The sequence below is a fragment of the Thermobia domestica genome, unplaced genomic scaffold (genome assembly GCF_964235325.1).
Source record: "Thermobia domestica unplaced genomic scaffold, izTheDome1.hap1.1 HAP1_SCAFFOLD_128, whole genome shotgun sequence".
Classification (NCBI taxonomy): Eukaryota; Metazoa; Arthropoda; class Insecta; order Zygentoma; family Lepismatidae; genus Thermobia; species Thermobia domestica.
The window spans coordinates 145,125-289,303 of NW_027655893.1; the positions used below are offsets into that span (position 1 = coordinate 145,125).

General features: G+C 35.4%; 2 protein-coding genes across 2 annotated transcripts; one reads left to right on the forward strand and one right to left on the reverse strand.

Annotated features, from left to right (window-relative positions):
- The first annotated feature begins 19,168 nt into the window (after positions 1-19,168).
- Positions 19,169-93,110, forward strand: LOC145676380 (methyl farnesoate epoxidase-like). Its single transcript, XM_081747232.1, has 9 exons — positions 19,169-19,214; positions 23,468-23,716; positions 29,331-29,588; positions 31,638-32,059; positions 33,106-33,208; positions 83,056-83,239; positions 83,377-83,491; positions 90,831-90,969; positions 92,929-93,110. Exons 1-9 carry the CDS (start codon positions 19,169-19,171, stop codon positions 93,108-93,110), a joined length of 1,698 nt encoding a protein of 565 aa, XP_081603358.1.
- A 24,674-nt stretch (positions 93,111-117,784) lies between these two features.
- On the reverse strand, positions 117,785-118,726 carry LOC145676381 (histone-lysine N-methyltransferase SETMAR-like). The gene has a single exon (XM_081747233.1). The coding sequence runs from the start codon at positions 118,724-118,726 to the stop codon at positions 117,785-117,787; it is 942 nt and encodes a 313-aa protein (XP_081603359.1).
- Positions 118,727-144,179: the final 25,453 nt, after the last annotated feature.

Below are 144,179 nucleotides of genomic sequence, written 5' to 3' on the forward strand. Positions count from 1 at the left end.
ACGTTTTTTTAAAAAAATATCTAACTATTCTTTATGAACTACAAAGTGTTGTGCATTTGCAAATATTGCGTTAAGTAAGAACATAGGAGCTGAATATTTGGAACAGGAAACAGCGAAATGTACTGAGATTGCCTCATCACTGTCTTCCCGTCAAATACAGTATATTGTTGTTGATAAACCACCTACCTATTTTAAGGGAAATTAGGAAATTCACGCACAAAATTAAATTTTGCAGACGAGTACATATTTTCATTTTTTTTGGTTCTCAAAAAGGATTGTATTGCCATAAGCGCAAAATGCACAACACAAAATGTAAAATACACTAGTATTAAGATTAAGTATAAAATATTAATACACTAGTTCCATTAACACGTAAGGAACTTATCCAGAAAATCAACTGTTGTGTTAAGGAAGTGCCCATCCAGTGACTGCCAATTTCAAACAGTGTCATTCGCAACGGGATTCTGACTTTTACCGTCAAAAAAGGAAATGAAATGAAATCTTTCAGTTTTACGTCCCACGATTATGCCGGCGAGGCTAAAGGAGACGGTGATAATGAGAGATGAATGATATGATGAAATGAAGAAAGTAGGAGGAAATGGGAGAACCCCGAGGAAACCCACACAAACGGTATTTGTCCACCACAAAGTTTACTTGACAGGAGCGGAGTTTGAACCCGGGACCGGATGCACCAGAGGTGAACGCTCCACCACTTTTTTTAAAAATTTTTTTACTTTATTGACAATTTAATTACAGTTAAATTGGGCAGTTAGAAAAGTAATACAAAATCAATGTGCTGAAAAAAATAGATAAAATTAAATTGAAGAAAATGAAAGAAAAAAATAAAAAATGAAAAATAAGGAAGGAACAATTGATAATTATGCATAATAAACACACTGTTATGAATGTAAAACGACCAAATTATTGCAAAGAGTTTATAGTTATTACATTGGACTGTTATTCAGTCGATACAAAACAAAGATAACAATTGACAATTAAGAAAAGTAGCTATTCATTTATGAAGCTAAGACTACCAAAATGTGCAAAATGGTTTCATTTATATTGCACAGGAATTTTCGGCAAATGGTGTCGAAGACGAATTCACATCGAGTAGATACGGTCGATGTGTGGTAAGCATATATAGAAGAGTATATGGAGCGAGCCAAATTACGCTGTTACTTTTTGCGTTAGGAAAATAATTAAAATCTGGATAGATAAGATTATTGGTAGCCGTAATGTAGTGTGGAGACGAGTGAAATCTTACCTATAAGTAGGCTAAAATGTTGCCAGATATTTTGAATCTCTGTACAAAATTGTACGTAATGCTCAAGGGTATCTATGTTATTGCAGTGAAACCATATATTGTGATTCACTCTTCCTAAGTAAAAGAGTCTGTCTAGCGTTTTGTATTTGTTGTTTACGATAAAATACCAAAGCGATTTCTGTTGAGAGTAAAGAAAGGAGCGTTAATATTCCGCCAAATATAAGGCCAGTGAAGGTGTGGCTCTTTCAATTGAATATGACGAAGTGTTGTGTCTGGACGTAACGGCGATAAATTGCTCTAACAAGCATGAGGTCTAAGTTGCTTCGGGCAATCAACCCATAGGCTATATCAAGAACTGGTTCTCACAAGTGTGAGAATTTATAGGCCCAAGAAAAAATAATAATAGGTGTTTTGAGGTCGACACAAGCTAAACAAGCAGAGATAATATTACTAGATACAATGTTCTTACCGTTCGTGAACACGTCGATGGTTCTTTTCAATAGTAGTGCTTGACCTGGACAATTCTTGAAATGCTATTCCACCATGTTCCTGGGGTAGCACGAGTTGCTCACTTGAAATACGAAGCACTTTAATATGCCACAGAAAGAGCAAAGCTTGACTAGTTTGTGTGTATGTTTGTGTGGGGAGAGGAAAAATAGAACAAACAAACCATGGAAAGCTGAAAGCTTTTTGTTTGAGAATGACATTTCCACTGATCATGTTCATATTGCGAGGTTTATGTGGTATTAGAAAACCATGTATTTTGTGTGCTATTATATCATAATTGAAAGTAATGGTTTGTTTGATGTTATTGAACCATTCAATTCTCAGGATTTTGACTGAATTAACAGCCGTGTAATACTCACTGTATTGATCCTGGTTTTTGGGATGAATAGAGAAGAGCTTTGTTCTTGTTTATTTAATCTTGCTCCTGAAATACTTTGATACGCATCTAAAAGACTCTGATTATCATCGAGGGTGGAAAAACTGTTCACATAGAAGTGTACATAATCTAAGTAGCACGCGACTGAAATAGAAGCGTGGTAAATTTTGATGGCAGTGAGTTTGGTCTGCGCCGCGTACATTAGAAGTGCGATTGAGAGAGTAAGTAGAATACATGGACATGGTGTGACCTTGAAGAATTCCAGTACACAAAGGAAAAACGGAGATTAAACTACCATTGAGTTTTAACTTCATTATTCTGTTGTGATACACTCCCTGAGGCATGGACGGAAAAATGCCATTAAATCCAAATTTGTGGAGAACTTTAAGGAGATAGTCGTGTGATACTGTCCAAAGTTTGTGAGAAATCGGTGGATAAAATGGCCACATGGGTGGGGGCGGCAATCTCATTATAAACTACAACATATCTTATGTTAGCTAAAGCTTCATAGAGTAACGCATGACGTCCATGACCGTATTGACATGGACTAAGTAACTCTTCCATATAATTGTTCATACGAAGCTCTAGACATCGGGTTAAGATTTTTAAAACTGCACATAAAAGACTGAGCAGGTGGTAATTATCTATAGACGTACAGTTAGGCTTTTTAGGTATTAAAACAATAATACCCCTAGAGAGATTGTCCTAAAGTAAAATTTTCTCGATATTGATTGAAGAGATCCGTGAGAAAGGGGGCAAGGATATCAATGAAATTAAGATAAAATTCTGATGAAAGAGAGTCATTTAATCTAGATTTGCCACGTTTTCCTAATCTAATGGAGGTCTCAATTCCATCGACGGTAAAGGGACAGTTTAGATACTCTTAAACATTAAATCTAAAATTGAAGGAATAAAGTCTAAAAGAGATTCATCCACATTCGTTACCTGCGGTTCTGAATTCAATTTTTTATAATGCTGAACAAATTGGGGAAGTAACTACAAACCTTCATAAATTTGACCATCCTTGCCCTCAATGGACGATATTAACTTTTGTTTGTCTTTGAGTCGTTCTTTTTGAATTTGTACAATCCTAGCCTGTTCCGTGTCATTGGCCGGGACAATTTTACTTCCGACAAAAAAACCGCGCATTCGTTGTTTATGCAATGACAATAGACGGGTTTTGATTTATTGTATTTTAAGCCTGAATGACGGCCTCACAATTGTTCTTGCATGTATTCTTTGAGTAGGCGTGAGTAATAGTTGTATTGAGTATTATATGCCTGATTCCTTTGGATACAATATTGGTCAATTATGGATCGAAATCAAATTTTAACTCGCTTCTCCCAAAAATACAGAAGTTTGCCGTGATAGCGTGGTATTAACGAATATAAAATCCTTTATTCGTCTCAAATTAAATGCTGATATTCCGGATCCTTAAGTATAGAAGTGTTAAAATAACAAAGAGGACTACGTCTCAAAAATTTTGACACTGGTAGGATTGTTTTCAGAAGAAGAGCATAGTGATCGCTAAAACCGGACAGGTTCGAGGGTAACATCTCGTACTTGTGTAACCACTGAGCGACTTATGTAAAAAGGATCCAAGCGACTGGATGATTTTGGCATATGAAATGAATGACCTGGGTTAGTGGGTCGGATCTGACGCCATACATCAACTAGATTATATGTGTCTACTATCCGCTGGAGTTCAGGAGAGAAATTAAAGTTTGGAGTCTCGTCAATAGGCTGTAAAATGGAATTATAATCTCCACCTAATATACAAGGGTTGGTACCATTAAATAAAGCCTGTGCAAGATCATTATTGAAGAAATTCAGAATGAGGTGGGGGTACTGCAGTAGTTTCCAAAGGAGCAAGAACTTTCGGGTCAGTAGAACGAACTCCTTCCATAGGTGGGTGGGGGCGAATGTCAGGATCGTGGGATGTTTCAACTGCTGGAACATCATGACTTGAAGAAGCACCAGGGCGAGCAGAAGTAAGCAGAGGAAATTCGTGTAGTTACCAGTATGCAAAACATCTTTTTCGTGCGGAAGTTGGTGGCGTATACGAAGCTCTGGCGGTTGGAAACTTCGAACTTGTGCATTAACTTTGAGTTGCTGACCTTTTTTGCGGGGGCACTTTTCAACAAAATGGTCCTGTGAATTGCACAACGCGTAAATTTGGATTTGTACTGAGTAACCACAAAATAGCCGTAAGCCAAACACTGTCATAAATGAAGGAATATTTTGTTTAACCTTTATTATATGTAATTTACGTCAAGTACTGATGACATACACATAGTTCGCAGAATACTGTTCGTCTATGATGGACTGTATTTCACCATAATGAGAAAAAACTCGTGTTAATTGTTGATTACTAAGTTTCATGGCAAAGACACTTTAACGACTGTAAAACTCTTGTGAGCAAGATTAATAGGAAGTAGATTTCCTTGTTACTGTCTCTATATTTGACTTCAGCATTAGTTGAAGCGAGAATCCGATCACACAATACCTTATTGACTAGCTTAATATATAGTTGTTTCCTTATGTAGCCCAGTTCTGTACTATTGAATTGGTCAATTGTTAATTTGAATGGATGTGTTTCGTATCCATTCATGGACAAAAATTGAAGTAGGTTTTTGACTTCCTTGACCAAAATTGATACGTGAGGTATTCTCACGCAAGCAACTCATGTGGAATTTTCATCGTACAACGGCCACAAAAATCACTTCGAAAAAAATATATGCAGACTCGAAACAGTAAGAAACTTAAATATCACACTAGGATATTAACATAATACACATACTAATTTCGTGGCTTGTCGTTTGTTACAACACAAACGGTCAGCGAGCGAGAGACGGTGTTACTAGCACGAAGTCTCTCGAACGTATAACTGAGCCATCGGGGCCCTGCTAGCATCGAAAGAGGATTTGAGCCATATAACAAAAATCAATTTAGATTGGATTTATTTGGTCAGTCAGCACTGGAAGCCGAGGTGGAATATTCACTAATTCTGAATATTAAAACGTGAACTAAATATTGGAAAGAAGCATGTAATTATAGAAGGGATAGGAGGGTTCAGTAGCAGCATTATTTTGCTGAAGTGGCTGATGTTAAATATAAAATTTACGATAATCCTTATAGTATTCAAAAGTAATAGTTTTAATTTTAGTGACTTATGAATATTGTCAAAATATCTGTTGAACATAAACACAGGCACAGTCTAGTCACATTCTTGCTATATTTTCTTTAGCAGCAGCCCAATCTAAGAATATAAATAAAAATTCATGGAACTTATTATAATTATGTTATATCTGTTACAATTTTATATAATAAAATGGATATCAATATAATTTTATATTTTCAATTTCAGGTTCTACGAATACAAGCGAAAATGTGGTTGTGGTGCGTTGCATTATTTTTTCTTATTATATACATTCAATTGAAAAATTCGAAAAAGCAGCGACTGCCACCAGGTAGGTATCAATATTTAACATTACTAGGTTATTATTAGAGAAACTAGCAACTCTGTTATTCAGATTAACGTTTGAAATTCCTCAAGTGTATAGCTGGCAATAGTTCCCGTTATAGTCGAATGTATACTAGACCGGCAATCTAGTAAGAAAAGCGATTTATAGGCTATATAAACCAATTACCACGTCTGTTTCACAAAGTTCACACTTCAAAGCTTAAGATAAAATTTAGTCAGATGGACGTGATCAAATCAAGAAATACCTCACGTATGTGCACAAGTCATTATGAACATTCAAATTTTGTTTTAAACATATAGTTGGACTCATGCTTTCGTTTCCCTCTGAACAATTCTCGAAATTATGAACATGAAACCACCCATCTTAAAGTATATACGGACGTAGTTTCACTGAATATGAGATAGGCGATATAAACTAGGCCAAAGAGAACACTTTCAGGAGCACGTCACATGGACAGCCGAAATCTTGTTTCCATCATCTTGGATTCGATATTTGTATTATAAACGATAGATGGGTAATGTGTTATATAACCATGGGCTAGAATTTTCTCAGGATGTCAAATATGCAATCAGAATTCATTTAATTTACTGTGCGTAAACTTATATTTAGCTATTTCTTAAAGGTGTGGAATCATGCCATTAACAGATGAGGAATTCATCCAGATAACCACACTGTGTTGAACGAATTTCCCATACAGTGAATGAAAATTTCAGCGAGTCTCATCCCCAACATAACTGTGTCACATAGAGTTGGTAACCAAAATTGAGAAGAGTAGCACAGTTGTAGACAGATCTCGTGACCGATGACAGTAAACAGGAAAACAGGCTAGTCACATTCTCGATCTTACCAGAGCGGAGAACTCATCGTTTATCAATTCAACATTGGGTTGAGTAACATCAAACAGGATGTTGCAAGACATAAGTGCCTCCAAAGGTGCAAATGTAGCATAATTTCTCCGAGGACGATTCTCATAAGCGAAAGCAGTTCTGTGAATAAGTAATCTAGCATTTCCGATTAAACTCTAACTTTGGTATGCAGATACTCCATACGAATGAAGCTCATTTGTATGTAAATAGGGAAGTTAATCCAAAGAAAGAACATTCCCTATTAGCCACCTGACATCTTCTGGAGAGATCTCTCCAAAATAACTGATGCAGGGAAGATTATGTATGGGCAGACGAGTATGGAGACTCGAATAATCGATGCCTTTTTATTTGAGGATCTTTAATTGTGGAACGATACTTTGCGCTATTTAAAGAACCGATACCTCTAGGTGATGCCCGAGGATGATGTTTTTACCAACACGATATTGCTACCCTCAATATGGTGTCATCTTACGTCAGCATTGGAATGAACAATTATTTGGGAGTTAGATTGATCAACTTGAGCCGGTTGCGAGGCTTGCGCGACTGCTAGACCTAACCTATTTGATTCCTAGCACTGAGGGCATGTTGAAACTCTGGTCTATGCTGTAAAAATTCGTTATCTTTGTCATCTGGAACAACGTATCGTCATTATCTGTACACAAAATTTGTAACCGGGCAGGGTTCGATTCTTGTACGTCCTTGTTCGGGAAGCCATTTTTGTAACCGGACGGTGTTCGATTCCTTATAATCCTGTTCGGGATGCCACTATTCATAATTGTTGTGGTTCGGATTCTGTTCGGAGCGCTAGATTAACGGGTTGGGATTCGAACCAAAATTGTGAATTACTTAGTGATAAGTTTCTTCAATAGAGCGCGAACATACTGAAATCACCATATGAATGACTGTATAAAATTCCGGTACGATTTTTATTCAGTCATACACATTGAAGCACAAACATTACAAATTTAATATACACATATCTTAAAGCTAACCATATAAATATATAGGTTCACCATATAAATGAAAGGAAACACTTTCATTAAACAAAATCAATTTAGTTTAATATATATATTTTCGGGCTGTCGTAGTGACGTTCGTTTTGGATGCCCTTTTTACTGTTCACTAATACTTACATTTTTTATTTCATAAAATAATAAATTGACCTTTATGATATTAAATTAGAATTCAAACCTGCATTCTATGATTCGAAGATTTTTATTTTATTTTTGGCCCATACTATTCACTATCGCGTTACGCACACGGACGATAACAGTATCAACGCGAAATTCCCACTGTTTGTTACTGGATTACATATTCAATGTGAGTTCGTGATCGCGGTTGAAGTACACACGATTTGCATTCACTAAGCTTTTATAATATTGTCTATTTCACCATTTTGCATTATATCTTCAGTGCCTATCAACATCCACCGCGCCGCTTTTTTGCGTGTGTTCTTCTGAATGAATGTATAAGCAGGATTGGTTCGACTGTATCCCTCCGCCACTTCTATATTGCCACATCATGTCTTATCTACACGTGATATAACTACTTCACTAATTAAGTATATTTCTTCAGCTTTAATGAATTAATATCGAAGCGAAAGGAAAAAATAAATTTTATAGTTTGAGGACTGAAGTCCGATGATTAACGATGTTCAGGGGAACTACTTTTTATAGATCATTCTAGTCTTCCGCGAGCCCACTAACTGTTTCTTGCTGCATTCTTGAACCACATTGGGTGCGATTTTGTACCGGAAGTTTTACACATACAAATACAAATTCACACAAGTTCAACCACATATTACTTGAAATAGAATGTTTCGCAGTTCACCAGAAGACGTTCATTTTTCTTGCTTGTTTGGGATCTAATTTTTTTTGTATATAATAAGCTACCACCGTTATAGATGGCGGCCAACAAGACGATGATTCTTTCCAAACAATTATCAGAACGCTGGAAATTTGTGAATTGTAATCTTCTCCAATGTTCTTGAATGTCACATCTCGACGAAAATAACTAAAATCACCGAAACGTGAAACACGAACTTGGAAAACGCTATATGGGCTACTTACGTATGGTGCCTTCCATTTCAATTCAGGCAGAGCATGTACCATCACCATCTCAGATATTGTTGAAACTTTTTTTTATAGCAACTAGACATGTTTCTAAGAGACCCGTATTTTTTTGTTTTCTTGAAAAAAAATTTCCCGCCAAGTAATGGGCCATCAAAGACGGGGAGTACAATTTATGAATTGTAGAAGACATGGAAAATGGTCAATTTCGGAGCCTCACCATTCGGCTATGGAGACAGGTAGAGTTATAATTCTTGTTGTGGTATGTACATAGGGATATAAATAAACTATATTTTATTATAGTTTGGTTTGCGCATGCGTACCTTTTTGTACATAAATTAACAAATGAACGTCAATTTATCTGAAAAGTCGAAGTTTGCGAATTTTTTTCGAGCACTTTCGGTTCCAATTTTAAAATTGTGTTTTCACGGTTGGTAAGACCTAGTTACCCGCTTTCCGAAAAAAAAAATTGTATCGCTTCTGTGGTCAACCGTTTTGTCGCAAAAAATTCGAGAAATTGTAAAATTTTCAAAAATTGCTATTTTTGGGCGCCATTTTCTCGAAAACACCATTTTTTAAAATTCTGAAATTTTGTCAGATGGTTCAACTTTACCTGAATAATAAACACACCAAATACCATTCTCGACCAATGCTTCATGGATTAACTGCAGCCTTTTAAAGTTAGCGAAGTTTCGCTAATTTTGATGTCACAGTTAGCAACACTGGGAACAATAAAACTGCAATGATTTGATGATGTTTGTGGTTCACATTCATTAAATGAAGAATAAACGGTTTTCCTGACTGTTTTTTTTATTATTTTGATCCAGAAAGATCTCTGGAATTGTAAATTAAGCTTCCCCCTTACTCGTCCGTTTTCTTAAACCGAAGTAATCTGAAATGATATTACGATTACGAAACACACATATTTTAAGTTTAGTTAAAATGGCTATCCAATAAATTCTGATGGTTTATCAAAAGCCTGAACTATTACCTCAGTGATGACTTGGAATGATCCAGACAAAGTCTCAATTAAGTGCGATGTCATTACAGTGATCGAAAAATGACAAAAAGTTTAAAAAAATCGAAACGTTTTCTTACGCGTTCCAAAGAAATTTACTGAATTTTTAAACAGAACAATCCCAGCACAAAAATGGGTCACTCGGAATTTTATAGTATTCGACTAAAGTGTGTCAGTACGCAACCTGAGAGGGAAGTGTGTGTGTGTGTGTGTGTGTGTGTGTGTGTGTATTGTGTAAATTTTAAGTTAGCTACTACTGCGTTGCTACAAATCAAATGTGCAACCTGTATTGAAGCTGTCATGAGTGACCTATTTCCTTTAGTAGTATGATCCGTAGAAAATGACAGCTGTCTTCTTCAAGAATGTGGTGAATGTCCTGGTGTGGAAGAAATAAGTGTGGTGTCATTAATTATTGATCCTGATGAAAATGAAAGTGGTTACGGGAGAATAATGGTCTTGATAAAAAAAAAAAAAAAAAAAAAAAAACTGTGCAACTTTCTGTTTTCGTATCGTACATTGCCGGTTTAACTGTAAGAATTGTAATTCATGACTACATCAAGAAAATCCAAAGAGAATCAATTGCTACCGAAAACCACCGTATAAAATTTCAAGATACAAATTCTATTTTACTTCATGTGGACTTCGTTGAAAACTGGACTGTTATTCTGCAAAGTGAAATTCAGAGTTGTCACCGAAATATGAAACAATTGACAGTTTTGTTGTAATAAACGACGATAAAACACACGATTCGGCTCATGTACTCATAGTCATAGACAAGATTCTAAACATACTCGAAGAAAAGCGAAAATATATTTTATAGAAAAAGGTTTCAATACGTGAAAATAGGTGTCTACAATTTCCCAAACCGTGTCAGTGATTTCTGATGGTGCTGTATCCCACTTTAAAAATCGCTTTCAGATGTTCGAGATGCAGACAGGTCCGATAAAGCAGTGTTTTTGCAGTGAAACCGGCCATGCAAGGGTCTCTGCGACGGTAGTGGGGAAGGGGGGGGGGGCAAAGGATGTAGCAACGCGCCATAGCCTTAGGCTAAAACAGATACACAGTATTAAAACCGCAGAAGAAAAAAATGAAATGAAATCTATAAGTTTTACGTTCCACAGTTATGCCGGTTAGGCTAAAGGAGACGGTGATTATGAGAATGAATGAAATGGTGGAATGCAGAAAGTGGGAGGAAACGGGATAACCCCAAGAAAACCCACGAGTACGGTGTTTGTCTACCACAAAGCCCACACGGCACGAGCTGGGATTGAACCAGGGACACCAAGCACCCTAAGTGAACGCTGTACCACTGAGCCACCGCGTCCCCACTAAAACCACAGGAGAATTCATGAGTATAGTGCAAGTTCAAACTCCGGGTATTACTCTCGTTTTGTTACCTGGAACTGAATTCGACGACTTCCGGAAGAAAAAAGAGAAGGTATGCGACCGGTAACTGGTATTCAACGAAGTTATCTTTGGCTTTCGGAAAATTGCGAAGATTTTATGGCAGTAACGGGTCACCATGAACTAACTTCATACTTCCCCCAAAATCGAACTTTTGCAATTCAAAGTGTAGATTTAAGAAATCTGCAAAAAGGAACTTTTGTTATATACATATATGTATGATAACCAGTGGTGCGTAGCAGAAATATTATGAATAAATCATGAATTACGTGAGTTGAAGTGCTGTTTATGCTTCCACATGAACCTTCAGTAGGGTACAGGTTTCCAGAAGAGCATAAGAGAAGTGAAAATAAATGTTTTGTGACTACCGACAATGTGCTACGCAGGGGTGGATCCAGGACGGACTTCTGGGGGGGATTGTAATACTGCTACTTAGAGCAACTTTTAAGAGCTCGAAACTCTGGGATGGGTTTTATTTGTATATAAATAAGAAAGTTTCTTCTTCTGGGGGGGGGGGGGTGGCAATCGTCCCCCTAGATCCACTCCTGAATGAGTTATGAGTGAACCAACATCTATTGGAGCATTTGCACGGTTACATGCTATTAGCAAAGAAGACAACAACCAAGCATATGATTGGTCCATGTAATAAAACAGTGAAATTTTGTTTCCGAAGACCATTTTAAGTAAGTGAACTTGAAATTTGTGTGTTTCGTAATCGTAATATCATTTCAGATTACTTCAGTTTAAGAAAACGGAGGAGTAGAGGGAGGCTCATTTTACTATTTCAGAGAGCCTTTTTAATCAAAATAATAATAATAAAAAAAAACAGCCAAGAAAACCATTTATTCTTCATGTAGTGAATGTGAACCACAAACATCATCAAATCATTGCACTTTCATTGTTCCCAGTGTTGCTAACTGTGACATCAAAATTAGCGAAACTTCGCTAACTTTAAAAGGCTGCAGTTAATGCATGAAGCATTGGTCGAGAATGATATTTGGTGTGTTTATTATTCAGGTAAAGTTGAACCATCTGACAAAATTTCAGAATTTTAAAAAATGGCGTTTTCGAGAAAATGGCGCCCAAAAATGGCGATTTTTGAAAATTTTACAATTTCTCGAATTTTTTGCGACAAAACGGTTGACTACAGAAGCGATACAATTTTTTTTCGGAAAGCGGGTAACTAGGTCTTACCAACCGTGAAAACACAATTTTAAAATAGGAACCGAAAGTGCTCGAAAAAAATTCGCAAACTTCGACTTTTCAGATAAATTGACGTTCATTTGTTAATTTATGTACAAAAAGGTACGCATGCGCAAACCAAACTATAATAAAATATAGTTTATTTATATCCCTATGTACATACCACAACAAGAATTATAACTCTACCTGTCTCCATAGCCGAATGGTGAGGCTCCGAAATTGACCATTTTCCATGTCTTCTACAATTCATAAATTGTACTCCCCGTCTTTGATGGCCCATTACTTGGCGGGAATTTTTTTTCAACAAAACAAAAAATATGGGTCTCTTAAAAACATGTCTAGTTGCTTTAAAAAAAGTTTCAACAATATCTGAGTTGGTGATGGTACAATTTTATATTTTTTTGCCTGAGTTGAAATGGAAGGCACCGTATACGAAATGGGCTTTTTGATTTAAAAGTTCATGAGTCTTTTCTTTTTTTGTTAATATTGTTAATTCTTTTCTTGAACACTGTTTAACATTATTTATGCAAACACTAGAAAGTATAATTAAACATAAGGAACATTACATTAAATAATCGCTTTTTTTTAAAAAAATACCATTTTATTTGTGCTTAACTCTGTCCTCTCTTTTCTTTATTTTATTTTTTATTTTACATAAAACTACACATTCGAACAGAAATACGAAATTACAAACAAAATAATTTCATGTAAAAATTATGACCTAATATTAAATTAGAACAGATTAACATATTTTATTCTTTCCTTTGCAAAGTTTCATTACTTGTTAGACAATAGTATACGCCATACGAAATATTGATGACATAAGAAATATAATTAAATATATGCATATATATGTTTCACAGGATATCAAAATATTTTTTATGAACTATTAATCTCACTTCGTGGAATATATTCATACTAAATAATATAAACACAAAATTCTATTACTATGTAATATACAACAAATTATATGTTTCATTTTGTCGAGATTTTGTTTAAGAAATTTCGGCGCATTCGAGTTTCACAACTAAACCTTTACAGAGTAATAATTCAGTTTTAATTCTTTCTGACCACTCGACAGGGTCTGCCATGCAAAATTTTAAGATACCTACCCACTTTGAAATTATTTATTACCCAACCCGGAGATGAGTGTGAAGGACAGAACATAAGGTTAAAAACTTAAAATAATAAGGGATGGGGATTTTAAGAAAATAGCCTACGCAGGGCATTACAAAATATAGTATTACCCACTAGTTGGAGGGAACCTTATCTCAGTGTCTTAGCATACAGCTTAGCAGGTTTTTCCATTACTTAGGAAAATAATATCAACGGCTATCTGGATCTCGCATAGCTGGTCACAGATGCCTGGTCAAATACATCTAAAAACTTAACATGTTGTCTCTCCTATCCTCCTGTCTTTTTTTTTATATACCATGATGTTATTTGGTCGAAGTGCACTTATTCAACAAAATATAAGGATTTTGTAGATTAATCAAGGCAAATTCCAACACGTCGGACGAACATAAATTTTTGCAATACAAGAAATTTAAATATTGATCGATATCTAACAGTTTTTCTAAAATTTTAATTACTCTACTATCATTGACATGTGACTATACGTTTTGGGACAAACATACAGGTATTCTAGCTAATGCATTGCAAGTGACAGTTTCAACAACAGTTTCCAAATCTGAATCTTTAAATTCATTTAAAATTACATTGTGATACTTTTCTGAACTATGTTTAACTGCTAAGTCAGATTTCTAGTTAATGAATCTATAACTTAAAAATTTTCTCAAACTTTTATACAATTAAAAAAATAGTTTAATTTTTAAAAATAATTTTCGGAAATTTCAAACATGGCTAAGGTCAAATTTCCAAAATATATACACAGTCTGGCTTTTTGCAAACATTTTTTATCCTATTCCCATTCTTGGATTCTCCAGCGCAACATAAATTTTGTTTCAAAATACTTAATAAACATTTCCTTGTAATTAACTGTGTGGTTTCTGCTACAAATATTCACTTTGACAAACATTAACTTTGCATAAGCATATGATTTATCACCGTCATCAACGACAACGAATTATATGCTGGCACACACTTTTGCTTTCGACTTACCACATTGGTTCACTATTTTGCGATTTCCACATATTTTGTAATTTCGTTCACTGTATTTCTTTCCTTTCAAAATTTGATTGCAGGAAATTTTCTTCCTGATTTTGAATGAAACACTAAATTCACTTCCCTGATCAAACTGGTTTTTGATTTTTCCTGTATGATTACGCGTTGGTACGGTAACCAGATATTTGGACCATCTAGCACAAGTTCGTTTGACTAACCTAACTTCCGTTTTCCTGTCACATTCGTTCTGAATTTTCAATGCTGTGCTACAACACGGTTTTTTCACCTGATTATTAAATCTTTCATGGAAACTATCGTGATTTTTAACGACTAATTTCAGCATGTGGTCTCCTTCCGCATTGACTTTTAACTTTTTAACAACTTACAACGCTTACTTAATTTTGACTTTTTACTTTGCTTTTCAATTACCTTTTCTGACGGTGGTTTCTCTAGAATTATTACATTGACCTTTTCAATAATGCTAGCCACCATGCGATTGTATTTGCTCTGACATTGCTTTTCTTAAAATTCCTACGAACAAACTTTGAAATTTTGTCAAAAGATCGCAAAATTCTGTGCAAAATTCTTATTTTTCGTTTCAATGTACATAACTTTTGTTTTCTACAGTGCTTGTGCTTACCGCGCCGTGACCAATATTTATACTTCCTAACAAATTTATTCAAAGTGTATTCCAGCCTACCAAAACTATTTTGACAAATTTCAATTTGTTTGCTTCATGATATTTCACCAACATGGTTTTTATTAATGCTACATGTGCCTGAACTGATTTCATCATTCATTACACGTACTTGGGTACATAGAAAACAATAAAAGGTTATGCGCTTGATTTTCGTAACACACACATTCGTTACTACCAAGTTAGAACTGTTACCGCCGTCTTGCCTATTGTCTATCTGAACCATAACAATGTTCACGAAATACAAACAAATGTCATTACTTGGAATACATGCTAACCTATCTGTTTGTAACGTGCTCGGGACGCATTCTAGCTCCGATAAATTCAAAATATGACTAATGAGTAAAGAGCGCACTTTCTTGCCTTCATTAATTAATATTACTACACTAGTACAATTGCACTCACAAAACCTATCAGTGCACTTTTTTCATGACATGACAAATATTTTGCTTTCAACACGTCTATCTGCTGTTTAGATTTCGAACGAACATTAGGCATACATGACATAACAGTTTGACTGACAGGCTGGCTACTTTTATCTTTTTCTGAGACTGGCTGACTACTCATTTGTTTGGCAGTGCAAGCGCTAACAACAACTGAATCATATACAACTCCTTGGCACCCTTGTTCTACATCTGCATGACTAAAATTTTCAATTGGATCTTCGATCTTTACTTGAACTACTTTATATTCAGCGACAAACATATTCTGGACTCGCTCATACCTAAAATTAACGTGATTAATTTCACCTTGCTTTACTTTAATGGCTGGGGCGCGTGCGACTATCGGTACATGGAATAAATATTGCTTTGCACACAGTTTTGGCACTACTTTAACTATCGCCTTTTGAAATCCTTGTCTTTTAACACTAAATGGAAGTAAATATTCACGTTTAACGTATTCTGAGATCTGCTGAACATAATTTCTCTTTGACTCAATATTTTTGTTTACCCTTGTCTCCAATTTTCCTACATTTTTACTATTTAAAGTGTCTACAGGACCATTTACCTGATCTACAATTTTACTTTCATTCACATTACATGGGCTAATTTTTACTTTGTGACTAGTGTTTAAAGTTTCATTACTACTCTTAGCGTAAACTCGTAAATGCATTTGATAAATTTGCCGAGCTTCTCGCCCAACTTCGGACTTCTCCAAATATAATTCTAACTTATCTTCAATAACCGATTTTTGCTGATTTTTGCTAACTGCCTAACTGATTTTTGCTTATGAATACATTTCTTTTCAATTTTTCGGAAGTTTTCAGTCTTACTGATTTCAAACATATTTGACCTAATTTCATTTTCGATTTTTTTCTATATTCCACATTTTGGTTAAAAATACTTTCTGCAAGTGCTCGTACAGCTTTTCTCCGATACGTGCAAATTTCATTGTGAATACCTAACGAATTCAGAACATCATCTAATGCAAAAGTTTGTTTTTTCCATTTAAACAAATTTTCTGTTATTAAATATTTCGTTTCTTTCCGGATTTGTTGCATTTCTCGGAACACCTTCGTGCCTTCACTTACATCTTCCAAATTTAACGACTTTTTAAATTAAATTATTACTTTTAAAAAGAACAACTTTGCACTAGTAAATTATATAGGCAAAGAATTACTTTAATGATTGGGTTGTCACTATTTGAAGTCACTGTCACTGATTTTAACTTAACGGTTCAGTGTTTGTGTCTGTTAGGAGTGCCATTTTTGTAACCGGTCAGGTTTCGATTCTTGTACGTCCTTTTTCGGGAAGCCATTTTTGTAACCGGACGGTGTTCGATTCCTTATATTCCTGTTCGGGATGCCACTACTCATAATCGTTGTGGTTCGGATTCTGTTCGGAGCGCTAGATTGCCGGGTTGGGATTCGAACCAAAATTGTGAATTACTTAGTGATCAGTTTCTTCAATAGAGCGCGAACATACTGAAATCACCATGTGAATGACTATAAAATTCCGGTACGATTTTTATTCAGTCATACATATTGAAGAACAAACATTACAAATTTAACATGCGCATATCTTAAAGCTAACCATATAAATATATAGGAACACTTTCATTAAACAAAATCAATTTAGTTTAATATATATATTTTCGGGCTGTCGTAGTGACATTCGTTTTGGATGCCCTTTTTACTGTTCACTAATACTTACATGTTTTATATTTCATAAAATAATAAATTGACTTTTATGATATTAAATTTGAATTCAAACCTGCATTCTATGATTCGAAGATTTTTATTTTATTTTTGGCCCATACTATTCAATATCGCGTTACGCACATGGACGATAACGGTATCCACGCGAAATTCCCACTGTTTGTTACTGGATTACATATTCAATGTGTGTTCGTGATCACGGTTGAAGTACACACGATTTGCATTCACTAAACTTTTATAATATTGTCTATTTCACCATTTTGCATTATATCTTCAGTGCCTATCAACATCCACCGCGCCACTTTTTTGCGTGTGTTCTTCTGAATGAATGTATAAGCAGGATTGGTTCGACTGTATCCCTCCGCCACTTCTATATTGCCACATCATGTCTTATTTACACGTGATATAACTAATTCACTAATTAAGTATATTTCTTCAGCTTTAATGAATTAATATTGAAGGGAAAGGTAAATAAATTTTATAGTTTGAAGACTGAAGTCCGATGATTAACGATGTTCAGGGCAACTACTTTTTATAGATCATTCTAGTCTTCCGGGAGCCCACTAACTGTTTCTTGCTTCATTCTTGAACCATATTTGGGTGCGATTTTGTACCGGAAGTTTTACACATACAAATACAAATTCACATAAGTTCAACCACATATTACTCGAAACAGAATGTCTCGCAGTTCATCAGAAGACGTCCTTTTTCCTTGCTGGTTTTTATGTTCTAGAATTTTTTTTGTATATAGTAAGATTGCACCGTTATAAGTTTACCCGATACTCTGTCCGTGTCAACAGCAATTGAGGAAGAGTCTACAAGTGTCTACAAGACACTTTTTAAATTCAGGAGTTTTTGCCTGGTTTTCCTCCGTATTTGAGTTTTCTTATGAGTGGATTGACAACGTCCATCTTCACTGATTTCTTGAACAAGAATATTATTGATGAACAAGAAGATTGCAATTTAATTTAGCTTTTTAATTATGTTCTATCCTTTTACTATTCGTTTTGATTATTTGACGTGATTGATTATTTACGTGGGATTTTTACAATAGATAGTAGAACTTTCGTAAATAATATTAAAAAATGAACAAAACTAAACAGTCAAGTGCTAAAGAAAAAGAAATGTAAATAGTTACTATTTTATGTGCTTTATGAGCAAGATGACGATAGAAGACACAAGTAGAATTCTAGAATTGCAACCTAAAGTAGTTTTGTAATACATAATATGGAACATCCGAAATTGCGGAATCTTTTCAGGTGATTTTTCGATACCTATATGTATGTTCGTCCAAATATATATTTATTCTTTCCTAGAGGCCATTCTGTTTAATGTCCTAGGATGAAAGTTTAAACTTGAAGGTTACTATAAGATTCTACGAAGTTTTTTTTAGATGTTTGTTTCTGTCTTGAAAGATCAGAGCAACTTTGTGGATAAAGGTTCTTTGTTTTTCATTTGTTTCTATTTACTTATCTGAGATAAATAAGTATATGTAAGTGAAAAAATAATTTGAATATTGAAGAGGCACTTTGGATATAGATATTTGTAATTCTAATAATAACAAACGTTTGTGCTACTTGGCTTTCGAGACACAGTCAATTACTTGCAACTGTGTTTTTTCTTTTAGCTTGGCCTACACAACTTTGGATTGAGACTTTCATATTTTATCCTATTTCCAACTGAAAACTGTCCGTAATTCAACATGGAAATAATTATATATGATAATTAAATTGAAATTAATCGTAAAATGGCCCAATGCAAACACCTTAGCATTTTGTATAACAAAGGTCAGATCCATCTGTGATGTAACTGAGTGGTGCTTGTGTGATTGACCATAGAAATCCAAACTCCGAATTGTGATAATTTCACAGCCTTCTTTTATTACAAGTGTGAACTTTTTAGTCAATGGAGAGGAGGACGTGGATTATGGGACAGAGTGCATGACAATAGGTTTTGATGGGTTGTGGGTCAGAGTGGATCATGGTGGGTGGTGGATCATGGTAGATGCTGGGTTAGACTGGGTTGCGGGTCTAGTGGTAGTGGGTAAGTAGTTTTCATTGATTCACGCAATCTCTGGTTCGGTTCGACTAGGGGAATATTTATGGAAATTTGTTCTGGAAAGGATGGAAATTGTAATTATTATGTTGATTCATTAGTTTATGCTACATTTGTTATTTGATACATTTCCTGTTTAAGGGTTTAAATCATCAGACAATGGAACACTGATGTATGGTAAGCATGCCTTACAACAGGTTCCCAAGTTCAAGAAATCATTGGGTGCTTTTAGGGAAAAAGTTCAGTCGCTTACACGCATAAAATTTATCAATAAAAATTAGGGGTTACTCGTCGCTTTTGTAGCATGTGGCATGAAGTTCATTCGATGGGGACTCAAAGAAAATTGCAACAAGTATGAACCAATGTGGGAAGTATGCCTGGTTAGAAAAGTCTTGAATTGAAACTGCTGAATAACAATAGTCGTGCGTACTACATGTAAAGTAACGTTAAGCATGTGAATGGTGATATCATATCGTTCGTTTGATACTTTCATCTTCAAGTGCTGTATGAAATTGTTGGAGTCTATAAGAGCATACAACAACAGTGGTGGAATGGTTACAGGATATGAGTATACCGTGTATAATCCCTTCCATGCCTCACGAGACAAATAATATTGTCAACTTTGTATGCAAATAACGTGTGAGAAGTGTTACTGATTTTCTCTTTTGTCTGATCAATTTCTTTCTCCTCTGCGTGGAGTTCATGTACATATACCATTTGCCATCTTTGGTGAAAGTACATAAGATAAACAGCTGACAGGATTCACATTACCTGATAAATAAGCAACCACATTAACAATACACCGGGTTTTTATTGTTTGCACAGAGGGAAAGATGCAACCATCAAACCAGTTTCTGAATCTTTCCCTTACGTTTAAACTATCACACAATATATACCTGTCCACTTGTCATTTCAGTGCTCAATTTTCGAGTGTTTTGTCGTGAATCTTGATGGATGAAGTCGTTCGAAGTTCTCAGTAAATTGAGGACGCGGGGGGGGGGGCGTGGAAAATCAGTCAACATTTCCAATTCGGAGTCTGTCAAACCATTTCCAGGTAGTCCTTTAAGGAATAATATTTTCTTCATACACTGCGCAGACTTGTCTTGATGTTCCTGTGGCACTAGAACTTTGATGAACTTGTTCTCCTAAAATTAAATAAAACGAATGAATGGATCAGTTCAATACATGACCATACCTCAAAATGACTTACGGTTAGAAACATGCAATTTTCTATTAAAAATTCCATTTAAAAAAAGTTAAACGTGTCTTTTCGTGGTGTCCATATTAGTCCTAGAGAAGAAAAAAAGAAGATAAATGTGGTGCTTCTAGACTTTTTATAACAAGGTGTCTTTATGATGGAACCCATCAAGGTTAGAGAGATTAAATTTGGTATTTCCACTCCACATTTAAATTAATTAAACGCGTTTGAGCATTTTCTGATGTTTGTTCTAAAATGTAAGAACAAAATGGATGAAAAATGAGTTACAAGTATTATAATTGGATATTTACTTATCAGAATATTTAAAGATAGTAACAAAAAATTTAGTTTCGAAACTTTTCATTTAAAATAATTAAATTGAGAAAATTAAATTTGGCTTTTTCTTAAAAAAAAAGAAAGTAAACAACACTGTATAGCGGTGTACCGCTGTTAATGAGTGTTCATTTATAAACAAGGAAAAACCTTGTGTAATCTGTCTCCAAAACGCAACAATTTTTATTCGCAACCATCACAAAACGAATCTTATTTTTGATAATAAGAATAAAATTCAAAACTCTTTGCCGCTCGGAAATAAAAGTAAAATGAGCTACCTTAATGCATTGCAGCATTACTTCTTTTGGTGCTTCTTAATCATTCTCACTGTTTGAAGCTGAAACCGGTTAGAAGTATGTGTAAACTCAACGATTTAATTTTCATTTACAGCACTAGATTTTGATTATTTAGGCTGTATCGAATAAAACGTCTTCAACCACCGCGACTAGACAACTAAGCCGGGCTTTTCCCTCGCTAGAGTGCGTAGGCAAACAACGATCAAAACGGCTTCTAAAATACGCTGTTGATTCGTGTTTAAATATGCTATAAGAAATTCAGTCGTGGAGGTTAACGACTGCATGCTGAATGCTGCGGATATGTGTAAGCAGGCCCTATCGCTCTGAACAACTGCATCCTATTACAACGGTACATAATGTAAGCAGCTATATGGTTTAGGATAAAAAGGAACCTTCGATAACTGAGGGAGCAAGACACTTCTGGAATATGAGACACTATTTCTTACTCACCACTTAGAGATTTTATTGAGAGGTTCATTCAACTGAACTCGTTTTTCGCACACCCTGAAAATCACCTGCTGCCTTTAATAAACGAGCAAAACTCAAACATAAGAAATCTTGGTTGGAGACAAATTAAGAGAACAAGAGGATTCAAAGAAAGGCAAGACCTCGCACTTTTGCTTTATCAACCATCAATATTAATGCAGAACAATAGTATTATATTAATGTTGGGTGTTGTGATTCCTCCATGAACTACCATGGACCAATAATATTAAAAATGAAGAACTAAAATGATTATATTAAAGATAGCAAAAATTCAAGACTTCCCTTCCACACACAAGGAGTGGAACTATATGTGAAAATCACCATATAATCTGATGTCAGCGCACATGATGGCTAGATCAAAACAAAATTGGAATCTAGATGACATATGCCGACATTTCGAACAAAAATGACTATGAAGTCCAAGGAGAAGTCTAGCAGAAAATCTTGACTTAGTAATAAGCAAAATTGTGTTTGACAACATAATTTGAGGTGGGTGGGTGGACCTCGCTGTCCAGTCACTTTTTTCTTGTGAGCTGCAGGTGATTTGCAAAGCATAAGAAACGATGCGAATAAATGAAGCGCTGGACAGTGTACTAATAGAGGAACTGTGAGCAAATAGAAAACGAAATGTTTAGTTTGATCTTTTATATTTGAAAGTTTTCGAATGAAACTCATACTCAAAACCAATTAGAAAACATCAATTTGAAAAAGTTATTTTTAGCCAAAAATTCAACATTTTTGACCTAAAGCGAAAGCAAACAGCACAGAAAACCACTATGATGCAAACATTCGTCATAAATGAAAAAATAAAGGTCTTAACGCAGAAATATATATATATAAAGGAAGGGAAATATATATATATAATTGTGGCTTTTATGTCATTTCGTCAGATCAGGTATAGATTTTCTCAAAATTGGATTTAGAAAAAGGTTCTATAATTACCATAATTACAAATTTCATTCTAGAATAATATGAGCAAATGTATCAAACTACCAGTTAAAATGACGAAGTATAGTTAACATTCCTCTATTAAAAATATGTGTTTTGCGAGATTTTCTTGAAAACAAGTCTCTGAGTTTGATAAAAGAGTAGTTCTTACTTCTACTGCTTGAAGTTGAAATAAGACAACGTAAAGACTACGACTATGATTATAATTGAATCCTCCTTTGTTTATTTGGATGATATACAATTGTTTCCTGGTGTAGAGAAAGGTGCAAGAAACAATACCAAATTAACAACTAGTTGAAAATTGAATTTGAACACATGTTGTACTACAACTACATGAAACATAGTGTCCGTTATATATATTTCTAATGTTTAATGTTTTCACATTTAATGGTCAATTTATGCGTTCAATTTTTGGTTTCTTGTCATAAAAATAAATATTGAAAAAAATAACTATGTTGCTAGCACTTTATTTAGAACCCACATATTTATGAGGTTGTACCTCGTACAGTTATTCCTTTTGTATAGATATTCAACATTTCGTTAAAATAATTTCGCAACAAATAATGTAAGTTAAAAGGGTAACTTGCTTATAACAATTAAGTTACTTTGGTAATAATTGCAAGTACTTTTCTTCAATATTGATTTGATTTTCTCTCAAGAAAAGTGTGAACACCGATGATACTTTAAACATTGTTAAACATAATGTATATTAGTGCTGCTGTTGTGTTTCCTCCAGATAGTAGTAGCGATTTCAAGATTAAAATATCTGAATCAACGTTATGAGATATACATATCAGTAACTACAATACTAATATTTTGGAAACCAACCTTTGTAACACTTTGTTTGCACTTCCAACTTCTAAATACTTTCTATGTACATTTGAATTTTTAAATCAATTTGTGTACCGTTACGTACGAATTTATAAGTCTAATCTTTGCGTTTGCTTAACATATTCTTATGTATTTTCTTTTTCTCTTAGCTCCAATGTCCATTCCATTTTTTGGAAATTTTCCATTGCTTGCCTACCTTTGGGTACAATTTCGTTCATGGAGTAAGGTAATGACATACCTATGCGCTAAATATGGATCAGATATTACATATAACCAATTGGGCTTCATTCAAATTATTGTGAGCAAGAAGCGAGCAGTGCATCAAGTACTTACAAGTAAAAAGACTGAAGGACGTGAATACCTTCCAATCTTTGAGTATTTCTATAACAGTAAACAAGGTAAGACTTTTTATTGCTTCTATTGTAATTTTAAAATCTGAACTGTAAACTCGTGGACATAATTGCGTTGCTATCGCCGTTGTAGAGTATGCGATCACAAATTTACTGAAAAGAAGAGCAAGCTCCTTCGTGTTTAAGCGATTAGCGTACGCACGTTTGGCGTGGGAGTCCCGGGTTCGATCCCTGCGGGAGTTCATGTGGTTTGGATTCCATGTTAATGACTAGGTCCTGTCTCATATAACTTCATGCAATTCTTGTTATCACTTGCGAATTGAAGATAATATCTATGCGCTTAAGGCTTAAATTTGCAACAATAATGAAATATTATCTCTGAAAAGAGTCGAGTTCAGAGTTTCTCGATTGGTTACCGATGCAGTGAGTTAATCTGAATAATATACATCAAGAACAGATCGTTTAATTTCTCAAATTATCTCTGCAACCTAATTGTCAGGATATCTATCTACAGAGATGATGTACGGAGAACAGAAGGTACAAGATATCAGATCTATATAGAGAATAAAGTTTCTTTAGAAAACTCATACGTGGGAGAAAGAGAATCTTAAAAAATGAACTTTTCGAAACGTTATCTAGATTCGCAAATGTGACTAAAACTGTAAATATAATAATGTATTTTATCTATTTTCGTACGTTTCGTGTACATATTTGAGCATTCTAGCTACTCCATTCATAACTATGAAATAAAGGAAACATTGAAACATATCTTTCTCTAGATTAAAATAAAAAAAGTTTACTGAATGTTTGCCTTTCATACAAACCCACACCGTTAGCTTGTTATTGTCTGTCACAAAGATATAATTCTTTCCGGGTTTGGATCCATTGTCCTTTGCTGCAATGAAATGTATGAAATAACAAGTTCACAGAATTTGGCTTATTCATTTTACGTTGCAATCTTGGGTGTCATGCAATAGTTTGTGCTCCGGTGTCTTAGTCAATACTGAGACTGAGGATGGCAAATCACTGAATTGCTAAAACAATTTGCTAAACGCTTGTGAAAAGTGGGGATGTAATCTCTCTACGAATTTGTAAACCACATTTCCTACAGAGTTATCTGAACTTCTAGTCACCAAATCACAGAGATGTAAGTGACGTGTATGGAGAACAATCTCAATAACATATATTAGCAATAAAAAGCTTATCATAATCTATGGATACTAACTACAGTTGTAGATTGTTGTTAGGTTAAGAACATCATAGACTCCGAACGAGTATGGCCAAATGCAAACAAATGAGCAAGGAATGTAAGCTGATACATTGGGTAAGTTGTTACTAATCACTTACAATTATTTCTAGAACTACTACTAAATACTGCTGGCTTAATTTTTCATTGTATTTAAAGCACCACTTGAAATCAGTTAAATTATACGAATGAAATGTATTACATCCTTGCGCCCCAAATTTTGTGCGTGTACTGCAGTTCACGATTGTTCGCATTTATTACTATTTCCTTTCGCCTTTGGCCAAAGTTAATTGATTAATAAGTATGTATGATAAAAAACATTCACTAAAACACGTTCCAAGAAAATGTTTTATATTCCAATTCCAAGAAAATAAAACATAAAACAATATAAGCTAAAAACAAATAATAAGTTCGATAACGAAAAAGAATAAGTTCGATTGGATCTATCATTGTAATCGTACATTTGAGGAAAACTTCAGTAGCGAAGAGAAGTTTATACATTTCTAGTAAACGAGTTGGGTAAAAGACAGAAGGAGAGGAAAAGGAGTAAAATTCTGAGTCTATTGGTTAAAACTTAGTGTTTACTTTTTCCAACAACCATATGTTAGTTTCTATAATCAAGATTTCCTATGTTTATATTAAGAAAGAAAAAAACAGAAAAATATTATTTTCAGGCTTGAAGAGACTTCGTCAATGAATGAGTAATGACTACAAACTGGCAAAACATTTCGACACCGGATGGAATTCTGTGCCATTTTCTTTGTTTGTTGCTTTTTCTTTGCTTGTATTTCTTAGAGAACAGTAGGGGTGCTCTAAGAGTTCCCTATCCACAAGAAGAGAAACAACATAATAAGACAGAAACTTTGTTTAGTTTTCCTTTAATCTACGTACTTATCGTAAGCAGAGTACTATCACTAATATTTCTTGTCTATTTGCTCCTTCCATCATTTCGTTACCAGTGGACAGATTCACTTCGAACACAGAGAAAGTGAGAAAGTGAGATACATTCATGACAAACCATAGAGGATCGTTTTTAGCCCACCTCTGGTGCTTGGGGTCCCGGGTTCAATCCCAGCCTCCGCCAAGTGAACTTTGTGGTGGATAAACACCGCGTGCGTGGGTTTCCTCGGGGTTCTCCCGTTTTCTCCCGCTTTCTTCATTCCACCATTCCATTCATTACTCATAATCACCGTCTCCTTTCGCCTAACCGACAAAATCGAAGGACGTAAAACACAAATATTTCATTTCATTTTTCGTTTTTAGCCAATTGTAGCCATATATTGCCATAAGTTCGCAGCAGTAACGTACCTGAATTTACGTACCTGATAAGCCAAAGAAAACAGTGACGTTCCATTCTTTCTATTACTCGAGCAGAATGGATTGATCAATGGCCAGGAAGTGTAGATGCTAAATGCAAAGGGGGACTCAAAATAAATAGAAATATTTGGACAAAGACATGCATTTTGAAGTGAGTCAATTGCGAATAGGTGACTTCAATTCGTAGAGAAGATATTCACTTGGAAGAAGGATATTTTAAGTTTACACAGTACACAATTAAATTATCCATTAACGAGACCTAGGGCTCACTATTGCGAAAACAAAAGCTTGTTTTATGTGCGATTAACTTATTTTTCTCGATTAGTAATATAAAATGATTACACTCGCACCAATAGATGTAAAATAAATGAACCAAACTATAAAAAAAAAATTAAATGAACGTCTGAAGTCAAAGTAGTTCGCAAGGTAAGTAAGTATCAACACTAAAAAGAGTATAAAATTTCTTTGCCAATGGTTCAGGAGTGCTTAAATCGACAGAACAGTAATAATTTAATACAATTTAAATAAAGCATGGTTGAGTGGTTTCCTCCTACTTTCCGAAATTAGTTTATTATTCGGAGGTGCATTGTATAAGGAATGAGGTAACAGCTCATAGTAAAATTTATTCAGTGTTCAAAGTTCGTACATATACAAAACAATTGAGACATAGTAAGGACAAACTCATGATTGGATCATTTTCTTTAATTTCGGATAATGATGGACATAAAATAAAATATAATTTAATCTCTACTACTCTTGAGATTGCTCTATTACTACCCATTTTTGCAAGTGAGCCTACTAGAAATTACGAGGAGGTTTTCCTTACCAAGTTAATACTTACAGCATCATAACTCCCAACCAATTCCTCCATTTCGTTCTCAAGATAGTGTGACTTACGCCAGTTTTAGTCTGAATTTACTAACTAGAAAATATACTTATCCACACAGTGGTCAGAACCCACTAAGTCATTTTTAATCCACCAAACGGTGGTGCCTTGTCCACGCTGCTTTACAGTTCGGTCTGCTTCCGGCCAATTTAAAAGATTTTCCTCAATTTGAGGGAATCTTGTGTGAATCCAAGGACATTTCTAGAAGAGATTACAGCAAGACTGAAATTATTTCTTCTACATGAACAAGATAAGCTAGTTGTATCTCGCTAGCGTTTATTTGGTCCGGCAGAGTCCTGAGAATGTTCTATTTAATTCATAATTATATTGATTTTTCTATGCAGTTTACTCTTTAATATTTCTCACGAAAATTGGAAACAACCAGTGTTTCCTAAAGTTTGCGCATATGAAAATAAAAATAATTATCTAGTAAAATCATACAGTGTTGCGAAATAACTATATATATAAAATAAACTAAGAAAAATAGTGGTAGCTGCATATCAAGTAACTAATAAACGAAAAGCAAAGAGTAATACGATTACTAAAATTTGGTGTGAATCACAAAGGTAGTTCTAGACCAAATGAAAACAGACCAAATGATGCAAAAGATGCTGATACAAAGATGGCACAAGAAATACACAAAAGTTTTGAACGATGTTCAGACATAAACAATTTCAAAATTTAACAACACAAAACAGTAATTATTCTCAAAAGATAAGACGTACATTTGATTTTTGACGTGAGGACCTTCAAAATTAAATGTCAGCTCGCATAAAAAATTCAGAGAATATGAACTTTACACAAACCAATACCTTTTAGAGTTCTCTCTTAATCAATACTGTACTGATAGTAAATTTTGACACATGCATCTTAATACTAAAATTTTAAATCAAATACTACTAAGATACTTCGCATTTTAACACAAATAATAAGAATACATATGAACTTTTTCGGCTTATTTCCGAATATGACATTGCAAGAAAAACAAAGAAGCACTCTTGCAAATAATGACAAAATGAGCTGATGCGACAACATTGTTGCATTCCAATTAAAAATGGGTTATAAATAACTGAATTATCTATATATATAGGTAAATAGTTGCTTTTCTAAATTAAAACATCAGTTACTGAAATAGCTTATATTTTTCTTTAGTGTATATAATGATTCTGTCTAAGCTTAATAATAATTCCAAGAAATGGAAACAAAATATTTGTGAACTGCAAAATATGTTAAGTATTAAGTAACGATAACAGAAATAATCATATAGTAATTAGGTAAATTCTGTACATACTTTCCTTCGTTTATTTCAAAATATAGGTACCTGAATATCATTTCTTACAAATAGAAGACTAAAAAATCATATACTTTCCACGCGTATGCACATAAACAATTTGTAATAGACGAAACTTCCACCATTGTAGCGCATTCGGAAAACATACTTATATATATATCGAGTACGATAGCACATCAAATCTTGAATCACTATAAATCAAAAGTCACGGCCAGCGTTCCCACAGATGCAATATATACGGAATCACAAATAAACCTGGACGAACCAAAGTGAATTTATGAGCACAAATTGAAGAAAAAATAAACTTTACAATCCATTATCAAGTACTCGTTTAGAATGAATACAGATGCAACACTTGTTCATCAACACTTCAAGTTCTTTCGTGACGCAACATTAAGAGCTAAGACAAGCAGTCGAGAATCTTTTTATTGCCTGGATTTTTAAGTTCCTATTTCTAAGAAATGTATGAAGAGAGTTGATTGTAACTTCCAAAAAGTCGAGACTTGTTCCCAGTTCCGAGATTAGAAATGGGAAGACAACCGGGTTAAATAATATTCCAAATTCATTAAGAACATGGGAGGCAGAGTTAGAAAGAATTGTTCCGACTATGCAATGAAATATATGAAGCAGTAGAGAGGCCAGAATGCTTCCTGAAGATAATCACGATACCCAACCCTAGAAAATCGAACCCAGAGAGAGATGTGATGATTATAGAAATATTAATGTTGTATCGCATGCAGCAACAATTTTGCTTCGAATTCTGATCAGAAATTTGTAAACAAAAACAAATGACAAGTTTGGGTGGAACAATTCGGGTTCAGGATAGGAAGGGCACAAGAGATGTAATTGGATTAGTAGGGGGTGATCTGTGAAAGTTTTATTGAAAAAGGGAAATATATATATGTGATATTTATTGATCTAGAACAGGCTTTCTGCCTCGTGAATTCGGAATTGTTGTTGGAAATTTTGAAAAAAGGTTGGGTTGGAAAGGAAAGATCGAGACTCATAAGAAACTTACATATGAACAAGCAAGTATCAGAAGAGGAGTACGTTACAGTGGAGAGTATAATTGGAAGAGGAGTTCGACAGAGATGTTATCTCTTGCCTGCAATATTTAATATCTATCTAGAGGAGATAGTGAAAAAGAGCTTAAATAGTGAAGGCAGCACTCCTGTAACAGGTAGAATGATTATGTATGTACGGCTTGTAGGTAATATAGCACTTGTTGCTGAATCTGAAGAGAAAGTTAATAAGACGTTAATAAGGGATGTGAAGAATATGCGATGAAAATAAATATTAGAAAGACAAAAGCCATGGTGATGCCTGTGAGCGTGTAGCCCCCCCTCACTCCCATTCCATTTTAATTTTCCCAGTTTTTCGTGGCTGAATTGGAATAAGGCTCCGTGTACTGTACGTCGACGCAAACTGTGTCTTAGTTTTATCCTTTTTTATGAGTTGGCAGTCCTGTGAGTGGTGACTTGTGCTTCCTGTTCGCCGAACAAAAGAGATGTGACGTGGTGATGATGTTATAATAAAAAATAGTACCACAGAATCTGAAACAATCTAGAAATACTTTTATTATTTTTAGTATTTTAATTATTTTATCTTAATAAAGAACACATTTAATCCTTTCTGATATATGTATTCGTTGTGAAACACTCGTAGATATTTTTTTTAATATTTTCTCTAGCGTGACTGGCGCAATCTTACTGATGCCAGAAGAATAGCGCGCGAAGTGTGTGTGTGCAAATGGACGCCATGGAAAAGACAAGATGTACACAACTTGCCACCAATATCCGACGTTAATTTAGTAATCTTTTGTGTAGTTGCGTTAACATAATCAAGAGTGAACTGCAGAAGTTATGTTATTTTATTATTTACGTAAGTTATAGTGAAATTCCACGATAATGTTATAAAATACTTTAACTTAGCTGAAACTAAGTAAGAGCACATTGTTTCAGTTTCTCGCAAACGTTGTTATTCAAAAACAAATACTAAATCTAATGTAGAATTTTATTTGTGTTCATGATAAAGAAACGTAGGGAAGACGAGAGATCAATTTATTTTATAGATTGTTAATCAGTGGAACCATAAGTAAGTACATGGCCAACTATGCAGCCGGATAATGAAAATTGAAACTAACCTAGAAAACAGGACATCCCTTCAAAGAAAAATGGGAAGAAGATTCCAAAGAATTGCCCTCCAATATCTCTATTGACCCCCCCCCAAAATCCATCAATTTACAGTGCAGTTAAGTGGGATACGAGAAATAGCGTGTGTTTAATGCTAGTGCATCGTGTATTGTAAATTTAAGCCGGCATTCACAGTGCTTCGTCTTCTTTAAAGAAAGAAAATAATTAATTATATGCAATTATTTCTTCGTGTAAGTTCCAAATTACTACGAATATGGGCTCTCGTAATGGTAGTATATGTTGAATAAAAATCACTAACAAAATGTTGTAATGTTGTAAACGTAAGTATCATATATAACCTGTGTTAATTGAATAAAATTTACATATTGTACATCTTTTGTGTGCATTTACCTTTACAGTATTTTCTGCACAATCACTACCAAATGGTGGACATTATGTCTAAGTACTTGTGTTCATTCTGCTAATGCCGGCAGGCGTGGCAAGGACGGTGGGCACTCGCGGTCGCAACCTCAATTAAATATTATTTTGGTTCGAGATCCAACTTGGAGGTTTGCGCACTCTTCATTTTAATGTTGTCATTTGTGTTGCGAATGTCCTTTTCCCACCAACTACTAAAATTCACCACAGGTAAGGTGCACCGAACAGGAGTTGTAAGAATTACTTATCCCAAAGTGAGAACAGGTAAGAGCCAAATGAAAATTGAATGCTTGGGGTTATGAAACGTTTTCCGAATAAGGAAAGTCAACGAACCGAACTACACACGATCCAATCGTGTCATAAGAAAGGCCAGCCCGAACAGGAATCGAACCAAACACGATCTAATCGTGTTATATGCCATGCCGGATTGTACTTGTCGTTAGGGTAAAAGGTTGTCATTACAATCCGTAACTTTCACTTTTGTTAAAAGGTATTTCTATTTCATTGATAAGTACCTTTAGATTATAAAATTTGGTGCCATACATTTGAACATTCAGCTTCTTTTTACAATTTGTTAGCACTTAGGTTTAATTTTACATAAGAAACGTTCCTTAATTCACTCTATTTACACAGACTTTTATGTATGATTTTTATTTCAGCAATAATATTTGCTAACGGGTCATCATGGTTGGAACACAGAAGATTATGTTTGAAGGCACTCAAAGATTTGGGTTTCGGAAGGAATAATACCATGGAGTCAGTGATTTCAGAAGAAAGTTTTCGTTTAACAGCAATGTTAGAGCAGAAGATGGTGGAATCTGGATCGAGAGGAGTACCGATGTTACATATATTTCATGCACCAGTTATCAACTGCCTCTGGGGAATTGTTGCAGGACATACTTTCAATTATGATGATCCATTGTTACTAAAGATAATACATCTGCTTGAAGAATGTGAAGCAGCAGTGATGAAGTCAGGAGCGATTTTGAATGTATTTCCATGTCTTCGTTTCATTGCTCCAGAATTTACAAGCTACAATCATCAAATAAGATTTAAAAAACTATTTAACGCTTATATTCAAGTAAGACTTCTAGTTCATATTGTTGTTTATTTCCAATTAATTTTGTTGTTGAAGACTACTTATTTACATTAGCAACAAGAAATTGAACGTTTTGGCACTGAAATATAATAAATAGATAGGTAAAATAATTTAAAACAATAAGAACTGCTAGCTAACTCGAAACTTTAACGTCTTACAACTGAAACCTGAAATTCTCATCAATACTGTTCAAATAACCTAGAAACATTTAATTCGTCATTTGTCTAGTGATCTATGTATGTATGTTCCAGAATAACTACGGATCACCTTCAACAATTTCAACTAACTTTAGTATACTTGTTATTCATAACCTGGAATAGAATATCCTGGTGGTAAAACCATATAACATATCTAGAAGAAGTGGGGGTAGCAAATGTATGAAGAAATAAAAAATGATCGACATTAGTGTCGAATACCTCACTTTCGTGGTTGCTGGGATGACGTTTACGATCCTGATGTTGTGCAAGTACAAGTATAGCTTGAAGTGGGGATTTGAGGGACGATCAACTGAATAATAACATTTCTGATGCCATTTCAGTCGATGGTCAACATCAAAAGGATGTGGGACGGGGATGATATTTTCATACAATTGGAAGCGATCAATATTATTATCAAATACATAGTTTCCGGGGTCATTCAAATGAATAGTCACGCACCTGATACTTAAAGTATAAATTCAGCCCCTATCATAACGGGATGAGATAGGGTGAAAAGTAATTCGTAATTATTGTTGAATCCATCAGGCTGTAGTGCAATATGAACTCATTTACAAGTTTTCTCTTTGAAAATAAGATAATTACCAGATTCTAGGGGTGCTTTGAACTAGATATATTAGACAAGGTTATATATAACACACGATTTAATAAGATTCTTATAATTATCATCATTAACCTTAATATATAAAAATACCATTAGACAGCTTATTATTTCTACTAATAATATTAATGGAGGAAATACGATACAAATCAGAGTAGAATTAATAGATATATACTATGAAACCAAAGTACACGTTTTATGGTTTATTACAGACTTTATTTGAAAAGCACAGCAAGAACTACAGTAGAACTACTTTAAGAGACCTCATAGATTATTTGCTACTGGAAATGGAGGAGAAGGATTCACATTTAACCGGTAAGTTTCTGGGTAGATTATTTGAATTGAAAGTTAATACACAGTATTACTCAAGTAAATTTTTAACTAAAACAATTCGAGTTCTTTATTGATAGTTCTTTATTAACAGACATTGGTATCATATTGTGAATGTGTTACCAACAAAAATTTATGACGTCACTTATAGCTAGAACTACCTCTGTTATAAAGAGACAGATTATTCTAATGGTGCTATGCAAAGATCTTTGAAATCAGATGCTTTGCTACATGATTAACTTCGATTTAAGATAAAAACAAAGTTAAAAAAATAATTTGCTTTAAAACATGGTAGTAGTTATGTTGTAATATTTTTGAAATATTTTCATTTAGTTTATGTTCTAGAAATACTGATATTTTTGCAGAAGAACTAAAAACTATGAATGCACGTAATTTTATTCGGTCTATTCGGACTCTACTGGCGATTCATACAGCAAGAAAATTCCCTCCTTCGTGATATATTGCCCGAACTAGTTTAGGTTAAAGGGCTCTGTCACTCTTACTCAGTTTCTCTATAATTAAGTTAAAATCATACAGGTCATTTTGCAATTCATGAGAATGTTTTACATCGGTATTTTTTCTGCAAAGATTAATTTCTTAATGAAATTGAAGAATATTACTTACTTTGAAAACCAGTAGCTAATGTTTTAAATTCAGCTAATTAAATTAAAAATGTAAAAATAATTATAAAATTCAATGGCATATGTAAAGCTGAAGTGCTTTACAAAATTGCTGGGTGATCAAATGGTAACAGGCAGTCTAATTCACAACCAAAGAAACTATAGCGCATGTAGTGATTTTATTGGCATAGTAAGGTAAGTGTGCAGGAAGGTAAGTGGTAGATTAGGTAACGGCATCTACCAGAGTTCTATTATTAGATATAGCGTGATACAGAGAATGAAGGACTCAGACTTCGCTGTTTATTATATATTAGCATAAGAACTACACCAACTTGAAATTGAAGTTAAATGCAAACAATTTTTTACGTACAGGGTGTCCATACCTTTTAGGTCACATTTATACCAGTGACAGAGTGGTCTAATATACGTACTTTGAGATAGGAAACCCAAGGTCTGAAAAGGCTAGTTCCAGTGCCATCTTGAAGTTGCAGCAAAAGAAATGCGGAAACAAGTACAACGTTTCAATAACAAACGTGTTTATCAAGTCGATGTAACCTGTTTTATTATGCTTTACTGTACATCTGAGTATGTAAGATTTAATACCAATAATATACTGCTGCTATGTACGTACAAAAAACTTACAGTAACTGTACAAAGTGACGACCCCTAACCTCGATTCACGTAGCTCAACGCCTAAGGAAATTTTCCCTAACTCTCTCAGATATCTCCGGTGTCTCTTGCACAATCAAGCAGGCAGCTAGAACTCTTGCGAGCATGTCCTCCTCAGATTCTACTGGCGAATCATACACCAAGGAAATACCCTCCTTCGTGATGTATTGCCCGAACTATTTTAGAATATACTTCTAGATGTCCGAAAAAGAACGTGGGTGCAACATGAAGGCGCACCTGCCCCCTTCGATGTGGATGGTCACCATTATTCGGATACAACCTTTCTTAATCTTTGGATTGAAAGAGGAGGTATCATCCGGTGGTTAGCGCACGCCCAGAATCTCAACCCTCTCTACTTTTACCTTTGAAAACACGCCAAGTCCTTGGTGTATGAATCGCCAGTAGAATCCGAAAAATACTTGCTTGATTATGCAACAGATTCCGGAGTTATCTGAGCGAGTGAGACAAAATTTCCTTAGGTTTTGTGCTACGCGAGTCGAGGTTGCTGGTCGTCAATTTGTACAGCTACTGTAAGTTTTTGGTACGTACTTTTCAACAGTCGGTTGTTTGTATTAAGCCTTACATATTCAAAGTGTCATGTATAATAAAGCAGGTTACGTCGATTTGATAAAGACATTTGTTATTGAAACTTCGTACTTGTTCACACAATTTTCTATAGTGTCATGATGGCATGACTTTTGAACTAGCCATTTTAAACCTTCCGCTTCCTATCTCAAAATACGTACATAGGACCCATCTATCACCTGTATAAATTTGAGCTGAAATGTTATGGACACCCTGTATATTCTGTACCGAAATCATTTCTCATATTTTAACATGCGAAGATATCCATATATTAAGAAGGGCATTTAGTTAAATCTTTACTTATTTTGTGAACCAAGATGATAATTCTATAAAAATACTGAAGAAATTTACCACACAATCCATTTAGCCCAAACATTCCTTTCAAACTTTTGAATGTTCTAAAAATCCGTTATTGAAACTATGTTCAGAATAATGAACATGTTAGATAGCATCACTTATTGACGAAGAATATTGATTCAATTGAACGTATACATAAAATATATTCCCCGGTCTTGATAAAAGCATCAAGTTACATTTTATTCAACGCATTAGCAATGTCGGATAATTCTATGAACAGCCGAAAGAGGCGGTAGTACGTACAACAACTACCATCGTATAACAACTACCATCGTAGTCTATATCATAAATACATATGTAAGAATTGTGGAAATATGATTATTCTATTTTGGCTATTTCGACTCTACCAGTAGTTTCTTTCCGCATCCACATACAATGTTCCAAGATAATACGTTTCATGGAAGTTTTCCATCCAATCAGTCTGTTTGTTCTTGCAACTTTAAGCTGGCATCCAACTCGTGAAAGCCTCTGTCGATTTCGCATTTTGGAGAATTCTTGCTAATTACTTTATTAACTTGTTCGAAACGCCAAAATTGAAAGTATGGTTTCCTCTCTGTAACCTGACTTTCCTGATCCCAGTTTAGCATTAGGTTGCTCTTTGCCTATACGTAGGCCTGATTTGTAAGTAAATGTGAGGTCTAATCGTCAGAGACAGTCAAAGTTTTGTTGTCAAATTATTTCACTGTATTGGAAGACTATATCACGTCAAATTGGTTTCATGAGTCTCAAATTTTTGTAATATATTACTAAGGAATATAAAGTTACCATCAAAGCCGTTGGATTCTACTCACTCTTAAGTAAATAATCAAATACTACTTAAGAGATTGATCTTGCGATTTATTTTGCAATATCCTGATTGATAGACATTATGCATTAATGCACCCGCTTAACTTGTCAGAAAAAAATGCTCAGCAAATGTAACATGACTCTCATCCTGACGATGGAGAAATCACCAACTTCATGCACGAAAAACCACAATTCCTGTCAGACTGCGTTTCTAAGCACCTTGAAAAATTCAAAACAGATTTCAGGGATGATGTTTCAGGTCATATTCCCATTTCGAAAACTGTGAAGGTAGATTTCGCTCTTTCAAATCGTGTACTGCTGAATTTGCTCTACTGAAATCTTTATTCATTATTGTTGTTTTTCATCAAGAGTAAATTATATAACTTCATCTAGGGAAAGCAGATGACAAAATTTGAAATTACATAATATTAAAACACATTTTTACTGGTACCCTCATGAACCTAAGGCCACATTTTAATTAATATTCTGATTAAACATTGTTTTAAGGTAGGCGAGTATTTCATATTTGTTGAAGATTTGTTTTAAAGAAAACTGTCCTTCAAGATAATTATATTCATTTTATATGTTTTACTTTTGTTATCAACAGTAATCTTTGACCAATTACAAATTTTTGCCTACGGTGTGCTCTAGATAGACTCCGTCGCTGTATACATTTATTGTTGCTGCATAGATTTTTTATACTACTGTAAGTCTTCAATTGTCAATTTAAACCCCTTCAGGATCCTATGGTACAATTTGTACCATACGCATTTTTCATGGTACATTGCGTTATTTCTCTTCCATTTGAGCTTTTTCGTCCGGTTCTTTTTTTTGGATTTCCAAGTCCAGAGGCCTTGTAGAAGACATTACGTATGGTTTCAGACCGTCTTGCGTCCAGATATAGGAGGTGATGACGTCATAATTCAAAAAATTCTTTTCTCATTTTCTAAGCATATGTTCAATATTTTTTGGCGAGCTTATTTTTCTACGTAGAAGATTGAAGTTTTGCACAAACATTCAGTCCTCCGAGTAGTATTTACCAGATTTTTTGTTCCGATGTCAGTGTTAAAACAGGGGGAAACCAGAGGGGCAAAGGGGTGAAAAAGGGATATTTTTACCCCCAAAATCCCGTTTTTCCTCATTTTCCCGCCCCACATACATTATGGGGACACATGATGGGGAGTCATACCGTCTGAAGGGCAGTTCCATTCAGAAGAGAATGACGGTCGAATCATTGTCCTAGGGTAATTAGGGACGTCTCAGAGATTTTTTGAAAAATATACTTCTATATAGGGAAAAATGGGACATGGTGGGTATATTTTTTTTTGGCGGGCTTACTTTTGCACCTAGAAGATTGAAATTGTGCACAAACATTCAGCCTACCCAGTAGTATTTATCAGATTTTTTCAGATCTCTGCATTAAATCAGAGGGGGTCCAGGGGGGGAAAAACTGAAAAAAAGGGATTTTTAGACCAAAAAATCCAGTTTTTCAGGATTTTCCCGCCTCACATACATGATGGAGACACGTGAGTCATACCGTCGGAAAGGCAGTTCCATTCTGAAGAGAATGACGGTCGAATTGTTATTCTAGGGTAATTAGGAACGTCTCAGTGAATTTTTTTCAAAATATACTTCTGTATAGGGTAACGTGGGGAAATTTCTGAACTTTTTTCTGGCGGGTCTATTTTTGCACCGAGAAGATTAAAATTGCGCACAAACATTCAGTCCACCGAGTGGTATTTAACGGATTTTTTCAGATTTCTGCGTTAAAACAGGGGGGTCCAGAGGGGCTAAAAGTTGAAAAAAGGGAAATTTAGACAAAAATCCCTTTTTTCTGCAATTTCCCGCCTTAGATACATGATGGAGACATGTGAATGGTACCGCCTGAAAGGCAGTTCAATTCAGAAGAGAATATGGGCGACACATGACCCTAGGGTAATTAGGGATGTCTCAGGAATTTTTTTCCCTGAGATCATAGTGTTTTGTGGTAATTTGGGGCATTGTGGGAAATTTTGATAAAATTTCTCCCTCCCTTACTATTCAAGATAGAAACTTGAAATTTGGCACACACGTTCAGTATACGAAGTACTATTTCTCAGATTCTTTCTAGATGGCTACGTTCACACACGGGGGCCCAGGGGGCCAAAATTCGAGAAAAAAATTTCCCTCCGAAACTTTCACTTCGACATTTTTTCCCGCTTCTGGTATATGGTATGAGCATGCAAGTGGTACCATTTGAAAGCCAGCTCTATTCTGAAGAGAATGAGGTATAAACCGTGATCCTAGGATAAATAGTGACGATACAGTAGCTGCTTGACTGAAAGTCTAAAAAATAGCTCAAAAAGCCAGGATCCGGAAAGAATTAATTGCCATACTTGTTACCCGAATGAGAGAGACTTACGAAGTTTACGGAAATTTTGCCAAACTCAGTTTGTATATTTTGACTGCCATCTATTAACTCATATGTCGATGGCGCCTGTTTTAATTTTCTTGCTATGTACAAACTCTGTATGAGACTGTTGATTACAGTTTAACGTGTGCTGAGCATAATCGTAATCTTATGCACTCTTGTCACCTAATCCTGAGTTTTGTGCGTGCTATTAAGAGGTTTTATGTAGAATCCAATTAATTATCATCATGCTATATTCGTGTAACTCGTCTTTAGAACAGTACAGCCCGTTAAGTATCACTGATTAACCCTAAATCTTCAGTCTCTGCGATGACTAGATTTATGACTGATATCATGCACTGCGGCTACAAAGTTGGAAAACTTTATGAGTCCTAATTATACACCAATTTCTGTGGCCCTTTTCATTCATGGTAAGATCTCATCGCTGACGACTGTGTTGCCGCTCTTTCTTTGTTATATATTTCTGTTCTTTTACTATCTTCCTAAACTTGATTTTCAAGGGGAGTACCAGAAGCGGTACCCAGGTCTGTTTAGATCAATTACACTCATTGATTGAAAGTGACAAGAAATTTCATGTTATGAAGTCACAGGGTCATGTTACGTGTCATGACGTCGCAGGTCATTTACCCTGACTTTGGTAAAGGTAGCACCCCTAGCGTTTAAATTTGGGAACTTTTGAGTAACTTTTAGGTCTATGGTCCCTACGGAGAGCTTAGTGTTACCTAAATATGTACTTCTGAAAATTTCTCGGTTCTAAGTCGTTCTCTTGAATGGATAGAAGATGTCAAAATTTTGTTTTTCGGCGTTATTTGTAATCCAAAATGTGTCTTTATGTATCCTCGTCGCCATAAGTGCCTTTACATCGCAGTGACGGGTATGTGACCGCGCAGTACTCCAAGCAAGGGATGGTTGTATAAGAATTTTTGATTAATTTTGAAGAGTTTTTATTTTGACTAGGGAATTAACATACGTATAGGGAGTAAAGACACAGATTTGAAGCATCAGTGCACGAAAAGATTCGTATTCTCAGTTTTTCTATTTATTGTTTTATATGTTAAGTTAAACACCACAATATGTATCACTGATATCGCAGATCGTATTATTTTGTAAAATCGTGTCTGTAACCTATTGTCAAATCATTCATCTCCAGACATGATGTAGAGAAAAGAGAAAGAGATAAGACATCTGTAATATATGTATATGTGACTCAATAAGTAATTGTAGAAATTAGTTAAAGGACACGTAAGAGAGCGAAAAAGAGGTCTAGAAGCCTGAACATTTTTTTAAAAAACGTCCTAGATAGGTGAAAATATAGTTAAAAATTGCAAAATGTATCATGTAATTTATCTTTCTTTTCTTATATCCTAGTATACATTTTCTTTCACATCCAAACATCTCTATTCAGAGTTACGAGATAAAGGTGAAGAGAGAAACATTTCCATCTCAAGAATTATATCAGAAAAAATCCTTTGACTTGGGCTAGATTCGAACTCGTAACCCTTGAAAGCATGAGTCTGCGCTTTACCGATTTAGCTAACAATTGCTGTTGCAAAAGCCTGATTTCTACAACTAACGGTTGCTGAATGGTGTGTATTAACGAAATTGGCCGAAATAATTGCTTCATATAGCTATTGCAATAATAATAATAATAATAATAATAATAATAATAATAATAATAATAATAATAATAATAATAATAATAATAATAAAGAAGATGAACAGAATTTAAAAAGTCGCATTGTTAAAAGTTTGGTGTGCGTAGTTAGTCCTAATATGAGATTTTATTAATTATATATAATAAATGTAAGCGTGGTTTATTCGTGCGTGCTACTCAAATTACTCAACTCACTACCGTAGTCTCATAAGGGTTGTACGCGTATGGTACAGTAGCCCTGCGTCCTCCAACTGTGAAGAAAGATTCGGTTTGAACCTATGCGTGTCCTAAAAGGAAGAAGGAAATTCAAAGAAAGAAAAGTGGTTTAGAAATTATGTAAACGTAGAATATCTCACGAGGTGAGGTGATATAGAGTTCAGCGTGCCTTTCAGCTGTGACTCTATACAAGATATGCATCTACGACTTAACATGGAACCCGAACCACACGACTCCTGCCGGAAATCGAAACCCGTATCACCTCTAGCTCTATCATGGGAGACACAGGGGCATGTAGAAATAATCGAAAATGAACGATATTAATGTTAAATCCACAGCTTTCAAGGTCCTAAATATTCCTAATTGAAAGATATGAGTGTCTATTCAATAGTTTTCCGGGTCGCTGAAGTGAATAATGACACTTCCGATACCACAAAAGCCCAAGTTTTTATTCTTCGTTAGCGGCAAGTTGATTCATTTGCTCCTGCTGGAAATGGATTAGTACTATTTCGTTCCGATTCAAATATGTATTCTACTGGGAAAACTAATCTCAAATATATCTTTGAAATATTAACCTATTCTTCCCGGGCAACGCCGGGTATTTCAATTAGTAAATAAATAATTTAAGAAACAATGAGTATATTTAATGGAAACAGAGATATGTATTTTTGAATGTTGTATATGAATTGCTAATTCATACTTTATCTAGTAGAAAATGGTGCATCCATTATACATTCTGAAGCAATAGGGAGAACTATTGGAGGTATATTTTATTTATCAACTGTCGAATTTAGTGTGGAATAATTTGAAATAATTTATTTCGAAACTATCGAGAGAAGACTGAGACCGCTATTTGTCGGTTGAAAGGAGACTAATACTGTAAATAGTCTCGTATTGTCTCGTTTTGATACCAGTCCTACTTCGTGGTTTGTTCTCTAGTAACTGGTTGCGTAGTGCACCTACAGTATATAAGACGTCGTATATTTAAATGTTTGAGAACTTTCCCCACCTCCACTTGACGAATCTTTCTAACTAAAAGTACCAGAACGTTTATGTAATTATGCGTTTAAGTACAGGTCCTATCCTTATGTCAATTATTTTCTTGAAACAGAGAATGAAAAATGTAACAAGTTATAATGTCGATTGCTCATAATCCTGTATAGATAAAAGGCACTTTATAGAGTGTCGGACTCCGTGGCGTAAATATAGTAGTTACTGGCTTGGTAAGTTCATCACTGAACGCGTTTCCGTCATATCGTGCAATGATGTCACCTTTAACACATGCTCGGGACAGGACCACAGGAGGAGTAACTCTGTTGTTTGCTTACTCGCTTGCTGCTGTGCAGTGGTGCCCACCCCTCTTATGTCCATGACGCACTCCCCCAATTGTCTACCCGTAGGTGTTCTTCCATGAAAAAAATCTTTTCGTTTAATTTTTACACTCCCTCAAACATATTTATACATATTTTTACTCCCCAAATATTTCAATGACGCACTTTGCGTCATAGCTCCCCCTTGTGGGCACCCCTGCTGCTGTGTATTCTCTTTGGAACCTGATGTGAAATTACTGCTTTCTCCTTACTTTCAGCTGTTTTTGCTATTTCTAATTTAGATGTCTCTTATATTAGTGGAATTTTATTCCATCATGGAAATATATTTTATTTCTTTTTAAGTGTAAATAAAAAGAAAAGTCTATTTGGACAAGTTTCCCACAACTCTAGAGGTATTGTCTTGGGTGCGCTTTTCTTTTCTTTTGCTTTAGGGCCGCGGTGGCTCAGTGGCAGAGCTTTCACCTCTAGTGCTTGGGGCCTCGGGTTCGATTCCAGCCCCCGCCAAATGAACTTTGTGGCGGACGAACACCGTATGCGTGGGTTTCCTCGGGGTTCTCCCATTTCCTCCCACTCTCTTCATTTCATTCATTACTCATCTTCACCGTCTCATTTAGCCTAACCAGCACAATCGTGGGACGTAAAACTTAAAGATTTCATTTCATTTCTTCAACACAAATGCAATTAAAACCTGACTCTGAGAGCGCAACAATGTTATCTTTTTCGAAGGGTCAGTGATTTTGTGTCGAAGGTAATGTCACGCGAAGAGACAGGCTGCACGTGGGCTTACCTTGTCTTACGTTTGGCAACATTGAACTTGGTCAAGTGGCCTATTGCTTATAAATTTAGGTATTTGCCCTAAAGCTATACAGCAAGCTGTGTACGTGTCTGAGTAGTATTGGCCCCACTTCAGGACACTTTTTGGCCCCTGGGTCCCTGCCTCAGGACCCATGGTCCCTGCCCGGGGTCAATGACCTAGGGGTACATAGGACCACCCCCTCTAAATTTTGGCAGGGGTATAATGGCCCACCCCCTAAATTTTGGCAGGGGTACATAGAACCACCCCCCTTAAATTTTGGAAATTGCCAAATCTAAAAATTTGGTATGGTAGCCTAGGACCATAGTATGTACCTCTATCAGTATTGGGTGTCTATGTCGTTCCCTTTCATGGGTAAAAAATTGCCAAAAAGTCAAATTTCGGGGTTTTTGACCTAAGTTATCCCCTTTGATGAGGTATTATTATCCTATATAGTTATATGGGCGTATACAGGGGTTTATTCCCTTTCATAAGACATGAGTATATTAATGCACCCCTTGAAAAATTTGGGAGGGGTACCTTGGCCCCCCCCTTAAATTTTGGAAATTGACCAATTTAAACATTTGGTATTATAGTACAAGACCCTAATATGTATTATGATAAATTTGGGTGGTCCACCTTGTTCCCTTCTAGGGGTACAAAATTGCCAAAAATATAAACGTAAGCAATACGTAATACCACGTGTTTGGTTTTTGGTCGATTTTATTCCCTTTGATGAGGTCCTATTACCTTATATGTTTACATGAGCGTATACAGGAGTCTATTACCTTTCATAAGACATGGGTATATTGATGCACCCCCAGGAGGGGTACCTTGGCCCAACCCTTTAATTTTGGAAATTGCTTAATTTCAACATGTGGTGTCATAGTACTGGATCCTAATATGTATCATGATAAATTTGGGTGGTCCACCTCGTTCCCTTTTAGGGGTACAAAATTGCCAAAATATAAACGTAAACAATACGTTATACCACGTGTTTGATTTTGACCTAATTTATCTCCTTGATCAGGTCCTATTACATCATATAGTTATATGGTCATGTATAGGGGTCCATTCCCTATCATAAGACATAGGTACATTTGTGCACCCCGGGAGGGGTACAATGGCCCACCCCTTTAATTTGGAAATTGCTCAATTAAACATTTGGTATTACAGTATAGGACCCTAATATGGATCACTATAAATTTGGGTGGTCCACCTCGTTCCCTTTTAGAGGTACAAAATTGACAAAATATAAACGTAAGCATTACGTTGTACCACGTGTTTGGTTTTTGACCTAATTTATTCCCTTGGATGAGGTCCTATTACCTTATATGGTTATATGGTAATGTATAGGTGTTTATTCCCTATCATAAGACATAGGTATATTGATGCACCCCGGGAGGGGATTCGTTATCATAGTACATGCCTCATCATGTATCATGATAAATTTGGGTGGTCCACAAAGTTCTCTTTTAGGGGTACAGAATTGCTAAAATATAAACATAAGCAATATGTTGTACCATGTGTTTGGTTTTTGGCTCAATTTCTCCCCTTTGATGAGGTTTTATTACCTTATATGGTTATATGGTCATGTATATAGGTTCATTTCCTATCATAAGATATGGGTACATTGATGCATCCTTTAAGAATTTGGGAGGGGTATCTTGGCTCATCCACTCGGTTTTAGAAATTGTTTAATATAAGCATTTGGTATCATAGTACAGGTCTTCAATATGTACCACTATAAATTTGGATGGTCCACATCGTTCCCTTTTCATAGGTAAAGAACTACCAAAAATCAAATTTCGGAGGTTATTGACCCCTAGTTAGCACGTTATATGGGTATGTACAGAGGTTTATTACCTTTATATGTTTATGTTTCCTTTTAAATTTGGGAATTATCAAATAACAAAATTCGGTAAACGTTTTCTAGGACCCATTGTAGATGTTGATGTTCCTCTTATGGCCAAATATTCAAAATTTAAATGTTATTGACCGGCTTTATTATTGAATAAGTACAGGATTTATTACTTTTTTCATAAGACACAGGTGTATTTGTGTACCAATCTTAAATTTTGGAAGGGGTACATTTCTTATTGTCGTATCAATAATTGGTAATTGTTCTTAAAATTGGATAGTATCTCATTCATTGGGTAAATCATTGTCAAATATGAGTATGATCACGTGATCGGTTATTGACCTATGATGGGATTAGGAGTCCAGGACATTGGTACATTAAAACTTTGTAGGATAATTTGAGAATTGTCAAATGAAATTACGTCATTGGTTTTGATTATTCCCGCCAAATATAAACGTAAGCAAGACGTTGTACCACGTGATTGTCCTTGATGAGGTAGTGTACAGGGATTCATTTCCTTTGTTGTGGTACTTCTTAAGTTTGAGTACACACACTTCTAGAAAACAGTTGGTTCTACTCAGGTAAACAATTAACGGACATTATTGACCTTATTGAACATATAATGATATGATTAACTCGAAGACTTAGGTATATCAAGAGAAGTATTCTTTAAATTTGGGAATGGTGATAATTTTAACATAAGGTGCGAAATTTTAAACAATACATTGAACTTTAGTCACAGCTCATAGTCTAAGATCATTGGTGGTGATTGATTTGACCTTGAGCTTTAGAAATCTGATAGCTAACCTTATTGAATCTTATGACTCATAGACGAAAGGCAATACATGCTACAACAGTTTGAAATTTAATCATAAGGTGATGTAATCTGACACTAGCAAAGTTATTGTTAATGCAATTTGATTGGATGATCACTATCTTTTCTGCAATCTGATTGATTGATCACTATCTTTCGTGCAATCTGATTGGTTGATGATTTTCAAATCTTTGCTGTATTCAGTTTTAAGTTTTGTTTAACATTTAAAAATCTTGGTTTCGTTCAACATTTTGCACTCACTGATAAATATGATCAAAACCGTTTATTTGTGAATCGAATAGTTAAAAACCGGATAAAGTTTGACGGTTAACCGTGAAACGTAAAATTTTTAGTTTGAAATTTTTTTGTTTAAAACTTTTTGTTTGAAAATTCTTGCTTTCAAATTTTTGTTTGAATTGTTTTTGTTTCAGAATTTTGTTTGAAATTTTTTTTGACAACTTTTGTTTCAAATTTTTTTGTTTAAAAATTTTTCGTTTGAAATTTTTTAAAATTTTTTCGTTTCAAAATTCTGTTTAAAATTTTTGTTTGAAATTTTTCGTTTCCAAATTTTTTGTTTCAAAATTTTGTTTGATTTTTTTCGTTTTAAAATTTTGTTTGAATTTTTTTCGTTTGAAATTTTTTGTTTGAAATTTTTTCGTTTGAATTTTTGTTTGAAATGTTTGTTTCAAAATTTTGGCTTGACATTTTTAAAGTTTGTGCGCTCATTAGTAAAGAACCGAAACTGTTTAGAACAAAACCTCTGGCAACATTTCAGAACATGATAATGCAACGTCATCAATTTTGCATCATATATAAGTATCGTTCGAGTTAGTATTCATGATAACATCATCATGGCTACTTGTCTGCAGTTTCTAAACACACGTGATGTGATGAAATCATTTACCAAGATTACTGATTTACAACATAATGTACCTTATAGAATCTTAGCTAGCCAAATGATAACTACAAAGTTTGGATTAAGAATCGTAGTAAAGCTTGAAAATGATAAGAATATAATTTTACCAGCAAGATATTTACCCATGGAAGCATCAAAACAAGAAGAACTGCTGCGTTTCTTAAATATTGGATCTGTATCTTTATGTTACAAAGGATTCTTGGGTCGAAGTCATCAATTTGAATTTAGTACACAGCCAGATTCGTCAGCAATTGTGATGAAATCATGAATTCAAAAGTCAGCACATTCCTTTGACGTCAGACATAGTTGTATGAATTTGGTTTGTCAGCATGACGTCAGTAACTGTGATGAAACCATGAATTCAAACGTCAGCACATTCCTTTCCAATGACGTCAGCCGTAGTTCTGTAAATCAACCAATATACTGTCATCCCACGAAATCATTTGAGCAAGTGCTTTTCAGGAGGAAAGATGTGTACTTCTAACGATAAAGAGTTCATCTTCGCAAGCTATTATCCAATAAATATATTTCAAACAAAACATGTGATGATTGGTATCAGTGCTAGAACATTTGAACCAGTAATTCGATTGGGCAAAGCAGAACAATTTGGTGTACAACTGACCTTTGAAGAATGGCAAATATTATGTTCACGAATCGACCAAATGAACGATTATTTTCATGATGAGCTAAATGTGACCATAGTCAAATCATTAGGCTCAAATCATGAAGTGGTGATGCGTACAGTCCTCTAAGAGAAGATGGTGCTGTTACGTAAAAAGAGTACATTTCATGTCCCTTGCAACATGGTGTATCTAACGGAAACGGAATGGAACAAATTCATCAGCGTATTTCAGTGTGTTAAACATGCAGTGGAAGTGTGCAACAAAACAAGTATATTTCTAAAAAAGTACTATTTTGAAAAATGTGTTATGCATATTGTACAACATGTATTTAGATATTGTGATGGTTGTCAACATCGTTCGTGGGTGCATACCTGTATTGATAAACAGTTTATTTGTGATCAAATGGACATTGAGTTTCCACCAATTGATATTGCAATAGACATTAAAAGACTTCAATTGGAATTAAAAGTATATGCTAAAGACAAACTAGTGCAAGAAGTTCAAAATACATTGTATCGACAATATCCAGAACCACTATCTGGTATGGATGTATGTGGAGTGTAATAAAATGATCCATTTCAATGAATTGTGTTTTTTTCATTTCAAGTACAACCCCATGTTTTGACGTGTACTATTGCACCACAATGTTGCCAGAGGTTTTAGTTCTAAACAGTTCCGGTTCTTTACTAATGAGTGCACAAACTTTAAAAATGTCAAACCAAACTTTGAAACAAAAATTTCAAACAAAAATTCAAACGAAAAAAATTCAAACAAAAAATTTCAAACGAAAAAAATTCAAACAAAATTTTGAAACGAAAAAAACATCAAACAAAATTTTGAAACAAAAAATTTGGAAACGAAAAATTTCAAACAAAAATTTTAAACAAAATTCTGAAACGAAAAAATTTTAAAAAATTTCAAACGAAAAATTTTTAAACAAAAAAATTTTGAAACAAAAGTTGTCAAAAAAAAATTCAAACAAAATTCTGAAACAAAAACAATTCAAACAAAAATTTGAAAGCAAGAATTTTCAAACAAAAAGTTTTAAACAAAAAAATTTCAAACTAAAAATTTTACGTTTCACGGTTAACCGTCAAACTTTATCCGGTTTTTAACTATTCGATTCACAAATAAACGGTTTTGATCATATTTATCAGTGAGTGCAAAATGTTGAACGAAACCAAGATTTTTAAATGTTAAACAAAACTTAAAACTGAATACAGCAAAGATTTGAAAATCATCAACCAATCAGATTGCACGAAAGATAGTGATCAATCAATCAGATTGCAGAAAAGATAGTGATCATCCAATCAAATTGCATTAACAATAACTTTGCTAGTGTCAGATTACATCACCTTATGATTAAATTTCAAACTGTTGTAGCATGTATTGCCTTTCGTCTATGAGTCATAAGATTCAATAAGGTTAGCTATCAGATTTCTAAAGCTCAAGGTCAAATCAATCACCACCAATGATCTTAGACTATGAGCTGTGACTAAAGTTCAATGTATTGTTTAAAATTTCGCACCTTATGTTAAAATTATCACCATTCCCAAATTTAAAGAATACTTCTCTTGATATACCTAAGTCTTCGAGTTAATCATATCATTATATGTTCAATAAGGTCAATAATGTCCGTTAATTGTTTACCTGAGTAGAACCAACTGTTTTCTAGAAGTGTGTGTACTCAAACTTAAGAAGTACCACAACAAAGGAAATGAATCCCTGTACACTACCTCATCAAGGACAATCACGTGGTACAACGTCTTGCTTACGTTTATATTTGGCGGGAATAATCAAAACCAATGACGTAATTTCATTTGACAATTCTCAAATTATCCTACAAAGTTTTAATGTACCAATGTCCTGGACTCCTAATCCCATCATAGGTCAATAACCGATCACGTGATCATACTCATATTTGACAATGATTTACCCAATGAATGAGATACTATCCAATTTTAAGAACAATTACCAATTATTGATACGACAATAAGAAATGTACCCCTTCCAAAATTTAAGATTGGTACACAAATACACCTGTGTCTTATGAAAAAAGTAATAAATCCTGTACTTATTCAATAATAAAGCCGGTCAATAACATTTAAATTTTGAATATTTGGCCATAAGAGGAACATCAACATCTACAATGGGTCCTAGAAAACGTTTACCGAATTTTGTTATTTGATAATTCCCAAATTTAAAAGGAAACATAAACATATAAAGGTAATAAACCTCTGTACATACCCATATAACGTGCTAACTAGGGGTCAATAACCTCCGAAATTTGATTTTTGGTAGTTCTTTACCTATGAAAAGGGAACGATGTGGACCATCCAAATTTATAGTGGTACATATTGAAGACCTGTACTATGATACCAAATGCTTATATTAAACAATTTCTAAAACCGAGTGGATGAGCCAAGATACCCCTCCCAAATTTTTAAAGGATGCATGAATATACCCATATCTTATGATAGGAAATGAACCTATATACATGACCATATAACCATATAAGGCAATAAAACCTCATCAAAGGGGAGAAATTGGGCCAAAAACCAAACACATGGTACAACATATTGCTTATGTTTATATTTTAGCAATTCTGTACCCCTAAAAGAGAACTTTGTGGACCACCCAAATTTATCATGATACATGATGAGGCATGTACTATGATAACGAATCCCCTCCCGGGGTGCATCAATGTACCTATGTCTTATGATAGGGAATGAACACCTATACATTACCATATAACCATATAAGGTAATAGGACCTCATCCAAAGGAATAAATTAGGTCAAAAACCAAACACGTGGTACAACGTAATGCTTACGTTTATATTTTGTCAATTTTGTACCTCTAAAAGGGAACGAGGTGGACCACCCAAATTTATAGTGATCCATATTAGGGTCCTATACTGTAATACCAAATGTTTAATTGAGCAATTTCCAAATTAAAGGGGTGGGCCATTGTACCCCTCCCGGGGTGCACAAATGTACCTATGTCTTATGATAGGGAATGGACCCCTATACATGACCATATAACTATATGATGTAATAGGACCTGATCAAGGAGATAAATTAGGTCAAAATCAAACACGTGGTATAACGTATTGTTTACGTTTATATTTTGGCAATTTTGTACCCCTAAAAGGGAACGAGGTGGACCACCCAAATTTATCATGATACATATTAGGATCCAGTACTATGACACCACATGTTGAAATTAAGCAATTTCCAAAATTAAAGGGTTGGGCCAAGGTACCCCTCCTGGGGGTGCATCAATATACCCATGTCTTATGAAAGGTAATAGACTCCTGTATACGCTCATGTAAACATATAAGGTAATAGGACCTCATCAAAGGGAATAAAATCGACCAAAAACCAAACACGTGGTATTACGTATTGCTTACGTTTATATTTTTGGCAATTTTGTACCCCTAGAAGGGAACGAGGTGGACCACCCAAATTTATCATAATACATATTAGGGTCTTGTACTATAATACCAAATGTTTAAATTGGGCAATTTCCAAAATTTAAGGGGTGGGCCAAGGTACCCCTCCCGGAGTGCACAAATATACCCATATCTTATGAAAGGTAATGGACCCCTATACATGACCATATAACTATATAGGATAATAACACCTCATCAAAGGGGATAAAATCGACCAAAAACCAAACACGTGGTACTACGTATTGCTTACGTTTATATTTTGGCAATTTTGTACCCTTAGAAGGGAACGAGGTGGACCACCCAAATTTATCATAATACATATTAGGGTCCTGTATTATAATACCAAATATTTAAATTGGTCAATTTCCAAAATTTAAGGGGGGAGGCCAAGGTACCCCTCCCAAATTTTTCAAGGGGTGCATTAATATACTCATGTCTTATGAAAGGGAATAAACCCCTGTATACGCCCATATAACTATATAGGATAATAATACCTCATCAAAGGGGATAAATTAGGTCAAAAACCCCGAAATTTGACTTTTTGGCAATTTTTTACCCATGAAAGGGAACGACATAGACACCCAATACTGACAGAGGTACATACTATGGTCCTAGGCTACCTTACCAAATTTTTAGATTTGGCAATTTCCAAAATTTGAGGGGTTGGTCCTATGTACCCCTGCCAAAGTTTAGGGGGTGGGCCATGGTACCCCTGCCAAAATTTAGAGGGGGTGGTCCTATGTACCCCTAGGTCATTGACCCCGGCCAGGGACCATGGGTCCTGAGGCAGGGACCCAGGGGCCAAAAAGTGTCCTGAAGTGGGGCCAATACTACTGTCTTTTACTCCGTTCCTGCCCCTGGCTGTGTTTGCAAAAATATTATTTGCTTTTCATGCATTGGGATAAGGGGTAAGACACCTTGCATAGCTTGGGACAATGGAAGGGCGTAACATATAAAGTGATCGAAAACAACAACCGATGGTAATGTAGAGTACATAGTTTCGAGGTCGCTGAGATGATTAGGCGTAAAGCTATCAGCTATTTTCTGTTAGTGGTTTCTTCATATAGTCTACCAAGTTAACGAACCTTGACTTATCTGCGTACAGTAGTTGGTTAGTGTGTCCTCGATGGCTATTTTTACTTTTTCCATGATCATTCCATACCATACAGTATTTTTTATGTTTTGAAAAAGCTTGATTTTATCAATTCGTTAAACAATAATGTTTCTTTTTTCTTACCATGTTTCTTAGTATTATCCTCTTCATTCTAACTAATTTAAATATTTTCAATAATTCAGAATTTTGACTAAAAATGTTACAATGATCAAGATTTGTATAAGAAGAGGAGCCTTCATTTCTAATCATTGTCATAAACGGAAAGGGAAAACTTATAAAAAATTGAAATAACTTAGAGACGTAGAAAATCGATAGAAATAATGAACATCAACTATTAGTTGACTGTTAGAAGTATAGTAGATATGGTTCTCAACCCAAGTAGAAGATGCACTCTTTGCTTCATAAAAATAATAAACATTTTTGAAAAATAATTACAGAAAAGTAATTTGAAGACATTTACTGAGCGAACGAAAGTTACTGGTTAGTGTTGACGCTTCGTAATTGAGAGTCTCCCGGTTCAAATTTCGATACGAGGCATCCTGACTAGTGATTTTGCAGTACCACTGGGCGAATAAGGGATACTTTTAATACATAAGCTTTGGCAAATTTTCTTGAAATCTTTGTCCTTATGTTGTTAATGTTTCAGTGTGAAATGTCATTTTGCCGCATGGAAAATATTTTTAGTAAACAAAATATAGTAGATGAAGGGTTAGTGTAAGGGACTCCGACTTGTATGTCTTAAGTTCAATTCCCGACTGTTCTTATTGATTTTTTCTTTTAGCTACGCTCATATGTTGCGCTCCAGAAGTTCAATTTTGAATTAAATGTAGTCGCAGCTAGTTTAAACTGAAATTATTTTCAAAACTATTTGCTATTACATCTTTTCGCTTTACTTGCGATGTTTCAACTTTGATATTAGCTCTTAGAACCCTAATGTAACTCATTTCCCTACGTCATATCATGATGAATGTTTTCACAACAACGATAGTCGGGCGGTAATACAGAATTCCATTGTTACTGCAGGGCCGGATCTTGAAGCCTTCGCAGGAGGCGCCAGGTGAACAGGGAGCCAAAGTAGAAAAATGAATTTTGTTTTAAATTTAAATATTTATTTAAAAAATGTTATGATGAAAAATTTTCCTCATATAGCTTCAAATAAATATTGTACAGACTGAGATACAGATAAAATACATCAAAAGGACAATAAAGTCGAATCTTTGCGTGGTTGGCTGTAAAACACCCTTTACAAATGAAATGGACTCGTACATCAATTGATGCCAATGCCACATTCACAAGTGATGCTAGTTTGAGGAAAATTTCCACGGCACAGGATAGACCTTTTTAAATAGGGAAAAGGGATATTTTACGAATGTGAGATAAAATGAAGGTAAAGTTAGCTTTCCAATATATGTTGTATTAAGCACTATGACCGTAGAGCTAAAGACAGTGGTATTCTTTCCACAATCCCACCATATGCACAAAATATAAATATAACAGACTCTTCATTCCTCCCTCAACAATCCTCCCGACACCTTGCTAGAGAATATTATTGCCAAATATGTCTTTGAAATCCGAATGGATCAACAAACGAAAGGAATTCAACCGAAAGTATTGTTTACGGATTGGGTGGCATTATCACAGTAGAAAGAAATGTCTCCAAGGGTGCTCCTCCATCCTGTCTTAAACAGTGCCTTCTCATAGTGCTTTGGTTCAATGACCACAGTTAAGGGTTGAGAAAGATCACCGTAAATGAAATGCACATTATCAAAGTTGAAGCAAGCATGGGCGCCCAAGAGGGGACGAGGGGGCCGGGCCCCATCTGGCTTACGACAAGTATAATATATGTATAATTTCTTAAGATTTTCTTAATACAAATAAAAATACTAAACGTAATATACCAACCAGGGAGATGACCCCCCTAAAGAATTCTTCGGGCCCCCATGCAAGCAAATAGGCTTTTCTTGTACATTCGCCTAAGGAGTGGAGCGAATACTAACAAGGGACATCACCCAATTGTCCGGCTCCGATTTCAATGAAATTTTTATTGCTGATAGAGGACATGTATTCATTACTTGTGATGACAGAAATTTTTGCCATGGTGCATGTTTTCTATTTTTTAATAATTTTTAAATGTTGTGATGTGGTTAATAGAGATTACTGCAGAAGTCCCTTACTACCCTTTGTAAACGGAGTGTTAATGAAAGAACAACCATGCAAATACGTAGTATAGGACCTAGGGCGAAGTCGTATGGTACGTCATCCATCGTATGGTACGTCATCCATCGTATGACGTATGGTACGTCATCCAAGACCTTGACGTCAGCCATCTTGAAATCCGCCATTTTGAATTAAGGTCAAGTTTTTAAAATAGGAATAGGGTAATATTATACATAAATTTGGGCTAGAATTTAATCAGGAAGACAATGGTGAAGTTAGTTTTAAGATGCGCTCATTTGGTGAAAAGTTACAGGCATATTAATTGTTTATACTTACTATATGCAAAAGTCCCTTACCTCCGCTTCTAACCCGCGTATTAATGATAATAAGTGGATAAAGGTTTCGGTAATACATATTATGCCTAGAGGGAAGTGATACGATAAGAGCATCATTGACAGCAGCCATCTTGAAATCCGCCATTTTGAATTAAAGTGAAGTTTTGAAAACTGAATACCATAGCATGTGGCACCAAATTTTAATATTAAATTTTCCCCAAAAGCCAATGGTATGCTTATTTTTGTTCTATAGTTAACCAATATGAATTTATGACTCTTCTAATGTGCACGCAGCGTCCATTATTCGATCTTTCAAACTGGCAACACTCCTAATTTTCACCGCATGTTTTAAGATTCCAACTGGCACTTTGCAATTGTTTCCATGGCTCATGTTTTCTAAATTTATTACATTTTTTTAAGAGTTACGATTTGTCAGTTCATGAATAGTGTTGGGATAAGCATCCAGCAATCTTTCTGAATTTTGAAGACTAGAAATGAAATTATTAATTTCATAGACAATATGATTATTTATTTCCTATACCTGCCCTTCAAAAACTCGTTTACTGACATGAATCATCGCAGAACGAAAGAACTCCAACTTTGCATTCAAACAATACCGGAGACGTAGCTTGTAATGGATAGTAGATGAGACGAGAAATAAGTTGAAAATTCACTTCAAAAAAGGAACCGAAATATGATTGTTGTGTAAATCAATGGTATTTTGTTTTGTTTTATATTTATTTGTTTATTGTATATTTATTTACTAGCAGCGTTCACCCCGCTTCGCTGCGGTCACCCCGGAACGCAATAAACTTTGTTACTTAGATAATTTTTACTTTTTCGCTTTCAAGTGATATGATAAAAACCATTATAACGCCTGTCATTTATGTTAACCCGCCGAGTGACACGGTCATGCGGGTTGCATATACATACGTTTATTTTTATACCTATGATGAACTAACAAAGGATTTGTACGTAATGGACACCTGAATGGTCAATTATCTCAAGACACTGGTAATTGAAAATTAAAGTGATATGATAAAAACCATCTAGGGTCCAAATCCTAATAACCCCCCCAAAATAAAAGAAATTGGTTCAGCCGTATTAGCGTGATGAGCGGACAAAGGATTTGTACGTTCTCTTTTATATATATAGATTTATTTATTTTCTATGGCAATATTTAAGCTAGTCAGACATAAAAGTGATTCGTCTTCTAGCGATTGTTGTCGATGATACATGTTTGTAAGATTTATAATCAGTATTGATCGGGAACTCGATTAACTTACACCTCTTTATAAACAAGTTACCTGTTTTCATATTTTGTTCACGGTACAAACAGTGTGTTGGGAACAGTCATATTATGTCTCTTTGATATTTTCTATCATTGCGGCTGTTTCTTTAAAGTTGTAAAGTTGTATTTATTTTTTTTAAATATTGTTTGTCGTTTGTGCAACATGTAGGCTACACTTCATGATAATTTTGAGTTCGTGTTACAACAATTTCTTAAAATTACATTTGTATTTCTTTACATCACATAGGTCCATAGGTTCCTCATGCACTCTGGGTTAAAATCAATAATTACACTGCCTAGGAAATTAATAATTACTTGGCAAGTCTTCAAAATTCAGAAAGATTGCTGGGTGCTTATCCCAGCACTATTCATGAACTGACAAATCGTAACTCTTAAAAAAATGTAATAAATTTAGAAAACATGAGCCATGGAAACAATTGCAAAGTGCCAGTTTATAACGACTCTATAGAAAAGCGTCGTCAACCTGGTTCGTCTTGTAAAATATCAGTTACGAAGCGATAATTACTTTTCTTTATGCACAAATCAACTCAGATATTCAAAGATTATTAGTCTCACCTTTATTGCTTGATATGTCTTAAATATTGGTTTTAAGAGCGTAAAATACATAAATTTACTTGACTAGGTCAACACATAACATGTACATAGCCATAACTATCCCATAATAATCTCTTACATATCTTAAAAACATTCTTCTTTTCTGTTAATTTAAAAATGAACATTCCACTAAGTATATTACATATTTATGAGCACTTTTTGCCCACGGTACAGGTAAATATTATACAAACTAAAGTATTTCGTTATAGAAAATGTCGCCCGCCAAAGGGACTGAATATAAAAGTCATGAGTAGGCTTGGCTTTTATATTCAAGAACCACTGGTCTGATTAGATTAATGTTCGTACATTACATATGTTCTTTATATTTTGATCACACCTCGTATATATCTTCGATTATTTTTTGGTTATCCCTCATATATATATAAAATATTAGTTATTATCATTCACATAAATACATTTACAATAAATCTTTGATTTCATTAATATTTCTCTTTTATTACATTATTATTTATTCTTTATCATTAAAAAACATCGTCGCTTAGGAATATAATTAACGAGGGTGAAACACAAATTATCAAGATTACTAGTTTCGATCATTATTACAAACGATGATCTGACAACTAATATTTGTTCTTTTCGGGCGCATTGTATAACAAATAAGTTAGATGTTGCAATTGTAATATATACATAGTAGCACTAAGATGTCCAAAATAAAGAAGAATTTCACTCAAGGTAGTCATTGAATAATTGATTTTATAGAATGGATCTTATTCTTAACATAATCTTTGATAATTAAACACAAATCAATCTGATATAAAATAATTTTTGCCTTTAACTAATTATAAATTGAATTATGATTCTTCACATTAATAAGAAAGAATAAAAATTAAACATAACCTACGTTTGAATAATCAAATGGAAGTAAATAAATTTATTTTACAGAAACAAATGTTCATAGAAATTATCGCTTAAATTTTTAGACAAATGCTCATGAGAACCTACAGCTGACATGGGTTTAACCCCTACCATATCAGCCGCAATTAGTTTAAATTCATACTCGAGTAGGGTTCCAATAGGGTACACTGTACAGCACAATCATGATTATGTCCTGTATTGTTGTTTTGTACAGAAATTACTTCAATACCTGGATCTTGATGTGAAGTGCCATCTCTTATCCTTCCATTACTTCTATCCACGTAGTTCGCTGCGTTGGTGGAATTTCTCCATACATTTCGTCTATTTTTAAACCTATTTTGACTATATGGTCTAACATAGGAATTATTACGATTAATTAGGTTAGGCGGATTCCCTACATAACCTTGTCTATTTTGTTCATTTTGATTGCTAGAGTATACTCGTCTTAGGTTCGGTTCATTATTATTCACACTTCGGATATTCAAATTCCGAACAGGGACCAAATGATCTGAATTATTCTTATTTTTACCCATTCCTGATTGTGTTAGATTCATAGCATGGTATTGAGTTTCGTAGCATTGTACAAGCATTAATAAATGACTGAAACTCATACACTGTGTGGAAAATAAGATCTGCTGTAATTTAAATGGAAGCAAATTGCGAATCGATGCAATTATTCTTGATTCCGATTGCAAGGGATTAACGACCTTTAATTCATTATAGACATTTATAACAAACTCTACAATAGATTTGTGCAATCGAGGATTGAAATGTTGATTTCTAAGAGTGGCATCTCTGTTTGCCAGCAAAAAGTCATTTTCGTAATTCGCGATCAATGCCGCTTTAAATTCCTCATATGTACTAATGTGATCACGTATTGCCTTAAACCATAAGGAACAAGGTGGGAGTAATACATGGGGTATTAATTTCATGTATTGTGATCGGTCGATAGACATTATACTGCATTCGTCTTGGAACTTCTCTAAGAAAGAACTAGCATTTTCATTGCACTTACCACTAAATTTACTCATGGCTTTGATTTCGCTCATCTTGACACTTAACTTTACCTTTCTTTTCTCACTCCTTGTTCTTGTGGTGTGATTGTTCCGGTCCGTAGCGTGCTGTGTCATGATACCATTTATATTTCGTTCATCAGTGATCTTCGGACAATTTTCCTCTAATATAATATCCTCCTCAGATTCCGGCGAAGGCGTATTTATATCCGGTGATTGGGGAAACTCGAAGCGATCACTGCCCAGATTATTGCGATAAATGTTATCTCTAGCCTGTAACGTTTTAATTTCTTCCTGCATAGTAGCCAACTGGATCTTTTGATGTTTAACGGAAGATTCTATTAACGTTAAATCCTTTTTCACAGCACAGATTTCATGATTTTGATGATCGTGCTTTTCTTGACACTCATCGGCTAACCTTTTTAACTTCTCTTCAAACTGCGAGGATATGTCGTTCATCACCTGGACGATTGTTTGTTTCGTATCGTCTGATTTCAGTTCTATCCGTTCTATTCGTTTACTTAATTCTTCATACTGCTTGCTAGCTTCGTTAAATTTCAGTTCTATCTTCTTTTCCATGGTCTGGTTAGCTTCATAGAACTTCTGTTCCATGGTCTGGTTAGCTTCATAGAACTTCTGTTCCATGGTCTGGTTAGCTTCATAGAACTTCTGTTCCATGTTTGTGTTAGATTCATTGAGCTTCTGTTCCATGGTTTGTTTTATCTCAGTCGTCATTTGCATAATTTGTTGCTGCACAGCTAACAAAAGTCGATCCTCAGATGACAAACTTGGTGTTGCACTAATTTCACCTGGATTACTGGTATTAGATTCCTTTTGCACTATTTCACTATCCATTTTTCGTTTGATGACCTTACCGCTTCGTAATACGGTTAAGTTCGTATTCATAAATGGTAATATCCAAGTAAATTCAGCCCTACTTTCCTTCTTCGGGAACTGAATTTTCAAAAGTCCCGGGTTTGGTAAACCAAATTTTTATAACGACTCTATAGAAAAGCGTCGTCAACCTGGTTCGTCTTGTAAAATATCAGTTACGAAGCGATAATTACTTTTCTTTATGCACAAATCAACTCAGATATTCAAAGATTATTAGTCTCACCTTTATTGCTTGATATGTCTTAAATATTGGTTTTAAGACCGTAAAATACATAAATTTACTTGACTAGGTCAACACATAACATGTACATAGCCATAACTATCCCATAATAATCTCTTACATATCTTAAAAACATTCTTCTTTTCTGTTAATTTAAAAATGAACATTCCACTAAGTATATTACATATTTATGAGCACTTTTTGCCCACGGTACAGGTAAATATTATACAAACTAAAGTATTTCGTTATAAGTTGGAATCTTAAAACATGCGGTGAAAATTAGGAGTGTTGCCAGTTTGAAAGATCGAATAATGAACGTTGCGTGCACATTAGAAGAGTCATAAATTCATACTGGTTAACTATAGAACAAAAATAAGCATACCATTGGCTTTTGGGGAAAATTTACTATTAAAATTTGGTGCCACATACAATGGTTTTCAGTTTTCAAAACACCACTTTAATTCAAAATGGCGGATTTCAGGATGGCTGCCGTCAATGATTCCCTTATCGTATCACTTCCCTCTAGGCATAATATGTATTACCGAAACCTTTATCCACTTATTATCATTAATACGCGGGTTAGAAGCGGAGATAAGGGACTTACGCACATAGTAAGTATGAACAATTAATATGCCTGTAACTTTTCACCAAATGAGCGCATCTTAAAACTAACTTCACCATTGTCTTCCTGATTAAATTCTAGCCCAAATTTATGTATCATATTACCCTATTCTTATTTAAAGAACTTGACCTTAATTCAAAATGGCGGATTTCAAGATGGCTGACGTCAAGGTCATACGCATCATACGACTTCCCCCTAGGTCCTATACGTATTTGCATGGTTGTTCTTTCATTAACACTCCTTTCACAAAGGGTAATAAGGGACTTCTGCAGTAATCTCTATTAACCACATCACAACCTTTAAAAATTATTAAAAAATAGAAAACTTGCACCATGGCAAAAATTTCTGTCATCACATGTCCTCTATCAGCAATAAAAATTTCATTGAAATCGGAGCCGGACAATTGGGTGATGTCCCTTGTAAGAAAAGACGGGCGGTACAAATGGATTTTTTAAAAATCATTTCTGAGGGAAATTTTAACCTTAAGTTCCTAATTGCTCAAATCGCTGTCCGCTGCTTAATGCTCACTTTGTTTAATATCTATTAGTTCATTTGTCATTCGTCAAGATTTTCATTTCTATCCTAAGTCGTTTCGTTTTTGTTTTATTTTTTAACTTTATAATGATGTGTGCTTTCACTTTTTAATAGTACTTTGTTTTTCATGTAATGATAATGAGCAACGATATAAAACCAAGTGAGATTTTATCGGAAAAGAAAAAATGAAATTTTGAGTTTTACGTCCCACGGTTATGCCATTATCGGAAAAGAAAGCTACAAAACATGAAAGAAGATAAGAGGCAACCGAAGGCTCTAAAAGGTTTCATTCTCGTTCTGGACAAAATCATACAAATGTTGAGGTGGTGAGTTGTCAATACCAGTCACTGTTAACGAAGCATTTGCAGGTCGACATTCTTTTGAAACTGTAAGGTTATTTTACCTGATTGCAGTAATTTAATTGTTGAATTAAAATGGAACGATACTGTCATTTCTGTTACGGGTCTGAATTAAATATCATGTATTTCAAAATATGTTTGAATACAATTAGTTTTCACGCGGCATATACCTGTAAGTATATAACTTGAAAGGATATAATCGAAAGCGATGAAAGGTGATTTGGATGACAAGTAGTTTTTTTCAGTACTCTTACTTTCAATCCCAGCAGCATATACAGATGCATGTTGTATTATAACAGTATAACAATAATTATTAATCCATTCTCTGTTATTAAATGTAGATGGAGCGATATTTTAAATTAGTAATAATTCTAATGCAAAGTAGAGTTTTAATTATTAGTTACTTGTGTTCAGGGATGCACTGACATAGGTGCTAGAGATGCGCACGAGACGAGTCGAGACAGGATTTTCCAGATAAAATTCAAGTCGAGACACGGTCCTTCCAATAGAGAAATATACATTTTTCGAGTCGAGACATCACTTTTACAACACATTTTTGAGACGAGACAGCTACACATCTTATCTCGTGGGCATCCCTAATAGATACGGTGTTCCTTTCAGAAAAAAATCTTCCGGGGGGTACACTTAGTATTCAGAGGGCCACTGCTGCTACTCTTTTATTTATTATTATATTACAGACTTATTATTTTGATCTCCTTCCGGGGGAAAGTGGCCCCTAAAAATATGTGTGGACGAAACACTGTACAGGTAATCTGAGACTCTGGATCCCCAATTAGCACAATTTCAGGGGCAGATACACAAAATTATTTGCATTTGTAGGCTATTCCGAAAAATCTTCGGACCCCAAAGAAAAATCTTGGGTGCATCTTTGCTTGTGTTTACATTGTGTTACTGCCTGATTTCGTACGTTTATGTTGGAAAGAAACATGAAAGAATTGAATTGTTCTATAGGCCTAAGGGGCCCTGGAATGAATTTTTGCGAAGGAACCTGATTTTAAAGTTCTGCCACTGGATCGAGGACAAATTAAACATCAATTAAGACACACACTTTTGTCATTTGTTGTGTATTGAACTAGTTTAACTAAAATTAATAAAGAATTATTTGAAATCAAGTATATCTCAAGAACGATTAAATGGACTAGCTTTGATGGCCATTGAAAATTACATTCTGAATGAAATTGATATTGATACAATAATAAGAGATTTTGCCAAATTGAAAGCCAGAAAAGTGTCTTTATAACATGAACTTTTCAGTAACAAAGAAAACGAGAAATTAAGCTAATTACCATATTTGTATCACTAGAAAACACTATTTAAATATGCTTTTAATGAAGTGTAAGAGGATATCTCTTTGTCAAAATCAAACCTGTGATAATCTTAGACTTGAAGCTCATGAGTTTTATTCTATTTCGACTCTTATGTTTCAACTGTATTTGTCAAAATACATCTTAGGTATACATTTTAGTTGTTACCTGTGCTTATTTAATAAAATAAAATATATAAATTATTAAAACAGGAACTTTGGTCAGGATTCATCCATAGTTAATTTGGTTTAATTTCGCCATTTTCCTTTAATACTCACAGGAATACTGAATTATTATAAATATTGAAGAAATTTGTAATTATAACAATTTTTGAAGAATTTTTGTCTATTACAGGATTTTATTCTTTTATTATCATTTAGGCAGGGGCGACTAAATATTGTTTATTTACACTTACAAAATGTCTACAACCGATCCTGTTACTGTTATATATCTATATCTATCTATCTATCTATCTATCTATCTATCTATCTATCTATCTATCTATCTATCTATCTATCTATATCTATATCTATATATATATATATATATATATATATATATATATATATATGTGTGTGTGTGTGTGTGTGTGTGTGTGTGTAGAGAGAGAGAGAGAGAGAGAGAGAGAGAGGAAGAGAGAGAGAAAGTTTTGACTCAGAAAAAAGTACAGTTGAACGTACGATTCAACATGGGCTCCTGGAGGGATTTCAAACGAATTTAGTATACGCATACATTACCATCTGAACAATTTAACCCTAAAAATGCTTTCGATCACTGAAATAAATTCCTGCCTACGCTCCTGTAAAACAGTAACAATTTTAGGGATTGATCATGGGGTAATGCCTTCCTGGAGCAACGACAGTTCCCCAGAAATCATACCTCTGATAGGTCCGGATGTGACACCAGTATTTGTGTATTACCACTCCTCACTCTAAGTGTATTGAAACTTAAGTCAAAGGAACTGTTCTGAAATCTTCACCGGTTCTCTCCTCTGAAACCGCATGCGAATGGGGCCAACCTTGTTCATATACCACATCTGTAATATTATCGTTAATGTCAGAGATCCCGAAAAATATATATTCGACACAAATAAAGGGTGTGTTCGATTTCATTTTTATTTATTTATTTATTTATTTATTTATTTATTTATCTGCCTGTCACCCTCCCACTCTGACCTCCATGCCAACCAAGGCTTAACTTGAACTTAACCCTTAACGGTTCACTACCTTTTCAGTCTGCTTTCGGTACTTCTTGCAAAACAACATATCCACAGACTACTTCCGGCGTAAAATTCATGAAAATTGTCACCAGAGGGCAACAGCTGCTCTACCATCGCGGAAAGTATGTACACAAATAATCACAACAAACAATTCCTGAAAATAATACTCTTCAAACGCAATATGCAAGATCAAAAAATGTGTAACCAAATGGTTACGAAAACTCCGACAGCGTCACTATTCATCTGCGACCACGAAAACTAATAGCATAACGATTTCGATATTAATATTGTGCATATTGAGTACTATTACATGCCACTTTCCCCCTTATTACGGATGGCTTAGTGTCTCGCCCCCACAACTATGGAGCAATTTCAACAAACTTACGTATACCTATAAACCACCATCTGTAAAATAAATGTGCGGGTGACCTTTTTCGGGGAGGAATTCATTAGCTAGTTTTCCAATATCAATGTGGTGGCTTTTTCGCTTTCCATGCTAAAGATTGCCGAAGAGCTCAACTGCATTTGCACCACTGTCCTATGAATATAGATTTTAATGGCATTTACTTTACTGAGTGCTTGCTTAGCTGGTACAGGAAAAGTGAGATTCTGTTATAAATGAGTAGGGGTCTAAGCAGATACGGAAAACTATTAGCAATGACACTACTCGAATGAGTTTTCGCAATATAATGCAACAGTATTTTATTCGAGTGTGAAGGAAATCATTGCATAAATTGACCCTTCCCCTCCTTAGAAGTCTAAGCTAAAATACGTATCTAATAATTTTGAATTAGAAATGTATGCATCGAGTTTCATATCCTTAACTTTAAGGTCTCCTGAGTTAAGTAAATGAATAACATTCCTGCTAACGAAAGAGTAAAGCTTTGGGTTTTAATGGTATCTGGAGTGTAATTATTAATTTCAGCAACCCCGAAAACTATTGAACAGACACTCATATCTTTCAATTAAGAATTATTATATTTTCACCCCTCCCATTAAACCTCCATGCCGATAATGCTAAACTTTGATGTGAACGATATAGAAGGTTTCATAATTCATGTACTCAAATGCTATGGATATAACATTAATATCGTTTATTTTCGATTATTTTTGCATGTCCCTGTGTCTCCAGAGGCGCCCATTAAGGGGGTTAGAGGGGCGCTTGCCCCCTCTAGATTAAATTATACTTTGCAAGATCGAAAACCCAAAAATTGTTTGAATATTTACCCCAAAATTTGCAACTATATTATTGAAATGTCGCTTATACTCCCCCCTTTGAAAACCACAATAAGGGCGCCCTTGTGTGTCTCTCATGATAGAGCTAGATATGATACGGATTTCGATTCCCGGCAGGAGTCGTGTGGTTCGGGTTCCACGTTAAGTCGTAGATGCACATCTTGTATAGAGCTACAGCTGAAAGACACGCTGAACTCTATATCACCTCACCTCGTGAGATATTCTACAGTATTTTTGCATAATTTCTAAACCACTTTTCTTTCTCTGAATCTCCTTCTTCCTTTTAGGACACGAATAGGTTCAAACCGAATTTTTCTTCACGGTTGGAGGACGCAAGGCTACTGTACCATACGCGTACAACCCTTATGAGACTACGGTAGTGAGTTGAGCAGTTTGAGTAGCACGCACGAATAAACCACGCTTACATTTATTATATATAATTAATAAAATCTCATATTAGGACTAATTTCGCACACCAAACTTTTAACAATGCGACTTTTTAAATTCTGTTCTTTATTATTATTATTATTATTATTATTATTATTATTATTATTATTATTATTATTATTATTATTATTATTATTATTATTATTGCAATAGCTATATGAAGCAATTATTTCGGCCAATTTCGTTAATACACACCATTCAGCAACCGTTAGTTGTAGAAATCAGGCTTTTGCAACAGCAATTGTTAGCTAAATCGGTAAAGCGCAGACTCATGCTTTCAAGGGTTACGAGTTCGAATCTAGCCCAAGTCAAAAGATTTTTTTCTGATTTAATTCTTGAGATGGAAATGTTTCTCTCTTCACCTTTATCTCGTAACTCTGAATAAAGATGTTTGGATGTGAAAGAAAAAGTATACCAGAATATAAGAAAAGAAAGATAAATAAATGATAACTTTTGCAAATTTTAACTATATTTTCACCTATCTAGGACGTTCCTAAAAAATGTTCAGACTTCTAGACCTCCTTTTCGCTCTTTTACGTGTCCTTTAACTAATTTCTACAATTACTTATTGAGTCACATATACATATATTACAGATGTCTTATCTCTTTCTCTTTTCTCTACATCATGTCTGGAGATGAATGATTTAACATTAGGTTACAGACACGATTTTACAAAATTATACGATCTGCGATATCAGTGATACATATTGTGGTGTTTAACTTAACATATAAAACAATAAATAGAAAAACTGAGAATACGAATCTTTTCGTGCACTGATGCTTCAAATCTGTGTCTTTACTCCCTATACGTATGTCAATTCCGTAGTCAAAATAAAAACTCTTCAAAATTAGTCAAAAATTCTTATACAACCACCCCTTCCTTGGAGTACTTTGCGGTCACATACCCGTCACTGCGATGTAAAGGCACTTATGGCGACGAGGATACATATAGATGGGTACCTCACTGCATTTCATGGGTATTGTGGACAAGATACGTACATATATTTTTTTACATTGCCTCCTTTTTTATAGGTGGGAACGGGTCAATGATGTACAACTAATTCCTAAAGACGGTGTTTATGGACCTATTCTAACGTATAGTTGTTTATGAAATTATGGAGGCGTATTTCGAACTCTTCAGTGGGTATCGAGGATACTACTATTTCCTTTTAATCGGTGTGAGATATCCCCTTTGATTGCCAAAAGTTAAAAATTTTAAATTTTGACGCTTCTTATCCACTAAGATGAGTATTTATGGTCATTGGTGTAACACCTTACCTTCTTGGATGGGTGACAAGGATCATGTGTGCACTCTCGTGGTTCGTTTAGTTTGAGATAGGTGATTTAATCATGTACTCGTCATGCTCTACAATGATTGCTTATATGTCTACTGGCATTATGTTTTAATAGAAAAACACTTTACTCTCTTGCGACCAATCCCCAAATTTTACACACAGACATACACATAGCAAACCGTTGTGATTGGCTGTTTATGTGTTGAAAAGTAGCGAAGGAAAGTTTTGAGTCTGTGGTTTTGCCTTTTGTATTCTGAAGCGAGTGGTTAAATGTTGAAAAGTAGCGAGTAAGAAATGATGCCTTTGTGGTTGATACCTGTGACGTCATGCTAGTCAACGTTATTACAGTTGTAATACACGTTCAGGTTTTAAAAGATGGCTATTTTCTCATAATTTGTATGTCCAGGACGTGAATAAAAAATTGTCTCATTAGGATAAAGATAAAGCTGTTATTACTTATATACCTTATTGGTGTCTACAACTCATCTTGAATTTCAATATGAGGCCTATGGACGTGTACTTGACACTTTTTGTAACTAGGAAGGATTAACTGTATTTAAACGATCACGGTACATACCTCTAAATTTCGATCCTTCTAGAGCATTAGTCATCTTCTTCAGACACCAACTTGAGAGCAACTACCAAAAGTTTATTTAGACACATTTATATTATGCTTCACATCAACAACATGATAACACTGCTCCTGGTTACTTTCCGCCACATGGCTCTCTCTCCCTTCCTATCATTACATATGTTGTGCTATGGCTGATTATCTTATATTTTCTTTACACACACACGCGCGCACAAGTATCACACTATATCTTTAGAAGGCACTAAAATCATGTTACTAACTTTAAGAAGCATCAATCTCTCCTAGCATGCAGAGAATCGCATATCTCGTTGCACATAGTAGCAGTGCATGAATGTATAAATCCATAGATTTAATTAAAGGTTCGCAGTACATAGTTTATTATGCAACTTTATATTTTATTTTAATTTTGCGTTTTCAAATAATTATTTGCAGTAATGAATTTTTGGTGCTATACTCTTTTCTTTGTAGATATTTTTAAACTTTATTTTTGCATACGAAGTTTTATTAAACTTAATCGTTAGGGAAAATCAAACAAAATGTTTAAACTAACAATATTTAACAAACAAAAATTTTCAAACTATCGCTTTCAAAACAATCTTGTAAGATGACTTCCGGTTTACGAAAGAGGTTGATTTGCCATTGCCTGCCGGATGATGGGACATATGGCAGACAGTAAAGAGAGGACGCGGATACAAAAGCCAAGTATTCATTGGAAATGCATATCAGATTTTTAATAGAAGCAATTACTTCCAATTACTATATTCTTCCTAGTCCAACTAATGTGCCATCACTGGTAAAAGGATTGGAGCTATATCACTATTAATAAATCCATTCAAACTATCTATTGGACAATTTTCAGACGTCACTGCATACCAGCAACACAGACTAAGGGATATTGGCGATTTGCGTATCAAATTTTCATATAGTACTTCCTTATTTAATGAGTGCTTCCATATTTTATTTTATTTAATATTTAACGGATTTTTCCGCTGGTCATTTCCTAGGTTCTGGTATAATGCACGGAATACACAGATCTCAGAAAACATGTAGAAACTGTATCCTCTGTCAGAAAAGTAAATGTACACTTCCTCTGTGAATCTGGAGAATATGGGAATTAAATCTATCAAATGTGTACTGAAGGGTAAGGAGGAAAGCCTAATTTGAATAAGACATTGAAAAGCAGTAATGTGGAATACTTTTAGTGTTTCTTACGACAGGGGTGCATCTCATCTCGTAATTTTAGTGCATCTCTTGGGGCAATTTTACTGTATCTAGTCTCGTGTAGATAACGGGAGGACAAGAGTTATTTTTTTCTCACGAGGCAGCCTCAAATGTCGTGATCACCAATATAAGTATATATTTTAGTTCTTAAAATCAAGGCTGAGATCTGCACGGTCGAACTCCTGAGCCCAAGCAGAAAAAAAAACCGGGTAGTGACATGAATCGGCTTGCCTCCTTTCAACTGAGCGAATAGCTCGAGTCGGATCGGTTGGAATGAGCCGTCGGCTTGGCCCTTTTGATCCGATGACCTGAGCCGGCTTGGTTGGAACGAGCCATCGACTCGGCTCAATTGAGCGGATGACTTGAGCTGGCTCGATTAGGATGGGTCACCTACTCGGCTCATGTGAGCCATTGCTCCGAGCCAACTAAGTGAAAACTAGTCCACCGGCACGGTTCGACGCAGCTCAACTAGGCCGATTTCTCGAACCGGCTTGGTTGGGTGAGCTGTTGGCGCAGCTCACTTCTCGATTTCATACGCTAGTGAATGAGCTGTAAGCCGAGTCGCTACAGCCGTTCAGAACCCTAAACCCGGTCCCAGCAGTTTTGACTATGTTTGGCTGACGCCTATAACTTTTAACAATTTTTGGCTCGAGCGCGAATACTTGTCCCTCCGGAACTCAAACCCAGAACGTGACCGATGTCCTTGCCTCCTGAAGACTTCTCGACGACCGAGATCGACAGTCAATTAGCTTTTACTATTCAGATACAAATCACATATCTTTTAAAGATTATACACGGTGTTGATATAATAATAATAATAATAATAATAATAATATTTACTAGCTTACCCGTGCGTATATTTTGCACAATATATTTTACATTAATATGTGAAAATAAGTAAGGGGCTCGCGTACCCCTCATATTTTTTTCATGCGCCTTATGTGTCCACAGTGCCCAACGATGGTCCCATCCCTCTACCACCTCCCGCTCTCGACATCAATTATTGACATTTTGCCTGCACAGGGCTCCATGTGGTCCCATAACTCCCCATGACAATGGCCCGGAAGACGCTCTTTATTATTATTTGGATTGATATCGCTTATTCTCACTTGTTTATACTTAATCGAATTGTAGGGGGCTAGCGCCCCGACACATTTCTTTTTCGATGGACCTCATGAGTGCATAGTGTACAACATTGCTCCCATTCTTGTACCACTTCCCGTTCTCTAGATATAAATTGAGGGGCTTAGTGGAAAAGGGGCGTATCCCACAAAATTTGGAAAATCGAGATATCTACAAATTTGGATACAGGGAACTATCCGGTGTATTGAGCAGAAATGTTAGGATTCAACTCCGTATAGTATGGATCCCATAAGCGTAGGACGAAAATTAAGAAAATTTTGTATAAAAAATGTTAGTGGAAAAACGACGTATCCCCTTTCAGCTGCAACTCGTGAGTGGAAAAATGACGTATCCCGCTTCCATCTATAATATTATGAGTTTGTGGTGATATAACAGTATCTGTCATTGGTTATCAGTCTAGAAATCGGCCAAGCGTGACCGCTGATACACATTGCTGTTGAAAGTAATAATGGCCGCTAAGCAGGACGTTGAAAGTAAATTCCAGTGTGGGAAATTCGCCTGTTAAACCACGAAACGAAGACAAATGGAAGGGTAATGAATGTAAGCTTAATAGCAACACAGGGAAGATTTACATTCGCCCCATAGGTAAGGAAGTACCGGATAAAATACAAAGTGATGTTAGGTATTGTAAAACTGAGTGGTGTAGATAGGCTATTTGAAGGATATCGATTCTGAAATAAAAGATAATATTTTAATTTCATTTTACAACATAGAAGATTTCAACACGCAAAATGCCTATCTATTTGGACTAATGAGGAGGTCAGAATGTGAACATGTGTACATTAAAGACAGGAAAAATGTGAATATCTTCGGGTGCGCCAATACTTTTTATTATGTTCTTCGTCTGTCATCTGGAATGAAAGTTGATGTATGCCAAGCAAGCATTCTGCAATACCCATGGTATCACTGAACGTAGATTACATACCGCCCGTGGTGATTAGAGAACACATACGAAAGATATACCTGCGAAACCGTTGCTTTTTCCCAAAGAGGACCGTCCAGGTAAACATCAACCCCGCCGCCATGCTATTTCGGAAGAAAAACTAGATATTGTCAGGAATCACTTTAGGTCGTTTCCAAGATACTGTTCTCACTACAGCAGAGCTGCAAACCCTGAATGCTCATATATACATGCTGTAGTTTCAGTGCATTCTTTACAACAAATGTACGATTTATATGTAGAACAATGTGAACAAAGGGAAGTCGGTCCAGTGAAATTACATACATATCGACATGTGTTCAATAATGAATTTAACATCTCATTTAAAATGTCAAGCACCGACACTTGTAAAACTTGTGATTCGATGCTACACATAGAACCTAGACCACCTGAATATCATATACATATTCATAAAGGCAAAGCAGCCTACTAATCTTTGAGAAATGCAAAATAGGAATGCAAATACATTAACAGCAGCACCATAGTTGTTGTTATGGATCTGAATCAAGCACTTCCAACACCGATGAAAAGCACGCGAACTGTTTTCTATTTGCGGCACCTGTGGACATATTGTTTCGAGTTCCATTTCTGTCATGATGATTCTACTGTTATGCGTGTCTAGTCAGAATGTGTTGCTTCTCGTGATAGTGATGAAATTACAAACTGTATTCTTTGAGTGATGATGCACCTACCAGAGATATTCCCAACAGACGTACTAGTGTACAGTGATTCGTGTGTTGGACAAAATAAATATTAGCAAATTTAAGGACTCTGACTGAATTCGTTAAATGTCACAGACCTCCAGACAATAGAACATAGTTTTGGTTCTTGGTCATATATTCCTCCCCTGCGATGCTGATTTCGTTATCATTGAGAGAGCGAAGAGGAAAACAATCTGTGCACATCCCCGCACAAGTCACTCTGATAAAGACAGCCCTTAAAAAGCAGTCATTTCAAGTCATCGAAATGACAACAGAAGTCATGAAGGTTGTATCAGCGTTGGGGTATGTTCTGATATTTCGCAAGAAAACAGAAGATGGGAAAGCCTTCAATATGTGAGCAGCGACTGGCATGAAATTTATGAAAGGCAGCCAGCTAGTCCAGGTGAAATATACATACTCCACATATGAGCCTTTGAGTACTCTACGTTTGCAGCGAGGAAGAAGACAACCGCGCTCTCTGCAAGATATGGTTTTCCTGAAGGAAGACCTATTCAGAAGCCTAAGTATGATAACCTAATGAGCATGTTAAACTACATTCCACCAATCCACCACGAATGTTACAGATCTCTAAAATGCAATAATTGCGACAGGAACTATGTACGGGTAGAGGATATTGATAGTAGCGATCTCGAGTGTCAGTGTGAAGTGTCTCTTCAGGGACGTGAGTACTGTGCCCTGGGTAATTGCCCTGGGTTTATTGTGCAGTATAATGTGTATGATACTCGTCTGCCGTGTTGTGTTTATAGTGTGTACGGTTCTAGCATATTAGGGTGCTGCCGTACAAAGGAAATATTTTTATTCTCTAAAACACGTTATTTGCGTGGCTACACGAACATTTGTGGATTTCTTTCTCACTGAGTAAAGTACGTAAACGTTATTTGCAGAGACGAACATGGTCTACTCTGTTGTGTTATTCTGTACGTTACAAACATATTCACGTATTGGAACTTTCATTTTGATCTGTTAATATAAAAAGCTCGTATTGGTTTGGCAACCATGATCATGTGCATATCTTATGTTTATTTCTTCTTAAAGATGCATGATGATTTTTTCTGAAACATATCAGACCTTCCTCTAATATATGTGGTTGTAATTATGTACCTTTATTTCATAGTAAAACTTTTGTCAGTTGCAACGCAAAACCTTCTGTTTCTCGAAAACATTAAAATGTGGGATACGCCCCTTTTCCACTAAGCCCCTCAATTATTAATATTGCTAGAATCCCCACATCGCAATAGACGCACCTGTCAGCTCAACACGTGTTATTGAGTACAAACAATTTAGCAGACAACAGGCCGACACGAAAAACACCGAGGAACACCGAAAGCAGACGGACCTGAGGGGAGGACCCGAGGAAGACAAATAGAAGGAAGACCACCGAGGGGCCCAGCATTAGTCGACCAACTGATCGCCTAACCTTTACCTTCCTATGTCGCTGTGGACTAGGAGCATCTCTTCCTTACCCTATGTCGCACTGGGCTACTTAAACTTATAATCCAAGGCTAACCTACAACGTGCCAAAGTGTTCTGGAAACTACCATGAGTGGAAGGGGTACCCGGCAAAACATTTAGTATTCCTTCACTTGGTCATTGAGGAGGAGACAATGAATTAGAGACGCTTGTATTTATTATATTTTGTAATAAATCTTGGTGAAGGGGAAAGGACACCCGTCTATGATTTGACTCTACCAAAACATTACATGGTCTAGGCACCGGAGTTTTGTACGGGATGCTCTTTTTCTTAACATTTTGTCTAAAAACTGACGAGGTTAGTATCATAATTCGACTAAATTTGACATAATCCCTCCCTCCCTCCCTCTCTTCTTATCTCTCCTGGTGCGATTTATACCGGAAACTAGGTCACGTAAACGGACGTACAGATCAGGAGGTAATAATACAGATATGACAGAAGGTGCATCGAATTTATCCTTTAATAAACCACATTCAACGAAGTATGCGGGACACGTGCACGAGGATCCGGACAAGTTTTTTTAAGCTATTCGACAATATGGCAGCAATGCAGGCATGATCACTGGCTAAGAAAAAGGAAATTCTACACTAGCTCTCGTATTACAGCTTAAAAATCAAAATCAATTTGATACGATGACCTATGACAATTTAAAATCTAAGTTAGTAGCTGTATGTAGTCCAAAGGTCCCATCGTATTAAGCAGAACAGGAATTGTTCGAGATACAACAGGGAATGGACGAGCCAATAGACTCGTACTTTTTACGTAAGCTTCGATCAATAAGATCAATAAGTTAATACAGCGACTGAGGAACAAAAGATCCACCCTTCATCTTTGCGTTTGTAGAGGGATTTCCTTAATAAGATAGCATTAGAAAGGCTTGCAAGGGTAGAAGCGCTACAGAATAAATTAAACACACTGGAAGCCGCTAATGACCTTTAAGGAAAAGAGAACACGCAAAGCTATGGCAAAATTGCATATGTTATACAGCCAGAATAATATACCTTGTCTGAAAAATACATCCTGTGACTTATCAACCGAGCCAAAGTCATTATATCCTTTATAACAGTTATATCATTATATCTATCCTGTACAAATGCAACCTGTTACACAACCAATGAACACCTATATACCTGGATATCAACAACAAAGTAATCCTTCCATGGCAATTCCTCAACCCAACCCTCAACAATTTCAAGCCCCAAGCCAGGAACGTAAGACCGTTCCCCACGAAGAGCAAAATCCTCCACAAAATGACCACTCTACATTGGCCAATAAAATGGCAGAATTGTCGTTGGTGATAGCCCAGACGAATTACAAAAGCCATCCGAAGAATAGGAACCAGGAAAATGGAAACAATAATAATGGGAAGAAAGAACATGGAAAAGCCCGGAATAATGAACAAGCTGCTCCCACAGATCAAATTTTTGTGTGCACAATATGCCGGAAGCGGGGGCATGGGGCATCTATTTGCTACAAGCGTCAAAAAGAGAATAAGACAGACCCTTGACAAGGGGGCCGACAGTTACCATCACACGGAACGAGGAGACCTAAGAGAAATTGACAAAAACTACGAAATTCCTGTATTAAACGAAGAATCAGGACAATTGGCAGAAAGACGCGAAAATATTGCATTAGAGGACGAAAGTAATAGGTCGCATTTAACAACTAACACTAAATTAGGCCTTCCGAATTCGATAGTTGATACTGTAAGTACGGTTTCCCTATGACCAGCCCAAACCGTTCCCCCTAGGGCAAATATAATTCCATTTCAGACAATAATGAAAGAAATTTCAGGCAATAACATTCATTTGAACCAAATAGCATTAATAAAATTTTAAAAAGGTCAGACAACATTCACTCATTACTTTGGAGTAATTGACAAGACAACGCCAATAATTATAGGAATCGACTTTCCCCAACGTTCGCATTCCACCATTGATTTAAACAAGAATACAATCTCGTTTTTCAAACGACCGAGGAAACCGCAGTTACCAGTTCAAAGTACAGAGAATACATTGTCAGTTTTAACGACTCAGATAATATCGCAGACGGACCACAATTGTTTATACCTGACTAAGCAAATAACTTTGCCTCCAAGATCGCATACATATATACAAGTAGCAGGAAAGAAAAAAATAGATTACAGAGTATATGTATATGTATGACTGCTTCCTGAGTTACGCGAGAAGTATAGGTTAAATGCCCTCAATCAAAAGATAGAAACAAGCAAAATGATAATGTTAATTTCAAATCCCAATGCCAATAGCGTCACTATAAAGAGGAACACGCCAGTGGCGGCTCTTGACGAACGGCAGGAAATCTCTTTTAACGCCCTAGAAGAACCAGATTCTTTTGAAAAAGCATATCAATATAAGACAAAAGAAGAAACGGAAGAACGTCTAAAACAAAAAAAAAAACACTTTTCAATAAAGAGCTATTTGACGTTAATCCCGACCTGGACAGAAAACAAAAGCAAGCAGTTTATAACTTGTTATTTAAATATAGGACGTTTTTACATCGGATATTTTACGGAATACGTTCATAAAATCAGAATTTCTAAGTCTGCGGTATTCCACGATCACTCCCTTCCTATTCCATTAAATACTAGGAGTCAAGTAGATAAGCAGATTCAAGACCTTATCAAGGCAAACATAATCAGGCCTCCTGACAATAATGAATTCTCTTCTCCACTTCTTGTGCTCAAGAAGCCTAATACGAAAGAATTTCGATTAGTTATCAATCTGCAGAAATGTAACAGGTACACCAAGTATTTGTCGGTGCCATTTCAAGCAACAGACGACGTTCTAATCTCTATAAAAAGGAAAATTCATAACAACTGCCGATCTTTCGAATTCGTACTTCCAAATCTTGTTGCATCCTAAGAGCCTTAAATATAAGACTTGCGAGCTCAATCATAATAGAAAATCATACCAATTTTTGAGATGCACAATGGGGCCAAAACAAATTCCCAAAGTCTCAGTGTGGCCACGAGAATGATTTTGGAGGGACTACCAAATAGAATTACAAATTTTGCCGACGATCTTGGTACTAGTTCGTATAATTTTCCACAGCACTTGCAGGATTTAGAATTATTATCCCAGAAGCTTAAGAAATACGATTTTCGAGCATCACTCAAGAAGACACACATTGACTATCAGGAACTTAACGTATTAGCACACCTTATTAGTGGTGAATCCATTAAAATATCTCCCAAAATAGCTCAGAGAAAGATACATTTCAAGAGGCCGAATACAAAGCGGACTCTCAAAAGGTTTATAGGCCTAAGCCCATATCTTAGGGCCAACATTAAAGATTTTACGTTAAAAATTGAGCCTTTCCAAGAGTTAGTAACATCCAAATCTAAATTTAAATAGACGGAGAATTACGATGTTCTCTTTGAACAATTAAAAGAAGACATACTAAACGCTCCATTACTTGCTCACTTCGACGATTCGCTAGAAATCCGCGTCTATAGCAATAGCAGTCAAACTCAGGCACGAGGACTACTCGACTGCTATGACCCAAAAACTAACACTCGGAAGGTGGTTGCTTATTGTTCCCGCAGGCTAACGAAAAGTAAAGAGAAAGGTACCATATGGCAAAAAGAGTTCTACGCTTTCATATACACATTGCGCAAATTTCGCTACTTTCTAGAAAATTTAACCTGTACGTTGACGCAAAGCGTATTGTATCACTTCTGTAATAAAAGTCAATGGAATTTTCACCTCGTTTTCACTTAACATAATAAAGGATCTCATTTACCACCTCTCATGTGCACTACTCGTTTGGAGAAGTAATAATCGAGAAGTAGAAACTAAATATACGGTTCTGATTGGTTGGTGTTATTCGTATATCGACATGCAGCATACATATAGCAGCAAGGAAATGATAAGGTCCTGTTGCCCTTCGTAGCTTAGTGCACTAGTGTGTGGGCTATTATTGAATTTCCCTCTTGGCGTCGGTTCAAACCCGGCCGTAGGAAAACTTTCTTTTAAATTTTCGTAACATTTTTTCATCTTTATTATTATTATTATTATTATTATTATTATTATTATTATTATCATTATTATTATTATTATACTATTAAACTTGCACGGCGAAATTACTGTAAAATACGATATCATTTCTGTAATTTTCCTCCATTCAATGTTATTTAGTTTATTAGGGGCACTAAATTGTCTCCGGGTCATCGAATAAATTAACTTCGGCATGCACTTTGATGGAAATATTATTACAGGAAGAACAATGCCGGTTCCTTCAAAACATCACGGCTGAACTTAGCAATATTTAGCTTATGATGTTGCATGAGAAGATAATGTAGGGGTGAAGTGCTGGACTTCTGGGTAATACAGCTAATCAATATAGCTTCGAATTCTTTTCAAGTATTTTTTCCAAAGCAATCGCGAAGAATCAAAGAATGACTTCTCATTATAAATGAGCAATCCTTAAGTAAGTGAACGCAAATACTTGTATCATGATAGAGACGATTTACGCATGTTAATTGGGAAAGGGCAAAGGAATTACTAGGACATTCGAAACACTTCGTTCATCTTCAGTATACACTTTTTAATTTATCGTTCTATAGAAAAAAAAACACTACACAATTTGTTAAACTAGCTTTGGCTAGCGCAATCCGTACAGTATGATGGTCTCTGGAATAGGCACATTTCTGAAGAAGTTTGCCTATTGTAGAGACTCACATGTGTGAAATTCGGAAAATTTTGTTTTATCGATCACCGCCCTCTGATTCATACCACTGATTAGATATACCTGCTTCTTCGTTTTCATTGTTTCACTTCTCTAATAAATGTCACAGGAACTTTTACCCCGTTTCCATGTAACATCTCAAACGGGTAATACGCTATCTTTTACCACCTCTCATGTGCTATATGCATTACTAAGAATTCATTCGACTTGTAATGGATACAAATTAAGTACTTTGTATTTTTAATCTAGCGTCTTAGTTACTACATTCTTGCGATCTAACTATCTAGAATATGAGAATTATATCAATACAGAGAAAGTGGAGAAAAAAGTACAAATTGTCGAAGTGGGAGCAAAAAATACAAATGCGAACATATGTTCCAATAACTAAAAGTTTACCAAGCAACGATTTTCGTGTAGTAGTTAAGGCGCTAGATATCAAATCAAAAAGAAAAAATGGCACTTCGAATTGCTCCTAGAAGTACATATTTTTTAATTTTTTTTTTAAAAATAATGCATACAGCAGATGAGAGATGGTAAAATAGAGCGTATTATCCGTTTAATATGTTAAGTGAAAAAGAGTTAAAATTTTTTGGTGAAATTTATTAGAGAATTGAAACAATGAAAACGAGTAAGCAGGTATATATAATTAGAGGTATTTATCAGAGGGTGGTGATCGCATAAACAGCACATTTTCCAAATTTCGTACATGTGAGTCTCTACGATGGGCAATTTTCTTCAGAAATGTGCCTATTGCAGAGACCATCCTGCCAGAAATGCCATAAAATTTCTATGCAATTTTGCTCTTTTGTCTATCGTCATCTCTCAGACGGAAGGAGAAAGAAAGAGAGAGAGAGAGAGAGAGAGAGAGAGAGGATCATACAGGTGACAAATCCATTTTTTCTTGCACACACGGGAGTAACCTAATACATTAATGGACAAATACAGTAAAATGTCCCTACTTCCCTAAGCACAAACTGTTCACTATTGGAAGATTGAAAAAGGACATTCTGTGCCATTCATGATCAGAATAGGCCAAAGTAGTATTGTTTGGAATAGAAACGTAGTAATCACCTAGGATCAGGACAATATACATTAGGAGAATGAGAAAAAAATATTTAAAAAATTAATGCCAATATTAAACAAAATAAACCTGTGTTTACCTACAAGTCAAAAATAAACTGTTGGAAAAGTTTCCGTGCATGCATTAAGACACGGAACACAAGCTAAAAATTAACTTCTCAAGTAAAATTTAGTCACTGAAAGTAGCTTGTGACCTGAAAACCAAGAACAGCAAGCAGTATTGGAACTTCGGGATATAAGGTCTCGAGGATCGTTTTCGGATGACAGACCAAGGTGTTGCAGGATCTCTGACGAGTTCTTGGTCAACAGGCTCCGCAAATTGATTCTCGATTCCATACCCCGAGATTTCGGGAGAGAGAAATCCTGGGCTCAATCCAGTTCTATACATCTCCATTAGCCACACAAAGATATTTGTTGTGTGCTGCAACCTAATCGCTGTTCTAGGCTTGGAAGAGAAAGACGTGATCTAGTGAATTATAGTGCCTGTGCGATTAAAATAGTTATCGTGTGACATGAAAAGGAGACGAGAAGCTGACTTCCAAGCGGAGGTCGAATTGTGTAAGTAGCCAGTAATGGAATTGTAAGCGATATATCCAAAGGTTCATGGTATGCGTGACATACTATTTGCAATCACTTTACTAATAAAATGATCTTTGTAAGTCGGACAGATACTTTATTATTTAATTAAACTCTGTCGAACTAACTTTTATTTCACACAGACTCTGATCTTGATTTACCTTGAACATTAAGAGTTTGACCCTGGTTTATCATGCTTCCAGAATATTGAAGATAAGCAGTAGTGACCAACGGATTCCTGTTTGTTGTATGTGTAGCTTGTGTAAAGAAACCATCATTGTCATTTATGTTTTGTTTCTTATTCCATTTTGTGTTTCATAAATAAGGTTAACGAAAGGATGTAAGTACTGGTAGCGTTATATTAGTGAAGGTTCACCAAGTAAGGTAACTGCACCAGTAAATGAAACTGCTCGGAAAGCTGACACTTTTATCTTAAATTGAACATAATGAGGTTATTTGTAATCATTAACAGATTTCTCAACACGCACACTTTTGTTCGCGGTTTAGCAACATTTTTCTTAGTCGTGGCTAATTTGCGTGCCAACTGATAGCAGCATGACGAAGTTGTATTACGTGCTACGAAGAAATATGCAAAAATGAGATGAATTCTTAAGAAATACTGTAAGTCTACTTACTCTATTACTCTTATGTTAATTTATGATCTTTTTCTAGTTCAGTAGCATGTTGAATATGTGTTCTGTTGGTGAAATAGTGTAGCGAATTGCGGGAGGAAAATTTTGTTAAATTTAAAATTCTAAAATTTCAGGAGGAGGGGTGTCAAGTATTGGTGTCCTTTTGTGTATGGTTACTCCAGTAGCTGACACTGCATGTCAGGCATTGGTAAACAGAATATTGGCATTAATTTACGAATTTCAGACATAATTTACACGAGAACGTAATTTTTGTCTTCTGTTATCAATTTTACTAAATTTGGATGTCTCGGTCCAAAAGCTGACAGGGATTGTCACTTATTAGAGCAGCAAAATTCTGTTTTGTACCAAGACCTGACATAAAAATTTTCAATGGATTTGAGCAACACAAGGATGCAAACATCATTTTACAGAAAAAAATGATGGTTGTTCTGAAATAGATTTAAGGCAAAATAAATTTCGTGATCTCTTCTTTTTAACTTTTCATTGATTAGTACACATATAGTGGCACTTTCTCCTGTAGTTGGAAATTAGATAAGCATAGGTGTGTGAAGAGCCGAGAGTGCGGTATTTTATCCAGGAACCTTAAGATCCATTCAGAATTCTTAACGCAGACGAGACTGCATCCTTTTCGTTTCCGAAAAGAAATAAGGTGTTAGTTCGTAAGGAAGAAAAAACTATATACACATTTGCAAGCAATGGTGAAAAAGAATGTATGACAATGCTGATTATAACTAATGCATGTATTTTGGCTCCCCCGATGGTTGGACAAAGTTGCAAACGAATACCAGCTTCTGTAGCTAATTCAATGCCTAAGAATTGGGGTCTTGGTAGATCTGAGTAGGTTGGATGACAGTAGAGACATTTTATGAATATATGACTAATGTGTTTCAACCATGGCTTGAAAAGTCAAAAATCAAAACTCTTGAGTTGGTTTTCCTTGATGGTCATTCATCGCATCTCACTGAGCCTCTAAGCACTTTTTGTAGTAACAATGGTATTGTGCTTGTAGCTTTGTATCGTAATTCCACTCATGTTTTTCAACCGATGGATGTTTCAGTTTTCCATTCACTCAAGAGCGCTTGGAAATGAGGTGTGCATCAGTGGAGAATCAAGCATGACGGTAGAAAGCTATGAAATGAAGACTTTGTACCTCTTTTCGAAAAAAAAAAAAAACAATGAAAATGTCAATAACTCCAACTGCAATACAAACTGGATTCAGAGCATGTGGTCTTTACCCATTCAACGCTGATAATGTAGACTATCAAAAGTTCAGGAAAGGAGGAACAACTTTAGAGATATCTTCCGGAAATCTCTCCAATGAAACTTATCACGGCCAAATAAATTAATTTTTCTGTTTCCTAGAACAAAGAATTTGTACTGAGAAAGTTGAAAAAGAATCTTCGATTGTAATGGCACACTCTTAGGCAACATAGAAGATAAAAAGAGCTCCTCTGTGGCTAAGCGGTTAGCGTACGCGCCTTTGGCGTGGGAGACCCGGGTTCGCTTCCCGGCGGAAGCTCAAGTGGTTCGGATTCCACATTAATCAGTAGGTCCACGTCTCATATAGCATCGCTGCTGAACAGGACGTTAAATCCAAACTCAACCCAAATCAACATAGAAGATAAAAATCTTTTCCTCCTATGGATGCAAAGAAGTGTAGCAGACATTATAGACAACAAACAAGTTACGGATAAAATATCTATTTAACAAAATACAAATGACACTACTAATATATCAATTTCAAGCACTTCGGTAATTACATGACTCACGTTTCTACGCAAGAACAAGTTGCAGAAGTAAGTAAATTTCTAGTCATAAAAATAGAAGTGAAACTATGCCTTCAATTCCAAGAAGCTCGAGAACTACAGAAACTGATGTTCGTACCAATGAACAGGGAGCAAAGGAAAGTACCGATAATATTTATTCCCTCGCCATTTAAAAGAACTTTATTTTGGCCGCACCATACAATCACGCCTACCTTAAAGAGTAGGAGAGAGAAAATAGCTTCATTCGCAACATCGGCAGAGTGGAAGAAATATAATGAATATAAGTGAAAGGAAAAGGAATGTATGCAGGGAGAAAAGGGAGAAAGGAGGAAACAACGAGGATTAGCGAAGAGGACAAGGAAGAGACGAAACTAAAAGTTCGACGAAGGAGAAAATGAGACATTTTCTTCGAGGAATCATCCGACCCTTCCATTGAGCTTCATGTTGAATCTGAGGGAGACAGTGGCGATTGGAATCTGGGAAAGCTGTCAACTTGTGAAAGGGAGTCCGAGGGCAATCTTCACGTCAATTTTTATGCAAATGTTCAATATAAAAGTGAATATTTTCCAGGAAGGGTTTTGAAGACTAAGGAAAACGAAGCTTTCGTCAAAGTTAGGCTAAAGACTAGATATCGCTGGTGTTGGCCGAAAGTTGAAGACAAGCTATGGTATGCATATGAAAACATATTGAAAAAAAAACTCAATTCACCTAAATATGATTTGATTCCAAGGTGGGAGCATATCTGATAGAAGAAATTGAGAATTATTGCGTTAACAAAAGGTATGATCTGTCTTGAAATTTTAAATGGATATATTTGAATAAGAACTAAACAAAGAGCAGATTCTACCTATTATAAATCTGTTACTTCTGTTTAACCTATATTTTAAAAGAGTACGTGACGTTATTCTTACTAATAAATGATTTCACTATATATACATTCTTTAAAGTAAAACTGTCAGCTTTTGGCACATTACTATTTTGATCATTGGTATTTTCTGTGTGTCAGCAACTGGTACAAAAGGGTTATGTTCCATATAAATTTCGGTAACTCATATATGTTTATCTGAAGGCCTTATATTAATTGAAAACCTTTCCTTGAATTTAAACCTTTCAGTTAAGGCCATAATCTTTCTATGTTGTTTTATTTACAAACCACAACATTAGATTTAGAAATGCATCCTTAAAGTGTCAGCTATTGATGCACTTACCGTAGTTTGTAAAATGGTTACGTTCTTATTCATGATGGAGTTGCATTAACTTATCGCCTAGTCTCATTAGGAAGAAGAAGCCTATACTTACATTGCATTGCTGAAGCTTTATAGGATTGCACTTAACATTGCACAGGCGATGAATCATAGGTCACACTCCATTACTGTACTACCACACCGACTCAAATAATAGTAGTAATATTCTAAGACAGGAACCATTGTTTTGTTCTAATATTAAGACCATTTGTGTGTAAAATGTAACGGACGTACCTGGTGCTAACAAATGTCTTTCACAAATGTCTTGACCCTTGGAGTACTGCTTTATCCCTTTGTCAGTCCCAGATCATTGACTAAATCATTTAGGTCTGACTGACTGAACAGAATAGGGCCCTCATCTATGCCTACTTCAAACTCAGTATTATCCGTCTGCTGCACGGTATCTACCTCACTGCCATCAGTATCTAATGTCTGGAGGCTTTGGTATAGGTATATCTGGGCCGTGTGGAACAGGACGAATTGCTGAGCGAATGTTGTTCCGATACCATATAGTCTTTTAGTTTTTTTGAAACCAGTAGACTTACAAGACGCCCACATTTTTAAAAAAGTTTTTGTGACCTTGCAATTTGTTGCATTGGTTTATTATTAAGCAATCTGGCTGAATGTTTTATTTAAGAATTGGACTATGGATAGTTGCGACGATAAATGAAATGAAACGACGGCTTTATGCTGTAAGTTCAAAATGAAATGAAATGAAATCTTTGAGTTTTACGTCCCACACTTATGCCGGTTAGGCTAAAGGAGACAGTGATTATGAGAAATGAATGAAATGGTGGAATGAAGAAAGTAAGAGGAAACGGGAGAACCTCGAGAAAACCCACTCACGGTGTTTGTCCACCACAAAGTTCACTTGCAGGGAGTAAGGTTTGAACCTGAGACCCCATGCACCGGAGGTGTGTAAGTTCAAAAATTACATTCAAAAATCGTAGTTTGTTTACAACTATATAATATATAATAAAAAGTTAAAGACACTAATTATTGCGATACTTAACTAGTGCAAAGAACATAATTGAATGATAAATTTTAATGCTTTCGTTTGAATTGTCATCTTTGCAGTTGATGCGTCCATTGATATAATTAAAGATTTGGTGTTGGCTGGTTTGGACACTGCTAGTAATACTTTAAACTTCATTATCTGCTATCTGGTGTTGCATCCTGAGGTTCAGAAAAATATCCAGAAAGAAATATTTGATATCATTGGAATAAATAATACACCATCCTTTCTGCTTCATGCCAAGAGGTAAGTAACACGTTTATGTCGTCAATGTTTGTTCAATTATTCACTGGTTAAAAATAGTTATTAAGTTATTCATATTGAATTCATATAAATAGAATTATGTGGGAAACTATATTAATATTGTATTCTCTTTAATTTAGGATGCCTTATACAGCTGCTACCATTTTAGAAGTACAAAGAATAATGCCCGTAATACCATTGGTTCCAAGAATGGCACTTGAGGATCTTGATGTTGAAAATTACACAATACCTAAGGTGACTAAAAAAAACTTGGATACTTAAGAGAAGCGATTAATTCAGATATCGACAGGTTATACGTAAATGCATGTTTCATTCAAATTATTGAGTACAACATCATACTGTAAGATCCAGTGAATGACATTTACACACCTGGGAAAACTTTCTATGGGAGGATGTAAAGTAGAAAGTAATACAAGTTCATTAGTATGGCGGAAGCTTAGCACCACAGAGGGGTCTGATTGGTGCTCTCTGTAGTACAGTATTGGAGAAGTTAACTTATCAATCAAATAGGGGACCGGTGAAAAATCAAAGCAAAAACGTGTCAGCTAGGGTAATATAGCTTGTTGATGTCAGAGAGCGAAATATAAACAGAGAACTGCGTTGAATGCAAATCTCTTTGTTGACTTACAGTAAGTCGGTTTGCGTTGAATGCAAAACTCTTTGTTGACTTACTGTAAGTCGGTTTGTTGTTCTCTTAAACTTGTGACTATACCAAACATTTCTCTGTTCGAGCCGTATGGCACGTCAATAAGGTCGTCCAGTTTGACGAAGTCAGCATAAACCAAAACTTGTTGCATTGATGCATGTACATTTGCTTGCACTGCACAAATCACAAGACTCATACAATAATAGGCATCGAAATACTGTATTTTGTGTGATGAGTGGTAGACAGTCATATTCGCGACTAGTTTCGAATAAACGTGTCCAATGGTCCTTACCGTTATGTGGTACTGTAAGTATTTCTTTAAGTATTGCGGCGTGCCTTAACATGTGAAAGGTTGGAGTGAGGGTGAGAAGTTACATATGGTGTGGGACGAGCGATCTCTGCTGCTAAGTGTTCAATGATATCTTAGCAGTGATCAGTACAGGTTGAAAGATTTAGATATCCCTCTTTCCTTCCCATTATATCATCTATGTGGTCAATTATGTAGAGTATAGTAGAACAATACCTTCTTAATATATTTCAGATTTGAAGAATCTCGGCAAGGAATGGAGTTTGACCTGTTAGTTCTCATAGAAGCAAAATAGAAATGAATTTGGTCAGAACATTTGGTTCTTATTTGAAAGCGATTCATTGTCAAAACTTTGAGTTTGATTGTAATATTCATACTTGTGTAGGGGGCTAACGAACTAGTTTATTACTCCCCCATTGAAACAAACTTGATTAAAAATTGGACCATATTATTTGAAAGTGCCTGATCGTGATCATTTCTGCGTTTGATTACTACACATAATTGACATAAAGCAGATAATTTTGACGCGGGGCAAATTAGTTAACTTGGTCAACCTCTTTGTAGCAAAATTAAACGGAACTGGGCCTGGTATTATAATCCCGATTAATCACCAACCGTCATCGTTTGGTAACCACGTTTATTTATGTAAAACTCATAGTTCTAGAGGCGGGTTAGCAAGTAAACCATTTTGCAATATGGAATTAAAATTACAGGGAATTAGAACAGGTCATTTGTCGTCGTTTCACCAGCACGCACAGTGACGGAATACCATAATTCTGTAGAGGAGTTAGGAAGTTATCGTTTAGTCCCCTAGAGAAGGAAACTTGATCAGAATTGAGCTTGATTGTTGGTAGTCATTTGTTCGCGTTTGTTCGTCACGTGTAGTAAAGTAATATGTATAATTTCGTAGGCGCAGGCTTGTCAACCTGTTAACCCTCATAGGGACAAAATTGACGGAAATTGCTCCTCATCATCTGATTGTGATTAATTCTGCGATTGTCACATGTAGTGACCTATTATGCATAATTTAGTAGGAAGGTTAATAAGCCAACCCGTTAGCTCCCTTATGAAAGAACAAATGATCGAAATTGTGCCAGATTATTCGACTATCGTTTGATTGCACGTGTAGTGATATAACGCACATTACTTCGTAGCGAGGATAAGAACATAACTGTTAACCCCCGTGGAAGCAAAATTGATCGAAATTTGCTACATCACTTTATCCTCGTTTTATCATGTTTGATTACCTCGCACACTGATATGCAGGAGCGGACTAAGGGCGGAGCCAATGAGCACAGGCTTCAGGACCCTCAGGCTCAGGGGAGGGCCAAAATCTCTCTCTTTAATACTAAAATATAGCGATCAACTTACTATGTTATAGGCTTCAGACTCATGCTAACTATTTTTCGCTCTTTACGCTCGCAGTATTCCTAGAGTTAGGTCTTTTTCCACCAGCGTCCTCCCAATACTTATTTTGTGAGGCAGTGAGCTTTTGGGCCTCTATTATAAAGCAGATTATTAGCTTGTGGTGACAATTCCTTTGATGCATCTGTCATTACTTATAGCAAATCAAGGAGGTTTTTTAAATCTCTTCTATTCTATTAGTGTTTTTACAGGGACGGTTGACCATTTGGCTTGTATTTAATATTTGTGTGTTACACTGCAGTATATTAGCATTTAACTGTTAAGAACGAATGCAATTAAACTAAATATTGTAAACATGGAGCACATTAAAATATTACAGCATGGTTCTCGGTGTTTCCATAAGCCTCTGAGGCTGTGAAAGGCAGCAAAGAAAATTTATGCGCTGGAATTATTCTTAACATAGGGCACCTTTAAATAGTCTTCTCCAGGACCCCAAAATCCTTAATTCGCCCATGCTGATATGCAGTATTTTGTGGGGTATACAAGTTAACTTCTTAGCCCCCCGTGGAAGTAGATTGATCAAAATTGAGCCATATTGTTTGGTCCCCAAAAATCATGCGTTTGGTAGCGTACTGATGCAATATTCATAATTTCTTGCGTCTGTTAGTGCGCTGTGGAAGAAACATTGATTCGAATTGAGCAAGATAGTCACATTGTCGTTTGACTGCGTTAGCTTAACAACATTCAAAGGTAAACCGCCACGTACAGTGAGGTAGCGGATGTATTTTTGCAGTTTTGCTAACAACTTAAACGGTTAGCCCCGCGTGGAAGCAAAGCTGATCGGAGTTGGACCAGATCGCTTGACTATGTGTTATAGCGGCATGTCGTGACGCAGTAATTTCCCTACGATTATGTCAGCGGGTAGCAAGTTTTGCTACTATTCAAAGAAAAACAAAATTGATCGTAGTGAAACAAGTTCGTTTGATCTCGTTTAATCGCCAACAATAGGCAATTATGAGCATTTCAGACTGAGTATGGAATGTTGTTACATGTATAAAAAGTCTACTCTGAATAAAAGCTATATTTTGTCATAACTTTCGTTTTTAAAACATGTTATATTTTAATGCAACTTACAGCATATTTTCAGAGGTTCGATAATTATTTTTACTATTTTGATTATAGTCAATCATGGATGAGAATTTACACTTACCTCCCTTTCCTTTAGGTTAAAATTATGCTGTACTATAATTTTCATAAAAAAACTCAGTTGTGACATATTATGTATGTTACACGTGAGAGAAGAAATCCCTGGAATCTTGTGCGAAGCACTTCTTCACCTAAGTCTCAGATCTGAAACAGTACTGTATGATTATAAAAACTATTCATAGTATAAAAACTATTATGTACAGTATAAATAGTATTGAAGCTATTAATAGATGAAGTGATTGCTCGAACATAATTAAGGAATATATTAATGTTTAAAGATATGCAAGTCATTACATTTTCGTATTATGTGTATTAAGTCACAACTCGAGGAAATCAAGCGATCTCACCCAATTCAGAACAATATTATTGAATGGGGTGTTAACGTGTGAACTTGTTAGCCTTTCTAGAAAATTATAACTATTATGTCAGGATGTATTGCAGGGAAACGCTATCATATAATCTTTTAAAATTTCGACTAATTTTGTCTTCCAGGGAAAACATGTTAACTTGTTAGTCCTCCTATAAAATTATGCATGTTACGTCACTATGCATGACGATTAAATAATGATTGCTAGAGAACAAACGATCTCTGATTAAGCCTAATTCCGATCAATACTAATTTTAGGGGGTCTAAGAAGTTAATGTATTCTCTTGAATATTAATTGGTACACTCCCTACAATGTTATACGTTTTGTGTCAAAAAGCGAAGCAATCTATCAAGATTAACTCACTACCAAACGACCTGGACAGGCTCTGATTAGTTATGTTGCCAAGGGAGCAAACAGGTTAAGTTATAGTTCCATAAAAATTGTGCCTGTTACTAACTATACCTGGCAACCAAATGCTTATTGTTAGAGATCAATTACCATCAAATGACGATCGAACGATCCAGCCAAATTGACATCAATTTTTCTTCAATAAGGGGTCTAACAGATTAATTTGTTAATTCTGTAGGGATAAAATATTATGCTTTTTATGTCACTACACATGGGGGTCAAAATTCCGATCAATTTTGCTTTCACTTTGATAATTATATGTATACATCACAATGAAGCGATTCAAACGCTGATTGTTGGACATCAAACGAGATCAAAGACTAACTAAGCGACCTGGTCCAATTTCTGTCAATTTTGTTTTCTTTGCAGGCTTAAGAGATTAATTTATTAGAACCTTAAAATTACACATAGCAATCAAACGTCAATCGTTTGTGATTTATCTTTTTACACGACCTAGCTGAATTCCGATCAATCTTTGCTTCAATGAGGAGGGAAGGAGCTTAAGAGGAACATCTTTTTCTCTTATGTACTCGATGACATCTCACGAGTGGAACACATGAAATTGGATTTGTCAACACTATATGCAGTTTTCTAGATGTTAGTGTTGATTTAACATGTACTTACATATACACAACGTGATAGGTGATTCGTGTAGAACAAATCAAATATTTGTCGGACTCTATTCCAGAGCGTACAGATGCTCTGAAAACATAATTTGGAGTCCTTACATGGAAATTATTTATTGAGGTTAGGGGTGTTATATAAGCTTATAACAAATTCAAGTATAAAGTTCTTTCCATTTTGTCTATAGTTTTGCAGTGTCCGTAATCCAAAGTTTAAGAAGAGATCTGCTTCCACCTATTTCATATATTCTTTTAAAAAATTAAAATACTGTAAATAGCTCCTATCATTATTTAGTGATGAAGAGGAAATATGTAATTACAATAACACAGAGTCACTTTAAACGTATATCTTAAAACTTCAATCTCATCGTAACATAACCGAAGAAAGCCTGAAAAAATAACGAAAATAAAAGTCCTACTACTCTATTTTAATATTGATGGAAGGGTTGATACTCTAATCAATTTGTTGTTCTGTTTCCTGAATTCCACTACTACTACTACTACTACTACTACTACTACTAATAATAATAATAATAATAATAATAAAATAAAAATACCGTAATATTTGTTACCATTATCTCATGTTGAATTTGCCGAAATATAAGAGTGAAAACAAGAATTAATTTGAATTCTTCGCTGTAATTAATGTGTGATTGGAATTCTTAATTTAATGATAAAATAACTAAGAATAACAATTCGCGTCGACATCTTCCAATTACCGAAAGCAGGTTCTATAGAGAGAAACATCTGATTCTAATTCGGTTCCCAATGAGAGAAAATCCTTTAGAGAAGAATAGTACTGCGTTCAGAGAACAGGCGAATATCCTGAGCACGGCAGATAGTAATATATGGTTCTTGGCTCGTCTGGTGGCATACTCGTTTACTCATATAGGAAAATGTTCCTGGCAGTAGTTAATTAGCCAGTGTTATTAAACGCATGCGATATAACAAAATACTGAGATTTTCTCTTTCATGTCAGCGGTATAACCAATAAAATTCAATATTTGGAACCATCTGTATAAATCTAATTAAAATTAAAGTTCTTTCCTACCAATGTTTCGAATTTCTGCTGGCATTTGTATCCACTTACACTCTGTTTGATGTGCAAGTATTACGGAATGTCAACACTTTGAGGAGGGTATATTTGTAAAAAAGAGCACAAACATGTAGCAAATAATGAAAAGATATTCAATTTTATACACGATGATGCTGTGCTACACACAATCACACACAATAGATACCCAAGGAATTGTGTTATATCTGTAATATATTTGGTCTTGACCATAGGAAAAGTTCGAGACGGCTATGTAGGTCTACCAAAATCTCTCCCGATGATGTTATTTCGATGCTTCATTTGCTTCACCACAGAAAAACTTGCAACAATATTAGTGCAGAAAGAACGAATAGCTAGCCGATTTCTGAGGATATGTACAGTATCAAGTTGTTTTAGTAGAGAAAAACGAGCATGTGATTAAAACATACAACGGTATGTACGTTATGTTCGGAGGAGAGCAATTCGGTCAGCACTTCAGGCAAAATATACAGGGGCATTTTAAAAACATGGAAACAATAGTATTTAATATTTAATATTCCAAAGTGATGATTAAAAGTCGAACTCAAAAAATATTCCCTTTTATTATACAATAGACAATTACTATTAATATTAAGAGTTCTGATTAACAAGGGAACTTCATTGGTCACCGAAATATATATGTTATTATTATTTTCACCAGAATACCTTGATTCTTAGGATCAGCGAACAAGACAATTTTATATCAACTGAAGATGTTGTACAAACTCGCGAAACATCTGAAGGAACAATAAATAACAGCGTAGTTAAAGAAAGGAACATTAGCACAGGACACTGGATCTGAGGCTGAACAACATTGCCAACGACAGGTGTGTGACACTTAGAACATTGGTTTCTGAAATAGCATATTCTTAAAAAATATATTTTTAGAGACTAGAGTTGTCATGTAACCTAAAAAGAAGTTCATTTCAAAACTCCTTTCTGAATTTTGCCATGCTGCTCGAGTACCGTAGTTGTGAAGCTGTATAAAATTCTGTAACATCATATTGTGTAATAAGATTTCATTAAATCGAAAAATATAGCAAAAAAGAAAGAGAAAGAAAAATAGGAACAAAACGTTCACAAGAGAAGAAGTCTTCTTGAATACTGCATTCAAAATAGACAAAGGTGTCAGCAGTGAACTCGAAACAACAAAATCTAAACTAATAATTATCATACAGATAAGCCGTTTTAAATTTTATACCGAACCCTTACAATTCGCTCAATTACATTGCATATAAGAATCATAATAGCAATAGAGATATGTCTCGTAGTATTCGTTACGACTTTCTGTGGTTTCAGAATAGAAATACTTCATAGAATTACATTTTTATCAATAATTAAACACACACAACATCTTAATCCATTTTAACCTCCATCGTAGCGCAAATCAGGATTTTATTTCAGGTAGTCTCTCATGTTCTTAGCCTCTCACGTTAACCTGGAACTCTAAGTTTCATTGAAAGAGTTTAAGCACTACAAAATAAAACAACTATGCTAGATCATTTAGAAATATCCGAAGAATATATTAAAATGATATAAAATGATATTTAAAAAATAAACGAATATTGCATATTTCAGGGAGCAACTATCTGGGTGAATATGCTTGGAGTAAATAGAGACCAAGAAACATGGAGAGATGCAGATGAATTTAAACCAGAACGATTTCTTCGGGATGGTGAAGTTGTTAATTCCGAAAATGTTTTCCCATATGGTGGAGGTAAGAGAGTAATTTATTTACGAAAATGAAAAGATTTGAAAACCTATTATCATCTCAGTGATTCCATGAGTGCTTCTCTATACAAAATGATAATCTAAGTGATAATTTAAATTCTAAAGACGTCTGTTTTATATTGATTGACACACATGATTATGAAAACATAAAATACTTAAACAATCAGGTTAGAAAATTAGGATTACTTGGGTGAAGTTAAACATAATGTTATGCGTTCAATTTTCACTTCCCTCACCCATGTAACTGCAAAATCTAAGAATGAAATAATTCTAAAATGTTTAGAAACGATAGAGATCATAACAGTGTTTTAAAGCAAGGACATATCTGGTGATACGATTCTATATTGACATAATGACTGTATTATGCTTCTGATTATGTCTCGACAGTTCACATACCAACCAATGTTTTTCATAAAAATTTGATCTTATAAGATTTTGATTTTGATAATTTGGTTTTAAAATAATCTGAAATAATAACTTTCCAACTGTAATAAAATGATTTCTTTGTTCGTTAATAGTAATTTGAAGAAGAAAGCACCTTCAAATGAAAATGCATGTTAATGTTAACAATATGATCTAATGTCCAACACCTATACAATACTTATTTAATGTATCGTATCTTTATAAAAGAAACTGTTTATAGTTAAAAACTTATTTGAAGTACGCAAATGCAATATTTATATCTATATCTGTATCTATGTATGTGTGTATGTATGTATGTATGTATGTATGTATGTATGTATGTATGTATGTATGTATCTATCTATCTATGTATCTATCTATCTATCTATCTATGCATCTACCTATCTATCTAGTCAGAATGTATTCTGTGAATATTACACAATACATTAGTGAGAAAACCATAGGAATACCACAAGGAAACCATAGGATCACAATTTCCATTTGCACCTCAACTCACCTTGATTATACGTTCACCTCTGGTGCTTGGGGTCCCAGGTTCGATCCCAGCCCCTGCCAGTGAACTTTGTGGTGGATAAACACCGTGTGCGTGGGTTTTCTTCGAGTTCTCCCGTTTCCTCCCAATTTCCTCATTCCATCATTTCATTCATTACTCATCATCACCGTCTCCTTTAGCCTAACCGGCATAATCGTGGGACGTAAAACTCACAAATTTCATTTCAATTTTCACCTTGATTATAAATACTTTTATGAAGAGTTTGATCACGAAATAATATTAATATTCTTTATTATTCTGATTTGGTGGTGAGATTATGTAGAATCAACACTAAACATGTAGCTTCAATAAGTAAAGAGTAAACAAATATTTAAAAGAAATAAGTAATAGACAAGTATTACCTAATTAATCAAGCATAAATTCTGCCGGATTAAGAAAATAATATTCGTGCATGTGTTAAGTTCTAGTAAGAACCGAGCAAATAAACGAAATTTCTTAATTGTAACAAAATCTTAGTAAAAGAAATAAGATACATATATTTCATTACACGAATATTCCAAAATGGGTCATTGCCTGTAAGTAGAAGTACATATATAATTTAAGTACTTAACCTTTCGTAACACACAAAAGTTAGAATTCCAGTCGCTATTCATTGCACAAGAGAACCGAGTTCACTTTTGGTGATATTAGACATATTTCGTTTTTAAGATCTTTACTTGAAGCACATTTAGGAGCATTAAAAATAATGTTCTGATACTTTTAAAAATTCATATAATATTAAGTTCTTTATGTAATTAAGGGTACCATATAAATTTCATGTTTTATTTCTTCAAGACTTTCGTAGCTGGAGTTGGTTCCTTTTGGCTCAGAGTGAATCATAGAAAAGGTTGAATTTAATGTTTTACTCAAACATAATTTACCATTATTTTTTAAAAGGTGTAAAGGTGTTTTATTTGTACCAAACTCACATTAAAAGGAATCACAGGAAAAATGAAAGTTTCTCAGTAACTTTTCGCACTTTATTCTCAGGAAGAAGACGATGCTTGGGTGAAAACGTAGCGAAAATGATTCTCTTCCAATTTACAACAGTGATGCTACAGAGATTTACCTTTACTGTTCCGTCGGATCAACCTGCACCATCAACAGAACCAGTAGATGGAGCTACTGTTAAACCAAAGCCGTTCTTCGTAACAATTGAAACAAATAAATGAAATACGTATAAGACAAGACTTTAGTTGAACACTAAGAAAGTATATATTCTTATTACATTTGCTACAAAGGTTTACAATGGTGTACTGTATCTTATTTGAAATAATCATAATAATTGTAACATCAATATTTACATTAAAAATCATATTTTTTTCTCATTTGTGTTTTGTTTTTTGTTCTTCTGTGCACAATTCTAACAAGTATATGTTGATAAATAGTGAATAATACTAAACACTAACATCAGGGGAACTAATCATACGTTTGCTATGTTGAACGGGTTCATATTTGGAACCTAAATGATAGCTACTTCAGTACTCTTACATCTCAAAATTGATTGAGTAGTTGTGCATACTAAACTCGGTAATTAATGGCGAATGCACGGAATACCAATGTTATGATTAAACTCTTTCTTAGACCGGAGTTCACATTTATTTGTTCAAGTATTTCCACAATCACAATGCTACATAGGTGGATATTGTAAATTTTCTTCTTTTTAAGTTAATCAGCACAATTCTAATCCTAAATAAGTATGACGAAGACCTGGGCTATACTCAGGCTTGTAAAAACACGACGCGATAGTAGTTACTAAAGATTTGTTGTCTCATGGAGCGTACGTAAGTGATTATTATTGAAAATCAATAGAACTCTGGCACTAATTGTCCTATGACGTCTGTTTCGAATAGCCCGTTGCAAATTGCTAAGTATTTGACATGAAGGAGCAGCGCACTCAGTTCATAGTATTATAGTTATTTGATTCGGATAAAATGATACTTACCTTTTATTTCAAATTTTTACACAATTTCCAGAAATTGCAACTAAAATAAGTCGGACTTGAGAGGTAAATGTGGTCCCCAGATACGGTGCATTGAAAACTACATACGACGATAACTTTTATAAAAGAAAATATTAAATGATCATGTATAATGCTTCCTCTCTTTCAGACTTCATAATCGCCTACTACATACAGTCTAAAATGAAAGGCCACTGTATTTTCTTACGACATACTGTATATTCAGAGTGGACCACTTTTCTTGAAATACCCTTGTTACTTTTAAGATAGCAAACAAAGAACGTAAAAATTTTGTACCATTAAAACAATCGTGTGTCGTTGCTGGACATACTCTATAATACCACCATCTTAATATCGTTAGCAATTCAACATAAAGTTACTTTCTTCAAATTTATTTTTTCAACGTCATGTTACTGCAAATTCGAGATGCACATGCCATACGAAAACGTATTAAACGACACTTGTTGAGTGTTGCAAACTAAGGACAGTAAAGTATCGCAGACACACGTTTTGGAGGCCTCGACAACAGCAATATCTCAAGTATGATAAAGAGAGCATTTCGTATACACACCACCTTCCTGTTAGATACTATAATCATGACATGAATAAATACGAAGAAATAAGAAGACGGTTACGATGGATTAAAAATATGACTTCGTTCAAAAGTTTTTTTTTCTGTCGAAAAAGTGATTAATTAAGTAACATATCACATCATGCAGATGGCTATTATAAGAGCGGAAGTTCACAATGCTGTTTGTAGCAATTTGAAATCTCAAACCATTTCGGAAATACTATAAAGATGGCTAAAGTTTGAAGAAATACTCAAATGTAAATGTTTCTGAAAAAATAATTAAAATTGTTGGTGTAAATGTCAAAAATACAAAGCAAAAAGGGAACAATAATTCTAAAGAATACTCAAAATTATAAGCAATATTACCATCTGCCTTTTCCATATCTTCGAGACGGTTTGGGGTAGTAAATAGCTGTAAACGGCAATATGATTTGTAACTCTTCTGAAGGAGACCTACGTTATTAACTGCGATACTTATACAGGTGCTTTTTTTTTAGCAAATAGTATTTCAAAAAAGGTAGATTTTCGCTTCCGTAACTCTTAGTTTCCGTGTAGTCGAAGCACCTAACATCACACTTATTGGTGTTGCGGCTTCCTGTGCAGAATGTATCAGTTTGAATATGTATGGAAAAAACCTCCCAATTTTAGATATGAAAAAATTCCATTTCATCATTTCAAAACATGTCTAGTCATCGGGACTTAAAAATTGAGTTCTAAGGGCAAATCATGTAACAATTTGTGATCCGATATTTTTTTTGAATATATATCCATCACTGATCACAAAAATGCTGTATACCAGAAAAACACCTCACGGGAGGGGAGGAGGAGAAAACTGAAATTTTAGCTGTTTCCATTATTCACTATATCTCCCTAACTATTGGAGTTAGAGCATCCAAATTTTTTCATTTTGTTTGCTTAAGTGTCTTCTACAATTTAATTCTAGTACATTTTTGAGCTAAATATAACGGTTTTCTTGTTATTTTGAGTTTTACTAAGTATTGGTTGCTCGTGATGTCAGATTTTTAGTCATGTCTTTACAAGATCGAATTCGGAAAAATGTTTACTCTAAGGGTTTTTAAAATCATTTTATGCTCTTTCAAAAAATGTATGCTTATATTAGTGTAGGACTAATAGTGCTTGAGTTACAAGCGACTTTATTCGGTCGTGTGCGAAATTGATCACGGCGCGGTCCAAGATTTATCTTCCCACAAACGGTAGATATTAGCAGCTGATGATGATTTATATATATATATATATAATCTTGTCTGCCTGCAAGAATATAATCCTGGTGATTAAGTGTCTGTCTCTAATCTAATTAAAATATCCCAAGCACGATATCGTTAGCAAAAAGATAAATAAATAAATATTAATAAAAGTAAAGAACAATAGTTTTAGAAGATGAACAAATTTTCATATTTATCAGAAGCACTTTTCAAGTTAGGTGTTAATGATATTACATAAACAATTTACAGTACTGAAAATGTATTGAGAACAACATTTAACTAAATTGGAAAAAGCTGAGAGAACTGTATGGGAAAAAATGCCCAAGATGTATATGCAAAAAGCTTGGTGCCAGTGTTTTGTCAGCCATTGGCAGTGTTTCGTAATTAGATTTTTATGCAACAAACTAATTTTACATATTATAAAATACATTTCTATTGGAAAAAGTATTTGATAACCAATTAACTATATCATACCGACAAAATAAAAAAATATATTTAAGATAATGTTCACTTACTGTAATGAAGGTAACTTTACTTCAATTACTATCACAAATATACATATTTATCACTTATTATGAAACGAAGAATTGTGCTCCCAGTTTGTTTTGAAAAATTCTCATATCATTTCCGTCTTTTCGCAAATAATCGTCCAATATGAATTTTAAAAATATTTGGTAATGTGCTAATGGAAAGGGAATGGGTATTTCCACACATAAAAAACAATAGACCAGTGCTGTGGCGTAACATACTAATGGAAAGTGTGAGACAAGTTTAAAGGACACATTGATCATCCGACATTCAGTGAGCAATTAACAGCTGCTGTCTTTCCAAAAAGAACAGCTGCAAGAAAAATAATTCAGGTTCTTTACGTTGCGACTCTGAATTTTTACTCACTCGTTCTTAAAGAAAGTTTGAGAAAGTTGAAGAACTCAAGGAAATTAAGTGAGAAGTATATATTATTAAACCACTGCAGAAAGTGACCTTATAAAATCAAAAAATTACTTGTCTCGGATGGATATATGTTAAATAATGGAAAAATAAAATTCAAATTGTAAATACTGTATGATATACGAGCCAATCAGTCCCATTTTAACTGTATGTTTCACTCGAATTATATCAATTACAGTAAGGTTCGAGGTGTAGATATGGTGTGGAATGAAAAATCAGCTGGGAAGAGAAAATAAGAAATAGATAAGTTCTGAGAAAAGCGAATAAAGAAAACATAATACTAAAGTAGATAGTAAAAAAGGATAGAAATTTGTTTGGACACTGTCTAAAGATGAATTTCCTTGTAAGAAATACTTTGAAATGATTAGCTTCTGGTAGAAGAAAGAGGGGAAGAAGAAGATGTTAACTCTCCGATGATATGAAGGTCGAAACTTTTAATGGCTTAATAGAAACTAACAAGTGACATCACCCAATTGTCTGGCTTCGATTTCAATGAAATTTTTCTACCTGATAGAGAACACATATGTATTATTTGTGATGACAGAAAGTATTGCCATGGTGCATGTTTTCTACTTTTTTAATAATTTTTAAGAGTTGAGATGTGGTTATTTGAGATTACTGCAGAAGTCCCTTACTAACCTTTGTAAACGGAGCGTTAATGAAAGAACAACCATGTAGATACATATAAGGCCTAGGGGGAAGTTGTATGGTAGGTATGACCTTGACGGCAGACATTTTGAAATCCTCCACTCTGAATTAAGGTCAAAGTTTTAATGGCAATAGGGTGATATAATACATAACTTTAATCAGGCTAGAATTTAATCAGGAAGACAATGGTGAAGCTAGTTTTGAGATACACCCATTTGGGGAAAAGTTACAGGCATATAATTTTTCACTTACTACGTGCGCAAGTCCCTTACCTTCGCTTCTTTCCCGCGTATTAATGATAATAAGTGGATAAAAGCTTCGGTAATACATGTTATGCCTAGACGGAAGTGATACGGTAAGAGTATTCTTGACGGCAGTCATCTTGAAATCCGCCATTTTGAATTAAAGTGAAGTTTGAAAATTGAAAACCATAGTATGTGACACCACATTTTAATAGCAATTTTTTCCAAAAAGCCAATGGTATTCTTATTTTTGTTCTATAGTTAACCAGTATGAATTTAGGACTGCTTCTAATGTGCACCAAACTTGCATTATTCGATCTTTCAAATTGGCAAGACTCCTAATTTTCACCGCATGTTTTAAGATTCCAACTAGCACTTTCCAATTGTTACCATGGCTCATGTTTTCTAAATTTATTACATTTTTTAAGAGTTGCTATTTGTCAGTTCATGAATAGTGTTGGGATAAACATCCAGCAATCTTTCTGAATTTTGAAAACTTGCCATGTAATTATTTATTTCCTATACCTGCCCTTCAAAAACTCATTTACTCACATGAATCATGACATAATGACACAACTCCAACTTTACGTTCAGGTAATACCGAAGACGTAGCTTGTATAATAGATGAGACAAAAATTATCTGAAAATTCACTTCAAAAAGAAAAACGAAATAGATTGTTGTGTAAATCAAGGATCTTTTGTTTTGTTTTATATTTATTTATATTTATTTATTTATTTTCTATGGCAGTTTAGATAAGAAAGGCATTCGTTTTCTAGCGATTGTGGTCGATGGTTCATGTTTGTACGATTTATAATCAGTATTCATCGGAAACTCAATTAAGTTACACCTCTTTATAAACAAGTTACCTGTTTGCATATTATGTTCATGGTACAATCTTTTGGGAACAGTCATATTATGCCTCTTTAATATGTTCTATCATTGCTGCTGTTCTTTCAAAGTTGTATTTATTAAAAATATTTTATTGTTTATCGTTTGCGCAACATGCAGTCTACATTTTCTGATAATTTTGTGTTCGTATAACACCAGTTTGTTATAATTTCATTTGTATTTCTTTACCTCACGTAGATCCATAGGTTCTTCATGTATTCTCGTTTAAAAGAAATAATTACGTTGTAAGTCTTCAAAATTCAGTAAGATTGCTGGATGCTTATCCCAACACTATTCAGGAACTGACAAATAGCAACTCTTAAAAAATGTAATAAACTTAGAAAACATGAGGCAAGGTAACAATTGCAAAGTGCCAGTTGGAATCTTAAAACATGCGGTGAAAATTAGGATTGATACCAATTTGAAAGATCGAGTAATGGAAGTTTGGTGCACATTAAAAGCAGTCCTAAATTCAGACTGGTTAACTATAGAACAAAAATAATCGTAGCATAGGCTTTTTGGGAAAATCTGCTATTAAAATTAGACGTCACATGCTGTGGTTTTCATTTCTCAAACTCCACTTGAATTCAAAATGGCGGATTTCAAGATGGCTGCCGTCAAGGATACTTTTACCGTATCACTTCCGTCTAGGCATAACATGTATTACCGAATCTTTTATCCACTTATTATCATTAATACGCGGGTTAGAAGCGGAGGTAAGGGACTTTCGCACGTAGTAAGTGAACAATTAAATGCCTGTAACTTTTCCCCAAATGGGTGTATCTCAAAACTAGCTCCACCACTGTCTTTCCGATTAAATTCTAGCCCGAAATTATGTATCATGTTACCCTATTTCAATTTTTAAAAAACTTGACCTTAATTCAAATTGGCGGATTTCAACATGGCTGCGTCAAGGTCATATATGCATCTACATGATTCTTCTTTCATTAACGCTCCGTTTACAAAGGTTAGTAAGGGACTTCTGCAGTAATCTCTAATAACCACATCACAACTCTTAAAAATTATATATTAAAAAAAAATAGAAAACATGCACCATGGCAAAAATTTCTGTCATCACAAATAATACATATATGTCCTCTATCAGTTAGAAAAATTTCATTGAAATCGGAGCCGGACAATTGGGTGATGTCAGTTGTAAGTAGAATTTATTTTCTTCATCACCACATATAGGGATTTTCTTCATCACCCGATCCCAATGTTTTAATATCTGCGAAACCTGATTTCGGACATAATTTAATTATCATGTTATGTAGAAAAGTAGTTAAGAGAATTTAATTTTAAATTGAAAAACGAAACAACATGCAAAAACACAAGGACATGAATAAAAGAATTGTCTGTAAACGGATTTGAACCCTTTACTAGCCCTACTCTTAACTGTAAAATGGTGCCTCAGACCACTTTTTTCTTCATGAAACGTATCTCATTAACTTCTCTATATTTTCTGCTAAGCTGTACTCGTTTTCCAATTATTTCTATTAGCTTCGAACGATAGGGACACAAACACAGACACATCAAGAACATTTCAAATTTCAAGGGCTCTCCTAGAGGGAATCGAGCCCCGGATCCCAATCACTGACTATTTGTGAATGGCAAATAGCCGAACATAAATACACATACCTTGTAGAGAAGTATGAGAGATAACATCAGTATATCGCATAAAACTAATCCAAATTCTTTTACCCAAATGAAGAGCGATAGTATTTGTCGTGATGAAGACAACAAATTCTACTTAGTTTCTGCTAAGGCATCAGAAGTTTTGTTCTTCATATCGTAAAGGAGCAGACACCTTTCTCTTCCCCTCTTTTTCCTTTCAGAAACTAATCCTTCCAAAGTATTTCTTATAAGGAAATTCATCCTTAGACAGTGTCCAAACACATTTCTATCCCTTTTACTATTTACTTCAGTATTCTTCATTCTTCGTTCACTTTTCCCAATACTTATCTATTTCTTATTTTCTCTTCCCAGCTGATATTTCATTCCACACCATATCTACACCTCGAACCTTACTGTAATTGATATGATTCAAGTGAAACATACAGTTAAAATTTGACTGACTGGCTCGTATAACATCATACAGTATTGATAATTTAACGACAAAAATGAATTCTAATGCTCCATTACTTAACACATATCCATTCGAGACGAGTAACTTTTTGATTCTATAAGGTCACTTTCTGCAATGGTTTAATAATATATACTTCTCACTTAATTTCCTTGAGTTCTTCAACTTTCTCAAACTTTCTTTGAGAAAGAGTGAGTAAAAATCCAGAGTCGCAACGTAGAGAACCTGGGATTCTTTTTCTGGCAGCTATTCTTTTTGGAAAGACAGCAGCTGTTAATTGCTCACTGAATGACAGATGATCAGTGTTTTCTTTAAACTTGTCTCAAACTTTCCATTCGCATGTTACGTCACAGCAGGGATCTATTGTGTTTTTATGTGTGGAAATACCGTATCCCTTTCCATTAGCACATTACCAAAGATTTTCAAAATTCGTATTTCACGATTATTTGCGAAAAGACGAAAATGATATGGAAATTCTTCATAAAGATGGACGCACAATTTTTCGTTTTATAGTAAGTGATGGATATCTGTATTCGTGATAGTAAGGAATATAGGGTTACCTTCAATGCATTGAGGAAACTTTGTCAAAAATATATATATATTTTTTAATTTTTCTGTATGGTATGATTAATTGGTTATTCAATATGTTAGGAGTAGAAATGTATTTTATCGGACATAAAATTAATTCGATGTATATATTTCTAATTACAAAACACTGCCAATAGCTGAAAAGGCACTGGCACCAGATTTTTTACATGTATGTCTTGAACATTTTCGCCCATGTACTTTTCTCAACTTTCTCCGATTTAGTTAAATATTTTTCTCAATACATTTGAGTACTGAAAATTGTTCATATAATAATTTATCATTAGCACCTAACTTGAAAAGTGCTTCTGATAAATACGTTTCTAAAAGTATTGTTCTTTACTTTTATTAATATTTATTTATTTATCTTTTTGCTTACGAAATCGTTCACTTTTGTTTCCTTGTAAATTGTTTGCTACGGCTGCAACTTACAACACTTTGGTCACGATTTTAATGCACGTCACCCAAGTCGAGAAATACCTTTTCGACTGGGTTTCATTTGGATAAATCTGATAACTCTAATACATGTAGCTATTCGAACAGACCCGATTGGCCGAAAGAAACCGAAATGTCCGCTCTACAGCATTTTAATCTACTATTTCTGCACGATCTCCAATGTAATTTTACGTTTATTCGTCTTTTATACTAAAAGTAGTACCGCGGTTTTGGACACTCACTACGCAAAATTATATCATAAACCATTATTTGGGCTCAGTGATATTTCCTATATTCTACATGACAAGGTTGAGGAACTTGCTTGATTAGATTTTAGAAAGCCCTTATAAGAAAATCAAACAACTTACATTTTCTGCAATACTTACAGGTTTATACATTTATGGATTTTGTAGAAATCTTAGTTTTTTATATTTATAGAAAAAATGAGATGGAACCTTCAAGTTTTCCATCACACAACCATGCCCGATAGGCTACAAGAGATGGTGATAATAAGAAATGAATGCAATGAGTGGATTGAATTAAGTGAGAAAACACCGAGGAAACCCCAAAACACGATGTTTGTTCACTACAAGCAAGCGGAAATCTAACCATGGCTTCAACGCACCAGAGATGAATTCTCAATAACTAAGCCACCGTGACTTCTTTATATGTGAAGGAATTAAAATTTTGTTTTATTCAGTTCCTGAATTAAAGATGATGGAAGCCAATGTGCTGACCATACACATCACAATTGAAATTCATTTCGTTGACCATAGCTTATTATGGACTAGATTTGAATAGTATTCAATTTATTTTTGAGCTGTAAAGTTAATCATAGTTTCTATTATTAGAGTAATCTGGGACGATCTTTAACCCCGTAGAATCTACTTCATATTATTCGCTGATAAAAATTAATAAATAAATAGAAAATTGCAAATGTCGAATCACAGATTTAACTTTAATCATGTTTTCCTTTTTGCTGTAGTTTTTCCTGATCAATGAAAAAAAATAAAAGCAGAGCTTAAGTAAAGCTCGAAGTCGGGTCGGGAGAATAGAAGTGCTGTACGGATCCAATGATCGACGGAATAAGATAACGGAAGTAATCCATTCTGTAAATATATGGGTAATAGCCGTAACCCTCAGTCTGTGTAAGAACGTAGTTTTCTCTTTTTGTACTAAGTTTTACAATATTCCTATAGTGATTTGGTTGTCCAACTATCAGGCATAAATTGAAACTAATCTGCTATGGGAAAAAAACACTATTTCATATGTCTCTGAACTTTTATTTTCTAAAGTTTCTAACTATACATCGTTACTACTCGATCAAAGTATGGAACTTCCAAAGTATCAAATTGAAGAGACTGTATGCACTTTAGATACTATAAGAAAATTTAAAACATAGAAATGTAAACATATACATCTTACCTGAATGTAATGGTAAACACTGTCGTTCAAGAATGATGTTTTTGTAGATTGAAGGACACTTAGGAATATTTACAAGAAAAAATAACAAGGTCAGAATAGCGTCTGAGCGCTTCTCCCCAATTAAATCAGTTAAGCTTGGAAATTCCATACCATGGTACTCAACAAAAATAAATAAATAAAATAATAATACTAATAATAATAATAATAATAATAATAATAATAATAATAATAATAATAATAATTGCATGTTGTACAACATTCTAACCCACATTGCTTCCAGAAAGGTGAACGCAAAGAATCAAAAATATATTATTATTCTTTTTTATTTACAAATAATTTATTGATGCGAAAAGTTTCATACGAAAATGAGAAAATAAATTATTTTCTTTCGTGTTGCGCGATCGATTTGGTCAAGGACAATGGTCTTCACTGGCATATCATATTGTCACAAATTTTAGTAATAGTGTGATCCCAACTTTGTTGACCATAGTTATGCCCACAGAAATGCAATCCTAGCTAATATGTCGGTAGAGTATAGCACATGGAACCATATTTATGCAAAACACTTTTGTCTTTCTCAACTTCGCACGCTGTAGATAGTTTATTATGGTAAGGATTTACACAAAATACACTTGTAACTTTAACTGACTCATATACAAGGGATTGACATTAATGAATGCAATCACACAAAATGCAACAGTAAGCTTACTTTACGTGTATATTATGGCTTGAATGCAAAGAAAATAATCTAAAAAATTGCAGTTACAATTTTACCTTAAACCTATTTAATGGCTTCTTATCAGATTACAATTATGATTAATAGTTTACGGTACTTCTTAACTGGAAATTTGCGTTACAGTTCGATATCGTTCACATATACTTTATCATATCATAGTCATTAGACATTTTGGTTAAATGAATCGCTGATTTGAGAAACGTCGTAAATCAATAACGTCAATAGTGCCGTAAGATAATGATTTGTGACTTTTCTCAAGTCAAAGACACTTGTTGCAGCTCGATATTGCACCAATTAATAGCGTGAGTTCTGACATATCACAACCAAAGAATGTAGCTGCCCTTCAAGAACCAAAGCTGCATGTAAGCAAATTTCCGGCATATGGTGTCTTATGACGTTTCTCAAATCGGCGATTCAAATATGAATCACCCACCTAGACTTGTACAGGATTTTATCAATGGCGTGCAATTCTCAGAAGAAGATTTGTTCGTGTAAGTTTAGAAGAATTAATGAGTCACCGTACAGTCGTCAAGAATTAATTTCAGAGCCCTCAAAACATTAAGAAGAGTAAATTACACAATAGAAATGAATCAGAACGTGATTGGAGACAGTGAAGTGAATAGTAAAGCAAATGGAGCTGGGGTTATTCAGCAAACAATTGAGGTCAACACTCTATGGAAGTCTAATATAGATGAGGGTTGTGAGAATACAATACCAGGGATGAAACAAATTACCCTTAAGTCTACATAAGACAAATAAATGATCGCTGATCTGATACACCCAATTATAAGAATTCGTCGGATGACGTTGAGTTATCGGTTTTAAATTTCGTCAGATATTGTAATATTGTCCTTCACCCTGAATTTGTTATCAGATGTAAAGCAGTCCCATAGAATGAGCTTATTCTCTCTTTATTTAAAATTTAGAAATCAAGATGACTGGTTTTGCTTCTGTAAGTTTTTATCTATCAGCAAGTAGCACAGAAGTACAAATTTTACGTCATAGCATACCTCGTGAATCCTGTAACAACCGTATTCTCTACTTTAGATTCATATAATGGATCCTAAGTAGCTAGTCAATTTTTTCTTTGGGGCTTTCAAGCAAATCATGAGACATTCTTTTACAGGCATGGTGACCCATATGGATGTTAACGTCGTGCAATTACCAGGCATGACATTCTGTCCATAGCTTGATGAATAACATATTCCAAGTTATGTATTCAGATCGAAAGATAGTATTCATCAATGTTGTCGGCTCAACGTTCTAAAATGTTCAATATTCTCAAGCTGTTTCTACTTTGTGCATTATCATTCATTTCAACTGTCTCTCTTATCTTCAGTGTATAATACTGGGATTTTAAAGCTAAAAAAAGTTAAAGCTAATAAGTTTTTAAATTTATGAACTTGTAATTTCTTTGTATTTAGTACTTCATAGGAAATTAAAGGCCCCATTTCTAAATTTACTAGCACCTTGTCCTCATTTTGTTAAACTGTATCTAGATTGCTCTTCGAAATAAGGAGAGATAACAGCCATAAGACACATTAACGTCATATTATTGTGCTATGCGCTGGGAGAAACACAATATGCAATTAGTAAGGAGTTGATCAGTGATAAAATAGCTAACTCAAACTATGTAGACTTCGTAAACTTGTTGAGTACTACAGTCCCCGACTGCTTTTCATATTTTCCCGTACATTAGCTGATACATCTATTCCTCACATGGGGGAATAAGGTAACGGAAAATATTTGACTTTCCTTGAAATGCTTATATATCTGTAAAAGAGTAATAACAAAAAAACTATAATACATTCCATTATTTTGATAAGAGATAATTGTGTTTTATTACTATTGCTAATAGCCTATTAACGTGTTGCATAAATCTTCTACGGCCCTTCTTTCACGACCCTTAAATCTAGATTAAATATCTCATTATTGTATATTATAGTAGACTACCACTCAAATCTGAAACGTTATACTTTGATATGTAAATTAATAAGGATTAAGCCTATCATTACGGTTAATTATAACATTATTATTTGGATTTTAATTAAACTTAAACAGGTAGATTTAATTCTTTTGAAAAAGATTCATATTTCTTTCAACTGGTTCTCCTTTGTAGATAAAGCATCATTTGTGTCCAATTATGTCCTCAAGTAAACCCCTTATCATACTGTAAAAGAGTCTTAATAATTTAATATCATTATTAAGTGAAAATAATAATATTAAAAATATTTTTATGTCATTTTCAGTTTTAGAAAATTAATAGTTTGTTTTTGTTTTGGTATTCAGTTTTGCAAAATTTTGTAATTATATATTCTGTTGTTAAAAAATATTTATTTTTATCGGACAGCGTAATGTAAAGTTATGCAAACCTCTGAATCTTGGCATGATGCTCAAACTTTAAGAAGTATCAACTAAGATTTCTTCAGGAAAATGTCATACGCACGTGTAGTGGATTCAACCCATGTTTTTGAAGCCACAAACTACAGTGTAAGCACCTTTTTGTTATATTAATGCTTCAGCTTACTCCGTTGTAGTCAGTTTTGAGGGAAGTCTCTTTGGGAGTGATTGGGGAGTTAATGGTACTCAGTAGCTTAGCAAATATTAAAGCAACCAAGTAATCGAAAGCATTCACAAAGTTATTCAAACAAACTAATTGTTTGTACAACAAAATCAACTGCACTAAACTATTGGAGTTCCTAATTTTTGTTGACATCGTCAATTTTGTCAGGTATAGTTCATTCAACCTATAAAAGTTTGCCTAAAAATGATCAAACACTTTAGAATAACTTTAGAGTAACATACATTTTGCTGCACAAACACACACTTCTACGGAATAAATATGAATAAAATACCTGTTAAGTATTACTTCAATTTCTTATTTTTTCTTTCACAAACGGAATTATTTTGAAGTCTGAAAACATTTTAGTGCAGCGCCCACATCCACTAGAGGCTAAGTGAACCGGAGATAAGCAAAGCATACCAGAAAAAGAACTAAGTTTTGGTTAACCCAGGTTCAACTCAGTAAAAGTTTAAAACGTTTCGTAAAGAAGTTAGTATTCTCGTAAAGAAGTTAAAATATGATTAGCATCTAAATGTCTAGGATCAAATATTATGCTCTTCTTGATCAATAACTGTCTCAAATAAATAAAAACAAGGTTTTAAAGGGTTGCAAATTTGAGATTTTTAAACGCTTTATTTCAATAACTGCTTTGATATGAATATCACATCCGGTCACGCATACAGTTCTCAATAAAGATAACCATGCTCTTCATAGGAATTTGAAATTTCAAAATATTCCAAATATGTGATAAAAATGGTAAAATTTGCAACTTGTTTAAATATGTCTTACTCCGAAAACTTGTAATATTTACTCCAAAATGAAATGAAATGAAATCTTTGAGTTGTACGTTTCACGGTTATGCCAGTAAGGCGAAAGGAGACGGTATTGATGAGCAATGAATGAAATGGTGGAATAAAGAAAGTGGGAGGAAACGGGAGAACCCCGAGGAAACCCACGCATGCGGTGTTTGCCCACCACAAAGTTCACTTGGCGGAGGCTGGGATCGAACCCGGGACACCAAGCACAAGAGGTCAACGCTCTACCACTGAGCCACCGCGGCCTCTAATTTTCACTCCAGAAACCATTGCTGTAATGCTCATGAGTCAAAGTAAAGAAAGACCCACATTGAAAGAGAGTTCCCATTTTACGTCATTTTAAGCAAGATATCAATCTCAATCTTTACCTTTATATTTCTAAAACGGTTTAAGATATCCAATTGCTGTAAACGACATTATGATTTTTATATCAATTCAAAAACTTCAAAATATGAACACTTAACACAGCACCTTTAGAATATACATCTTTATGTTATATTGGCAACTGTGTTAATCAGCAGGCTTTGCAGAAGTCTCTCCATATTCGCATCACACCCTATTTCAGTGTTTTTTATTTTTAATTTAAAGGTGGAAGGTATTTCAAGATTATGGTCTCGTGTGACAGTTTGGTGAAAGTATGGAGGAACCTGAAATCCGTAAAATGAGTGAGGTAGTAGCACTGGCGATGCATATGCAGCAACGCAAATGAATGGTGAGGTAAATGATTGGCTGTAAGAAGTTAGGTTATGATGCAAAAGAAAGTTCCTCTGAGTTTCATAGATGCTAAATTTGGGATTCGTAGTTTGTTTTCTGAATTCTACCTAATGTGCCTAGTATTGGAGTTGCATCACAAGGAAAAGTTTTCAAGATGATAATGCCAAACAAATTACATGGCAAACATACATAGTCAAAAAGTCATCTTTTAGAAAAGTAATTTTAAAAACTTAATGGTAGAAATTACTCATCATTTAAGAGGGTTCTCACTGAGGACTTTAGGACGAAGGTAATAAGAAAGTCAATCAGCAGTTGGTTAAACCTATTTCCAGAATCACTTTCGTAAACGACTTCCATAACCTAAACAGCCATAGTCTGGTTGGAAATTCAAGATAATTTATCAATAATCAGCGTCTAATCAGAGATTTTCATGCAGGACAATGTGGTCTCTTTTTGTATTTAATCGGGTACGTTACTGTTCAATTTTCTTCAGTTGTTAGCAATATTAATAACCATATCTGCACAGAAAATAAATGAAACACATTAATAGAATAAATCATATTTGATTGATACGTCATTTGACCAGTTTTAGGATGTACAACTTCTCACGAAGTTGAGCCATGTATTCGGAGAGATAGTGAAATTCTCTCACTTACCCCAGTAATGATAGAGCGAAATCTATACCTGGCTCACTGTTCTAATATTGGTCATAAATATTTAATATTTGAGATATCTACCTTCTTATCCCAACTTTTCCCTCTTTTTGTTACATAATCACTATTCTTGTTTTTATGTGCCATCACCTTTCATGGCAAAAGAAGTACACGGTGACCCAGTGGTACTTTTGTGGTAGGAAGTCCCATCTTCTATCCATCATAAGTGAGTTTGTCGTGAAGAAGATTGTATCAATTACTCTTTTTTCGTTTTCTTTTTTTTTTGCCTGCGTGTTTTTCTTTTTTGCGTTGTACAGCCATTTTCTCGCAAATACTTATTCAGCCAATTTTTCCAAAATCTTTAATAATATTAATTTTTATCTCTTTTAGCACACAGGTCATGACTAAGGGTAATGAACCTGCAGATGTAATAATTTTATTAAATTTTATTTTATCCACTGCATTCAGTAATTGTTGTAGTTATGCATCCTCCCACAACACATCAAAAATCCTTTGCCACCTTGATTCTGTTATTAATATCGATTGTCTTTGAACGTCATTTTGTTACTTGCTTCATCCTACATGAATCTAGTCCATCTGACAGAGCATCTGTGACCACTTCACTTTGTGTGGGGAACTATCTTGCGCTGCCACTGAAAGATTCAGAATCATGCATTTCTGGATAGAGTAAATTACAAATCTAAGACATTAACATGGCATCTAAGCTCAATGGCTAATAGGTTTGGAAACAGTTGTCCAAAAATTCATTTTCCCACGGTTTACACTGCTTTAGCTGTGAAAATGCACTTCTGGCCACAGACCAATATAATGTTTTCTCCTTATTTTGATGTCTAGAATTAGCTGTTTCAGTTTGTCGGTGTAATTCATTAACACCCTGTACATATGGTAACAAATCGTTGAAATTTCATACATTGCAAATAACGAAAGACTGGCATTGTTTGTCATTCTCTGTGTACCAACCATGTTAAAAGTGTTTCCACCTCAACTATATATTTTAGAAGGCCTTATGGCAATTAATTTTATATTTCAAATCTGTATAAGGAACCAAAATTTATAATATCGCTCCCGTTTTGGAATATTGCAGACTGAGTATGATACAATATTACAATTATTGAAAAACGACCTAATTTTGGAGAGTTCTACAACAGTGTTCGCATAAGTAAGACAGACGGGATAACACACACTCAAAGCTGCTAATTGTCGAATACTCCGTTCATCATATGATGTATTGTTAAAACGAGTTTAATACCCCACTGTTTTCAAGAGACCTTATTGTTTAGTGAAGTATCACAAAGAATTACGCAGGTGTTTTTCAAGAGACACAAATATCATGATATCATTTACTGCAATTTAATATCACAAACCATTCTAGGTATGTGAGAAGATTGTAAAGTTTTATGTATACATGTGGTATTTAAATAAATGATCTAGTTTGCCTATGTAATATTAGATAACAATATATTTAAGTACGTGTAATAACGACGGTTTCGCAAAACAACCCAGTTTCTGGCAGTCTTACAAAAAATTCTATAGAATACCATATCTCCAGAACGATTTCAGGTACAAAATTGATGTAGGCAGTTGTGATCTTAATATCCCTTGAAAGCTATCTTTGGAATTGGATCAGACACTAATGTAAGAAAGTAACCGGAATGAAGACTTTTGGAAAAAGTAAAATATTCAGTCATTTGTAACTTTCCTTCTATTTATTAGAAATTCGTAATTTTTTTCTTATAGTGTTTAGACACCAAAGTTTTTCAGAAGCTGATTCTTTTTTCCGACCTGATTTGCGGCCTTCATTATTTAGGTCGCTGAAATTTGAAATATATCATATTGAAGATTCCTTACTCTCAAACACTGATGAACAAACGTATTATTGTACGTTTCCGTTTAAGATGTAGTTTTAGAAATGTGTAATAATTCGACGTAGTGCCGTTTGAAAAATATTTAATGTTGGTTGGCAACACTCATAACGTGCTGATATCACGTAGCATGTCCAAGAAGTTCCCTAGACGATATATATGAATAATATACAAGATTGCCATTTGTACCAGAAAAATCTGGGACCGTCATGGAATCGAGATCTTCGTCCTGACGACGTCCCGAAAATATTTCTCCTGACGCTTACATGTCCCGGATTTCAGTGGAGAATAAAGGAAGGGAATATTATAGTTAGATTTTTTCACAGGATTAGGTATATAATTATTGTCTTCAACTTCTGAGTATGGCAATTCAAAAGAAAAAAAACTTGAATACATAAAACATGGATTTAATTAAGTTCGCGACTTAACTGCACGTACCTTGACATTGAACGAAGCATTGTTTTCAATGGGAAAGGGATAAAATATTTTGCTGCTCAATCTTCAGTTCTCAGTTTAAATCTGCATCTTGTTTTTGAAAATAACTAAAATAAAGTAAAAAAATTAACGAAGGAAGTTAACAAACGCCGCCAGAACATATTGCCAATGAATTAACCGTTAAAGGAAAAGGCAAAACACATGAAAGGAAACACCATACTTTGAATGAACTAAAACATGCTCTGAAAGCCACTAAACATAACAGGTCCTAATACATTGTTAAAAATGCTTACCTAGGGGCAGGTGGTAAATCAAGTACTTACGTATTTTTAACTAGGAAAGAGAAGATCTACTAAAATGACTGGAAGTGTGATTAGGTAATACTTGAACAACTCTATCTAATAGAAAAAAATAAATTGGTATATAACACTTCTTTTCATTTTAAACTTTTCAAAGATTCTCATAATTTAGTACCTTCTCGGATTTTCATTCTTAACATATGGCAATCCTACTATTATAGCATGTCAATGTTTTTGTCTATTAGTATAAGTTATAAGGACGTAACAAGATCTTCTCTCTACCTACAGTTATAAGGTTTATAATTACTGTTTATAATTCTTATAATTATATATAATAATAATATTAATAATATCATAATTATATATATATATATATATATATATATATATATATATATATATATATATATATATATATATATATATATATAATTATTATTATAATTTATGTTTATTAATACTAACCTAAAATATCACTTAGTTACCTAAAACTATGAACGCCTGCTTATATAACACCAACTTACGCAATCACCATTTTTTTTGAAAGAATATAGACCGTGTAGGCCAGTAAGGATAATTAATACGAAACTGTATTTTTTGAATCACAAATTAATAGTTTGTTTCTAGTTAATAGTGAGAAACTTCACATTGTCTTAATTATTATGAAGAAGTTAAAAATCACGTATAACACGCTTAAACATTGTAATAAGACATTTCCGTTTTTAAAGAAGAAATGCGTAGACAAAAGTATGACTGAATTATTATGTTTTTTTAAATGTTCCCAAGGTTTCACTTCGGTAGTAGAAAAAAGATTCAATTTGTAAATTTCATTATAACAAAAAAGATCGTCCTTCGTTTATTAAAAAAATACAAACACACAATGCGCTTACTTCCAGTAATAGTTAGTTATATCTAAATAGTAAGTTAGTTGCCTAAAATAAGTGGACAATAACTCATGAAATATAAGTCACCACTTTAGCAAATTTCAAATGTTGGTAGGCTTGAAAAACCTCAATATGTGTCTGATATAGCATGGTGCATGTACATTTTGTTTTGGAGTTATTGATGATCAAACTCATGTAAACTCAAATCCTAACTTCGATATTAAATAGCTCGAGGCCCAACAATCTGTAAAATACTATATTAAATATGCATACTACTCACAAATGTCTACCACAATGACAAATTCGGTCAATATTGAATGAATTCCATTAATCGCTTCTAGTTTTATTTAATTAAGTTTAAATTACATTTTCTTGACCAATAACTTGGAACTAGAAATCTCTCTACACCATAATATTTCATACTAAGCTAAAATATGTACAAAACTCATCAACCATTTTCACCATACCAAAGTTGGTCAAGGACATATGGGTTTTATAGAACACGGTTTAGTGAAATTTCTTCATTTTGAGACACCCAAAGCCCAAATTTTTTTGGTCGACAACCCAAGACCGAACAACCTGTATATCATAATATTTTATGAGCGTACTAATCTGTACGAGGTATACTATCGTATCAAATTTCTACAAAATAAAATTTGTATCGTCGATAGCATGCCACACATAAGAACAATCCATTATGCCGAACCCTAAATTTGATGACCGATAACTCTCGATCCAAAAGATGACAGAGTTAATTATTTCATGTGTTTACTAAGCTCGTGAATTTCTATTACCATCCCAATATTGGTCAACATCGGTTGAGTCTCTTTGATCCTTTACAATATATACTCTCATTCTGATATTCTTTTCAGTAAAATCATTATGAATGACAAAAAGTGGTATTAAACAAAAATAATAATAACAATAAAAATAAATTTAATGTTTCGAATAATCCATAACAAATTTAGGTGTTATTTTAAAGAAACTGACAAAATCATGTGTACAAAAATGCAATGGACGTCATATGTCGTCTTTTGGTGACAAAATGGCTTAACCGTTTGATAATATAGTACTTTGTGAACATAGTAAGCAAAAAGATCGAGATTGTTTTTTTTTATCATTTCAATCTGGTAATCAATTATCCAGTATCCACAAGTTAACATTTAACACACACATTGACGTAACTGCTGCGCCAAGAATTTAAACCTCAATAGCTCAAACCCTAATTAAGCTACGAATATAATTTTTGTATTAAGGCGTTCCTGAGGGACAAAGCTATGCACAGAAGTACATTTTATGTATGTTGGGTACCACGACGGATGGTAAAGTTGGGCCATTTGAAGGCTTTTTTGGGAGGCCATTTCCCCTTGAGGTTATACTCCTAAAAGTTGGTATGTGAAGCAGTGGATTCACACACTACATGCTAATACCCTGTATAGGATACGGACAAAATCTCGCAGCCGAAACATCCCCGCCCAAAATATCGCCGGCCAAAACCTCGCGTTGCAAAAACCTCGCGTGGCAGAAACCTCGCCGCCCAAAATCTCGCGTGGCCAAAACCTCGCCGACCAAAACCTCGCGGGACAAAATCTCGCCGGGCCAAAACCTCGCCGCCCAAAACCTCGCCGGGACAAAATCTCGCCGGGCCAAAACCTCGCGTTGCCAAAACCTCGCCGCCCAAAACCTCGCCGGGCCAAACCCTCGCCTGCAGCTTAATAAAAATTCAGTGTAGTATAAGAATATCTGCTGCTTTTCTTATAAGTAAAAAGAAAAAAGGAAGAAAGAACTTGATGTGGTGAGAGTAGGGGCGCCGAAGTCTCTAGCTACGGCTCTGTATATATATATATATATATATATATATATATATATATATATATATATATATATATATATATATATATATATATATATCCCCCTCCCTTTTTTGTGCCGAGAAAGTGAAATTATAAAAGACATCCTAGGCTCGAACCTCATCTATGTTGAAAATTTGATTGAGATCGGTAGGATGACTCAAGAGGTATAGTGTAACAAACATAGTCATTTAATTTTTATATATATAGATTTCCAAAGCATGAATTAGAATTTTTCTTGTCATTATTTTAATGTAATTATGTGTTATTACTAAATATATACATATAGTAATATATAGAACATTCTGCATTGAAGATATCCTCGTGAAGAGGTTTTATCCTGACGACATTTCTTCCCAGGCGACACTACGTCTCGCTTAATTTAGACCAGGCGAGATTCTGTGTCGCGAGATCATTACAACGAGGTTTTAGTCAGGCGAGATTTTTCGTATGGCGATATTTTGGGGCGCGAGGTTTTGGAAGACGAGGTTTTGGCACTGCGAGATTTTGGCCCGCGACGTTTTGGCCAGGCGCGGTTTTGGCCCCGCAAGATTTTGTCCCGCGAGGTTTTGAGCGTCGAGGTTTTGGACAGGCGAGGTTTCGGGCCGGCGAGATTTTGGGCTGCGAGGTTTTGGGAGGCGAGGTTTTGGCCAGGCGAGGTTGTCGTCGCGAGGTTCTGGCCGAGAGGTCTTGTACCCAAACCACCCTGTATGTGTACTTGTTGCTTATATGACGAAGAAAGGGGCAAAATAGGCAATTTTCTTGAGTCTCAGTTTTTAATGTAAATTACATTTATTTCCAGGACGGTTCCATATAAAACAAGATATATTTGTACTGAATTGGTCTAGGAACATAATTCTTGTTGCTGTAATGATGTTTACAGCAAACATGATGTGCATATAACATGGTACTGTGGGGGCATACGGAGTGAATGTCAAATTCTATGAATTTTTCTTATACGCATAACATTTTTTTGAGAATATTTCCTACATAAAACGAATTCATTACCCTTTTCTTTTCGTAAAATGCAATATATATATATATATATATATATATATATATATATATATATATATATATATATATATATATTTCCTTGACACACACACACACACACTCACAATAATTACTTGTAGGAGGAAGAGGGTAACTAACAGAATTTTTACCTCCAAAGTTTTGGCTACAAGCTAAGCTACAAATCAAAAGCCAGCGAGGGCGTCATTGTTTACTGGAGTTCAGGTTATTGTTGACAATCGGTAAAGATAAAAATGTTTTGTTGTCAAGGCTGAGTACGAATGACAAAGCACAGGCAGTTTCGTCTATCTACCCCTCCCATGATTCATACCCCCACTGCAATGCAATAAAGATTTCAAGCCACGATTCCTTTTACTTAGTCATTTGAAAACAGTTTCTCCGTACGCGTAGTTATGCTTATTAGTTTGTCCTTGTAATATTGGAGTGAACTGAGGACCCAGGGTATTGTTGATAAATTGGTACAGTGGCATACCTCGTAATTTCTGTAGAGGACATTATTTTTGAAGCTCACGAAACTTCAAATTGCAGGGTCCACAAAAGTGTCTTTCTGGAAAAGACATAGGCATTATACAAGATGAGGACACTGAGCTTTAAGACTTGGAGAAACTTGGATGAAGTAGAGGAATATGATCTAAAGGCGGTAAGGGGGACCAATAATGAGGTTATTATTAATGATGGAGATGATAAGATGATCTTCAGCCCTCAGATAGTCAAGTCTGAGACTGAGAGAGGGCTGAAGGTCCTCAGAGACAGCTAGTTCCAAATGTTGTACAATTCGGTGCAGCAGCTGCAATGGCTGTAACGAGCCTTACAGACACAAGTGGTCTTTTTGTTATTGTTACTGCTGTTTACGAAGCAGGTGCTCAATATTATGGTGCAGTAGACAAACATGTATGGTCTCGCTTACTACTATAAATACGAGGTTGGTTTATGAGAACAAGAACTTTACGTTATTCTTTAACGAATTCTGTCTGATTTTTGCTATAAAAGTATACATGGCATATGAGATCAAATCGTTGTTCAGACACTGTTGGTCGACTGGCAAATTCTACCGTTAGTCATGGTTCGGTAACGTAATGTCTTGTAACATTTTTTTTTTCAAATTCTTCGCTATCTTCATTTCGAAGACAATCAGAAAGCTCCAAATCATAACTTATGAGATTGACCCGAAAGAAGAGTGTAATGAGTACCTAGGGGAAACTGCATGAATTAATATTAGATTCATGATTGTAAAATTTAGTGATTCCAAATGTTATCAACGGGCTGGAAAGGGTTACAGGTCGTGTCAGCTTAAAACAGCATATAACGAAATAGCACAAGATATTTGGGATAAAAGTTTTGGAAGTCTGTTGTGACAACGGGTATAATTGGAATATGCTTACGTAATTGGAAAATATGCACGATTTGGATACTTCTGAAAGAGTTGTGACTGAAAGCATAGTTCACGTACTTCTAGAGTTGTTGAGCGAAGGTGGTTATAACATTTTTAAGAAAAACGAACTATTTCTCTTCAAAATTGTTTGATGAAGTGAGGCTGCTGAATATTTATTGCTTCCATACGGTTGCACCTATGCGTAAGAACATGTCACGTGATATTTCTTCTAAGAAGGTGATTAAAGGTTACGTGAATACATAAATTAAAGGTTATCTTACCGCGGTGCGGAGGAAGGATAAACATGATTTTTATGTTCTCACAAATATGAATCCTACATCACAAATCGGAACATACAGGTGTATTCCTATCGGCAGATGGAAATGCCCATATACAACTTGCATATGGAATACGTTGAATTGGTGGATGGGATGGACAATTCGTACTCGGTAGCAAGAAGAACAACCCAGAAGTGACCGACGAAGATGTTCCTCCATCTCGTCCATTTCGTTCTGTTGAACGCATTCTATATTTTGGAACACATTTCATTGAAACTGGACAGCAGCAGACATTGTTGAGTTTGTGAGGCAACAATGTTCGTTAAGATACCTAGATGTTTTATACTGGTTGCAATGTCTCACTACGCCTCCTACTGCTATCGACAGAAACACAGCCTACACAGGATATGAGTTTCATTCTGCATTTTATGTGGGTACTGGTTTCCTACATAAGTATTTTGCCTACATAAGTGTGAGTACTGTTTAAAAATCTTTTTCTTCTTCTCTTTTTCCGAATAGAGTGGGAATTGCACAAATGTCACCTTGTTGCAATCTGTTTTTTTACAAGTTTTCCAACGATTCATGATTCTCGACTCTGTGATAACTTGTGTTATCACAAGGACCTCCAACACGAAGGGCTGCAACAAACCTTCGAAAATGATAAACAGGGCGTTTTATGGGAATTTCTTTCTAAACTTTTATCTCGCTTTGTATTTCAGCAATGACTATCATTTTGTATTGTCACAAGTGCATGTGACCTACACATTAGCATCACTATCTCAGCATAGGGTGACTGCGAAGGTTGCCATGGCCTTCCAAATTTTATTTCTTCATAATTTAGGACTTTTTGTTTCCTTCAATAGGGCGGGAATTGAACATGTTCTTTTGTTGGAATCTGTGGCCCTTAATCTTTCTAAGGACTATAATTTCTTTTCCATCAAATTCTAGGGGCCGGTAGAGAAGACACCTCATTTTGCTAAAGGCTTCCGTGATAGTGGGAACGTAAACCAAAAGATGACGCAAACTGTAAACCAGCTGATTCATGCAGGCTGTGTGGGGTTTGCAAACGAATTTACCGGTTATTTGCTTTGCAAAGGTATAGAAGTGTGAGAGTTGCTTGGAGTATCGTGAAATTTGTTAATTGTTTAACCTTTGTTTAGATTGAACTTCCTCTGTTAAGAATTGCATGCATGTACAAGTTGTACATTTTATTATAGTGCAAGGGTGAATCAAAAAGTAAGGTAAATTGTTGATTAACAGAAAAGCGTACAGAGATACGTCGATGAAGCTTTACTATCTTTGAAGTATGGTATCACACTATTATTCGAAGAAGGAACCGTAGTTGTCTAAACATTTATTCCAACGTGGCACCAAATCATCTATGCCCTGTTCAAAGAAATGTGGTTTCAGATTTCCTAACCAGGTACGTGTACCCTGTTGTGCCTCTGTCAGTGTCTGGAAACGCTGCCCACGGAGATGTTGCTTCAGGGGGCCGAACAAATGGTAATCCGACGGGACTAAATCAGGTCTATACGGAGGGTGATCGAGAATTTCCCACTTGAACCCGCGGAGGTGTGTACGGGTCCGTTCGTCTGTATGTGGACGTGCGTTATCAGGCAGTAACAACACGCTCTCTCGGAGTGTCCCCCGCCGTTTCTGCCGTATGGCTGCTTTCAGCCTGTCCAGAGTTTGGCAGTAGGTGTCTGCATTAATGGTCGTACCCTTTTCCAGAAATTCAACATGAATAACACCGAGACGGTCCCAAAAGACAGTAGCCATTGTTTTCTGGGCAGATGCTATTGTCTTGCATTTCTTGGCCTGTGGTGACGATGGATGTTTCCATGTCATGCTCTGACGTTTGGATTCAGGTGTCCATAGAGGTATCGGAGTTTTATCGCCCGTTATGATGTGATGAAGGAATGAATTTCCTTCGTCGGCATAACGTGTGAGGTGGCTCAGGGAAATGCCCATTCGCTGGTTTTTGTGTTCGTTACTCAGAAACTTGGGTACCCAGCGCACACACACTTTTGTGAAGCCTAGTTGGTCATGGAAGATACCGCTTACGGAACCATAAGAGACATTCAATTCATTGGCAATGTTCTGCAACCGCACTCTTCTGTCTTCACGAATCATGGCATCGACGACAGCCACATTCGTGTCGGTGATTGACGTTGATGGTCTGCCACTTCTCCCATCATCTGTGACAGTACTCCTAGCACTTGCAAATGCGTTACACCACACGTACACTTGTTTCAGCGACATAACACTATCTCCGTAGACCTGCACCAATTCTCGATGAATATCACATGGTTTTGTTCCCTTGGCCCAGAAAAAAACGAATGACACCGCGCACTTCCTCCTTGGTGTAATGTTCCAGTCGTTGCGCCATCTTTGAGTTGCTCTCAGCACCAGACGGGTGGACGTAGAATGTTGTCACAAGCCGTCACACTTCTATTACCAGATTACCTGTAACATGGAAAAGAATTAATTAGCTACACACAATACTATGGGTTTGACAGGCAAGTTCACCTTACTTTTTGATTTATCCTTGTATAACATTAATTTATTAGTTATATAGAAAGATATTTTATTATGGCAAATTGTGTTCTTTTTTTCATTTAATTTTCTAACTAAAAATGGTATTCCTAGTTTTCTTTAGCTTTCTAACTAATGTGGTGCAACTAGTAAAAGTTTGGTGACAAAATTACTTCAAAATGATGAATGGCACTAGTCGTAAAGTATCGTTTCATTACAAAAGTTTGAATCATTTTATTGATTGCACTTTCTAATACTGTATTACACGTTTATAATAATTATTAAGGATACTTTTTTCATTTGAGGAATGTATTTCCAAAACATGCAAAATCCGAAAATGTCTGATTTTGTATTGAATATGAACGAGTATACTAGGTATGCAATCTCTTACGTTAAATTTTGTAATTATTTTTTGTCAAAACACATTATTTTCTGTGCTAAATTATATTTCAAATACCACTTGCCATAGTGTTTCAATGTAAAATTATATATTTTTTGCCCTTCCTGAAGAATTCTACGAAACGGATTTAGCATGTTTTGGAAATACAAAGGCTGTTCAAAAAGTTTTGCACAGTGGTCTCTATTTTTTATTTGTTGCAGTAGGGGAATGGAATTTTTGTGACCATACTTCGAACATTTAGCTATACACGGAACCTACTCAATGTAGCCTCAATCAGCTGTGACGTATCTGGTCCAACGTTCTTTCCATGATGTAAATGCACTTTGGTAAAATTCTGGGGATTGACATTTACACCATCGCTTCACACAGGAAATAAGGTGTTTCTCACTATCAAATGTTTTACCGCGCAGGTGGGTCTTCAGACGACCAAAGAGAAAAAATCAGACGGAGCCAAGTTCGGACTGTAGGGAGGATGAGAAACAAATTTCCAACCCATTTTCATGATTTTCTTCTGCGCCACAAGGGCTGTAGGGGGCTTGACATTGTCATGATGTAGTGTGATTAGCTTACCCTGAAGCTGTGGTCTGTGGGTCTTGATGGCACGTCGCAGCTTGTCCAATGACAAACAGTAACGATCCTTGTTAATTGTGGAGCCATGTTCCAAAACGCCAATGAAAATGACACCAAACTGATCCCTGAAGAAAGAGGCCATAACTTTTTGGCCTGCCGTTCGTGAATGTCTTGGTTTCTTCTTTTGAAGTGAACCCGGATGACGCCACCCCACGGATTGGGTTTTGCTCTCAGGTTCGGACAAAAACAACTATGTTTCATCCTGCGTAATGGCGCCGTCTAAACACTGTTTCCACTCTTCAGTAAAGGTCGTCATGAGACCCTCGCACACATCCTTCCTCATATTTTTCATTTCTCGTGTCAATAATGTAGGCACCCAACGTGCAGAGATTTTTCTTTATTCTAGTGACTGTACCACTGATACAACACTACACAATGACAAACCCGTCATTTCAGCAAGCTGTCGTGTCACACATCTGTCACTGTGGATAATTTGACTAATGGTCTCCTTATTCACATCACTCACTACCGTCGATGGTCTACCGCATCGTGGATTGTCCAGTAGAGAGAAATCACCTTCTTTAAACCTCTGCAACCACCGCTGGATACTGCTGCGATCCAATGTGTCCTCCCCATAAACAGGTAGCAGCTTCCTGTGAACCGATGTGGCAAAGTCATCGCCGGTCTTGAAGAGGGACTCCATCACCGACCGTTGTCGCAACCTGACATCTACTTCAACGTCCATTATGGCTCACCTGTAAATAAAAGAAAATACTTTTATATACCAACTTAAAGCTAAATGTTACAAGTATGTTCACAAAAAATATCATTCTCCTGGAAACATTAAAAAGTTAGAGACCACTGTGCAAAACTTTTTGAACATAATTTGTACACTCCTCATTTTATATGATTAATATGATATAACCAGTAATAAAGGAAGTTCCGTACACAATAAACATCAAATATTACAGCAGTACAAAACGAAGATATTACAATACCTTTATATTGGATTTTTTTTGGCAGTATACCTAGTCATCATTCAAAACGTATTCCTATCCTAGGAGACATTGGAACAATGCTTGACAGATTGTGGCTTTTTGCTCGCCACAGATATGTCTCTTACAACTTTTGACGTTCCTGTTGTCAGTCTTGGCTTCCGAGATATGTAGCACAAGGTATAATGACGCTATTTCCATCTAATTCTTGCTGCTTCAGCTTTTTGATCAATTTGCTGGAGCTGGAAGTTTATTAGATCTCCAGTTATAACTACAGAAATTCTCTTTCGCTAACACCTCCCGTTTGTTGTTGGGGTAAGACTAATTCATGCCTAAGCTTTCGAAGGCGACATCGTAACTGCTTCTGTCCGTTTCCGATCCGAATAACATGTGAGTTGCTTGGGTGCTATATTTATCATTACATATAAAATTACCGTGGGACAACGACGTGTATTGCTAACAAGATCGTATGCTATACTATGTTTGTTAACAACTTCAGCTCTAGATTTTGTCTTCTAGTAATAATTTTTCATCTCTGGTTTACCACCTTTCCCTCATTCCCCATCTATGGTTTCATCAAAATATTGATTGATAAGAGGAACATTGCAATTTTCTCTTTCATACATACGAATACTACATGTCTTCTGAAACCTAGAAACAATTTGAGTTGGAAGGTTGGCTTTTCATGTTAGGTAATTCTGAACCACTTTTAACTGAGAGCTTAAAATTACTTATATTTGGATTCAGAAAAGAAAACAAAAAAATCAATGAGAAAAATTGTTTAGTATTGTATCACAGTTGTAAGATAGTGCTATTTGTACTGCGTACTTTTGATTTTGGTAAATTTCTTACAAAAAAAAGAAAGAAAAAAAGAAAAAGAAAAAAATGACTGCACTTGAGGTGTTTGAAAGTTGTTCAAAAAATGAAATGAAATCTTTAAGTACTATGTTCCACGATTATGTCGGTTAGGCTAAAGGAGACGGCGATGATGAGAGATGAGTGAAATGGTGGAATGAAGAAAGTGGGAGGAAACGGGAGAACCTCGAGAAAATCCACGAGCACGGTGTTTGTCCACCGCAAAGTCCACACGGCGCGCGCTGGGATCGAACCAGACACCCCAAGTACCGAAGGTGAACGCTCTACCAGTGAGCCACCACGCGAAACTTGTTCCAATCTGTCTCTCGCACAACATATATATGCATGAAAATTAGTGTGATAAACGGGTGGTAGTTTGAATTTGATTTTGGCTGCTGCAGAAGATATGAAATTTATTATATTTTTTAAATATCAAAGTCTTTCTTCTTAAAAAAATTGCGTATCAAACAGGAACAGGTTGAAGTCATATGTTACACCTTGGCAACCAATTCGTGAAAAATATCCATGACTGTGCAATATTCATTTGTAATTTAGTTATTATATTTATATTAGTGGGAATAACTTATTAAGAAAGGAATTCTATTCATATATTTTAGGAATTTATTTCTTTAAATATTAAAGTATTTCTACGAAAATTATGTCAATCAATTTTCTAAAAAACTTCTTTTGAAATTAAGATTGGAAAGCATTGCGCTTTGTACGCTTTTTGTGGTAACTGAATGGAAAAAATCTATTGCATTTCAAGTTACTTGTATGTTATTTATAACACATATATTTTGCTGTTATTTTGTATAAAAAGTTAATTGTTTGTGACTGTGGATCTAATCTTCACAGTTTTGTGATGAATGTTTCATTTTGTTTTATATTGCTCAGTTTGTTTAACTAAATGATCAGGCCCACCATCCAAGGGTATTTGAGTGGCTTTGTTTTACAGGGAGACTTTTACACACACACACACACACACATATATATATATATATATATATATATATATATATATATATATATATATATATATATATAGATATGGTAGTCCTTAAAATCGAAACTAATATTTTCAGAGCACCAAAGAAGATGACTAAATGCACATAGATAGCGATAGCGGTCACTTTTGGAACTAATCCGGGCTGAAAATTCGGGAGGATTTGCTCTAGTATTTCTATCTGTCCTGGTTAAGCAAATTCTTGTTTCCCAGAGTTCCTGGAACAGAGGACACGATTTTTGACTCCGGGTTCAATGATCTAGAGATACGTGACACCACTCATAAAATTTCGTGAGGGTTGCACATGTATAAAGTTTTTAACCTTTCAAAATTAAAATCTGCTATGGTACTATAGAATCAGGTATCTCCATAAATTTAGTTGGTGCATGTGGTTTACTTTCAAAGGTAAATATTGCCAGAAATTTAAAATTTGGAGTTTTTGGACTTATCTTCTTTGATGACGCTTTATCGTTATGATTATCTAGTTGAATATAGAGGTTTACTATCTATGATAGCACATGTGGCCATTGACACAACACTTTCAAAATTTGTAATTGGTAGTTAATTTACGGAATTGTCAGAGAACAAACTTTGGTGTAAATGTTCTTCATAACCCAAATATATATTTCGTTGTAAAATTGACACTTTTTTCTATATAATTGAGTACGGAAGTATTCAACACTTAGACGACCACATGATAAAAATAACCACCGAGTAGGACAGTGACGTAGTGGGTTTGTGTTATAAACTTGCAAAAACGTTTCGTGTTTTCACTGAAACAGTCAGACTACAATTTCATGGGATAGGGAAGGCCTACAAGTTAAGCAAGTGTGCACCCTAAACATTGTCAACAGCACAAAGAAGAAACAATGATTGACATACTATTTGTCCCTGCATGCTCGGCGCCTGAATACCTATCCTTGATAGCTGCTCACTGGTGACATAAAAGTAGGATCCTCTATGACAATCCCAGAGTGTACCAGACATATGTGACACTGTTTCTCACACTTCAAGACCACCTTTGCACACAAGAAAGGTTATACTCTCTGAAAGGTGGACTGACAGCAAGTGCTACATTACTAGCTTTTGGTCAGACCACCTGTGTTGACCTCTACTGAAATAACAAGCATTTATTATAGATACGATAAATATCAAGCTAACTATTGCAAACACTATATTTACTAAGCTCATGTCCAGCATTTTATACTGAACATTAAACTTATCTTACCAAATCTATGCTGCCTTCCTTTCTGTTAATAGGAAAATAAACATTTTCAATTCTACAATTGACATATGCAAGTTTATTAATGATGGTACATATGGCTTGTACACTCCAGTAACAAATTGTCAGGACTGGTGATGTTCTCCTCTACTGCAGGTCGGTTAGATGCATGATACTGTGGTTGGATATAGCTTTTACTGTGAGGATTGTTCTTACATGGTTTTGCGCGCCAACTACAACCGGAATGAAGCTTTAGTCGTGATTTCGGAGAGCATGTTAAAAGTATATTGTCCTTCCTAAAACCCATTGTTGCATAGGGAGTAAAACCCAAAAACTCGTTTCCAACCATAAATCAACTCGATGTATTTCCATTCCAACCTTGATTACTTTTATCACCTAAAGTACAGTGAAGGTTCTTAACACTTTAAAAGTTTTTGTCATTTACTTAAATGATAATATTAAGTTAGATGAAAAAAGGTAAGTTTAAATGTTACAATAGCAAGAATAATATAGATTCTGAGTACATAATGACAACAACAGATATTCATTTTTGTTTCAAACAAAGAAATCTCAATATTTGACTAATCTCCGAACATATTATTTGGATAAGCTTACCGACGGTTTTTATTAACTTTATCGAGAAACTGTAACAAATGATCCCTTACATCTAAACAAGAATAACAGATTGTATGGACCTATAGATAAATATGCATCGTTTCAGAAACAGAGTCTCCTAAACGTATGGCAAATACACACTAAAATGCGCATTATTTGAAGCAAGAGAAACATGTGTAGTGGTCCATCTCAGAATAAGGAAGTCACACATAGGCCATCCAAATATACAGTACATGTTTATTCGGTGTGTAATGGGTTCTCAAGGGATGTCCACAGGACATGATTCTTGAACATGCTCCTGAGACAGTTCTCAGATACGCTTCAACTTAAAAGTTGCCTGAACACAGGTCAGAAAGTGAACATTCACAATATTAAACACGGTATAGCTCACCTAGAAATGGAAACTTGCTTTATGATTCCTCATATTTGGAATAACGCAAGCTACGCTGTATATTTACACGAAATTTTGACGGACTTAGCTCCGAAAGTATTAACTCTCCGCTCGTACCTACATGTAATATTTTCCTATTACCATGTGAGAAACCACCTCTTACAATTTATAGGTAAATTTCACTACTATTCTGTAATTGAATAAGTAGATTCAGCTGTTTGATTTACTTGTACAGATCGCTGTTTCCTTATTTTAAAGGATAATACATTTTAATAACTGCCTTGCTATTACTAACATATGGATAGAGCTAATTTTTGACGTACATAGTGCATATTACTAAATATAAGAAGAACAATATTTTTTTCTGCTGACAATCATGTCCCTGACATTGACATGAGGAGTGTGGTTAGAATTAATAACCCATAACTCTCTTAGTTTTTATGTGGTCATGGTATGTTTTTTAACATGTTTGATTTAATTGCTGGGAAACTATTCTGACCTTGTTATGTTCCCTTGTAAATATATTTAAGTGTTTATCAGTGGATCAACATATCACTTTATCAACACCAGTCTTTACGATTACATGCTGGTAAGTTACAGTTACGATTACGTTCTGGTTTATATTACATTTTTATATTTTAAACTTTCTAATATCATCTAAAATAAATACAGTGTCTTCGATTTGTAATCCCTTCTAGCAATGCAGTGTTAAATTGTAATTTCCCTTCCTTTAGTTAGGTTACGGAAGTATTCTAAATTTTTATTAAATGGTGACTCACAAATTAGTAGTGTTTTGCATAATTGAATACGATACCCAAATTTGACATAATATTCAAGTTTTCACAGAGGTTTGATTATACTTTATTAACCCGATACTTTGATCAAGTAGTAACCACGTATCTACAGAATATACATGACTTCACCAATCGTGTAAAATGCTGGGAATAAGATTTGCTCGATCACCCAATTAAGCAAATAACTAAAATAACTACAGTTTATTGGTTAGATTGGAATTTAGGGTCCTTTTCAACACCACGACTGTACATGAATTGGATCGTAAGTTTAAGAGTGGTTTAGTAGCATAGTATTGCGTTCAAATTTTTAATGACTTCACACAGGGAATTCAAACTGAAGAAGTATGCTGCAAAGGATTGTTCACCAAAGAACTATGATTTGCGTTATTATTTCATAAAAGTTATTTTAGTGTAGAAATGAGTGTATTTTTACATTATTTATTGATTTATTTATCAAACACAGAATAATGTTTTCAGAAAAAGCATAATATTTTGAAAAATATGAGGTAGCTATTCTCATGAGTTTATGTTTAGTGCTGTTTTAGCGTTATGCTTGTCAGATTTCTTTGTTTCGTATACAATAAAGAGTTCTACATTTTAGTAGCACTTTTAGGGATTCTATCAAAGTATTGTTTGTCTTGTTCTTCGATATGGACATCATAAACATAGTTTTAAAAGTAATTCGTTAAGTACTTCTCGGTTAGCAAAAAAGTTCGATAAGTTTTGCGGAAATATGAGGAAGCGTTGTTGCATATATAACCTAAGTTTCCATTAGTAATTTTTTTGTCGTTTCTTGTTGATGAACTATTATCAGAATTCGGATTGGGCCTTAAATGAATTGTAATTTTTAAAGTTTTGCTGTTTACTACAATATACTTATTTCCCCCTCGTTTCGAACTTGGCACGTGAACAATTGTTCTCAGTTTTATTTCCTCCGCTATCCACTATTGTCCTATAGTCAACTAAATTATTTACAAGGGTGTCAGATTTTCTGGTTTACATTCCACTAATGTTTCTCCTACAATATTTGGATTAACCTTCGCCGAATCATTATTCAACCTTTTATAATACGAGAAAACAAGACTAATGAACATAGGAAAAATTATCTCTTCAAGTTTTCTATAGCCTTTTCTTCCCAAAACGACGTAAATCGATAATTACACTTTAGAAAATTGTAAACTACGACGTACATTTTTTAACCTTCTTAGAAGGTACGTTTAGAGTAACATCTCTTTTCATCTTTTCTGAACTCATTCCTTATACTACCAACGATATTTTCTGGAATAAATTATTTCAGGTTTCGAAATATGAGAAAATAATAAACATTTTTCCACCTATTTCGTAAAAGAACAAAGTTATTTTCTATCAAACAATACATTTGATAGTCTGATAAATGTGTTTGTTTCAGAACAGATAAGTAAAGAAAGATTACATGTTATTCACTAATGGCTCATGAAAAATACACTGCCTTGGTTTTCTTCCAGCGCTAGTTATTACGAAACTGGTATGTTTGTTTCCCTGTGTTGATTCATATTAAGAAAACACAATCGGTCTCAACAAATATTGATGGATTTTTCAATTGAAATGAAGTGCCAGAAATTAAACAAAAATTAAAACTGATACTAAATTTAAACTTTTTACTTCTTAGTTCAATGTAGCTCTGCATTGGCTATATGTGCAGTATATGCATCTTCGGCGCGGCAAAACCTGTCTTGATTTCTATGTTAGTCGGTAGTTCATGTTCTTCGAAATCATATTAATTTGAAAATCTACTTATCATATACCTTCCTTGCTGAAAACTAAACTAAAATGAAATCCATTGACCCATTCAATAGCACTCATTTCGCTTGAGAACCTTCCATATTAACCCCTCAAGCGTAAAAATTTCCGGCATTACTCTCTCTTGAAAAAGTGGGATTAATCTCGCAAAATTTGTTTGTATTATGTTCGAAAATAGGGAAAAAAAGAGAAACTGCTATTTTTTCAATGTATCTATAGGAGCAATACTACTCCTAAATTAATTGTAAAATTATGAAAAAGAAATGTCTCGATCTGTAGTGATGAATTTCACAGGTCATTGTAACATCAGTAAGTCCACCTTAAAAGTTCCAATATTTGACAAGTGCAATGACAAATGTTTAGTATAGTATTTTCAATAAAACATAGATAATGGTACCCGCTCTACATTGTCTTGTGGGAAGAGCCTCGTGCCTTTAGTTATGTCATTGCATTTCAACCAAAGAATAGAAACGCTTAGGATTTGTCGAAAAGGATACGCCATATTCTAAAATCATGAATGTCTCTTTCAAGCCATTCGGTTTAAAGAGAGAAGGCAAATGATTGTTGTATTTCAATGATTTTAACTGCCGTCAAGTTTATGTGAAAGCCTCAATCTATCTATCTATATATATATATATATATATATATATATATATATATATATATATTTACATCAGCTAATGCTTCTGGCAACAAATACTATTCGAAGCTTTCTTGCACCCACTGGAAAACGTGAAGTATATTAATATTTATTTGCATATATTGTTATTGTAGACTGTTCCCATAATGCCCACCGACTTCGATTTTACAAAATTTGAGAAATAAATTTCACTTTTTATTTAGTGGTCAATTTGAAGGCATTTTGTTATACTACCATTAAGAAACCCATATACATCATATTACGAATCAATCATTATGGAACAATCTCATGTGTGACACGCAGCAGTGGTACCAATCTTTGAAAGTTTCATTTACAACTTTTTTCTTTTCTTTTTTAACTGATTTTGTGAGTAATGGTGCATTCAGTATAACGGTACAACAAGATATTCTCTTTCTCTCTCTCTGTCCCTGTGTGTGTGTGTGTGTGTGTGTGTGTGTTTGTTTCTAGTTTCCGGCGTAAGCGTGTGGATACTACCAGGTATACTTTCGTGTGTACAAATGCTAGTGTGTGTGTGTGTGGCGCGGGTATATGAACTATTAATTGGGATCGCGTAGTGGAACTTATCAATATTAGTACGTACATACAAACGGCTGTTACTTCACACGGTAACTTTGGACGAATGCGAATTTTTAAATTCTGCTTTTTGCATTAAATAAGTAGAGTGATTCCTCTCGAGGGAGTTCCCCTAAATGGTAGCCCCTACCATGTCCAATTAAATCACAAATTGCCGCAATCGTTTGTACATTGTTTGTACAGAAATGTACAGGCCAAATTTTCGTTTGTACACTATTAGGGGCGCCGCCAGAACGAAAACAAATTGGGGCTGTTTAACTGGTACCCCCCCCCACCAACATGTTCTATTCAATCACTAATTATCGCAATCGTTTGTACTTCGTTTGTATAGAAATGTGCACCCGAAATTTTCGTTTGTACATAATTAAGGGCGCCGCCAGAACAGAAAAAATGGGGGCTGTCTAAGTTGTAGCCCCCCCAAACCAATTCAATCACAAGTTGTCGCATTCGTTTGTGCATCGTTTGTACAGAAATGTGCAGGCGAAATGTTTGTTTGAACAAACTTAGGGGCGTCGCCAGAACGAAAACAAAGTGGGGAGCTGTCTGAGTGGTAGCTCCCCCCACGATGTCCAATTGAATCACAAAGTATCGCAATCGTTTGTACATTGTTTGTACAGAAATGTGCAGGCCAAATTTTCGTTTGTACACTATTAGGGGCGACGCCAGAACGAAACCAAATTGGGGGCTGTCTAGCTGGTAGCCCCCCACCAACATGTCCTATTCAATCACAAATTATAGCAATCGTTTGTACTTCGTTTGTACAGAAACGTGCAGGCGAAATTTTTGTTTGTACACAATTAGGGGCGCCGCCAGAACAGAAAAAAATGGGGACTGTCTAAGTGGTAGCCCCCCCACCATGTCCAATTGAATCACAAATTGTCGCAATTGTTTGTACTTCATTTGTAAAGAAATGTGCAGGCGAAATGTATGTTCGCACGCAATTAGGGGCGCCGCCAGAACGAAAAAAATTGGGGGCTGTCTAAGTGGTAGCCCCCGACCATGTCCTATTCAATCACAAATTGTCGCAATCGTTTGTACTTCGTTTGTACAGAAATGTGCACGCGAAATTTTCGTTTGTACATAATTAAGGGCGCCGCCAGAACAGAAAAAAATGGGGGCTGTCTAAGTGGTAGCCCCCCACCATGTCCAATTCAATCACAAGTTGTCGCATTCGTTTGTGCATCGTTTGTACAGAAATGTGCAGGCGAAATGTTTGTTTGAACAAACTTAGGGGCGCCGCCAGAACGAAAACAAAGTGGGGGCTGTCTAAGTGGTAGCCCCCCCATCATGTCCAATTGAATCACAAATTGTCACAATCGTTTGTACTTCGTTTGTACAGAAATGTGCAGGCAAAATGCATGTTCGTACACAATTAGGGGCGCCGCTAGAACGAAAACAAAGTGGGGGACTGTCTAACTGGTAGCCCCCCACCAACATGTTCTATTCTATCACAAATTATCGCAATCGTTTCTACTTTGTGTGTACAGAAATGTGCAGGCAAAAGTTTCGTTTGTACACAATTAGGGGCGCCGCCAGAACGAAAAAAATTGGGGGCTGTCTAAGTGGTAGCCCCCGACCATGTCCTATTCAATCACAAATTGTCGCAATCGTTTGTACTTCGTTTGCACAGAAATGTGCACGCGAAATTTTCGTTTGTACATAATTAAGGGCGCCGCCAGAACAGAAAAAAATGGGGGCTGTCTAAGTGGTAGCCCCCCCACCATGTCCAATTGAATCACAAATTGTCACAATCGTTTGTATTTCGTTTGTACAGAAATGTGCAGACAAAATGTATGTTCGTACACAATTAGGGGCGCCGCTAGAACGAAAACAAAGTGGGGGACTGTCTAACTGGTAGCCCCCACCAACATGTTCTATTCTATCACAAATTATCGCAATCGTTTCTACTTCGTGTGTACAGAAATGTGCAGGCAAAAGTTTCGTTTGTACACAATTAGGGGCGCCGACAGAACAGAAAAAAGGGGGCTGTCTAAGTGGTAGCCCCCCCACCATGTCCAATTCAATCGCAAATTATCGCAATCGTTTGTACTTCGTTTGTACAGAAACGGGCAGGCGAAATGTTTGTTTGTTCACAATTAGGGGCGCCGCCAGAACGAAAACTAAGTGGGGTGCTTTCTAAGTAATACCTCCCCACCATGTCCAATTGAATCACAAATTGTCGGAATCGTTTGTACTTCGTTTGTACGGAAACGAGCAGGCGAAATGTTTGTTTGTACACAATTAGGGGCGCCGCCAGAACGAAAACTAAGTGGGGCTGTCTAAGTGGTAGCCCCTGACCATGTCCAATTCAATCACAAATTGTCGCAATCGTTTGTACTTCGTTTTTACAGAAATGTTCAGGCAAAATTTTCGTTTGTACACAATTAGGGGCGCCGCCAGAACGAAAACAAACTGGGGGCTCTCTAAGTGGTAGCTTCCCACCAACATGTCCAATTGAATCACAAATTTTCGTAATCGTTTGTACATCGTTTGTACAGAAATATGCATGCGTAATTTTCGTTTGTACACAATTAATGGCGCCGCCAGAACGAAAACAAAGTGGGGCTGTCTAAATGGTAGCCCCCACCATATCCAATTCAATCACAAATTATATCAATCGCTTGTACATCATTTGCACAGAAATGTGCAGGCGAAATTTCGTTTGTACTCTATTAGGGGCGCCGCCAGAACGAAAACAATGTGAGGGTTTGTATAAATGGTAGAAGCATTAAAAAAATGTGTCACATTTATGGAGTATTTTTCTAACAGGACTTTGTTCACACTATTGTGTGGTTTGGTTTGTTCACACTATCGTGTGATTCACTATATTGATCTTATCCTAACGATGATGGAATTAAATGTTTGTTTTTTTTTTATATTTATATTTATACTTACAATCATTATTGCTGAGTTAGTTTTTCACTCCTCGGCTCTTATTATTAAACTTATTCATTATTTTTTACGTGAACTGAATCCTTATGAGAAAAATGTATTTTTTTCTTTCTATCTTGCGCAGAAACCGTTATTCTCATCTCGTACAGGAAATTGATAAGTGGAAGATATAACAAATCCACAAAGTAGACTGTTAAAGGGAAAATTATAACACAGTATTTTGTTTTATATGATCATCTTCATTACACTCATTTTGCAGAAACTATAGAATGCATGGTGAAGTATTTTGGTGCATTCAGCATTCTGATTTACGAGTAGAGTTGCTAACTGGCCGGTATATGCTGTAATTTTGATTAAGGCCGGTGACCGGTACAAACTTCTTATTAGACCCCTTCTGACCGGTATTTTGGAATCTGCAATCCAGAATATAACATTGAACATCGACATTTTTCAACAGTGCCTTTACAAACACAAATTTCCGTTGTATTATACATTATCGATATTTTTTTAACGTATGGCAGTTTTTTTTATTTATTTAACATAACAAATTTGATAACACTTATATTTTATTGTAAAAGAATTTTATTCATTTATTGAGAGTAGAAAATGACTTTTTAAAGCAATTTCCTTTGTTTGAAGTGAAGTTTATAGAATAAATTTCATTTTATGAATCAACTATTGTTACATAAAGATTAATATCCAGTATTATGCATCTGTTTCGATAATTTTAAACAAGTGGCAATTGCTGGTAAATACAATAACGATCAATACAGTCTTCAGTTTCTCATTTGTACAGAGAATTTTGAGGGTGTGCCGGTAATTTTGTTTTCCTGAGTTGGCAACCTATTTACGAGGTTTTGTTTCAACTCTGCTACGTAGTGGCTCCGTACTGACACTCCGCATGCAAATAAGTATGTAAGGCTACCATACGCCCCGGTTTCTTAAAATTTGTCCCGGTGTGCAGAAATTTTCCTTCTTGTCCTGTTTTTTTCTTTATTATTATTATTAATTACATATCAAAATTTCTGAAAAGATAATAAAATCGACTTATTCCTTTTGCTTTCAATTCCGACAATACTATAGGAACAATTTCATTCTAATCTTTATTATTATTGCAATCGCTGCTTCCCCGGATATAACATGCAATGTTTAAATCCTCCTAAGTAGCACTCTTATCACTAAAAGTAAGAATGTATACCCCAAGGTGGCAACAAATTCTTGTGACGTTGCAGACCAGCCCCGAAAACACATTTTTTTTCTGCTTCAGAAAAACAATTATGCAAATTGCTTTCTTTTAGTTCGCATTTTAGGTTAACAACAATAAATTAGCCTATTGAAATTTTGAAACAACTTCATAAATCTGGATATTTTTCTTTATAGACATGTAGAGCATGTAAAGGTGGTATGCGTAATAATATTGAAAATATAATTTTTGCCTAAATATTGTATGTTCACTGATTGCGTTTATATTGTATAACAGCTTCTAGCTTCTATAATAATTTTTATCACTGTTGATTAAGTATGGACAGTGGCGTATTTACGATTTTGTTTCGGGAGGGGCTTTGCTAACTTCCGGGGGTGCTTTGCCTGAAAATATGAAAATTCTGCAAGATATTTCATATACTTTATTATAGTAAGTAAGATTTCGGTGGGGGGCTTGAGCCCGGAAGCCCTCCCTCTAAATACGCCACTGAGTATGGACTATATTAATACATTATTTTAAGTTGTATAACTAGTGCGATACTGTAGTAAAATTCGAAAGATAAAATTAATACAAAATGCAATATTTATTACTAATTTGTAAGATGTCCCGTTTTTTCTGTTTTCAAAAAGTATGGTAGCCTTAAAGTATGCTAAACCATACAAAATAAATTGTACTGTAAATAGTACCCCTCTGATAGTGCTCTCAAACTGGTCGGGTTACGGGTCGGGTTGTCGGGTCGGGTCAGTCGGGTTAGCTCGTGTCGGGTCACTCGGGTCGGGTCGTCACATTCTTCACTTATTTTCTATACGGAATACTATAAAAAGCTTTGTTGTGGAATTCAATTCGAAGTTGGTGAATGAATGATAAATGTGACTAATTGAAGGTGAAATAGTAATAAAATTTTAATTTTACCCTATATTAACTAATTGGTATTGTAATTGTAATTAATATTACTACTGACTTTTTTCCTTTCTGCGTTTCTATGTCAAGTTAAATGTCACATTAAGTGAAATTGAAAGGGAATATCTAGTTAACGTCCCACGTTATGCACCAACGCTAAGAGAGACAGTGATGATGAGAAATAATTGAAGTGGTTGAATGAAGAAAGTGGGAGGAAATGGGAGAACACCGAGAAAACCCATGCACATGGGGTTTGTCCACCAGAAAACTTACTTGGTACGAGCTGGAATCAATACCCATGGACCTTCGGATCAAACATCTGCCTTTGGGCAGGACACATTATTATTATTATTATTATTATTATTATTATTATTATTATTATTATTATTATTATTATTATTATTATTATTATTATTATTATTATTAGTATTATTATTATTATAACTTTAAGAGTGCCCAAGAAAGTTCCGCCGCCTTTTCACCAACACCTTCGAACATTGGTATGTAACCTAAGACGTACCTGGAATATCAAAAATCGTCTCCATCAGCCTCGACGACCTTCTGAAAACGTTCTGGAAGGCCATGGATTCCATCGCAGTCGAACTTGGTGGGACGTGAAGTGAAGAAGATATCAAGTGCATATTGAACCTCTACTAGCTGTTTGAATTGGCGTTCTCTAAGGTGATTGTCCAAGGAATGGAACAGGTGGTAATCGGACGGTACAATGTCCGTGGAGTATGGCGGATCCAATAGTGTTTTCCATCCAAGGCGTAGAATGATGTACTGGGTCATTTTAGCCACGTGGGGCTTAGCGTTGCCTTGTAACAAGAGGACCCCTTTGCGATTCAGAACTGCTGGATCCAGACAGTACACAGTGACAGTACACAGTTGCATTGATGATCTGACCAGCTGGTAGCAGTTCCCGATGGACGATACCTCGAGCAGTCCACAAAATGCACAGGAGAACCTTATTCTGGCGTGGTGCTGGCTTGGGCTGTTTTTGAACCGGTTCATGGGATGCTAACCAACAATGACGGCGCCGTGGAGCTTCGTACAGGACCCACTTCCCATCACATGTCAACACCCTGTTCAGAAATTGCTCCTTCCTCAGACGAGACACCAAAGAAACACAGGTGTCTGCTCGCGTTGCTTTCTGGCTCCAAGTCAAATCATGTAGGACCTATCAACCCAACTTGCAGTGCTTCCCAAGTTGATGGTGGTGGTGCAGAATGGTTTCTCCACTTACACTGAAAGGTAGTACCAGTTCCTCACATGTCTGTTTTCGCCTCAATTGCTGCCCGAAGATCTTTATTTTGAACATCTGTTTGTCTTCCGGCACGTGGTGCGTCTTCGAGTGTTTCGTCACCGTCCTTATACCGTCATACCACTGCACTCTCCGCGTAGTCACGACACCCTCACCAAAGGCCTGTCATATCTTCCGCTCCGCGGAGCAGCAATTTGAACTCGTACAGCAAACAAGCCCTTATGACGCTCTGTGAAGGCCCCATGTTCACTCAGTCCTTACGCACGTTCACGGTGCATCTGAACAGCCACAACCAAGTAGTATGTTGGATATACTCACTAGTGTTGCTCACGAGACCTGGTTTGGGGCATTCTCGTTTCGAAAATGTGTCGTGAAGGTAGTCTCGTCTGGAAAAGTGCATATGTTTCTATTGAAAGAGCTCTGCCTCATCTCGTACCCTTTCATGAAAATTCTGTCTCGTCTCGTCTCGTCCAACAACTGACCTTCACCTTATATCCATTCGCATTCAACTCACGGTGTGAGGGCCAATTGAACACAGACCTCCACAAAGAGACAGAACTTTCTTGGTCACCTTCAGATTATTATTATTATTATTGCTGGAGTAGTGATTTGACTTTCTCCGCAATAAAATACTTGCTAATTTTATATAACGTTGCAAATATCTTCTAGATAAATTAATCAAGAAAAAATAAAAGGTAATTCCCTACAGAATGATATTTCAGTGCAATTAGTTCCTTATGATTCTATCAGACAACAACGCTGTTTTTAAATAGAAAAATCGGAATGTTAACGTGATGAAATTGTTGTTTGTTACACAGCAAAAAATATTAAAAGAAGTTCTATATACATTCCTTACTATAAAATAATGTTGTCTTCAGAACTTTTATTCTTTTAGCCTTCAGAACTTGTCTTCAGAACTCAGTCAAATTTTATTTTGACTTTTGAACTTGATTGCCTAAATTTTAACCTTGGAAATTTGGATGTGGAGTAAAATAAAGAAGGTTAGCAGGGTAGTGAGGAAAACGAATAAGGAAATGCTGAAAAAATGCAAGAGACGAGAGCAATATTAGACGATATAAGGAAGCGAAAAATGGACGGATCACAAGTTTTGATCTTGCTAAGGGATTGCATCCTGAGGGATGTAGTAAAGGGGGTGATATCAGGAGAGCGAGAGTGTGTAAGAAGGTTGGAATTGATAGATTGTAATAAGGAGGGTGGTACTTTATGTTGGGTTGCGAGGCAGATATTAGCGGGAAATCGCAAAAATGGAAGCTTCTTACCTAATTCACGAAAACTGGCCTGTTTATTAATGGGAGAACACTGAGGAGGAGGAGGAGGATAATTATACTACAAGTAAAAAAAGCCGAAACAATGGTTTATGCATAAGAATTGGTCAGCATTTTTTTTCTGGTGGCAGTTTTGTAAAGTTCTAGCTCTCTCAAACTGGTTAGATTGTAAGTTCAAGTCACTCGGGTCGGTTGTCGGGTTAAGTCACCTCGGGTTGGTTCACTCGGGTCACTTTGGGTCGGGCCAATCGGGTCAGCTCGGGTCGGGTTGTCGGGTCGGGTCAGTCAATTTGGGTCACGGGTGGGGTCGGGTCGGTCTTCAACACATATAATTTCCACGAAAATTACAATATACCACGGTTTATACCTCATTGGACTTCCAATAAAACGTTTTCAATGATGTGTACACCATGTCACCATTTTTGTATGAGGGAATGTCTAGAGGGATTTTGTGGGAATTTGATGGAGTGTAGATTCCTGTGCGTGTGTGTGTGTGTGTGTGTGTGTGTGTGTGTGTGTGTGTGTGTGTGTGTATGTGTGGTGTGTGTGTGTGTGTGTATGTATGTATGTATGTATGTGTGTGATACCTTACAGGATACAAGATGTCGAGGAAGTGTGTAAATAAACCGGACAATTTCTGTTATGTATGTGGGGAGCTGATATTTAAATCACAACGTCGATGTTTTACTCCACTTGTGAGGAAGTGTTATCAGTTATATTTTGGTTGCTGTGTAGGAGACCAGGATAAGAACTGGGTTCCTCACTACAGTTGTTGTACTTGCGTGAAACGTCTGACTGGGTGGGCAAATGGTGGACGAAACATGTACTTCGCAGTACCGATGATCTGGAGGGAACCAAAAGATCATTCTTCAGACTGCTACTTTTGTATGACACAGATAAAAGAAATAAGCAGTAAATCTAACCACACAGTACAGTACCCTAATTTGCATCAGCAATTAGGCCAGTTCCACACAGTGCAGAATTACCTGTACCGGTACCTCCTCCTCATCTTACGGTAAATGAGGATTACGTACTTGAGGCAACTATTGAAGTTCCAAATGAAGATGATGATCCTACTTATGTAGGAAGCACATCTACATTGGATTCCCATCTGATAACTCCGGGTGAACTAAATGACCTCATACGGGATTTAAAACTCTCCAATACACAGACAGAACTTCTTGATTCTAAACTTAAGGCTGGAATCTGCTCCATCGTGACACTAAAGTGTGTATTTTTCGAAACCTTCATACAGAGTTTCAAAACTACTATTCTCAAGAAAATGATTTAGTGTATTGTAATAATGTCTGTGCTGTGATGGATAGACTTGGACATGCACGTATAAGTACAGAGTGGAGATTGCTTATTGACTCTTTGAAAACTAGTTTTAAGGTTGTCCTTTTGCACAATAGCAACAAATTTCCTTCAGTGCCTTTGGCTTATGCAACTAATATGAAGGAAACCTATGAAAACATCGAAATAGTGTTAGAAAAAATTCAGTATGAGAAATACAAGTGGACCGTTTGCTGTGATTTACAAGTCATTTCTTTGTTAATGGGTTTGCAGCTTGGTTATACGAAATATTGTTGTTTCCTCTGCGAATGGGACAGCAGGAACAAAGCGGAACATTACATCAAGAAGGAATGGCCAACGCATGTATTAACTCCTGGACAGAAGAATGCTGTTTATTCCTCACTGGTGAGCCCTGATTAGATAATTCTACCTCCTCTTCACATAAAGTTGGGGCTCTTCAAAAACTTTGTTAGGACAATGGACAGAAGTAATGCAGGATCTTGTTACCTCAAGGAAAAAATTCCTCGGGTTAGTGACGCTAGGGATTTTTGTAGACCCCCAAATAAGATGTTTGATTCGTGACCAAAAATTTGAGGATCTCTTAACTCTGGTTGAGAAAGCAGCTTGGTGTCCATTTAAATGTTTAACAGAGATTTTTTTTAGGAAACAAGAAAGCCCCAAATTACCGTGAAATTGTGAGTGATTTCCGGCAATCATTCAATGAAATGGGTTGCAACATGTCCCTTAAAGTTCATTTTCTAGACTCCGACCTGCATTTCTTTCCTGAAAAGCTTGGTGCTGTTAGTGATGAGTATGGGGAACATTTTCATCAGGACATTTCCTCCATGGAGAAGAGGTACCAGTGACAGTGTAGTTCAAAAATGCTAGCTGATTACTGTTGGACACTTAAGAGATGTTCCAGAAACCAAACACAGAAGAAAGTCGACAAGTAAAACATATTAGTTGAGGTAAGTAAGTGTCCATTTATTAAGAAGATACCACTCACTTCTTTTGTATTATTTATTAAGTAGATATAAAATGGTGACACGGTGTATACATCATTGAAAATATGTTTTATTTCAAATCCAATAAGATATAAACCGTGCTTATATTGTAATTTTCGTGGAAGTTATATGTGATTTTATCTGCACTAATGAATATTGTAAAATGAACAGTACACATAGCATATTTGTTATATAAATATGTTTATTTCTCTAGATAGAATAATGCTATTCTTATGAAACTTAGAGGGCTTACTAAGTATAAATCAGGCTAACATACAATATAATTTGTGCGTTTATATACCTAAGGTACCCAAGCTACAAGTATGAAAATGGTTTTAAAAAAAGAAAAAAAGAAAAGGAACAGAAGTTTGAGGGGAAATTTTCCGAAAACACCTCTGTCACGGGAAAACTGAGAGTGATGGAGAAAAACTGATTGCAGATTCGAATTCTACGTGAAAAGTTCTATTAGAATCAGGCATTTTCTTCCGTGTGCCAGAGAAAAAGATTTTTTTTTTCAACTAGTGCAATAGGAACCATTTTCAAACTCATCAACCGTTATCCAAACCGGTTAATGTTGATCGCAGATATTAAAAATACTCACATCCGTATATTATTTAATACAAACGAAAATTTTACCTGCACATTTCTGCACAAACGATGTATAAACGATCGCGACAATTTGTGGTTCAATCGAACACAACTGGTGGGGCTAGCACTTAGACAACTCCCCTTTTTTTTCGTTCTGTCCACGCATCTGATAGCTTAGAAAAAAATTTCGCCTGCGCATTACTGCTCAAACGATGTGCAAACAATTGAGATGATTTTCTTTTGAATGGGACGTAGGGGGTGCTACCAATTAGGTAGCCCATAGTTTGTTATCGTTTCGGCGGGGCCACATTTATGTGCAAACGAAAATTTCAGCTGCACATGTATGTACAAAGGCGTACAAACAAGTGCGACAGTTTGTGGTTGAATTGAACACGGTGGGAGGGCTAACATTTAGACAGCTCCCCACTTTGTTTTCGTTCTGAGGTCGCCCCTAATTGTGTACAAACGAAAATTTTGCCTGCATATTTCTGTACAAACGATGTACAAACGATTGCGACAATTTGTAATTGAATTGAACATGGTGATTGGGCTATCACTTAGAAAGCCCCCCACTTTGTTTTCGCCCTGGCGGCGCCCCTAATTATGTACAAACGAAAATTTTGCATGCACATTTCTGTACAAACGATGTAGAAACGATTGCGACAATTTGTGACTGAATTGAACATGGTGGGGGGCTATCACTTAAACAGCCCCCACTTTGTTTTCGTTCTGGCGGCGCCCTTAATTATGTACAAACAATAATTTAGCCTGCACATTTCTGTACAAACGATATAGAAACGATTGTGACAATTTGTGATTGAATTGGACATGGTGGGGGGCTACCACTTAGACAGCCCCCCCTTTGTTTTCGTTCTGAGCTCGCCCCTAATTGTATACAAACGAAAATTTTGCCTGCATATTTCTGTACAAACGAAGTACAAACGATTGCGACAATTTGTGATTGAATTGAACATGGTGATTGGGCTATCACTTAGAAAGCCCCCCACTTTGTTTTCGCCCTGGCGGCGCCCCTAATAGTGTACAAACAAAAATGTGGCCTGCACATTTCTGTACAAACAATGTACAAACGATTGCGATACTTTGTGATTCAATTGGACATCGTGTGGGGAGCTACCACTCAGACAGCTCCCCACTTTGTTTCCGTTCTGGCGGCGCCCCTAAGTTTGTTCAAACAAACATTTCGCCTGCACATTTCTGTACAAACGATGCACAAACGAATGCGACAACTTGTGATTGAATTGGACATGGTGGGGGGCTACCACTTAGACAGCCCCCATTTTTTTCTGTTCTGGCGGCGCCCTTAATTATGTACAAACGAAAATTTCGGGTGCACATTTCTGTACAAACGAAGTACAAACTATTGCGACAATTTGTGATTGAATAGGACATGGTCGGGGGCTACCACTTAGACAGCCCCCAATTTTTTTCGTTCTGGCGGCGCCCCTAATTGCGTGCGAACATACATTTCGCCTGCACATTTCTGTACAAACGAAGTACAAACTATTGCGACAATTTGTGATTGAATAGGACATGGTCGGGGGCTACCACTTAGACAGCCCCCATTTTTTCTGTTCTGGCGGCGCCCCTAATTGTGTACAAACGAAAATTTCGCCTGCACATTTCTGTACAAACGAAGTACACACGATTGCGACAATTTGTGATTCAACTGGACATGGTGGGAGGGGCTACCATTTGGACAGCCCCCACTTTGGTTTCGTTCTGACGGCGCCCCTGATTGTGTACAAACGAAACTTTCGCCTTCACATTTCTGTAGAAACGATGTACAAATGATTGCGACAATTTGTGCTTGAATAGCGCATGTTGGTGGGGGGCTACCATTTAGACAGCCCCCACTTTGTTTTCGTTCTGACGGCGCCCCTTATTGTGTACAAACGAAAATTTCGGCTTCACATTTCTGTAGAAACGATGTACAAATGATTGCGACAATTTGTGCTTGAATAGCGCATGTTGTTGGGGGGCTACCATTTAGACAGCCCCCACTTTGTTTTCGTTCTGACGGCGCCCTTAATTGTGTACAAACGAAAATTTCGCCTGCACATTTGTGTGCAAACGATTGAGACCATTTCCGATTGAGTCTGATAATGGGGGGGGGGGTGGCTGTCTAAATAGACGTCTCCTTTTCACCTCTACTGTAATTAAATTCTTCCTCGAGAAAATCTGTAATCAACACTGTCAGTAGCTACGTCCTCGACTAATATACCTTAACAAGTACAGCTTTATTTTCGTATATTTTTCAACAGTTAACCAATTTAAAACTATCGCAAACAAGAATATGTAGTCAACTTCTTAAATACTTCGCTCGCCGAAACCCGTTCAGCGCGTGCAACAAGCAAAAACAACATGTTTGGCGTCTCACAAATGGAAAAGGGGGAAAAAGAGAAGGAAAAGCAGCACGGCAGTGCCTTATCGCAGTCAGAGCTGACAACATAGTTTCGGTCGTCACTAACGCGAATAGACCTACTAGCGGTGTACAAGAGTTATACAGTTACAATATACGTCGTGCCACAGTAGCGCTACAGGCGGAATGTGCACGAACTACAAATGAATATGTTCCCTTACAAGCATCAGTCACTGTTGCACCCTCTTTATATTCTACACATCCTTTTTTCTCCCACTTTTTGACCTTGACAAGCAGAAGTACCAGGCTTTCCGAGTTCACAACCATAAACTGTTTGTGTACAGAGTACGTTTTCAGTTCTTCGAATGACTGTGCGCGCGAAGAATAAGGGTGATGATCGGGCTACCGTATACGGAAGTCAGTAACACCCGGTTGCAATAATAAATGTAAAATACAAATATAGAGCCTTGACAATGCCGTGAGGATGAATATATATATATATATATATATATATATATATATATATATATATATATAATTCAAAATCACTATGTTTGTGACTCTAAATCTCCTGAACCACCCGACTGATCTCGATCAAATTTGTAACATGGATGAGGTTCGAGGCTGGCTGGTTTCAGTCTATTCACTTTGATCTTAGAACTCAGGGACGGGGAGGAGGAGGGGTATAAGAAAATAAATAAAACTTAATAACTCCTGAAACACTCGACCGATCTTGACCAAATCTTCATCATATATAAGGTTCAGGCCTGGGATCGTTTTTAAGATTTAAATTTGACGGAGCAACGTAGGGATGAAGAAGGAAGGGGAGATATATAAAAATCAATTTATATAAGACTGGAAGTGACTATTTGTAACTTAATAACTCTTGAACTATCCGACCGATCTCTTAAATTTTCAAGAAACATGATGCTTCGATCGGGAATCATTTTTGTAATTATACTTTAACGGTTGATCCTAGGGGGGATGGGGCGTATAAATAAAAACTAATAAAACCTAATAACTTTTGAACCACCCAACCAGTCTCGATCAAATTTTCAACATATATGGGGGTCGGGCCTTAGGTGTTTTTCAACATTTTATTTTGATGAGTCAACCTAGGGGAGAGGAAGGGATATATATATATATATATATATATATATATATATATATATATATATATATATATATATATATGTGTGTGTGTGTGTGTGTGTGCAAAAACAAAAATAAAAATGCCTGCCTTTGTGACTTCATCACGCTTGAACCCTCCGACCGATCTCAATTAAATTTTCAAGATACAGGAGTTTACAGGATACACCATACAGGGATAGATTACTTTCGGCTATTCACTTTGATGATGCAACGTAGGGGAGGGGGAGAGAAATTTAAAAACGATTAAAAATGACCGATATTAGTTTTTAATCCATAGTTTTCAGGGTCGATGAAAGAAATTGACACTTCTGATGCTGTTTCAATCCAAGTTCACCCTTGATAGTTGGAGAGGGGAGGGTACAACATAGGAGAAGAAATAAATATTTAAAAATGATCGAAAATGACCAATATTTGTGTCTAATCTATAGTTTTCGGGATCATTCAGATGAGCAGTGACATTTCCGATCCTGTTTAAATCCAAAATCATTCCCGCCTCTTGAGGAAGGGGGGAAAGATATATAAAAATGATGGAAAATGGCCACTATCAATGTCGAACTTAGTTTTCTAGGTCGTTTAGATGAACAGTGATACTTTCGATCCCGTTTAAATTCAAATTCAACCCCGCAACTTGGGGGATGGGGAAGAAGAGATAATTAAAAATGATCGAAAATGACCGATATTAGTCCTGAATTCACATATTTTGAAGTTGCTGTTTTGAACGATGACATTTCAGATGCCATGGGCCGCAACATATATATGAATCTCCCTCAGAATGTTCGATTTGTCCGATATTAGTCCGATATTAGTTTTGAATCTATACCTAGGTAGTTCTTGGAGTCGCCGAGCTGAACAGTGACACTTCTGATGCTGTTTAAATCCAAATTCAGCTCCACTTCTTGGGGAGGAGGAAAGGGAAATACATAAAACTGATCAAAAATAACCCATATCAGTGTGGAATTCATGGTTTTCCGGGTCACAGAAATGATCAATAATCTTTGTGATGCAGTTTAAATCGATGTCATTAAAAACGAAAACAGCATACTTCACGGGTATGGATTTGATCACATGAGATACGGAGTTGTGCACTTAAATTTTCGTTTCCACCCAGCGACGCGGGTAATAAACGCTAGTATATATAGAAAGTTCTGTAGCATTTTCACTCACCAGCTTCGAAATCAATATGTCACCTACGACGTACCTGGAAGATCAAAAATAATCCCCATCAGCATCGACGACTTTCAGCCATCGGTCTGGTACTCCATGGATTCCTTCGCGGTAGAACTTGTTAGGCCGTGAAGCGAACAAGGTATCAAGAGCATTTTGCAACTCTACTAGGGATTTGAACCGGCGTACTCAAAG

Bases quoted from the DNA above. Each gene is read 5' to 3' on its own strand.
- LOC145676380 (XM_081747232.1), top strand. From the start codon at position 19,169: ATGGTAGATGCTGGGTTAGACTGGGTTGCGGGTCTAGTGGTAGTGG. The intron at 23,717-29,330 runs GTAAGACTTTTT...TTATTGATCTAG, and splicing joins TTTCTATAACAGTAAACAAG to AACAGGCTTTCTGCCTCGTG. The intron at 83,492-90,830 runs GTGACTAAAAAA...TGCATATTTCAG, and splicing joins AAAATTACACAATACCTAAG to GGAGCAACTATCTGGGTGAA.
- LOC145676381 (XM_081747233.1), bottom strand. From the start codon at position 118,726: ATGTCGCTGAAACAAGTGTACGTGTGGTGTAACGCATTTGCAAGTGCT.